The sequence below is a fragment of the Adiantum capillus-veneris genome, chromosome 25, assembly GCF_014529385.1.
Source record: "Adiantum capillus-veneris isolate H3 chromosome 25, ASM1452938v2, whole genome shotgun sequence".
In the NCBI taxonomy this organism is placed as follows: Eukaryota; Viridiplantae; Streptophyta; class Polypodiopsida; order Polypodiales; family Pteridaceae; genus Adiantum; species Adiantum capillus-veneris.
In genome coordinates, this window is record NC_140955.1 from 95518552 (window position 1) to 95662730 (window position 144179).

At 42.8% G+C, this 144179-nt stretch overlaps 1 protein-coding gene and 2 pseudogenes across 1 annotated transcript; 1 reads left to right on the forward strand and 2 right to left on the reverse strand.

The window, feature by feature from the left end:
* Window positions 1-20517: 20517 nt before the first annotated feature.
* LOC147425327 (uncharacterized protein At5g02240-like) lies at window positions 20518-72995 on the reverse strand. The gene is made up of 6 exons (XM_086499589.1): window positions 72813-72995; window positions 58657-58741; window positions 58337-58542; window positions 58032-58139; window positions 21047-21164; window positions 20518-20927 (listed from the first exon to the last, which is right to left on the reverse strand). The coding sequence occupies exons 1-6, from the start codon at window positions 72867-72869 to the stop codon at window positions 20755-20757; spliced, it is 747 nt and encodes a 248-aa protein (XP_086355715.1). The 5' UTR covers window positions 72870-72995; the 3' UTR covers window positions 20518-20754.
* Window positions 72996-108047: 35052 nt separating this feature from the next.
* On the reverse strand, window positions 108048-108791 carry LOC147425328 (heat shock cognate 70 kDa protein 2 pseudogene; annotated as a pseudogene).
* A 5187-nt stretch (window positions 108792-113978) lies between these two features.
* LOC147425329 (serine/threonine-protein kinase-like protein ACR4) lies at window positions 113979-129406 on the forward strand (annotated as a pseudogene).
* The last annotated feature ends 14773 nt before the right edge of the window (window positions 129407-144179 follow it).

The window sequence follows — 144179 nt, forward strand, 5'->3', positions numbered from 1 at the left end:
GGCATGGTTTGGTGGTATAAAATGTGGTGTCCTCGCCACCACATGCCTTTGATAGAACTTTTTATCTTTTGATTTGTTTTGATTGTGGAATTTTTATCTTCTTAAATGTACAAAGCTCTTTTGAATATATAATTTTATGGTAAAAGGGAGGAGTGGGGTTATCATTAATGTTGTTTCAAGCCAAAATTTGGGCCTGGGAAACACAGTTTTGTTTTTTTTGCGGGAGGGGGGAGGGGAGGAGGTAGGGTTTTGTGGAAAAATGGAACAAAGTTTCATGCATGCCAAACCCAAAGAAGACGACAAAGGGTGTTCTATGTAGCTCTCTCTCTCTCTCTCTCTCTACACACACACACACACACACACACACATACATCTTGAGGCTTCTCCATAACCCACCCTCCCACCCATGGCTCTCCTCATTTATCATCCTCCCTAGCTCGTTTCACCTAACAATCAGTTTGGTAAATATCAAGCTACCGTAACAAGACAGCTAAATGAGATCCACTCTACTTGGCTGTCAACATTTGCAACATTGGCCAAACAACTAGCCATGTTATACTTGTTCAATATAGATAAGTTATGGTTTAGCCTGGCTAGCTATCTAACTAGCGAGCTTGCTCATTAGATAACTAGTAGTTGTTAACCTAAATATTCACTTAGAGGTAGTGAAGATGCTAGTGGCTTAGTGGTATACATTGATAAACATCTAGCAAGCAAGAAAGTTTGGCTTTAGAGTCTGTTTGGTATTGAATGGCATAGCAAGTGAGTATGTTAATAGTTAAGGTATCTAGCCAGTCTAGTATGCCAGTGATCTACTTAGCTACTCAAGAAGGTATCTATTTAGTGACTATCTAGATATCCAACTAGTTGACTAGGATGGTAGCTACCTCAAAACTTTAAATGCACTCTTCTTGGATAATTATATTTGCAACTGATCGATATAGCTAGGTGTAGGTGTGTCAACATAGCTACACATGAGATAGAGGGACTACTGCTACAAATAAACAAAGTAGCAAGAGTATTTTCTTTGGGTAAGTGAATGACTTCCTTTTGTAGAGAACTTGAGAAGGGTATATGATAGAAGAGAGCTAAGGTCTCTTGCAAGGTGCTTATTTAATTCATTATATGTTTCTAAGGGAAATCATTGACTGCGCTAGATTTGAAAAGAAAAATGTAAAGATGGTATATTTGGTTTGGCTATTGAATTTATTCTTTAAGCTAAGTGAAATGCTCCTAAAAGGCTTTGCATTTAAAAGATTTTTCCAACTCGAGCTTTTTCAAACATAGCTCTGCTCATAGTTCGTGAGTATTGCTATAAAAAAAAAATGTTGTTTTTCCAAAGAGATGGATCACTACTTTGAGATTTTGCATTTTTATTCATGCTTTTTCTTCCATGTTAATTTAACATCTTCTTTCCTTTACCTCTCACTAGATATTTCAACACCAACTTATTTTCCCTACTTACTTACTCTGCGAACAATACAACATCCAAAAAGTTTTAGAGTTTTTAATTGTCAACGTCAATAAACACAAACATGCACAATGTGTGTGTGTGTGTGTGTGTGTGTGTGTGATCTCTTAGCGATCCATTTATATTTGTGAAATTCCTACAATAGCCTGGTTTCTCTCTCTCTCTCTCTCTCTCTCTCTCTCTCTCTCTCTCTCTCTCACACACACACACACACACACACACACACAAAAGAGAGAGAGAGAGAGAGAGAGAGAGAGAGAGAGACCACAAGCTTTATACTTTGGTTTCGAGGGAGGGATAGATAGCAAGAAAAAGAGAGAGCATACACTGAATATCAAATAACATTGACAAAAAAATACCCTTGAAGTGAGGGATAGATAGCTTGAAAAAAGAGATAGCATGCAATGAATGTCAAATAACATCTATATAACCTACAAGGAGCCATTTACACATATAGACATGAAATCAATAGTTTGTCTCTTTATTATATCAATCAAAGTAGAGTATACTTTTCATGTTGAAGGGAACAAGTTCAATCCACATACTTTAGAGAGAGCTATTTCTTTTGGCTGACGATGCCGAAGCTCCTAAATGGAGAGATCCAATCAAAAGTTACAAATGCTAAAAAAACTACTTTTCATGTCTGTTCGTGGAATGTGGATACACCTACTTCACAACCAAGGCCATCTAATGCCAACATTTATAGCACTCTACAATCAATCTTAGCAATTAAATAACTCAAATAGAAATGGATCAAAGAAAGGTAAACGATATTGGTTTAAACATTCACATGTTACATTCTTCAAGTCATACAACAACGCTCCTCAAAGCACAACAAATATTATGATGGACCAAAGAATAACATCAAACCCAATTTAAAATTTTTAATTTGTTGTCAATACCACAAGATGGACCATATATCTACTAAATGTCCTCAAAACAGGTCAAAACATCTTTCACACTTCATTGAGTATTTTAAGAAAACAACCAAATTTACTGAAGCAACATGGAGACAAACAATGCAAACGACTTTGATTGATGGCGATCATGAGCAACAGGGTAACTCAGATGATCAAGATAACACAACTAATCATAGTCCTCAAGTACATAGTCTTTTACATATGCAAGTCAAGATTGATGATGATTTTGTCAACTTGTCGCATGACGATGGAAGCACACGCCATTTTATTTCTACACATATTGCACAAAAATTGAAATTGAATGTTTTTTGTTGCACGATTAAAAACCACTCATATAATTTTAAGTATGCCTTGGAACCAAAAGTTAATTATGAAAAATGTACAATCACTATCACACATGAGAAAAAATCTTACACGCTACAAACAAATTAAATCTCTAGAGCTAAAATCTCTTCTTAGTCACACTAAGACTAAAAGCTTCGCACAAAAAGATAAATAATTTTTGGTTCTTATCAATGAATCTTCATTTCTTTAACAAAGTATAGATGAAGACCTACCATTAAGATTACCTCCAGTAGGGTAGAGGACCACACCATAGAGTTACTCCCAAGTAATACATCATTATGTAGAGCACCATATTGCCAAAATCAAATTAAACAAAAGAAAATTCAAGATCAAATTGAAAAATTTATTAAATTGTGGTTTTATTAAGCTAAGTACATCATCTTTTGGTGCATAGTTGTATTCGCCAAAAAGAAGAATGGAACTTATCGCAAGTGCATTGACTATGGAGTACTTAATAAATCACCAGAAAGAGTCGATTTCCTACTTCTTGATAGATCTTAAGTGTGGTAATCTTTAAGTATAAATGGCTAAAAGTGATGATTGCAAGACTGTATTTTGCGCATAAATGGAAATTGTGAATTTCTTATCATGTCATTTAGTTCGACAAATCTATTATTTCATAGGAGATGAATTGCTTCTTTTTCAAGCATTAAGATCATGTGGTGGTTTTTGTTTGGTTTGACAAATGCACCAGCTATAATTTCACAGAAGATGAATCGTATCTTTTCAAAGCATCAAGATTGTGTGGTGGTTTTCATTTGGTTTGACAAATGCACCAAGTATACTTTCAAAGATGATGAAGTGCATTTTTTCAAAGCATCAAGATTGTGTGGTGATTTTCTTTTGACATTTTGGTTTTAAGTGAGGAAAACATCGTGTACATTTAGATTTGAGTTTTAAACTCTTGCAAGAAAGTAATCTTTATTTGAAATTTTAAAAAAATTATTTTTTCAAAATTGATATTGCATGTTGTTGCAAAATTTGTGTGGATCCAAAAGAGACTAAATGTATTAATGAGAAGCCTAAACCACAATCTATTCACATGATTCATTCTTTTCTTAGATTATGTAGCTATTGTAAACAATTCATTCAAAAACTCATATAAAGATTTATTACACAAACCTTCTTATATAGTACATGTCTTTGTGTTGGATTCACCAAAATCAAACACCTATTGTGACTTTCAAATATGCACTTACATGTGCTCTTAGTTTGTAGTTTTTGATTTCAAAGACCCTTGTTTTTTTCAAAACTAATGCTTGTGGCCATGATATTGGTGATGTGTTGATGCAAGATAATCATCCCATTGCATATGAAAGTTAAAAATTGAAACCCAATTAGCTAAACTATAGTACTTATCATAATGTAAATTGCTAGCTTTTGTGCATGATTATTTGATCGGATTGATTTTTTTATGACAATTGACCAAAAAAGCATCCGCCATTTACTTTGACAACCATTGATCTTTGATTGGCATATTGGCATTACTCATTCAAAATTTTGATCTACTCAATCATATCAATTGGGTCATGAAAATAAGATTATGGATGCATTAAGTCGCATACCATCAATTAATAACATTTTTGTTTTATCTACAAAAACCTTTTTAAACATGGTTAATACTAATGCTGATAGCTCTAATTTTGGTGAAATTTTGCTCATTTTTGCAGTCGTGGATATTTTTTTCACACAAAATATTATTTTTATGATGGATATTTTCTTTATGGATAGAGAGCATGGGTTACATTTCAATTCCATGAACTTGTTCTTAAGGAATGTTATGAATCACTCTCTATGGGGCATCATGGAATTGCCACAACTATTTGCATAGGCCTCACCTTCAAAAAAATATCAGTACATATATTGCAATTACATGTCAATACATTAAGTGTTATCATGGTAAGTAGTATAGTTTGTTAATGCCCATACCTATTCTCGACTCCCTCACTCGTACACAAAATGATATAAGCTATACCATCATATATACATTTATTAAACAAGTCTATTGTTTACCTTGTAAAAAGACCCTCTCAACTAAGCAAGCAACTCTCTTATTTCTTAAACACGTTTTTGTTCAACACAGCATGATCTATTGTTTCCAGTTGAGATAAGAATTTTTACAACGATTTTTCTAATTTGGATACTCAAATATATTTCCCATCTACATTTCATCATGAATCCAATGGTAAAACAAAATCTATCAATAGCACAATTCTAGATCTTTTAAGGAATTGTTCTAATAAAAAAACAGAGTACATCGGATACCCACATTTATTTGCTTCAATTCGGATCCAACACTATACCTCACTCATCCAAAGGCAAATCACAATTCAAAATTATTTATTGATATTCACCCTTTTCCCATATATCCATGTGGTTTCATATGTTAATGAAACTGCACAACATATCCAATTTTTAGAAGAATCAAAACAAGTAAGGCCAACAAAAAGAGATCACCTGTAGAATTTAAACAAGGCAATTTTGTTACGCTACTCAAAACGAGACATCATTAGGGGTAGAGACCAACCTAGTAGACAATCTAGCACCAAGGTATTATGGCCCTTTTCAAATCATTTAGAAAATTAATACAAATGCTTTTTACTAAGCTATTTGTGATTCTTGGAAAATTCACCACATTTCACGTTAGTCTACACTTCCTACCATTGACAATCCATTGCTTTTAGATGAACTTAGACCATCAAGTCACTTTCATCCGCAATGGCATGTTGCATCCCACGTACTTACTTGGAGTATAGGAACCATGGCCTTGAAAGTGCTACAGAGATGCTAGAGAGGTTTTTTTGCTCTCGTTCTAACCTACTGGAAGCATAAGAACATTCTAAAATTGAAATCTTTTACCTAAGGTTGGGAAACCCTTTGAATAATCTATTGTGGTATTCTATAATTGAGGTTTTCCCTTCACAACTTATTCAATGGTAATTATATGTTGAGATTCGCCCTTCAACTGATAGTTGATGGTATTTATACTTGATATGCATCATTTGAGAAACATTTGATCGAGGTTTTCCCTTTAAAGAATGTAGCAATCAAATAATTTCACATTTTTGTCATGATCTTGCTTGTCTTTGTTAAGGGGACCCACTATCAAAGACCTCTTGCTTGTCTTTGTTAAGAGGACCCACTATCAAAGACCTCTTAACTACTTCTAGTTGTGAGTTTGAGTACACTGCATCTTTCACAACTACGATTGAGTGTGTTTGGCTCATGTGCCTTTTGATCGACTTGGGTGTAGGATAGTAGTCTACCACAACTATCTTCATTGACATACAAAGTGCTTTGGTAGTTGCCAAGAACCAAATATTCTATGCTCATACAAAGAAAGTTGAGGTGCATTATCATTATATATATGAGAGACTCTCTACAAGAGAGGTTAGCTTGGCTTATGTGCCTAGGGAGGACAACCCTATTGATCTTTACACAAATGCTTGGCCTTGTGAGAAGTTTGAAGCTTTCACAAAACTTTTGGCTTACTCCTCTTTATGGATTAATCACATAAGGTCTTGCACTTCCCTTTACCTAACTGTTAGCTCATATTCACCACATCACTCCCAGGGGGATTTGTTACCATATTAAGGTAGAGATGTGTATAAATATACTTAAGATCATCGAGAAAATTTTTTCCCTTATTAAGAGGTTTTTATATATATGCCCATCACTCTAGAGCAAGCCTAGTCTTTGTATTAGCACACTCATTAGTACTATTTCCTATGTTGTGTAATCTTGACCTTCTCCTTCATCTTTTTCATCTTTGTGTGCATTTTTGTAGTTTTTTTCCTAGCATTTCTTTGATGAAAATTTTGAGCACTTTGTTGGCTTCAAAATGGGGGGTCAAACATTAAATCACTCAGTCAAAATACTCGCATATTTCTTGCTTGCCTTGTGAATTCTCTAGAGAGTGATTGCTATCAAAAATCCACAAGCATAATGCACAATTTCAAGAGTGATTCTTCTTGTGTGTTTTCTCCCATAATAGAAAAGGTAACTTGATTCTTGATTGAAGTCCAAAATAGTAGGTGGAGTGGACTTCTATTCACATGAAGAATATCCATTTCATAATTACACATTTTTTTATGAATCGTATGGATATTTACACATGGAAAACAACAAATCATATCTTAAGCACCTACAATTGTCCAAAATTAGTAAATTGGTGGGAAAAAATAGCCCAAAATTTATAGTGCCACTCAAGTAGCGTAGGATCCACTTAGTTGCCTTCCAATGCGTAGAATGTGGGCTATGCATAGATCCACTCACCTGCAAGACTGCACATTGAACATCTCACCCTGTAATGTAGACAACCAATAGTCTGCTGATAGAGAATGATATCAAAATAGTCTTCAATATCATGAAGACGAATCTTTAGACCTATCTCCATAGGAGTAGAAATAGGCTTGTAATCTTCAAGGCTAAATCTATGCAACAATGTCTCAATGTGTTGTGTTTGTCACAAACCAATACGTCCATCAACATGCTTAACAAATTATGTTGCAAAAATCTCAAAAATAGGCATTCAAATTAGCCTTCATTCCAAAAATAGGCCCCTCATTTGGTCCATTAAGCAACTTACCATCAACATGAGCACAATAATAAAAAAACATCATCCACGTGCTTTGACATATAAAATGTTCTCAACTGGGCTATTTTGAAAACCATGTATAGCAGGCTACAGTGTCACTTTCACAGGACAGTTAGGCAAGGATATGGTGGTCTAGTGGACATCGTGGCCAGGTCACCACAACCACTCAGTGGAGATAGACTTAGATGCTATCATTTATGAGCCTTTGGTGGCTCTTTATGGTTTTATATATGAGTAGTAGCGGTTTGGTCATGATTATCTTTTACGTAGTCATCTAGAGTAAGTCTATACACACAGCACGTCTTCACCATCCCTGCACATCTGAGCCTCGACACCCCATTGTACCTGAGAGTCTTGGGCTGGAGCTGAGTGTTCTGCCACGCCAGAGTTTGTATCAGTTCTTTGTGATAGTCGAATCATATTGGCTCAATTGGTAATGCATTTAGGCTTACACCTGATGATTGCACACACTTTTTATGCAAATTTCACAATCAAAAACCATTTAGGTGTCCCAATTGACCATCAATCATTGAAATCAAGTGGTCATGGATGGGCACACACACTCAAATTTTTGCCCAATTTTAAGCTTATCCAATGATTGAATTAGCCTAGCATACACATCATTTACATGATTGCATATTCAAAAATCATTAATTCCATCAATTTTTATGTATGCACACATTCAAAATTAGGTGCACACACACTTGAAAAATTTGACAATTTTTTTCCCTCTTTGGTGCATGCACACACACAATGATTTTTATGCACACACATGATTCCTTATTGCAAATCAGGCTTAATCTTGACACAATCATCATTCATTAGTCAAAATTGACCATCAATTTCATCCCAAAACAACCAAATTAGGTGCAAAGTGTAGGTCAATTTGTGTTACACACCTAATTTTAGCAATAAATTAGCAATACATTGGAATCAAATTAACCACTCAAAAATCAAATGGAGTAGGTCAATGCACTTACAATCGATTGCATCCAAGCTAATCCTTACTCCACGTGACGATTCCATCATGTATACACATGTGTGGCTCTTCCAAATTAGCCCAAAAAATTTGACCATTTGTAGGTCAAAAATCAAAACTTAAATCATCAAATTAAGCATGGATTAGCACAATTAACTTGATTAAAGTGATGATTCCACCCTTTACAAGGGGATTTCACATACTTTACACTTCAATTGTTAGTGGTTAGGTTAGCATGGTTAGTCAAAATTAGTAGAAATTAGCATGAAATTAGTAAAAATAGCATGGAAAGAAGCGAATTAGCAAGGGTTAACATGAAATTAGTGAAATTGGGGGTGGAATTGGGGGTTTGGGGTATCCATAACTCAAAATTAGCATGAATTTTTTGCACAACATCAGCAAATTAAACCAAACAATGAGTTACACACACTCAAAAACCGAGAAATTAGTAATAAAATTACTCTATTCTACACATCTTAAACTCACTAGCTTAGGTTATCGATCCCCGGCAACGGCGCCAAATGTAGGGATGCGTTGTAGCACGACCTAATCGCAACCCACACAAAATTATCAAATCCATGGATCCGGCAACCCGGCTAGGGCATGGAAGCACAAGCCTAAGACGAATGGAATAGAGGATTCAAGAGATCATCTCTCCATTGCAAGTAGAGATTAGCCATGGCAAGACTAACTCTAAACCTACTTTAATCACTAATCAATTAATCTCCTACACACATCAAGCCCACCGAAGTCCGACTTGCCATAGACTAGAAACTCCAAACACGCTAATGATAAGCACACACTAATTACCACACGTCAATTAAGGCACTTCATCAATAGCTTACACACACGAGGTGAATGGTGCTAGAGCTCCATAAAACCTATCTACACACACAAGCAAAGAATATGGCACACACACAAATTAGAAGATTAAGACCCAACTTAATCACCCTAATTTATGATATTAAATATCACAAATCAATTGCTCGTAGAGAGATAAGAGTGGTTACCAGCAAGAAGTACATACATCTAGAATAATGAAAGTGTAATACTACTTCATGACAAGATAAAATGTAAAGAAGAAGAGACTAATGAGAAAATAAGAATTCGATTAATCAAGAAGAGCTTACGCTAATTACAATGGTTAGCACTAGCCTCTCAAGCATAGACATTAAGCTCAAGGCTAGGCCAAAGAGTGAACACTCTAGAGAGAGGGAGCTCTCAAAAGTGGATCCTCAAGAGTGGATACTCAAGAATGAAGCCTCCTTACACAAAAGCTTCCTTTTTAAGGGCTTTCACCACTTTCCCTTCTACTATGGGTCTAAGCTTGAGCCCTCAAACTACCATATACAACTTTGGAACTCCAAGTGAGCCCAAGACTTTACAAAGTGTGTGGGAAATATTGTAACATCCATAGATATCTCCCGCTTGATGCATATTTGGTGTAGCCTGTGTTAGCCGCTGCTAACACCCTATTATGAAAACAAAAAACAATTCAAAGATATGGAAAATAACAAAAACACACCAATTTGATCCTAACTTAGTTACGACCTCTCCAACTCCTGTTTGAAGTCTTGAGTGCCCACTTTCTTCAAGCAAACCCTTCTTGCCTACTAGCATTGTTGACCCTTGTCATTGTTAGATTCGTTTCATTATAGAAGGATGTAGTAGTAGTTCAAATTCTAAATTGATCTATTAACATCAAATGCACACATGGTTGTTAGCAATGTTGGTAAGGCAGGGCCTATGGGGAGGAAGTTTTCTATCATGGCCAATCAATATTTTTTGTGCAAGGGTGTTGTTTTTGCGTGGATGACATGTATGCCATTCCTATTTTTGTTTGGTCCACTAAGTAAATTTTAGGAGTGTGAACTTTGAAGTGTGTTTATTTGCAGACTACAATTTGTGAAGGTCTCTTTTTGTGTTGACAGTGGCTATGCTTCAGGTGAAAGGTGTGCTTTCTTCTTTGTCTTTCTAGGTAGTGGATTTCTTTTTTTTTGTGTGTGTGTGAGCAAGTGCCCAATGATATCCACAATAACCTGCAAAATTTGTCTCACACATGCACTATGGAAATAGGCAAACCTGGCAAGAATTTGGATGCAAAGTAGGGGCATAAATGATGCTCAAAACATAGCTAAAAATCAGCCCCTATGCCAAAGGGGAATCACAAAATTATCACATAAAAAAAAAATCATGTACTAAGTGCATCCACATGGTAAGATACATGAGCACCAAATCGTGCATCACATTCGCATCCCACCATACAAGAGGGCTTTGTATCTAGGGATGCTTGCAAAATTTACCGGTGTCGCTTAAGAGGCACTTAGTAATTTGCCCAAAAAAAGAATAAAAGCGTTGTTAGATCAGTTGTTTAGAGAGTCGTTTACAGCGTCACATCGTGCAACATTTGCAAACTGAATGGAATCGTATAAGCAACCGCATCGCTTAAGCGACACAAAAAACTTTTTTTAAAAACCCAAATTTACTCGTGGGAGCCATTTTCACTTTGATCGCAACCATAAACAAAGCGCCATTGCCTCATAGCTTTGCAGACAGAGAGCTCCATCACCTCACAATGCCATCGACACTCGGTCTTCCCCACCCCATCTTGAGCTTACACCCCATCTCAGGCTCGCCCGCCCATCTATCCCGCTCTTCAGCGGCCAGGTACACCCACACACACACACACACACACACACACACAGAATGAAAAGAAATGTTGGAGAGAGAGAGAGAGAGAGAGAGAGAGAGAGAGAGAGAGAGAGAGAGATTTCACTGAAGCAAATACTCCATCTATTTGCTTCAGTGAAATCTCTCTCTCTCTCTCTCTCACTGAAGCAAATAGATGGAGTATTTGCTTCGATGGAGTATTTGCTTCAGTGAAATCTCTCTCTCTCTCTCTCTCTCTCTCTCTCTCCCCTTTTGCGTCCCATATCTCTCTTTTTCTAGCTCTGCACATCCATGGCTATGATCTGTAGCACTTGTCTTGCCTTTCTGTGTAAGCATGAAGTCCTCGACTCTTAGTCTTGTACCACAATATTTTTAAGTTGCGATCAATTACGAGGCATCACATAAAGTGGCCAAGACGCTCTCTGAGACCATAGATATGTGCATCAAATGAGATATACAACAACATGGTGCCCACACTTTGGGAATCTGACATGCATACATTAAATTGACCTTACCACCTTCTACCTAACCAAGAATACACCCTTGTTTACATCCTTTGGTAGCTTGTAATCATCACCATGAATGGCAACCATAGAGCCATAATTGTTATTCAATTTCAATGTTGGGGAAATCTTGACTTCAAGATGTATTAATGTTGCATTGAACAATTTAAGAGCCATGCTACTTCCTCAGTAATTGCGCTCTCTCTCTCTCTCTCTCTCTCTCTCTCTCTCTCTCTCTCTCTCTCTCTCTCTCTCTCTCTCTCTCTCTCTCTCTCTCTCTCTCTCTCTCTCTCTCTCTCTCTCTCTCTCGTAGACTTTAGGAACTTGCATCATTAGGACTACTTAAAAAGTGAGTTTTTTCTTTAATGGGGACCTTTTTAATATAGAGAGGTTGTGTCCAGATCAAAAGATGGTTTGATTACATATATCACATATGTGTATTGAGTAAGAGGGATATTTATATGTGGTTGGCTATTTGAATCTGAGTTCTTTTATCTTGAGATTCATTTGCATTGGTTGCCATGTATTTGAGAGGCTTGGTCCAAGCTTACAAGACTTTTCGCACACTAATGACTATCGTTCATTTTTTATAGATCTACTCCAGGACTTTGGACAACTGCTTTTGGAGCGCATGCACACGCTTACAAAAAATGACTCTTCAAATGCCTGTATTTGCATATTTGTAAATGGTCTAATTTTTCTTTTGCTAGCTCACCAACAATGTCTTGAACAATGCACACACAAACGAATTAAGCCTTATCCACATAGACCTTAAGCCTAAGAATGTTCTTCTAGTTTTTCATGAATCTCACAGTCGCGGGTTGGAGCTATCCATGTGATATTTTGAGTGTTGCCTCGCTTGGTTGAGCTTTGGTTACTATTTCTTAACATGATTTTGTCAATGTTATCAAAGTTTGGGGGCTGAATGCCAGGGCTAGTGCAATGGATAACAATCAATGTCTGGCTTGTTTCGAACATATGAAATTCTAGACCATTTGGCTATGATGGGCCAATCCCCTCTTATTTGGTTAGAAGGTCAATGTATGGTATACTAATGGTGGTGGGTACATAAGTGAATGGGGTTTGATCTTGTCTCTTACCTATTCTTGCTACTTATTTTGTGTGATGATATTGCAAAGTGGGACAATTATAATTCTAGCAACTATATTTTTTGTTATGATGTTCATATACATCATTCTATGTCTGAGAATGTATGCTTCTTGCTTTTTTGTCAATGCATGCTTCTTCTTCTTTTGTGATTTTATTTTTTTCCTTTTGAACATTGTGTGTTCTGATGGAGAATTAACAATCGCATGTTGCTCTCTCGGGGGATTCACTCTATATACAAAACAAGACGCCACCTACGAGCGGACAACTTTGATAAAACCCCTATATACGACCCATATTATGGAATATGAACCCCCTTTCTATGATTATATGACAATCAATGAAGAAAACTATCATACCCCTATCTTACATATAAAATCTAGGTCTCACATTATCTAAGTGAGTAAAACTAATCAAAGACTATGTAGCATAGTGACTGGCAACGTAGATGTACCCTCAATGTGTCTTAGTTTGACTTTCAAACTATGTGCTCAATCAGCCTACACTCTGGCTACTCGTCCAATTCAAACCCATCTAAATTACTCAAAACATGGTTATAAACTTGTGTTAGGTTCTTCGTGTAAATTTGCATCTATACAAACTCTTTATAGCTTTCATCTCTCAACAAATAAACTATAATCACAAAACAAGTGATTGATGGGAAGGCATGTTTTTGAAACACCAAACCTTCCTCTCATTTTTTCCTTTTCTCACTTATCTCCCCCCCCCCCCCCCCCCCCCCTTCAAAATAAATATGATACCCCCCTCCCTCATTTTTAAGCTTGGAAGATAAATTATTGGGGGCTTACCCCTAACTTATACGCTTACATAACTTGTAAAAAAAAACCCCTCCCCTGCACGTACATGATGCGGTAAGTTTTCCATGGTGAATCCCTCGGAGTTGCTCTATAGGACAACAATTTTCTTACTCTATAGTTTTAAGAGGTTTTTTTTTTGAACAGGGGATAAGCTTACGAGCACTTCAAGCATGAGAGAATGTTGAATTGGCTTGATCACAATACAACAAGGGAGAGTATTTGAGATTTTGGACGGCTTTCCAAACTCAAAATGAGCACCATGCCAATGCTTTGTCTATTAGTGCATTTTTTGTGATGTAGTTGAGTTTATGTTGTGTAACAATCCATTGTCTTCCATTTCGAGAATTCACTGATGAAGCATGTTGAGAAGATTCCAAGATCATTATTGAGTTTATTGGAGTAGACGTTCTGCTCTGATCTATTGAATAGGTTTACTGCCAGAGAGGCCTTGCAACATCTTTTTCAAGGCAATAATGTAAGATTACTTGCACAGATGGCTCATCTTGGAGTTCAAAGTGAATGTAGGCACAAAAGATATTTGAAGGAAACATCTCTCATCAAAATAGGATGTATGAGCCTTAATCAAACTGCATTCACTAGGGTGGTGCTTCCAAGCATGATTACATATGGAAGGTGAGGTAGCATGTAGTCTGAAGGGTGAGGTTATGGGGGAGATGGAAACATATGAAATATATTCCCGTTGAACCACCTTGTGACGGACCTGTAGGATGTTGAAAAGTAGAATGCTTTAATATGCAATTGATGATTTGTTGAAGAGGAATCAAACCTTGTCTTGATGATTAGGATTGGGTGAAGTGCCTGATTTTTACATTTCATGTGTCAATTACATATAATGTCATCTCGAGTTTTTTACACAATGCAATAAAAATTAGCGTTCATCACTTTCTCTTTGTGTTGGAGCCTATGGTGGATAGGCCAATAGTGAGAGATTCATAACAATTAGGAGCAAATAGATTAGAGAGAATGCACTCAATGAAATAAAAATGGACTTGTTTGATTGATTAGGATAAGAGAGAACAAATTACAAGCTAAGCATGATGACCTTATATAGGCTCAAATGAAAGGTGACATTAAATGTTAAAAAAGTGATATGCACCACACGTGGGAAAAGGCCAAGTAGCATGCGGGCTACACCAAATAGCATGGGATTATAATTGTTTAGCATGTGTGCATAGTAAAGAGGCGTGTATTAAGAATTTGTAGTAGGATGCGTGGATGCACATAAGGGTGCATTCTTAGTATTTTTGGCCTTAGGGTTGTTCACATATTGAGTGTCATAAAATCTAATATCTAATATCTAACCAACCCAAATGATTTTCTCAAATTAAATTGATCACTTAATGTGGGAGAATAAACGGGAACAAATGTTAAGATATAGACATGTGCTTATAGATCTATCTCAACACGGGGCCAATGGTAAAGGGGCCCAAATGTTAAGATATAGACATGTGCTTATAGATCTATCTCAACACGGGGCCAATGGTAAAGGGGCCCAAATGAGAGATGGTCTATCAAAGAGAAAGGCTAACAAATGGAGCATAAGACCTTAGGGTTAGCTTCATTGAAGACCTCCAATAATGTGTGTAAAAGGCCTTTGACCTTAGGTAAGCTAGGGCTGAGCTTGAGGCGCAGAAACTTGACTCATCTCGAGGTGCTTGTCCTGCTTGTCATGCTTGATGACTAAGGTGCTTGAGGTGCTTGATGATTGAGGTGCTTGAGATGCTTGAGGTGCTTAATTATTGAGATGCTTGAGGTGATTGACATGCTTGAGATGCTAGGGTTGCACTTAAGGTGAGAACCTAGCCCAAGCTTAAAGTGCTTAATGGCCAAGCTTGTGGTGGGAACTGGGCCTATGTATGAGGGGCTTGAGGTGTCAAAAAGTCAAATATTCAATCCCTACAAGGAGGGGGTGAGCCCTACATGAGGGGGGATGAGAGAGAACACCCACACACTCACACAAGGCATGCATGGTACAAAGAAAGCAAAAGGGACACTTGTCAAGTTCCTCCTCATGTTGCCCTCATGGTGTGTCTAAAGCCTATTGGTTGGCCACCCAAGGGGTTCAATAATAATTTAGGAGATTTAATTAAATGATTTAGCATTTATCTAGCCCTCTCTCTCAAAGGGGAAAGGGGGACACTTGTCTCAAGGCTGCCCTTGCTGCTTGTAATGCCTCCTGCTTGTGATTGGCTAGGCATGGAGGGGTCCAATGAGCTTCAAGCATGAGCTACAAGGGGGGGTCGACCCAAGAAAGCTAGGGGGTTTCTTAGGGGGTATACTCACCCACACACACTCACAAACACTCTCATTGTGTGCTATGCAAAGTGCAAGAGCTCCCTCTCCTTCTCCAAGCAAGTAGAGGTTGAGAGCCTACACCAACACTCTTGGATATGGAGTGCAAATTCAACCAAGAGCCATGCTTCAATGCTTAAGCTTTCCATCTCCTTCTTCTTCATTACTATGCTATTATGTATGCTAGCAACAAGAGTTATGATAAGTGAGGAACTAATTCTTTCTCCTACGAAATGTTTCTTCTTCCTCTTCCCTACCCTCATTCCCTGCTAGCTCTCTCCACCTTCGAAGGTGTTTGAGGTATTGGGACTAAGGCTTGGGATAGTTAAATCTTTTCTTCAAGTTTATGTTATGTTTGTGATGCATGAAGCTTTCCATCTTCATTGCATCACCTAGGTCACAAGGAACACAAAGATTGTATTGTAAAAAGTCTCTCTTAATGGGAGAAATCATAATACAAATGCCTATTGGAGGGGGGACCGGCTCCACATAAATCCGGTCCTCAACTATTGTCATGTTCTCTAAATTCTCTCTCTTGCAAAAGTATTGTTCATGCCAAGTTAGCTAATTGCTATGATTATGTTGCTACCTTCAATTATGTTCACCCGATATGCTCACAAAGTCATTTCTCAAAAGTACTCTCATTAATTTTCGCTACTCTCAAATTAAATAAGCCAATTCCATTACATTGAGTGCAAGTTAAAAGCTAACCCCAACAGACATCCTCGTAAGTTGAAGCTTACACAAAATACATGGATTCTAATTGAGGAGTTTAATATGGGTTACATAGGTAACTACATATGGTTCCTAAGATGAATCTAATGCAAAAGTGTAGGTCTTACCACCAAACTTTGGGAAGTGTCTAAACCCATTTTAATACATCCTTATAGTAGACAATGTTGACGTCTCCTTCTTCTTCTTTTGCTTCTTCTTGTCCCACAATATGTACTTTGCCTTTGGAATCTCTAGGATTCTTTTGGTTCTTATCATTATCTTTAAAGAAACACCGGTTGGGTGCATGTCCCTTCTTGCTGCAATGAGGGCACACCTTAATGCGGAAACAATCTAGTGATTTGTGGTTGCTTTTGCCACAATGTGAGCAACCTTTATTGTTTACAACAAATGCATTATTTTGAGACCTTGTGTAAGTACTGATTTGTTTTTCTTCCTCTAGAAGTGAATTCATCACATCTTCAAAAGCAAGAATGGGATCTTTCTCCTTGAGCACAATTACAATGTTATCACGCCTACTTGGTACCTAGGGGTTTGAGAAGGATGGCAATTTTATCCTCTTATGAAACTTGTACCTCGACATAGACACGCTGAGTTGAGATACTTTAAGTTTGTTGACTAGGTTGGCAGCATCATTTTGCTCTTGCATAGTGAGACCATAAAGTTGAATTTTGAGGCACATTTTGGAATGCTTTCCTCGAGCACCATAAAGACACTCTAGGATTTTCCAAGCTTGAAGTGCAGATGTAGCATCATCTATACGGTGAATGAAGTTGTCTTTGAGTGTAGTGATGATGATTCCAAGTGCTTGCTCATCTTTGGCTTGTTGTTGAGTATTTAAGGTTCATGTCGAGGCTTCCCCTGAACCCGATGGCGGCTTTACAATGCTCCAAAGATTTTCCTTCATGAGCACTCCCTTCACTTTTGTCTGTCAGGTGTGAAATCCAACGTCGTTGAACTTGTCGATGGTTTTGGTGGACATTGTGCATGTAGGGTGGTCTTACCAATCGTGTTGGCGGTGTCCTTTACAAAGGTCAGTTCAAGTAGGCAACGAGCAGTAGCCTAGGTAGGCTCAGACAGGCACGTGTAGCAATCCGGGCATGCACGGGTAGACGGGCAAGCCGATGGGTAGGCGAGGGCAATCAGGCAGTCGAGGGGGGTTATGCCATGTGCCCCAAAAAAGGTAGGGAAGCAAGGGTTCCCACGAAACTTTCTGGTGCATTGAAGGCCTTTTTTGACTTCTTTGACACTCTTTCAAAGGGTACACACACACACACAACTTATTTAATGAGTAAAATGAGAAAATAATTGAGTGCCTAAGAGCTTCATTTGTTGACAAACTTAATCAAGCCGTTACTTTTTCGTGCATAATCCAAACATGGCATAGGAAGACTCGATTAAAAGCTCTTGTGATGGGCTACGCAAGCATTTGTGTGGAGATTGAAAAGCTCCAATGAATTCAAAGCTGCAAGTTCAACAAAATAGCCCAAAAATAAGAGGATTCTTGGAGCAATCTTCAAGATGCAATCAAGCAAGTCAAGGTGATTGTCACATATTTATTGAGCCTAAAGAAATCAACACATAATCTAGTGTCTAATCCTAATTAGTTCTAATCGCTTGGTTAGGGAAGTGCCCATGTAGCCGTACCCAAATCCAAAGAGAAAGATAATTAGGCTTGAGCTGAATCGATTTAGTGGAGAGAGAGAGAGAGAGAGAGAGAGAGAGAGAGAGAGAGAGAGAGAGAGAGAGAGCACTAAATCTAACATAAGGATCTAACTAATATAATTAGGAGATACTAATTACTTGCAAGCTTTGATATCACATGTTGGAGCCTATGATGTACAATTAGGAGCCCATAGATTAGAGAGAATGTATTCAATGAAATGAAAATGGACTAACTTGATTGATTAGGATAAGGGAGAGCAAATTACAAGTTAAGTATGATAGCCTTATGTAGGCTCAAAATGAAAGGTGGCATTAAATGTTTGAAAGAGAGATGCACCACATGTGGAAAAAGACCAAGTAGCATGTGGGCTATACCAAATAGCATGCGACTATAATTGTGTAGCATGTGTGCATAGTAAAGAAGCATGTGTTAGGAAAATTTATGTAGTAGAATGCATGTATATAAGGGTGCATGTTTAGTATGCTTGGCTTTAAGGGATGGTCACATATTGAGTGTAAGATTAATCCCAACACTTTGTACCCAAAAATTAGGGTCTCAATGATTGTTTCATAATTTTAGTATGTGGAAGAAATTGTCGAATTCCTTTGGTGTGCAAAATGTTTGTCACATTGCTTTTCATGGGTCTATGAATTATTCTAGAGGAATGTCTCAAGCACTTAAAAGTATGTGTAAGTAAAATTTATGTTTTAGGCATGAAAAGGAAGTTTTGTAAAAGTAAAACTTCATGGGATAGGTCCCTCTGAGTTGTTCTAGATGCAACAATGCATGTTTTTGTGTCGTGAAACACTAGCTTGTTTTTTTGCACAAGCACACTCATTTTATATTAACATGGAGGTAAAAAATTACAACCGAAGCTAGCTTTCCTGGATGTTCATTGGTGTTGTTGGATGGAGTTTGAACTTTTATAGTATTTAAGAGTAACTTAAGGGTTTGAAGTGCTCATAAAGAAAGGATGTCATGCACGGTTGATTGGGCTTGTTCTAAGTTGCACAACGACATGAGTCCCACTTGATATTAGTGATATTTACGGAAGGAAAGAAAACTCCTTGAAATGTATTCATACATGATTTCAAAAATAATCAATGGTATTTAGGCAAGATGCTCTTTAAAGATAGTAGAAGTACTAATACTCCCTCTTTAATCCATAGTAAGCAGACTTTGAAAAGGCTAAGCAATGACAATTCAAGTTTGAAGGCTTCCTTTTCCAAGAGAGATGCACATTCTCCTTTTTTTTGGAGAAAGTGTTTTCCATCTTCTTTTGAGTGGGACTAACACTACATGTTAGCCATTTAAAATTACAAAATACCACCAATAACTTAAGCCAATAGAAACAACTCTAATGTCTGTGCAAAAACCTTCGATGACATGTTAGTATAGAATTCAGATGTAGCTCACACATGATTTCACAATGTGCACACAATTTAGAGGGAATTTGCATTGAGTCTCATCGATGCCTTCCCCCCCCCCCCCCCCCCCCCCCCCCCCTCTTCTTCCCTTCTTTAGCTCTGTTCTCTTCTCTCGTTGCTGCCTTGTACACTTCTTATGCAGGCTTCCAACTCTTTTTCAAGCTCCTCATCACCAATCCTCTCATGAGCACTCTTTTGCACTCCACCTTCATTGTCTTTAGATAAATCCACCTTACAAAGTTTAATAGCTATTTAATCGTGTTGTGTGGTGCAACACACACATACAATCAATGGACCTTTTGAGCAACAATATTTGTGGGTCAAAAACCCTCATTGTCTTTGATACTAGCAGTACCGTCTCAATTGTAAGTTGGCAGAAGCTTCAACAGTATTTTTGGATCAAAAACCCTAGTTGTTTTTTATATCAACAATGCTATAAGTCCGGAGAAGGTAGTTGCTCGTGGATCAACAAAAAGATATTTTGAGGTGCAATATGTAAAGGTCTGGTAATCAAGTAGAGCTAAGAGTTGTAAAGGACAAAAAATAGAGTCATAGCACTCTGATTTGTGGATACACATGATTATGGGGCGATCTATACTTGATTGGTTTTATTAGCCTCACTCATAATTTATCAAGCCTTTGCACATCTAGCACCTTTTCTAAGAGTACTTCCATCAAGCTACGAATTAGTGAATGGGATGTTATGAAGCAAACTCTTCATCTCAGGTTTCAACTTTGTGGCAAAGCTCATTTGATTCAGGTATTGTAAGAGAAAACAAGAAGATTAAAGACGGGAGATGAATGTAGAGTGGTATCCGTTTGCACATTTAGGCTCAAGTTCAAACTCTCTCTCTCTCTCTCTCTCTCTCTCTCTCTCTCTCTCTCTCACACACACACACACACACACACACACATCTCAAGGCAATGCCACATCGTCTGCAAAGGCAGACGCTCGTTTTAGAATGCATGTGACCCTTCACCTTGTTTTAGGACTAGGAACTACATGTGTGTTGAATTTGGCAAAAATATTACAAGTCATTATAAAGAGAAGAAAACAACTCCAGCTCTTAAAAAAGACTAGTTTCATATTAACAGCTAAATTAGATTTATAGAGATAGGATAGCTATATGCAAAAGGTGTTAAGGTTTTTAATTTCTCACTATGGATTATTGGATCATACACTACGCACAGGCAGAAAAGAAAACCTCAAACTTGGGGGTCAGGGACAAGCCTAGAGAGGCTCTCAGGGTCCACCAGCCCTCCCTCCTTGTCGCCATTCACAATCTCGAATGTTGAATTTGGGGTACATTTACCCTCTACACAAGCCAGAACAACGGTCGCCACGTCTTCTCTTGTGATCATTCCGCTACATTTGTCACCTATTTGGATGCATCCATCATATAAGACTTGGTTTAGAATTTACCAAGTTTCAAGGAGACATAGAACCTGTCTAGTCATTAGCCATCACAAACTTCAAAAGCACAAACAAATCCCTTACCCTGGTCCACAAGTATCACTTTAGCACCACCCTTTTTATTGGTTAGGCCACCAGGTCGCACGATGTTATAGCTCAAGTTTGATTGCTGTCTGTAGACCTCTCTCAAACAATTCTCACCCTACATGCAAAACCATCATAAATTCAAATGTGTGTTCCTACCGCAAAATATATGCAAAATCTAAAGTTCAAAAATGACTTGGCAGCTTTACTTCACCTCTATCTATATATAGAAAGAACATATATTTACGTGTGTGCGCGCGTGTGTGTGGGTGTGTAAGCACTAGGCTCAAAAAGACGATCAAAATAGAGTAAGCAAGTTAAAGTATGATAGTAGACACTATGGATCAGGTATAAGCATGAAAGCAAAAGTTGCACAAAAACCAATCCTCAAAAATAATGCAATTTATTAAGGGTTCAGACAAATGTAAGAAAAGGAAGTAAATAGTAAAAATAGAACAGCTCCCTTCTCCCATTATTATATGAGACCAGTAAGTCATACTAAACAAGTTTTTTTCCCCCAAGAAAATGATCCTTCTATTAGTTAATAAAACTGCCCATTGGGCTACAAACTGCCCCAAATAGAGAGGGGGGCTGCATCAGCATGAGGGGAGACTCTCCCAATGAAAAAATGAGATATGTTCATTGCTCCACTCTTGGGGCGTAAGCTTTGTGACAGGCTGGAGTGTAGGCCAGCCACCTTGTATCACAATCATCCTGTTGGTTGAGGACAACTCAAAACGAAGTGCTGGGCTGTGAGGGTGGACCAAGCAGAAGCACCCCAAGTGGCGGACTGGCATGATGCATCACTCGTAGAATCAAAAGCCAAACCTGCTCTGCCATGTTGGCAGTCCCATAGACAATGCCAAGTGGGTGGTCACACGTGGTACAACCCACCGGATGACCACTGTAGGCCAACCAGCTCCCCGCTGCGGTAGCTCGATGGGCGACAAGCCACTGGAACATGGTGACTCGCCTCTCGGCTATCTGCTATCCCACAAGCAGTCTCAATAGTCTGTCAGGAACTCAGTTGTGAGGCCCTCCTCTTGCCAGTGACCGGGCGGGCTTCTCTCTGAGCAGCCAATATGTGGCGTCTCAGTCGTGCTGTGCATTGGAGAAAAGGGATCTTTAGCTGAAGCAAAAGGGTCCCGCCAAAACCACTCCCATCGCGACAGAGGCGACTCTCTCAAGGTCAAAGCCTCCAATGTCCAGTCTCAAGATCTGTCAAGTCAGGATCAAGCACACGAATCCTCCCTCCGATGCCCACAACTTGACTCCGCTGAAAGCAGCGCTCTGCTACCTCTGGTGTCTCAGTAGCAACTCTGTGGAGACGACCCTCTCGTTGAACCTTAAAGAACATGCAAAGTAGCAAGTCGGAGCAGGCCCGAACTACGATGAGGACCTCAAGGCAAGTACAGGCCCCCATCCAGTTGGGAGCAGCCCGCATGAGAGGAGTGTACCACTATGCTGGTATAGCCTCGACAATGTCCTGCTACATGCTATGCACCCCCCTCATGCTGTGCAGCTGCATGCTCTGTCTCTCCTCAGAAAGTGCTGTAAACTGAAACCAGTGTCCTAGGGTGCGAGCTGGACCCTCTGCCATGGGACCCCATGAGACATGGTGTCTATTGCCAACTTCCGTGTAAGAGGCTGCCTCAAGCGCTCCTCAATGCATGTGGGATGGTGCTCCTCAAGTCCTCCCCTCAGTTGCGCCTAGGATTGAAGCAAGCTCAATGCAAAACGGTCCTCCCATCTCCTCCTTGGGCCCACTCTGTGCATCTCTGTGAAAATCCAATAAGTGGAGGGTCTCCAAGGGCCACCCATTTGTGTTGGAAATAGGGTTGCAGGGAAAGGCACACAGCTTGGAGAAGACAAAGGAAGCTCAAGGCACACAACAAAGAATAGTATTACTTAGTGTGCAATGGAAAGATAAGATAGCCCTAGAGTGATGGGCGTATATACAATGCACAGGGGAAAACCTCCTAGTGAGGGAAAAAAATGCCCCGACGGTCCCAAGTGTGTTCACACACATCATCACCACATGTATATGGTAACAAATCCCCCCGGGGAGTGATGCGGTGAATGAGAGCTGGCACATAAAGTATAGGGAAATGCCATGCCCTGAGGACATGATCAGTCCACAAAGGGGAGTAAGCCCAAAGCTTTGCGGAAAGCTTCGAACTTCTCACGAGACAATGCCTTTGTGAAAAGATCTGCGAGGTTGTCTTGTGTTGGCACATAAGCCAAGCTGATCTCCCCAGTTGAAAGTCTCTCCTCCCTGACATAGTGGTAATGCACCTCAATGTGCTTTGTGCGAGCATAAAAAACTGGGTTCCTCGCAACTGCCAATGTGCTCTGACTGTCGGTGTAGATGATGATGGCAGTGTCCTGTCCAACACCCAAATCAGCCACAAGGCGTCTGAGCCATACACACTCCGTAGTAGTGAAGACTAACCGTAGTATGTGAAGATTGCCCTAGAAATGGCCACAGTAGGTTGCTTCTTGCTCAACCATGATATGCATGAACGAAACAGAAACCACTTGTGGCCACTCGCGTGTCAAAACAACGCGCCCCCAATCTGAGTCCGAAAAAGCATGTAAATCTGGTGACAATGATCCCCCTTGGGATAAAACAACCCAAGATATAAAGTGCCACTCAAGTAGCGAAAGATCAGCTTGACAGCTTGCCTTGGGCTATGTAGAAATTTGCTGACCAATGAGACTGCAAACTGAATATCTGGCCTTGTGTTGCATACATAAATAAGGCATCCAACATCAGTTTGGTAAAGAGTGACATCGGCACGATCACCAGCATCATGAAGACTCAATTTCAAACCTGTCTCCGTGGGAGTGGCAATAGGTTTGCAATCCTCAAGTCCAAACTTACATAGCAATGTCTCTATGTAACTTGCCTGACACAAGGCAAATTGCAATACCACCATCACACTGCTTAAATTGTATGCCCAAGTAATGATGCAACATCCCCAAATCTTTCATCTTCAAAGTAGTATTCAAATCAGCCTTAAATTCAGCAATATGTGCCTCATTCGGACCAGTTATCAACAAATCATCCATATATAGAACAACAATGAGAAGTACATCACCCTCCTGCTTTACGTACAAAGTGCTTTCTGTTGACTGTTACGAAAGCCTCGTTTGATCAAATGAGCGTCAACTTTGTCATACCAAGCACGAGGAGACTGCTTCAACTCATACAAAGCTTTCATACATTTGCACACTTTATCCTCTTATACTTTCTTGACAAAACTGCATTATTGGTGGTTCATTCAAAAATTTGCAAAGAGAGCTTCTCCTTTGCATGTATTGACACAGAAACAGGTTCCTTTTACTTGGGGCCCGACACAGATTGCAGCCTTTTAGACTCTCAAGGAAGAGTAGTACGGGATTAGTGTTGGCCTTGCCAGACTTGCAAAAGCCATTCGAAGTTTATTGTGATGCTTGTGGTCGCAGTCTGGGAGCAGTCTTGATACAAGAAGGCCATGTCATAGATTACGAGAGCAGGATGTTTTCATGTCTTGAACGGGTTGCATAGATCTATGAGAAAGAGCTTTTGGCAATTATCCATGCTCTTACGCAGAAGCGACACTATCTACTCGGAGCTGACTTTACCGTTTTCACAGATCATCAGAGTTTACGCTACTACTTGTCGCAGAAGCAATTTTTGGAAAAGTAGATGCGGTGGGCTAACAACTTGTCATAGTTTCGTTTCCAGATAGTCCATGTTCAAGGACAGAAGAATTTCGTGGTAGAGGCATGTCTAGAAACCCCTTGGTTCTTGCTATTTCCGCGATACATCATCAAAGCTTCGAAGATTTGATTGTTTTGACAGAGTGCCATTGTACACCTTTTTCGGGCCACCGCAACATAGATACCACCTTGAAGGGTGTTGAGTGTTACTTTTACTGGTCGAGGCTCAAAAAGGATGTGGATGAGTTTGTTCACAGTTGCTTAGTATGCCAAAAGGTCAAGTTTGACAGGCATAAGGCACTAGGACTTCTACAACGCTTACCCATACTCTTCCGCCCCTGGGAAAGCATGCTATGGATTTCGTTTTTTATCTTCCTAAGACCCAAAGTGGGCATGATGAGAATTGGACAGTCATTGACAGATTTAGCAAGCAGGCCCACTGTATTCCGGTAAAGAAGATAGTTAAGCCCGATCATTTGGCGAAACTGTTTGTCTCACAGATTTTCCGATTACATAGCATGCCCGAGTCCATTGCTTCAGACAGAGATCCCCGGTTTACTAGTTTGTTTTGGAGGGAAATCTGGGAGAACATTGGCACATGGTTGCAGTTCTTGTCCTCATTCCAGCCGCATACATATGGAAAATTGAGATAGCCATTTTAGTGGTTTTGGATTTGTTGAAGTCATATAATTCGGATCAAAAGACTCAATGGGAAAAGTATTTTCCCTTGGTGGAGTTTGCCTACAACAACACAATTCATTCATCGACGGGAAATGCGCCATTTGAGGTAGTCGAGGATGCTAAGAAGGTCCCACCATTTCTGTGCACCGAAGACAAGATTTTTGAAGTTGAGAAAAAGCAATAGTAGTAGATTTTTGAGAAAGTCGAAATGGCACGGAAGGCCATCTAGCAGTTCAGAGGAGGAGAGCTCGTCCTTTTCTGACAGTGACCAGATGAGCAAGAAGACCAAAAAGTTCAAGGAAGGGAGTTGGGTTTGAGACGTTTTTAGGCTACCAGGACACCCATTAAGCCCTTGAGTTTGTACAAAAGTTTGACGTCCCCTTCTCTAGAGGTCGGTTCATTGAACACTCCAAGGTGCGAAGGGAAACATTTACTTGAAGAGGACTGCATAGACATGGGGGTCTACTCTGTTGTTACACAAAGAAGAACAGCATAAGAAGACAACTGATAAACATTGACGCGACTTGCAGTTGAAGGAAGATGATTGGGTGCTCTTACGGCTTAAGAAGACACGCTAAGAATGCGGTACTATCGCCCTTTCATGATTCAAGAGAAGATAAATGATGTATCCTTCAAACTGAAGTTGCCAAATACTTGGAAGATCCACAATGCTTTGCATGTGAGTTTTTGAAACCTTTTTACTGAGGAGCAGCCTGAAGTAGAAGAGCGTAAGGAGATTCTCGTTCCGGAACAGATATTGTCTCACAGGGAAAGGAAAGAGAAAGGTAAAGTGAACGGCGGTTCTTAGTCAAGAACTACCCGGCATTGAATGCGAAGTGGATGGAGGAGAAAGACCTAGCAGATACTCCTCGTATATTGGAACTTTATCTTGCGGCTTTCGGTCCAGCTTTGATTATTCCGAGAGATCCCGGAGATCAGCAAGGTTGAATCTGGTGTAGAAGGGAATGCACAAGACGGGAATCACTCCGCTCCTTTGTCACAGGTTACCCAGATGGAATAAAGTCATTGATTTTCCTTTGGATTTCAAGGATACTGATGGGCTGACAATATTCTACTGGATGACTTTATGAAAGAAGTACTTCGACTCACTCATGTGATTGTGTTGAGTGTAGGTGTGAAAAACGAAATGACTGGAGCATTTCAGTCTTGAGATTCTATGGACATGATTGCAATAAGAATTAGTTAATCCGACATCAGTTAGGTCTGGTGTGGATCTAGATGCGATTGCTAAACATGTTGCCAGGAATCATGGTGCTAGATCTCGATGGATTCTACGTGATTTGATATGAATGTGATTTGATGTTCAGTGACTGTCGTCTTTGTGCAAGTGTTGGATTTGTGTCGTCTAGTGCGTCGGTACTTAGAGTCAGTGTCTATTGAACTATTTATGGTTTATGTCTGATTGTACAGGTGTAATAGAGGGCGATTACAATCCTTTCAAGAGGGGGTATGCCACAAAGTGATGACGTGGCATGACCATCTGGCAAAGAAATGGCCAAGTGGACAAGAGAAACTGAACGGACTAACTTGAAGAACTTATGAAGCACCGGCCGTGGGGCCCGAAACCCTAAACGATAGAACCTTGAACCCTGAAAGGAATTCCGTAAAATGCGTTGACATGCTGACGTGGCAGGGCCATACGAAATTTTTACGATTTGCGTTGCAGGTGCCACGTGGCAGGCTATACAGATTTTCGCAAATTACGTTGGCTGCTTTTGGGAATCTCCAACGCTAGCTTTTGGGGACCATAGATTTTGGGTGAAAGTGCTTTTGAATTGATTGCTTTTGGGGCTCTGCTTTTGGGCATCCCATGTTCTGTTTATAAGAACCCTTGGGGCCTCACTCTGCAGAGCATCTGGACATAGAGTCTGAGAGCAGAGGTCCCTCGGGAGGGGAGTTGTACTTTGCAATGATTAATGATAATGAAATACCGAAATGGGCGCTAGACTTTGGGGCCAATACCTCTAGGCACAGAACTACGTCGGGCCGTGTTGACTCTCTCTCTCTCTCTCTCTCTCTCTCTCTCTCTCTCTCTCTCTCTCTCTCTCTCTCTCTCTCTCTCTCTCTCTCTCTCTCTCTCTCTCTCTCTCTAGGCCAGGATGGTTGGAGAGGTCCTTGGTATCTATGATCTCTTGGCTGATTAGAGCCGAGGCGTCCGTACCACATGATATCATTCGAGCGGAGTTAGCTGCCCCCTCTATGGAGATTGAGGCACTTACTAGATCAGTCTCCTTTCTACACAGCCTATGGGATACTACCAGAGACAGATATGCCAGGCTGGCCCCAGAGTTCTCCACACAGCTAGCTCTACAGGGGGATACATCATTCTGGTATGCACATATGACATCATGGTTTCAGACACATGGCTTCACCATGGACAAGCTGCCTCCTTTTCAGTACTCTCTGCAGGCACCCTTGATGTCTCTGACACGGGTAGAGATTACTAGAGTCATTCGTCAGGATCTGATCAAGCTAGCACAAGGAGGACATGGATAGAGCCGGTACAAGAGTTGGGCACGAAGATGGCTTTCTATAGAGAGAATCTTCTCCACCTCACAGGGGATGGGTTTTTGATTCGACCTAGCTATATGGACACACATCTTTCTCATGGCTTGCGTTGTGCCATTGGCCAGATACGCACATCCTCACATCAGCTCGAGATTGAGACTGGCAGATTCAGAGGGATACCAACAGATAGCAGGATATGCCGCTTATGTCATCTAGAGCCAGAGACAAAGTTACATTACATATGTCATTGCATAGTGTACTATGAGATACGACGCCGCTTTCATTGTCTATTCAGAGAGGTTTTTGGGCCTCTATCTAGGGTCATGAGCTATGAGGATCAGAGATGTCTTGGACTGTATCTACTTGAGTTACACAGGCGCAGAGACACTTTACTGAGGAGAGCTGGAGAGAGACGGTCCCAGACGGATTACAGATTTCTTTACACTAGATATTGGATCCCCAGAGGAGCAGCTAGAGGAGCAAACACCATTGGAGAGATCTGCCCGCACTCATACTACCGCTACTGGCATTCTCATAGACCGAGCATTGGAGCTAGGGAGATCTAGATGCCTGCGATTGAGGAGAGGAGCTACACAACATCGACGGAGACTACAGCAGAGGATTCGAGCCATACTCTCTTGACGTCCAGAGTGCAGATGAGGATGGATCTCCACCATAGCTTCCCCCTTTCATTGTACTGCACATTGTATTTTGTTTAAGTTCTTTTTGATTCCAGACATGGTATCAGATTGACAATGTTGTAACGGCTTGGTCTCATAGGTCATTTTGGCCTTTTGAAGACGTTAATATATCATTTCATTTCATCTCTCTCTCTCTCTCTCTCTCTCTCTCTCTCTCTCTCTCTCTCTCTCTCTCTCTCTCTCTCTCTCTCTCTCTCTCTCTCTCTCTCTCTCTCTCTCTCTCTCTCTCTCTCTCTCTCTCTCTCTCTCTCTCTCTCTCTCTCTCTCTCTCTCTCTCTCTCTCTCTCTCTCTCTCTCTCTCTCTCTATCTATCTATCTATATATATATATGGTGATAGAGGTGCACAGCTGGCAGGGACATGGATTCCATTATTATTATATGCTGATGATATTGTGTTGATCTCCGACTCTCCGGAGGAGATGCAACGTCACTTGGATGCTTTGAATAGGTTTGCTCAGGAAAGTGGTTTGTTCATCAACCTTGGTAAAACCAAGGTCATGGTATTTAATACCACCCCACAGTGGATCAGGAGGTCAGCGCCAGCATTCACATACGGCCAGGAGACAGTGGAGTATACAGATGCGTACACTTACCTCGGAGTGGTTTTTAGTGGGCCAGCATTTTCATTGAGGAGGGCAGCAGAGACTAGACTGACCAAAGCCCATGCAGCATTGGGTAGATTGGAAAGGATGTGTTCACAGGTTCAGTTTCAGGAGCCTCGGACGAAGCTCTGGCTCTTTGACACTCTAGTGGCTTCTGCATTGCTCTATGGAGCTGAGATTTGGGGACCTTCATTGGATCATCACAGGAGGACAAGCCGCAGTGATGGATGGGGGGACATGGAGAAGCCTCTGGTCTCTATGATCTCGCGGCTCATTAGAGCCAAGGCTCAGTACCACGTGCTATTGTCCGAGCACAGCTAGCTGCCCCCCCCACTAGTAGTTGAGGCACTCACCAAATCTGTCTCCTTCATACACCGCATGTGGGAACTTCCCAGAGACAGATATGCCCGCCTTGCACTTGAGTCCTCTCGACAGTTAGCCATGCAAGGAGATACAGCATGCTGGTATGGGGAGATGACATCATGGTTTCAGGCGCATGGGTTCAGCATAGACAGATTGCCTCCCTTCCAGTACTCACTGGATGCACCCTCTCTGACTCTTACACAGTCCCAGATCACCAGGCTCATCCGCTAGGACTTGACTCAGCTAGACACAAGGAGGACATGGATACAGCCAGCATAGGAGCTGGGCACGAAGATGGCTTTCTACAGAGAGCATCCCCTCCAGCTTACGGTTGATGGTTTTGTACATGGACACCCACTTGTCTCATGGAATACGATGTGCTATCGACCAGATACACACATCTTCACACCAGCTGTGGATCGAGACTGGGAGATACAGCGGAGTACCAACAGAGGCCAGGACATGCCCCCTGTGTGACATCGAGCCTAAGACAGAATTGCACTACACATGCCACTGCCCCGTCTACTATGAGATACGAGGCCGCTTCCATTGCTTGTTCAGAGAGGGCTTTGGACCATTCTCCAGAGTCATGCAGTACGAGGATCAGAGATGCTTGGGTTTGTTTTTGCTCGAGCTACGCAGACACAGAGAGAGCTTGATGAGAGGAGAGGCTAGCCAGTCTCAGAGACGGATCACAGATTTCTTTAGAGCTGCCACTGGACACCCGGAGGAGTTACTACCACAACAGAGCTCGTCGCCTCACACCAGAGGCACACTGATCGACCGAGCGACTGAGCTGGGGAGATCCAGACGCCCACGATTGCGGAGGACTATACAACATCGACGGAGACTGCATCAGAGGATTCGGATCAGTTTGGCTCGACATGCACGACGCCCGGTCAGACTACTGACCATGGAGGAGATTGATGAGATCCGCCAGCGACCGATGCTGGATCTCTTGTGATCTACCTATCCCAGCTAGCTGCTTAGTTCCCACCTAGCAGTTTAGGATTCCATAGTATTTTATTTTGTCATTTGTCATTTCCTTTTTGTCATCTTGTACCTCTGACTTTGTATCAGATCCACCACATTGTAACTTTCTGGTCTTATAGGTCACTTTGGCCTTTTGAAGACGTTAATATAACATTTAACATTTCTCTCTCTCTCTCTCTCTCTCTCTCTCTCTCTCTCTCTCTCTCTCTCTCTCTCTCTCTCTCTCTCTCTCTCTCTCTCTCTCTCTCTCTCTCTGCGTGTATCCGAACTCCCCACCAAGCTGCAGGGCAACGCCTGGCTGGGGGGGTTAATCTACAAGCTCTGCCTCCCTCTGCCAAGCACACTAAGGTCTCTGCGCCACTTGCGGCCCTGCGCCTTGCTGTCGACCTGCGACACCTGCGGCCCTGCGCACTGCTTAAGCTTGCCGAATCTGTGCCCTGCTCACCTGCTGAACCCGCGACCACGTTGCAGAAGGCGATCGTCCAGCATCCCACAGTCGAACCAAGTCCAAGCGTTTTTCTTTTTTTGTCATTGAAAAGCTTGGACCGAGTCCCACAGTCGAAGGTTCCGAAGGTTCCGATGCCGTGCAAGGGACGGTCCCACGGTCAAAAATCTGACTGTCCCACAGAGAGTGCCATAATGCCCAAGGTCTCAACCCAACCTCAACGAGCCTCATCCACACAACCTGTAGACGATACGTCCACCTTTGGCACGCCGACACCTCGCCCACGGAGTTTCCTTGTTGCGGCTGTCGCCCCCCGGAAGGATCCCTCCGCCCGCCAAGAATCAAGAATCTCCACCCTCGAGGCTCAGGTCCAAGCCCTCATAGAGGAGAACGTAGCTCTCAAACAACGGGTACACAAGCTCGAGAGCTTGCAAGAAACAGGGAGTCAAGCCATTCTCGCGAAGGCACGCGAGGTTGAAGCCTCCCTCGCCGAAGTCACACTTGCTCGAGAGAAAGTCCACGAGGTCACGCATGAGATCACAAAGAAGATCGACACCAAAATACAGGCCGCCTTTCAAGAACGCAAACTACGAGAATCTCTCAGTCTCAAAGTGAGAATTGGGGGACTTCCATCACCTTGGTGCACGGACGAGGACACACTAGAGGATGCGATCACCAAGCTCAACGACACCCTCCAATCAATCACCATCGAACCCGACACAGTCTCTTGGATCAACGACACAAATAGACGCATGCCACTTGAGCACTGCGTCATCACCTTCAAGACAAAGGAGGAGCGGATGAAGCTTTCCTCCTAAAGGGAACCAAGTTCTGGATAGCAGAGGAATTGACTACCAACAAGTTGAAACTCAAAGCAAATGAGCTCAAGAAGATACATGAAGCCCGCAAACAAGGTAAATTGGCAGTCTACCGAGATGGTAAAGCGGTCATCCAAGAGTTTCGGACTCCCAAACCGACACCTCCATCCCTTAACTCTCCTTAGTTTTAGTTCTAGTTGTGTTTTTCTTTTTTCATCTTCTTTTACTCTATCGATGGTCCCTCAGACCTTAACTGGTATGTATCCCATACCTTCACTCGAGAGGTATCGTTGTACTGTTTTTGCTTTGGTCCCATAGGTCATATCTGACCTCCGTGGACGATAAATCAATCTCTCTCTCTCTCTCTCTCTCTCTCTCTCTCTCTCTCTCTCTCTCTCTCTCTCTCTCTCTCTCTCTCTCTCTCTCTCTCTCTCTCTCTCTCGGGTAGAGATTAATAGACTCATCCATCAGGATTTGATCCAGCTGGACACGAGGAGGACATGGATAGAGCCGTTACAAGAGTTGGGCACAAAGATGGCTTTCTATAGAGAGCATCTTCTCCACCTCATGGGGGATGGGGGTTTGTAATTTGACCTAGCTATATGGACACGCATCTTTCGCATGGTTTGCGTTGTGCCATTGGCCAGATACGCACGTCCTCACATCAGCTCGAGATTGAGACTAGCAGATTCAAAGGGACACCAACAAATAACAGAATATGCCGCTTATGCCATCTAGAGCCAGAGACAGAAGTACATTACATATGTCATTGCACAGTGTACTATGAGATACGAGGTCGTTTTCACTGTCCATTTAGAGAAGGTTTTGGGCCTCTATCTAGGGTCATGAGTTATGAGGATCAAAGATGTCTTGGGCTTTATCTACTTGAGTTACACAAGCATAGAGAAACCTTACTGAGGAGAGGTGAAGAGAGACATCCCCAGAGACAGATCACAGATTTCTTTATACTAGATACTGTACACCCAGAAGAACAGACAAAGGAGCAACCAGCGACGGTGGAGAGGTCTACCCACACTACTGGCATTCTCATAGACCGAGCATTGGAGCTAGGGAGATCTAGACGACCCCGAGGGAGGAGAGGAGCTACACAATTTCGAAGGAGGCTATGGCAAAGGATTCAAGCCATACTCTTTCGTTGTCCAGAGTGAAGATGAAGATGGATCTCTACTCCCCTCCCATATTGTCTTCACATTGTACTGCTTAGTTTAGGATCCCGCAGTATTTATATTTTGTTATCCTAGTTTAATTTATTTTGTTAATCTGACTTTGTATCAGATACACCGCATTGTAACTTTCTGGTCTCATAGGTCACTTTGGCCTTTTGAAGACGTTAATATAACATTTCATTTCATTTCACTCTCTCTCTCTCTCTCTCTCTCTCTCTCTCTCTCTCTCTCTCTCTCTCTCTCTCTCTCTCTCTCTCTCTCTCTCTCTCTCTCTCTCTCTCTCTCTCTCTCTCTCTAAAGTTCAGTGATTTTGAAGTTTCTGTTCGTGTGTTGCTGTTGATTTCTAGCTTGGAGTGTCCAAGCTTGCTACAAAAATAGCTATGGATACTTGCAACAAAGTGATGACATGGCATGGCCTAAAGGACAAAACCCAGCCAAGGGGCCTAGAAGGAAGCAGAAGAAGTTGTTCCAACTTAGAGATTCTAGTTGAGTCACCCGAAGGGATTAGGCCTAAAACCTAACCTTTCCAAACTTACAAACCTGGCCAGGAGGCCTAAAAACATTTTTTCTAAATAAAGCAAGGACCCAAAATCGCGTGAAGGCTAATGATGTCGCAATTGTACGGATTTCTGCGAGCTACGCTGATGATGTGGCACCTGTATGGAATTTCCACTTTTTGGGGTCCAGTTTCAAGCTTTTCGAACTGATGCTTTTCATTGTACTGCTTTTGGATAGACGAGGAGCCTTTATAATTGTGTCCAGAGCCTCAGTCTTGGCAGATTTTCTTGGGAGCATTGCCAGAGAGAGACCCTCAGACATTGTACTTTGCGAAGCATAACAATAAAGAAATACGTCAGTCTTTGGGGCCAATGCATCTGGGTGCGGAACTACGCCATGCCGTGTCGACTCTCCTCTTCTCTCTCCCTCTTTTCAAGTTTTGTTCAGTTGTTTGCAGTTCTCACCTGTGTTGCTCTACATCTTCGGCTTGGAGTGCCCAAGTCTATTAGAGTGGTATCAAAGCTTAGACGATTCTTCTTCTACGAAGGATCCGATCCCTTTTCCGCAACACACATGGATTCCGCCCCGCAGTGAATCTAGTAGGGAGGGAACTATTGTACCTACTGGCACTAGTGAGGAGACCAACGAGGTTCTAATGGGAGTCGGACCTCTTTGGAGGACTTGGGAGCCGAGTATTGCCCTCTTTCGCCAAGCGACCTCGAAACGATGGACACCCAATGACAACTTCAGGTTGACATTTGTGCCAACCAGATACTCAAATACGCCAAGGATTCAAATATGAAATATTTTGAAGAATCACCCACGTCATTCGGGATGGCACGCGGCCATTCACTCACCTCTCAAGTCAGACATGAAACAGAAGTCCGAGCCAAGTGCACATAAGCGAAAACCGTACTCGCAGGATGAGTTTGACAATGCGGTAGAGCAGCAAAGCTAACAAAGTCATAAAGTCTTCGAACAACTCTTGAAAGAACAGTCGTGCAGTAGATTACCCCGACTACTTTGGGCATAGAGACATTGAGAGCACCTTGAAAGGTGTGGAAAAATATTTCTATTGGCCGAGGCTCAAAAAGGATGTGGACATTTTGTTCGCAGTTGTTTAGTGTGTCAGAAGGTCAAGTTCGACAGATACAAGGCACCTGGTCTACTACAACCTTTACCCATTCCTACCCGACCTTGGGAGAGTATAGCAATGGAATTTATTTTTTTATCTTTCAAAGACTCAGAGTAGGCATGATGGCATTTGGACAGTCATCAACCGGTTCAACAAACAGGCTCACTTTATTCCGCTACAGAAGAGAGTAAAATCCAACCATTCGGCTAAGTTGTTTGTCTACCAGATTTTCCGATTACATGGTATGCCTGGATCTATAGTATCAGATAGAGATCCCCACTTTACAAGTTTGTTCTGGAGAGCAATATGGGAGAATATAGGGACGCGGCAGTCCGAGATATCCAATTCAATGGTTTTAGACTTGTTAAAGTCATACATCTCTGCTCAGAAAACTCAATGAGAAAAGTTTTTGCCCTTGGTGGAGTTTGCTTACAACAACACAGTTCACATGTCTACGGGGAAGGCACCATTTGAGATTATCAAAGGTGTCATAAAAAATCCACCCATTCTGAGCACCAAAGATAAGATTTTTGGAGCAGATCAATATACACAAGATCTCGACACTAACTTTGCCAAGGTATTCGAGGCTTTGGAGAAGTTTCAAGCACGGCATAAGAAGGTAGCAGACAAGCATCAACGTAATTTGCAGTTGAAGGAAGATGATTGGGTGCTACTCGGGTTTGAGAAAGCACGATTAGGGAAGCAGAAGGGTAAGGAGAAGCTTTTTCCAAAGCTAAGTATGCCCTACTATGGACCTTTCCGGATACAGAAAAAGATAAACAATGTATCCTTCAAACTAATGTTGCCAGATACTTGGAAGATTCACAATGCATTCTATGTGAGTCTATTGAGACCTTTCAAAGGTGAAGTGTCAGTGGACAGGGAGCCATACAAGAAACCAGAAGTGGACGAGACACAAGAGATACTCATTCCCAAACAGACCATGGCTTGCAAGGAAAGGAAAGTGAAAGGTAAGCTGACACAACAGCATTTGATCAAGTTCAAGAATTATCTGGTTCTTGATGCCAAGTGGATGGAGGAGGAGGACTTGGCAAATACTCCTCAAATACTAGAGCTTTAACTTCTAGTATCTTTAACTTGAGGCTTTCGGTTTAGCACTGACTATTCCAAAAGTTACCGATGAATCAGCAGGTTAAATCTGGTGCGGCACGGACTGCACAAGAGGGGAGTTACTCCGCTCCTTTGTCACACGCTAGCGAGACAGGGATAAAATCACTGATTTCTTTTGAGAATTCAGGGGTACTGGTAGGCTAACAGTGTTTTGTTGAATGACTTTATGTAAAGAAGTACTTTGAAATGGGAATTCCTAAAATGGATATGTTAAGTGTGCTCTCTCATGTGTGTATTGTTTGAGTACATGTCAGAAAGATGAAATAACTTCAACATTTTGTCTTTGTCACATGAGCGGTGATGTGACAGTGATTAGTAACGAGATTTAGTAGATCAAGACATGCATGAAAAGATCAACGTGGTCTGTATGTGATTAGACCTCTACGGAGAATGCGAAGTGAATGTTCACTGATTGTCGTCTTCGTGCAAGTGCTGGATATATGTGGTCTAGTATGTCAATACTTAGAGTAGTGTCTACTAAACTAGTTTATGTCCTATGTCTAATTTGTAGGCGTAATCGAGGACGATTACAATTCTTTCAAAAGGGGGTATGTCACAAAGTGATGACGTGGCATGGCCTAAAGGACAGAACCCGGCCGAGGGGCCTAGAAGAACGTAGAAGAAGTTGTTCCAACTTGCAAGTTCCGATCAAGTGGCCCAAAGGGTTTAGGCCTACAAACCTAACCTTTCCCAGCTTACAACCTGGTCAAGGGGCCTAAAAACCTTTTTTTTAAATAAAGCAAAGACCCAAAATCACATAAAGGCTGATGGTGTGGCAACTATCGGGTTTCTACGATTTACGTTGATAGCATGGCAGCTGTCCGGAATTTCCACAAATTGCTCAAAGCTTTTGGGGCACGAGTTTTTGGTCCTACAAGCTTTGAGAACTAATGCTTTTCATTCTGCTTTTGGACAGGCCAAGGCCTTTATAAGTGTGCCTAGGCCTCACTCTTGGCAGATTTGCTTGGGAGCATCGCCAGAGAGAGGACCCTCGGACATTGTACTTTGAGAAGCATAATAATAAAGAAATACCAAGAAGGGGCGCTAGTGTTTGGGGCCATTGTGTCTGGGTACGGAACTACGTTGTGCCGTGTTGTTTTGTTCAGTTGTTTGTAATTCTCACATGTGTTGATGTAGATCTTCGACTTGGAGTGTCCAAGTCTTTTACAATACCCTATCAAAAGGATGATTGATATGGATGCGGATAGATTCCTCGAGACTTGGCTTATCATTTGGTTCAGAGGGCAACTATATCATTAGACCAACGATGTACGACCGTTTGATGCCTATGGAGGCGCCAAAGAACTTTAAAGACACAGGGCAGAGTTTGAAGTTTGACACCTTCTCACGACCTCAAGACGGGAGCACAGCATTGGCGTTTAGCTCAAGGTTTTGGCTCAATTCCACGACCATGTAGGCTCCTGTAGCCCTCCCCAGCAGTTCCCTTGCCTTCGGAGGGCCCTATGGGCTTGTACACTTCCTTTTTGGTGGTTATCCCTATTTAAGGACCTTTTTTCCGCTCGTGGGTATCAACAGTCTAGGTTGGCAGCTAATGGAAGAGACCTATATATAGGCCCTTAGGGGAGTAGCTTTAGATAAGCCCCAGAGGAGGTGTCGGCGTCCTCCCTTGGATTCCCAATGGACATGCTGAGGAGGCCAGTGGATAGCAGCCATGCCTAGTGTTTTTGGACATGTCTCTCCAATGTTTTTGGGCATCCTTGGAGGTCTTGCACATCTCCACCATCAGTGGCCCTTTCCACACCTTGTGATGGTTAGCAAGAGGCTTCATCCCTAGTGTTGTTTTCAGGGTAGACTTGTGGAGGGCATGGAGTGGAGAGATGAGGCTAGCCACATCTTAGTGGTAGCCTTGAGGGCCGTTTCTCTCCCTCCATTCGAATCTACCTTCCAACCAAGAGGAGTTGCAGATTGCTTGTTCCCAGAACTTCTTGGGATGCTAGCCAATGTCGTGGTCAAGTCAATGGTTTCGTGTGCAGGAGCAGATGCCAGTACCAGTCGCATTTCTGTGTACCTCGTGTAACAAACTTGGACACTCCAAGTCAAGATTCTATTGCGATACAACAGAGATTCACTTCAAAACAGTTCACAGTTCACAATTGATTCGACACGGACCGGCGGAGTTCCGTGCCTAGAGATATTGGCCCCAAAGACCGGCGCCCCTTTCAGTATTTCTTTTTTTTATTAATCTGCAACTCAAAGTACAAGGAGTGGGAGGGGTCTCACTCTCAGACTCTACGTCCAGATGCTCTGAAGAGTAGGAGCCCTGCCCACTTATTTATAAGTTTACAAGGGATGCTAAAAGCAGAGCCCTAAAAGCTGCCAAAATCAAAAGCTCTTTTAAAATAGGCTTAAAATAAAGCAAGGCCCAAAAGCTCTCCCAAAAAGCTTGCGTACAAATTCTCCTGCGCAAAAACTGTACTTCCGTACAGTTGCTGTACGCACTGCCACGTCAACCTGCTTTCCAGAAATCCTGCTGCAAATCCCACTGCGTTTTCTGGGGATCCATACGTTGCTGCCACGTCAGCATTGCAGTGCGTTTTTCCGGGACTGCCTGCCAGAGAGAGAGAGTGTGTGTTTTTGCTGCCCAAAATGGCCACATCACGTCACCGGTTTGTGACATATCCCCCTCTTGAAAGCATTGTAATCGCCCTCGATTACGCCTGCAAAATAGGGAAAAGCCATAAATTGTCTTAGCAGACACTGACTGTTAGTACCGATGCACTAGGAACACACATCTAGCACATGTACCAATCGACAGTCACATCACAGGACATCACTTGACATGCCAGGACATCACATGACAAATCACATTCAAAATTCATTCGGATCTCAGACCATGATTAGTCGGCAACATATTTAGCAATCACATCTAGATCCACTCAGGACCTCATAGATGCCCGATTAACGAATCCTTATTACAATCACGTCTATCGAGATCTTTCAGACTGAAATGCTGCAGTCATTTCGTCTATTAGTTCCTACACTTAGACAAGTCAAGAACAAATCAGTATCATATTAACGGGAATCCCAGTTCATAAAGTCATTCAGCAGAATACTGTCAGCCCACAGTATCCTTGAAACTCAAAAGAGACTTCAGTGACGGGGCAATCTGTTGACAAAGGAGTGGAGCGACTCCCCTCTTGTGCATACCCGCTGCACCAAATTTCCGCCCAGCTGAGTTCGAGGTTCTATTTGGAGTAGACTATGCTAAACCAAATGCTTCAAGGTTCACTATCTGAGGAGTATCTGCCAGGTCCTCTGTCACAAATGGGAGCGCATAACAATATAAAATACATTTGGATAAATAGGATTTATCACTTATTACTGAAGCCAGAGAATATAGAGAGAAATAGAGAGAGAGAGAGAGAGAGAGTGAGAAGATCGACACAGTATTGGGGACCAGAAGATGGGCCGGTCCCCCCTCTTAGAGAGAATCCTTTATTAGGGAGAATCTTTTTACAAGCACAAGAACCGGAGAAAACCCCTCCATTCTAATTCTCTCACTCGATGGTCGTTCCTTCCCGTAAGGGAAATCCGAGAGAGCTCTCAATCCTTTTTCCATATGTACTCCGAGTCAAGGCTCTGCAGACAATTTCCGAATTCCATTCCCGGAATTCCCAAGCGTAGGCCGAAGCCTTCTCGCTTCTCCTTTGCGATGAAGTACCTGCAAACACACACAAAAATACGCGACAACAATTTGAATGGCGAATCCACAATAGATACCTGTCGCTCTTGCGCGGGAAAAGCGACTTCCGTGCTTCGTAGTCTCGCGATCTCTTGCGTTATCTGGCGGCAAAGTCTTCTCTTGCTGACGTTGGTAGCTCCCTTCTAGTGAGGGCATGTGGTGCTTTTATAGCTCCTTGGCCACGGCACAATAGCTGCTCGCGTAGAGATCACGGCCGTTTTTCTTTTTTTCTATCACAAACGGGAGCGCATAACAATATAAAATATACTCGGATAAATAGAATTTATCACTTAATACTGAAGCCAAAGGATATAGAGAGAAATAAATAGAGAGAGAGAGAGAGAGTGAGAAGATCGACAATATAAAATACATTCAGATAAATAGGATTTATCACTTATTACTGAAGCCAGAGGATATAGAGAGAAATAGATAGAGAGAGAGATAGAGAGAGACAAGATCGACACAATACTGGGGACCAGTAGATGGGTTGGTCCCCCCCCTTGGAGAGAATCCTTTATTAGGGAGAATCTTTTTACAGGCACAAGAACCGGAGAAAACCCCTCCGTTCTAATTCTCTGACTCGATGGTCGTTCTTTCCCGTAAGGGAAATCCGAGAGACGAGCTCTCAATCCTTTTTCCGTCTGTACTCGGAGTCGAGACTCCGCAAACAATTTCCGAATTCCGTTCCCGAAATTCCTAAGCGTAGGCCGAAGCCTTCTCGCTTCTCCTTCGCGATGAAGTACCTGCAAACACACGCAAACACGTGACAACCATTCGTATGGCGAATTCACAATAGATACCTGTCGCTCTTGTGTGGGAAAAGCGACTTCCGTGCTTCGTAATCTCGCGATCTCTTGCGTTATCTAGCGGAAGAGTCTTCTCTTGCTGATGTTGGTACCTCCTCTTTCAGTGAGGGCATGTGGTGCTTTTATAGCTCCTTGGACACGGCACGAATAGGTGCTCACGTAGAGATCGCGGCTGTTTTTTCTTTTTTCTTTTTTTTTTTTCCTTTCTTTTGCGCTGCTCTACCCAAAATAGGGAGAGAGAATTCGCTGGCTGGTTTTGTTGCTTTATTTTTTAAGTGGCTGCCCACTTATTAAGTGGGCGGCCGGCATATTTTAAAATTGGTCTGAACCTGCCCAAAAACTCAATAAAACCTTATAAGTTAAAAACAATGCCTTTCACAACACTCCCCAGGCGTCCCTGGATGCAACCACATGCACGAATGCAATGCAAACATAGATTCCTCGCGGGAAAGCGTTTGCTCTTCCCGGAAAACTCGTTAAAATATTCCTCTTTTTAAGAAAAGCTTCTCAGAACCCATCTTTATTCTTGTGCTTGTGTCTTTACGCGTATTCCTCTTTTCCAGTTCGGATTTCCTCTCGACTATGGATATCCCCTTTTCGATGCACCCGTCACCCACCTTGTGACGCATCAGGAATACCCATCACCTAGTCCTTTCCTACCAAACTTACGATACAATCCCCTTCATGATGCTCTATGTCACCCATCCTATGACGCATCAGAGATGTCCGTTCCCGGATGGTCGGATACTTCTTACTGATGCTCCCTGTCACCCATCCGTTGTGAAGCATCAGAAGTACCCGTTCCTGGTGCCCTTACAAATATTCCCGTTCTCAGTTCTCCCGTCATTACTTTCAATGACGCACTAGGAATACTCTGTACTCGGATGTCTCCAGTGAGCAAAACCCTCTCGCTTATAAATCCAATAATTCATTTAGAATTATTTTTATGTCAGATAAAGCCAATTTAGCAACATCCCTCTCGCTTATAAACAGTTGTCCTCAACTGTAGAGGTCCAACTGAACTGCCGGGGAGAAACCGGAAAAAAATTCCAAATCTTGCTCAATGGTGAGTTGAGCTGATCCTTTCTCAAAAGAGAACTTAAAAAATTAAATTAAACAGAATTTCAAAAACTCAATACTTGCCGGTTCATGTCCTTCCTCTAGTACCTCGAGGATATCCTTCACCAATCATAAACTTACGAGCCACGTAAGAACTCATCATTCACGTCTTTTCGAGAATCTGTTAACTCACTTTCCCCTTCTCAACCTCAAGAAGAATATTCCTCCTAGAAATCAATCTAGGTATCTGTCCTTGCGCATAATCCTACACTGTTAGCCCAGAGGGTATTAAACCTCTTGTGTCCTCCCACATAGGGAATGCCCAAGTCATAGAGCTTTAAGCTTGATGTCTTTCTTTCACAAACAGTGTTTGCGATAACATTAAAGAAGGTTCTTGTTTCGGGCCGTCGCTCAACGTAGGCGGACGGTTTCAATCCGACAATTCCTTGTGCACGGCAGCACTTCCTTTTTCCTCCTGCGAGTTATTACCACCAGCAGTGTTTTCCAGACGCCCATTAGAGTCTCTTCCTTACAAGTTACAGAATCAAAAAAAATGATTCACCTTGCGAGCATCAATGACGCCTTGCAAAATCTCAGGCAGATAGGATTCTAGCCATAGCATTTTCTGAATGTACGTTCAAATCGAGTTCACAATAGAGCGAACCCTCTTTGATTCTCAGGGATGTTCTCCCATGTGTAATTCTTACCATTTTAAAACGGTTGGCGAACTATATTCTTACGAACATACTAGTTCGAATTTATTCCAGCAGCGTGTAAATGCTACTTGACCTGCTCATGGAGAAACATATACCGCAACCAAGAGTTGCTACTGTAATGGTAAAAGCACATAGCGTACTCAATGATCAACGACCATCAGAAAACCTCTTCTCCGTAGAGAAACTCAAATTCCTTCTACCGAACACACCTCAAATAGAGATTCTCGTGTCGGAATATCCTTGCGCGCAAAAAGGCGCTCAAGAGAGTATAACAAACTCTCGTCCAGTGCCTTGGCATAGGTCTGCATCTTCATGTGTTATCCATGTACCCAAAGGTGTACATAAGCTTCAGTGAGCCTCGGAAATTACCTTCCCTTCGTAAGATCCTTAGAGCGAAGACGCTCAACCTGACGATCTCTTGGCTCAATCTTAGAGCAAAACCCGCTCATCAAATAATCTAGGATTTCAATCCTTGGATTCCTCGAGCACAGGCCATAGTCGTCGCTTGTTCCTTCCCTCGTAAAGAGAGTGTTCATTCACTTGTGCGAAAAGCACTACCATATCTTCCCTTACCGGGTAGAGGGTGTGGGCTTAAAGAGTGTTCAAGCTTAATGAAAGCTTTCCTTTGCTAGAGAACTCAGAATGGTTCCTTCATAATTTCCTACCCGCAAAAGCAAGTAATCTGTTCGAGAATTATCGGATACCGGATCAATAGTTGACCTTCCGGCTAGTTAAGCAAACCAATTCATCTCAGAAAACAATGTTTCAAATTGATCCTACTCTCATAAACACTCGAGAGTGATTGTCCTGGTTAGACACGTGCATATCTCGTGCATAAAAGCAATACGCAGTTGATGAGTTCCTCAAAGATTTAACTTTGATCAAAGACCTTCCCTCTCACTTAAAGTTTGAGGGTCTTCTATTCAAAAACTCAGGAGTTAGATTGAATTCCCTTACTCCAAACTTTCTCCGGATAGCAATGTATCCTTCGAGGAGAGGTAACAAAAATTCGTTGTTTCTGTGTTCAATGGTTCTCGTCCCACTACGGGGATTGTATTCTATGTACACTAAGGTGTACACTTTCAGCTTTTATTGCTGACTCCACCATCTGCTGCAAAGTATCTTGCAGATGGGTTTACAAAATTCGGGCAAAAGTCCATTAAATTCTTTATCGTTTCTTCCTCAAAGAGGTTCAAGAATGGAGCCACCTTGGAAAGAGTGAACAAATACTCAAATCACATAATCTATGACTCGCTCGTGCTCCTATTGGGCAAACCGATCCCAATCTTCTTGGATGCCTTCCTCAAAGCGTAGAGGAAAAAAAAATTGTCGGAAACTTCAACCTTGAATTGAATTCAAGTCTTGTTGTAAGTTCCTTGCAGAGCTTTGGTATACCACCAAGTACTTGCAATCCCCTTGAGGTGTTTGGTCACATGTCTCACCTTCGACACTTCTAAGAAATTGCCATTTGCAAAGGCAACTTCAAACTGTTGAATGAAAGTTGTAGCTTTCGGGACATCTTCAAAAGTATCAAACTTAACCGGAGTGTTTTGAGGTCTAAAGACCTTCTTCATATCCTTCCCGGAAAGACGGGATTTCTTGGCTATGGTTATGGATTGATGTTCATGGATATTTTCTGGATTCTGAAGGATTTTGAGCATTCCGCTCCTTGGATTCTCTAGGTTCTTGAGCATCATGCTCTTGTCACCTTCTCAAAGAATCCCAAGTCTTGTGTCGCCTTCTTGCAGAGAGAAAAAAAAAATTCCAACTCTGCGAGCTTTTCCTTGCAGGACTTAGGTTTCCGCCTACTTACTTCTCTCTTGGCTTGTCATGGCTTCTTCCCGTATCTTCCCAGAGTCGTCGTCCTTTACAGAGAAAGAGAGGAGACCATGCTCTGATACCACTGTCACAAATGGGAGCGCATAACAATATAAAATACATTCGGATAAATAGGATTTATCACTTATTACTGAAGCCAGAGGATATAGAGAGAAATAGATAGCGAGAGAGATAGAGAGTGAGAAGATCGACACAGTACTGGGGACCAGAAGATGGGCTGGTCCCCCCCCCCCTTAGAGAGAATCCTTTATTAGGGAGAATCTTTTTACAAGCACAAGAACCGGAGAAAACCCCTCCGTTCTAATTCTCTCACTCGATGGTCGTTCCTTCCCGTAAGGGAAATCCGAGAGACAAGCTCTCAATCCTTTTTCCGTCCGTACTCCGAGTCGAGGCTCCGCAGACAATTTCCGAATTCCGTTCCTGGAATTCCCAAGCGTAGGCCGAAGCCTTCTCGCTTCTCCTTCGCGATGAAGTACCTGCAAACACACACAAAAATACGCGACAACAATTCGTATGGCGAATCCACAATAGATACCTGTCGCTCTTGCGCGGGAAAAGCGACTTCCGTGCTTCGTAGTCTCGCGATCTCTTGCGTTATCTGGCGGCAGAGTCTTCTCTTGCTGACGTTGGTAACCCCCTTCCAGTGAGGGCATGTGGTGCTTTTATAGCTCCTTGGCCACGGCACGAATAGCTGCTCGCGTAGAGATCGCGGCCCCTTTTTTTTTTTTTGCGCTGTTCTACCCGAAATAGGGAGAGAGAATTCGCTGGCTGGTTTTGTTGCTTTATTTTCTATGTGGCTGCCCACTTATTAAGTGGACCCAGACCTGCATATTTAAAATTGGTATGAACCTGCCCAAACACTCAATAAAAACAATGCCTTTCACAACACTTCCCAAGCGTCCCTGGATGCAACCACATGCACGAATGTAATGCAAACATAGATTCCTCGCAGGAAAGCGTCTGCTCTTCCCGGAAAACTCGTTAAAATATTCCGCTTTTTAAGAAAAGCTTCTCAGAACCCATCTTTATTCTTGTGCTTGCGTCTTTATGCGTATTCCTCTTTTCCAGTTCGGATTTCCTCTCGACTATGGATATCCCCTTTTCGATGCACCCATCACCCACCTTGTGACGCATCAGGAATACCCATCACCTAATCCTTTCCTACCGAACTTACGGTACAATCCCCTTCACGATGCTCTATGTCACCCATCCTATGACGCATCAGAGATGTCCGTTCCCGGATGGTCAGATACTTCTTACTGATGCTCCCTGTCACCCATCCGTTGTGACGCATCAGAAGTACCCATTCCTGGTGGCCTTACAGATATTCCTGTCCTCAGTGCTCCAGTCATTACTTTGAATGACGCACTAGGAATACTCTGTACTCGGATGTCTCCAGTGATCAAAACCCTCTCACTTATAAATCCAATAATTCATTTAGAATTATTTTTATGTCAGATAAAGCCAATTTAGCAACATCCTCCTACTCCATCCACTTTGCATCCAATGCGGGATAGTTCTTGAATTTAACCAAGAACCGCCTTATCATTTTACCTTTTACCTTTCTATCTTTATGTGCCAAAATCTATTCTGGCACGAGTATCTCCTCGTTTTCCTTCCACTTTGGGTTGCTCATCAGGCTCCCCATCATCGGGCACATCGCCTTTAAAAGGCTTCAGGAGACTCACATGAAAAGCATTGTGAATCCTCCAAGTATCGGGTAGCTTCAGTCTAAAGGAGACATCATTTATCTTTCTGAAAATCTGGAAAGGTCCATAGTATCTCATGCTAAGCTTTGGAAAAAGCCGCTCCTTTCCCTTTTTCTTTCTCAAGCGTGCCTTCTCAAAACGTAAGAGCACCCAATCGTTCTCCTTTAATTTCAAATCGCGACGATGTCGATCTGCTGCCTTTTTGTGTCTTTCTTGAGATTTATGCAAAGCCTCGTGGACCTTGGCAAAAGCCATGTCCAAGTCCCGTGTGTACTCGTGTGCTTCAAAAATCCGTGTCCAAGTCCCGTGTGTACTCGTCGGCTTCAAAAATCTTAGCTTTCGTGCTTAGGAAGCGTGGAACCTTCGTAGCACCTTTAATAATCTCAAATGGCGCCTTCCCCGTCGAAGAGTAAATCGTGTTATTGTAGGAAAATTCCACCAAGGGCAAATACTTTTCTTATTGAGTCTTCTGATCCGAGATGTAAGACTTCAATAAATCCAGTATGACTGAAATTGCAATTTCCGATTGCCCATCTATCTGCGGATGGAAAGATGACAAAAACTGCAACCGCATGCCAATGTTCTCCCAAATAGCCTTCCAAAACAAGCTCGTGAATCGGGGATCCCTATCAGAGACAATTGTCTTAGGTATGCCATGTAATTTGAAGATTTGGGCCACAAACAGTCTCGCTAAGTGATCTAGCTTGACTGTCTTCTTCAATGGAATGAAATGAGCTTGCTTGCTAAATCTGTCAATAACAGTCCAGGTACCATCGTGCCCACTCTGTGTTCTCGGGAGATCAAAAATGAAATCCATTGCAATACTTTCCCAGGGGCGGGTGGGTATGGGTAAAGGCTGTAACAATCCCTGTGCTTAATGCTTGTCAAACTTGACCTTCTGGCATACCAAGCAACTGCGTACACAATCGTCCACGTCCTTTGAGTCTCGGCCAAAAGAAGTATCTCTCCACACCTTTCAAGGTGGTAGCAATGCCGCGGTGACATATAAATGGTGGATTACAACCTTTTCCTTCAACGGCTGTGTAACGCACAACATCGTTTTCTTCATCAAGTAGCCATCCCGAATGGAATATCCCGCTACTATCTCCCCATACCGTATCCGAGTGAAAATATCTGCAAAATCTGTATCTGTGGCATACTGATCGACCATATCCTCGAAGCTCCTATGATGTATCGCGGAAAAAGCCAGAACCAACGGCTTTCGGGACAAAGCATCCGCCACCAAGTTCTTCTATCCCTGCACATGGACAATCTGGAAGTGAAACTGTGACAAGATGTTCACCCACCGCATCTGCTTTTCCAATAGCTGCTTCTGTGACAAGAAGTAGCGTAAACTCTGGTGATCTGTGAAGATCGTAAAATCGGCTCCGACTAGGTAATGTCGCCACTGAGTAAGAGCATGGATAACCGCCAAAAGCTCTTTCTCATATATCTGTGTTGTTAATTCCGGCCTTGAGAACAATCGGCTCTCGTAGGCAATAACATGCCCTTCTTGCATTAAGGCTGCACCCAGATACAACCACAAGCATCACAATATACTTCAAATGAAATATAATTCAAATGACTTTGCAAATCCGGCAAAGTCAAAACTAGTCTTGTAGTCAATTTCTCTTTCAATGTCTAAAAGGCAGTCACCTCTATGGGTCCCCACGAGAAAGGGACTCCTTTCTGTGTCAAGCATAGTTACCCGGAACGGGAACGAGGAACGGGAATCGGAGGGTCCGGAACGGGACGGGAACAGGGAGGAGGGGGAGGGGCGGAACGGGAACGGGGCCAGAACGGTCCACTTCAAGTAAGGCTTGAATTACCTCCATTCAGCTTAGACCCAAATAAACTCCTAAACAATCCCAAATCTGCCCCCTAACCTGTCCTCAAACTGCACCAAATATGTTCCCCGAACAACCCCAAATCTGTCCTCAAAAGCACACTTTTCATCCCCCAAATGCCTACTTTTGCCCGTTCCGCCCCGCATTTTGCCGTTCCGCCTCATGTTCCACCTCGTTCCCCCCATTCCAGAACACCGTTCTGATTACACCCCATTCCGGAACGGCGTTCCATTCCCATCTCCGTTTCGGGAACGGGACTCGTCCGGAACGCCGTTTCGGAACGTTTGGGCTGTGTTCCCCCCGTTCCCTGTTACACTGGTGTCAAGATATGCAAAAGGGAAGCAACCTCTACAAACTTTCTAAAGAACCGCCGGTAGTAAGAACATAAGCCCAAGAAGCTTCTAACTTCATGGACATTCTTCAAATCTATACTGCTGAAACAAGAGGATCCCTGTAGTCGGTCTGGAATATCATCAATCCTAGGAATCGGAAATCTATTCTTGATGGTGATTTTGTTGAGAGCTCTATAGTCAATGCACATTCTCCAAGATCCGTCTTTCTTCAAAACCAACAACACCGGAGAGCAGTAAGGTGAAGTACTCGGCTGGATAAGACCCTTTTCCGATTGGTTCATAATCTCTTCATTCTCGGCTCAGCTCACACGGTAAGGTGGCCAGTTCGGTGGTGTGCTTCCAGATATCAGATCAATGGTATGATCCTCAAGAGGAGCTGGTGGCAACTAGCATGGTAGGCCATCTGAAAAGCGATGGGCATGAGTGTGGAGAAAATCCTAGCGTTCTTTATCAAGGTCAAAACATATTCGACCCTCAATCATCATTCAGTTCTCTCCAAAAAATCAAAAAAAGAAGCTGAATTTCATCAAGTAACAATCTCTGTGCCCTTCATTTTTCAAAGTCGCTTTCTCAGCCCGATAGTCAACCACATCATTGTTCTTTTGGTACCAAGGGATTTCGAGGAGGACGTCACAACCTCCCAAGGGCATTTCGTAGAATTCCTCGTGCCCTAAACACCCCTAACATTGCAAGCGAAGTTTGCCAATGATCGGTGTAATGGCATCATCCCGTCTGGGTGCCGCTAGAACTACCTCCACCTCTGGCCTCATCCTGTCGGGCGTAATTCCAAATCGAGCCGCCAATTCAAGTGAAAAGAAGTTGGCCTTGGCTCCTCCATCAAAGAAAATGAGGGCTTCCTGATCTTTCACTTCGCCTAAGTGCGGCAAAGTTTGTACTTTTGTTCATCTGATTCGGTTCGGGCCCCACGCAATGTGGTACCAATTCTATTTTCATCTGTGTTTTCTGCCGCATTCCTCTGCTGCTCTAGAACTCTCTGGAATGTCTTCAGTCTGTTCTTGTTGTGCCCTTCTAGGGCACTTTGCGGAGATGTGTCCAAATTCCCCGCAAGCAAAACACTTCCCCTCTTTGAGATAGATAGCCCTTTCTCTAAGTGTCTGTCGGGACGTGTAATTTTCGTTTCTTTGTCCTCGGAACTCTTTCTCTTTCTACTTTCATTGTTAGAAGTCTGTTGGGTTCTCTGAGTCAAGATCTCATCTGTGGGGTAAGTCGGATTGCCCGAATGTATGCCAAACCCCCGTTTCGCATGACCCATCAATTCTTGAATAGAATTTGACTTTTGTTCCAAACAGTAGTCTCGGATCTCTGTAGAAAGTCCGCAGCAAAACCGCTCAATCTGTTCTTTAATTGAGACCTTCTTAAATGAAGAGGCTGGTAGAAAAGAGCTCCAAAATCTCTCGCAATAAGCATCCAAAGAATCTCCTCTTGGGCATCCAAAGATGATTCCAAGCGGTTCGTATTTCTCGTTCGTACTCCCGAGTCAATCAAAGAGCCTTTTGACTTTCAACGATGTAACTGGAGCTTCCTTCCTCAGAAGAAGAGTGGACCACCATGTTCGAGCATCTCGGACCCCAGAAAAGGATACAAATTTAATCAATTGTCCACCTTTAAATTCTTTTCTTTTCTTGCTCTTTTCTTCGAGGAAGTCATATTCCATGTCTTTTTGCGAATACAGGTTCCACTTTTCTGCACTCGTCTGTCTTTTCGGCTTTCCACCCTACCTGAGAGGAGAAGCGATGGCCACACGCCATCTCGAGTAAATCTTATCAATCGAGTAATCTTCAGGTGTTTCGCCAATCCCAGGTTCCTGGAGTAGTGTTCACACATATGCCAATCTGCCATTGACGTTTGTACTCCTTTCTCGCAAACTTGTCCGAGAAAAAGTGTCCAAATCTTCATCCTTTTCTTCAGTTCCAGTGCCAGATCTTCAACTTTTCTTTGCCTTCCCACTGAGAGGTGTTATCTCTGTCAGATTCTTCACGATAACCCATGTGTAATCTGGGATTCTTAATGGCTTTATGCCCTGTAAGACAGAGCGATGAAGACGAGAGCGCGCCCGATGCACGATGTATGAAGGGCGGGAGTGACTCATAATACCGGTGTCAGGAGTTTTTTGGAGCAAGGGATTGCACATATGTACATATACATGCATGGTGCATCAAATAAAGGATTGCCCATTTTCCAGAGCCAGGTGGTTACGTGGGGCCCACATGTGTACAGGTAGGACACCATGTACATAGTGCATCGATTTTCATCATTACTAGTACCAGTGTGTTTTCTCTACAATAATGAGGAGTTGGTAGCACGTAAAACTTCTCGAGGAAGCTATCCGCGGGCCGACGACATGAGTAAGCAGGTGCGTCATATGGCATCTAGTGGCGTCAGGAGGGCGAATGGGGTCAATACTTGCATGCGGATGAGTACGGACACAACGTGGATGTTTTCTTGTGATAATTATGCAGAATGGTCATCATGAGGACCATACTTTGGGGCCACTTCACGTGGTGGCGGGATGCATTATTGAAAAAAGCTAAGTGCCAGGTGTGCGGATGATGCAAAAAGGTGACAACTATGCACTGCGAGGTCAGTTTTTGGCCTATTCGGGGTCCGTTTGAGGTCAACTAAAAGGCCAAGGGTGCCCAAGTAATAAAGCTAAGTGTGGGAACTGAAAAAACAGAGAGAAGACCAGAAAAAACGTGGAGAAGAGAGGAGGAACAACCGCAGGTGTGTTTTTGGGGTTTTTGGAGCCTGTTTTGGCCGTAAACTGCTCATCCGATGTCGGATTTGAGCACTTTGACATTGTAGACTCGGGTTTTGGGCCGTTCCAGACGCGATGGCGCTGTCCATTTTGCCAAATTCCTCACTCTTTTTGTGCTGTTTTTGCTGTGTAAGTTTCTCCTATGAGCGAAGCTTCTGCTCCAATTTGTGATTGTATCTGGTATCTTTTACCCATATTGTGTGAGCTATTTGCCCCATTGGTGTTGGCCCAAGCTCAATTGTATCTAAAATCAGAAATTCTCCTCTTTTGAGCTGAGTTTTTTGGGTGTGTGTGTGTGTGTGTGTGTCTGTGTGGAGTGGGCAAGTGGATAGTCTCTCTCCTCTCACTCCAGAGGTGTGTTCCCTATCTCGGCCAAGTGTGTTGTGTAAGCCGAGTGGTGTCCCATAGTGTGTGTGTGTGTATCATTCCAAGAGTGTGTGTCGGGTCGTTATAGAGGCGCTGTGTGTGTTTTCATCCCGCTCACACCGGGGTCGAGGCACGAAGATTCTTTCCCAAAAACTGTGTGCACTGCAAAAAGAATCGGATCCTCCATAGAAGAAGAATCTTTCTGTGCTCTGATACCACTGTAACAAACTCGGACACTCCAAGTCAAGATTCTACTGCCACACAACAGAGATTCACTTCAAAACATTTCACACTTCACAATTGATTCGACACGGCCCGGCGGGGTTCCGTGCCTAGAGATATTGGCCCCAAAGACTGGCGCCCCTTTCGCTATTTCTTTTTGTATTAATCTGCAGCTCAAAGTACAAGAAGTGGGAGGGGTCTCACTCTCAGACTCTGCGTCCATATGCTTTGAAGAGTGGGAGCCGTGCCCACTTATAAATAAGTTTACAAGGGATGCTAAAAGCAGAGCCCCAAAAGCTGCCAAAATCAAAAGCTCTTTTAAAATAGGCTTAAAATAAAGCAAGGCCCAAAAGCTCTCCCAAAAAGCTTGCACAGAAATTCTCTTGCAAAAAAACTGCACTCCCGTACAGCTGCCATACGCACTGCAACGCCAGCCTACTTCCGAAAATCCCGCTGCAAATCACGCCGCGGTTTTCGGAGATCCTTACGCTACTGCCACGTCAACATTGCAGTCGTTTTTCCGGGACTGCTTGCCAGAGAGAGAGAGAGAGAGAGAGAGAGAGAGAGAGAGAGAGAGAGAGAGAGAGAGAGAGTGTGTGTTTCTGCTGCCCAAAATGGCCACGCCACGTCATCGGTTTGTGACACCTTGGGTCGATCTATTGGGGCATGTCAGATCTATTCCGGACCACCCTTGGTCAATTATCTGGGCAGTTTATTACCAGCGCGAAGAGCCATTCCGCTCTCTCTCTCTCTCTCTCTCTCTCTCTCTCTCTCTCTCTCTCTCTCTCTCTCTTTCTCTCTGGTGTCATCTCTTTCTACCTCAATGATATATCTTCTCCACAGTTGCCTTGTTCATTCATGTGGCATTGCAAGTGTTCACATGTGTTACGAGGATCTTTTCGAGGTGTCCACCGGATCGGAGGCTAGTACTTTTCTTCATTGCATCTTCTCACACGACCTTACTTTTTCATGGACAAGCACCTTGTGCTTGGGTGGGAATCAAGAGGTTATTTGCCTCTTTATGGTTGTCACCAAAGTTTGAAGCAGAGAATCTTACTGCGAGGATTAGTGGTGCTAATCCTATAATTAAGTACTTAAACTCATGATTAAGACTTAAGAAACTTGAATTGAACTCAGAGACAAGACTCAGAAGACTCTCTGTTTGATTGATTGAATGATTGCTTTAAAACTTAGTACAATAGGCTCCTTATATAGGAAACGAAGAGACACAAATGAAAAGACACGTTTCATGGTGAAGAGACGCGACTTTAGACGTAAAGACAGATCCTTTCGGCGAAGAGCTGCAACCATTGGAAGAAGAGTCGCAACCGTAGAGCGAAGGGGTGTGACCAGTCATCGAAGGAGTGTGGCTTTTGGTGAAGAGGCACGTCTCTTGAGAGAAGGGTCGTGACCATCCAAGCATAGGGTTCTCCTTGGCATGGCACTTTGCATATCTACAACTAGGAGTAGATGTAATACTGTAACATAGTCACAATCGTGACATTCCCTCTCTCTTTAAATAAAACCTAGGGTAGTCGTAGAAACTCTGGGAGAAGGAAATGTATTGTTGTAGTGCTTCTGCATCCAAAGCTCTAACTATCAAGTCCCATGTGGCACTGTTATTGACCATAACTATTTTGTCAAACTGAAAACTGATCATATCTGCAACTTGATTAGTGCCTGTCAAAGTCATTTGTAACTTCGAGCTTTGTCCAATAAAAGATTGAATCTTTATCTACTTCGAGTGAAATTATTAGTAAATTGACTTGTGACCACTAGTTGGAAATCTGTAAGGTATTCCATTGGTTTGTCTGGAACAATAAAATCCTCCTGAAATGATGTTGTAGACTGAAACAGAGTAGTGTTGGAGGCATATCTATTTGTAAAGGTTTACTTGTGGAAAAAGTTGTGTCCAAAGATTCCATTGCAGCGACTGAAGTCGTGCAATGGAATCTGATTTATCCTTTGCATCGTTGAAGGTAAGGACTAGAGTCTTCAAGTTTGAAGAATTGTCATTCACCATAGCATCTGGTATCTATTTAGAGATAAAGACTTTATTTTGTAAGGGCGGTGACAAGGTGAGTTTTTCTGCCTGGATCGCAGCGAAAGAAGGGCTTATGTGCTTGTTGGTTGTCACGCAAGAACTGGAATCTTCTCAAACCTCAGTTGTTTCAGTGGGTATTAAGGCTTCCAATTGAGAAGGGGGAGGTCGAGGGAGCTGTCGCCTCTTCGACCTCTGAAGGATCCTCTTGCACAAGGAAAGGATCACTAAATCTTCGACTTTACCACCATTAGATAAGAAAGACTTAAATGTAGGGCACGGCTTGCGAGGGGGAACTTGACCAACACCGCGGCATTCATGACCGAGTACTTGACTAGGGTCGGATATATGTGCCACTAAGTAAGCCCATCTTGATATCGCTGATGATCCTTTGGAAGCTTCATGTTGCTGCGTTTGTTGCTGATTATTCCAATAAGAATTTGGTTGCTTAGAACTGTAACATTTCCAAGAATATTCATGCGGAGACTTTTGTTGCTCGTACGAACATACTTTGTGTCTAGTTGTCTCTGAGAAACCATGCTTTGGGTGAGAAAATTTGAGTTCCAAAGCCTTTGGTTTGAGTGGTTCTTCCTGGTTGACCACTAAAGCGTCAGAAGAAGATGGCAAAGAAACAGCATTAGTCGTCCGAGAAGTTGTAGGACGACTCCGAGAAGTGTTTAGTGTCTGCATCTGATCCAAGCAAATTTGAATTGATGCAAGACTTGTCAAAAGTGTTGCCATCTGCTCTTGGAGAACTGCGATCGGGTCCTCAGGTGGAATAGAGTCGTTGCCATCTTGTGATTCGGCCATGCCGATTGCTTCGAGGGAACAAGTGGAACTGTGGCGTGACGATGTGTCACATACAACCTGTATTCCTGCTGTATGGGGTTGGCCTCTGGAGCGAGTAATGGGTGTTGTGAAACCGGTTCTGAAAGAGGGCTCTCCGCTGCAGGTGCCAATGCGGGAACAAGTCCATGTACTTGTTCTGAGAGAGGTTCCGATTCCGGGAGAGGCTCTGGTTCTGGTTCCAAGAGAGGCTTTGGTTCTGGTTCCGGGAGAGGCACTTGAAGAACCAAGTGCAGGTTGGTTTCCGGAAGAATCTCTTCTGGGAGTACGTCAATGTAGCTCAGGTATGGCACTGACACGCGGGACTCGTCGCCGTCGGCATACATGCGGCTGTGAGCATGAAGAGGAGCACCTAGAGGCAGTGATGGTGAGGAGGGGCAGTGTTCCTGTGGCGTGGCGCTCCTGTTGCATAGCGTAGAGAATTTCCCATCGCTGGCAGTGTTGTAGAGATTGTTTTTTAAACTTATTCACACAGACCAAGGGTACCACCTCAATAATCTAATGCCACATCAACACTAAAAAAATTGGGCAAAAATTGATCGCATGCTGGCTGCCGTGGGCAATTTTAATCGTTTAGCTGGTTTCCATACGCGAAGCGTTGCCTAGGCTAAATTGACACGCTGGCTGGCTGCTTCGTGGCTCATCGCTGGCTGAAAAAGGGATCGCCAAGGCCAAAAGGACAGCACGCAGAGTCTTGGACAGCACACGGCACCTCAGCAAGGTGCATCACCAGCGGGTACATAGCCGGGAGGAAGGCAGCGTGGGCACCAGGGGGTAGTTGTGGCAACATGGCGCCAAGAGATGACTGGCAGCATCCATCGCTTCACTGACTGCTCCAAATCTCCGACCACCTGTGGATAACCGTGTATGAAAAATAAGGCTCACTGTAAGGAAGTCATAAATTGAGCAAGGAACCACCTTTCTTCTACTTCCATGCAACTCCGGGAAGGGGTTGGCGCGTAGCGGCGAGAGTGAGAGGCTCACAACCTTCGGATCCCGGGAAAAAAAATTTGCTTTGATACCACTGTGAGGATTAGTGGTGCTAATCCTATAAGTAAGTACTTAAACTCGTTAATAAGACTTAAGAAACTTGAACTAAACTCAGAGACAAGACTCAGAAGACTCTATGTTTGATTGATTAAATGATTGCTTTAAAACTGAGTACAATAGGTTCCTTATATAGGAGACGAAGAGACACAAATGAAAAGACACGTCTCATGGTGAAGAGACGTGACTTTAGACGTAAAGACACATCATTTCGGCAAAGAGCTGCAACCATTGCAGGAAGAGTCGCAACCATAGAGCAAAGGGGTGTGACACCAGTTGTCGAAGGAGTGTGGCTTTTGGCGAAGAGGCACGTCTCTTGAGCGAAAGGTCGTGAACATCCAAGCGTAGGGGTTCTCCTTGGCATGGCACTTTGCGTATCTGCAACTAGGAGTAGATGTAATATTGTAACATAGTCACAGTCGTGACACTTATGGCTTGGAACCACCTAAAGAGGACCGAAGACGACACTCTTATCACCTACAACCAAAGGCTTTGAGACACGTTTCTTCCAATGGCTTGTTTTTGGTCGTACTTGAGGAGCAGATGGAGCACTCTTGTTGTGGTTTGCCTAAGGAGCTGCAAATGAAGCACAAGACTTTTAGCATTTGGCAACTGACGTACCATGCTGAGGATAGTTACCATTCATTGCTCACCAGATCATTGACATTTCAGACCAATCCATGGGGATCAAAGCCAGCCGCCTCCCAAGGGAGACAGTGTACTCAAAAAAGGCAAGAGGGGATCCATCATCGCTCAACGAAGGCCATTCTTACTAGGATCCTAGTCCAACTAAACAAGTGGCTTTCCCTGCAAAATCCACGGTCTCCAAAGTGGTGCCTCCTCAGTAGTGAAAACAGGGTCAACACATGACCTCCTCTGGAAAGATCCTACCACTCTAACAAGCTGCCAATGGGCAGTCAATTGCTGATCAGGTGGAGTCTCACCCTGAAACTCCAGCCTGATGTGACGTCCATGATGGCCAATCTCAGCAAGTCTCCCAAGTGAGGATCGATGTACACCCAAAAAGACTCTATCCCCCAATGAGGGTGAGCCAGTCGGGTGGAATAGACTCATCAATATCTCATACGGGAAGCAACCCTTTGTGGATCTTGTACGTATCTCCAATCGCACGTCCCCCAACCAAGGAAACATCTGACCAACAGTGTAAAGAGCCTGCTGGCCTGTCATCCCATCTAGCCCATTCAATGAGATTAGTTGATGGACTTCTGAATCTATCACATATGTATTCCATACAAGTGGCTGCCTCGCTACCTCCTCGACACAAGAAGGCGGGTGGCGAATTAAAACAAGACGTAATTCCTTCCAAATCTACAGCAAGAAGCACATAAATGGTGGCAAACGGGATGTATCCAAGGGTGCATCTGTCAAGATGAATCTGATGATCGGGAGCCAACACCGGCAGTATCTAGAGATCCAAAACCAGGAGAATGTGACAAAGTTCGGTGCAAAAATTGTTTCCAAGGCTCTACCCCTGGAAACAATCCGCGTACTATGAGCTTGCCTTGCTCTACATCTCTGGATCAATATAATCCCCAATCCTCCCTCCTCTCTATGCAAAATTTTTGTGTCCCAATGGACTCCTGGTCGAGGGTCGGTAGAGCCATCTAGGCCACCCCACCAAAAAGTTGTGTACAAGGTGCCTCAAACGCGCCATGATGCATGAGTGAAGAGACGTGCAGGATGTGGTGAACCAAACCATCGCAAAAAGAACTCGATTCGCCACAAGGGCTTTGCCAGCCAAAGATAAATGCAAGGATGACCAATGGCAAAGGCTCTTCCTGATAGACTATAGTTCAGACGAAAACGGCTGCTCAACTAACTTTTTTTTTTTGGAAATCTGATTTGATTTATTTACAAATGGGAAACCTCAAAATGAGGAAAACCCATCAGAAAGATAGATCCAAAAGGAAAGAACACAAAAGTGTTCCGAAATGTAAAGGCGGCTAGAAGCCAACGTAGGATAGATGTAGGATATCGGGGGATATGTCCCCAACATCAAGGGAAAAATGTAAGAATTGCCTAAGTGATATCTTGAAAAAAGGAAAGAGATCCGCCTCTTGCTGATGGAATACAAAGACCATAAGGACCAGAATCTGACCCAAGTGAAGAAGGCCGCAAATTGGGAAGTCGAGAGGACGCCAAAAGCCCAAAACCATTTGCGGAAAGTCGCCTAGGGAAATCGAAGGCGCATACATGATGATATGCGGGCAAGGAAGGCCCTGGTGAAGCGACAATCCCAAAGCAGGTGCCTAACAGTCTCTTCACAAGCTGAACATCTGACACAACAAGGAGAGCTGATGTGACGCGCAGCAAGGAAAGATCCAACAGGGAGAACTCCCAACAAGCAGCACCAAAGAAACACACATTCCTTCAGAGTCACACATCAATGCCAACATGGAAACCCAATTATCTGCAAGTCTACCATCTAGGTAGCCAAGTGAAATTATCGTGCGCATCCCACTGACAATCCTCATCTACTTCTACAAGAAGACTGTCCGAGGTGGGTGTTACCTCGCTTTTGTATTCCTCTGGGTGATAGGCCATTGAGCATCTCCAGAGGTCACAGAATACAGCCCCTTTTCTCGCCCAGAAAAAATAAGGAGAGAGGCAAGTGAAATGTGGTTGCTTGATACTTAACTACATGAGCCTTAGACAATGCCAATAGATTCAAATTTTTCTAAAAACTAAATTCATGAATGCACCAGCGTGATAACTATGCATAATAGAATTTACAACCAATTTGTATAGAAATTTAAGTGGGTGTGATTGTGGTGAAAAACCCACCTAAAAGAAACCTTGGTACTAAGACTAAAGTTACCCATGAATGAGGTGTGCAAAAGGTTACCTTGAGCTTCCACTGCAAAACATTCCCAAACGCTGTGTTTAGAAGAAGGGCAACAGGATACCAAGGGCGAGTGACTGCCATGGATGACACAAGTACAAATTTGGGAACCTGTGCAGAGAGAGTAGCTGATTATAGTCTGAAAAGCATACCCGTCCCTTTAAGCCTTAGTAGCAAAATTCAGGAGAAAAAAATTGAAAATTTTTCCCTCTTTTGATCTAAACCTACAGCTGAGCCAAAATTCCCTAGTGGTCAAATTTAAGACTCGAACATGAGAATACTACACCTGTATTTAATACCAAACTTACTTTGGCATGGGCTGCAGCTTCACTTAGATTCTTCACTCCCAAGTAGTCACAATTCTTTGGTGTATTGGCGTTAGAGCTTGGTAACCTCCAGCCTACTGTTGCCCCAACTGTGCAGATGACCACATCCACCCCATTACAAGCTGGACCCAGAGTTTCCACTTTAGTTATGTCCCCTTTGATAAACTTTACTTTTCCAGCTTCTTCACCTGCAAGAAACAAAGCACACTGATAAAGACCCCTTCTTGTCAACACAAAAGCATGAACAAGGTCTATAATAGAGTTTTGCCTTGGCCAATTACAACAGAAATTCAATTTGTTACCAATAGCTTGAACTGCCTTTTCTTGGTTTCGCACAAGCCCAATAACCTCAAAATGCTCATTCTTCTCTAAAAGTTTTTTTGTAGCCTGGAAAAGATAATTCAAAAACCAGAATATTCTTTTTGCAAGATCTGCATGTAGTATAACAGGCTTTCATGAACGTGCAGAAGTGTGGAAATGCCAAAAGCACACAATTAATAATCAAGTGTTGAAATTGCCACCCCCAGCTGGCTTTAAAGTTCTGAACATAAAAGAACATGTTTGAAGTTCACCATTTTGTCCATCTGGCATCAATTTCAAGTGCATAAAGGGAACATAGAATAAGACGCTGTTTATAATCTAGCATCGACAATACAATAAAATGGCAAGGAATAGGAGTACTACTACTATATGTGAAAACTCTACAATAGCAGTGCTTAGATTTACTGTCATCACTAACTTGTTTGTCATTCTTCTTGTCTAAGATATAACATTTCAGGGTCGTGGCCAATCCACAATATCTTTAACCTTGGCTGGATCCACTGAAATTCCATCAGTTGATACTATAAAACCCAAGTATTCGATCTTTGGGGATGAAAAGATACACTTGCTCTCCTTAGCGTACAGCTTATGCTGATGTATAATCATTCTTCTTGTCTAAGATATATAATAAGGGAGGGATGCACCATTTGCAGGCTGCTCCAACCACCTGTGTGTACTCTCATCTCTATCTCGCTCTCTCTGAGCACCCATCACATCCGCAACAACTGGTACCAGAGCTTCAGATTTCGTCCAAGGGAAGCCTCATCAGTATGGTGAACTCATGTATGGTCTCTGTGTCCAGGAGATAGAGAGAGAGACCTAAGATAAATGTATGCTTCTTGAGGTGTGGGCGATGAGGAGCTGCTTTAATCCTGAAATAGCAGTAAAAAGGATTCTTCTAGATGGATACAATGGGATAGCTGATAATCGTTTTCCATCAATTGAACTTGAAGAAATCGGAGAGAGAAAACCACACTAAAGCTATCAGCCACACAATGTGTGTGTAAATTAGACAGCGCTGTGTGTGTTAGAGCGCGTCCCTTAAAACAGCATTGTGTAGAGAACTTGTGAAAAGTTCAACAGGGCCTGTGAGAGAGAGAGAGAGAGAGAGAGAGAGAGAGAGAGACTCTATGCCTCTCAATAATGACCTGGATCCGACAACAAAACATATGACATCAATGTGATCTACCACAAAGTTGTGATCGTCTGGATCTGCTAACTTGTGTAGCTCTATCTACAAGTCTGGAGACTCCTCTAGGTCTGGTGAGGATGACCCCCTCTTAAAGAAATTAAAGACCTGCCTCTGTGTCAATTCTCTGACTGGAGCTGCACCCTGAAGTAATGTCTCTATGTGTCTGCGTATATCAAGTAGAAAAAGCCCGAGAAACCAGCCTAGACGAGGATTGCGCATACCCAACTTGGTGTCACATGATGCTTCATTATCTCACTTCACGATGTTTGGAAACGCACTGGTTCTGCCAATCCCGCATCCCATCTGGTTACATGCATCACCGCCTCTTCCGAGGCTTGCAGACGAACAGCTGCAGAGAGGCGACGAGGCTTGTTCCACAGGGAGCGAGAGTTACACGACCGATTGAGTTGCATACGCCGGCAACTCTAGGAGTTTCCAGGAGATGAGTTCCTGGGAGAGCGCGAGATTGACACCAGAGAGACACTTAGTCACATTTAAATTGAGAATTCCGATTTGACTATCATGCTTCGTCTCGACATGGATATCCAAAGCAGATAGGATGAATAAGGATTTCTTTGCACACTTTCGAGAACGTCCCAAGGGAACTGTCAAAAACTGCTAACGTGTCAAGCCATTGAAGAACGGAGCCAACCTACAGATCCTGGCAAAGGGGCCTAAACCCTAAGAGAAGAAGCAGAAGCAACAGAAGAATTTTTACCAACTTTTGCAAAGTCTTGCAGAGTGGCCTATTTTTAAAGAAGAGTTCCCACCAACTTACAGGACCCCATCCGGATGGGGCCCAAGTGACCTAAAGACATTATAATACAGCAAGAACTTCACTCATAAAATTGCCTTACGTAAAATCTGATGATGTGGCAGCTGTCACAAAAAAATGACGTGGCATCCCGGGGGATTCACCATGGAAAACTTACTGCACCACGTAAGTGCAGGGGAGGGGTTTTTTTTACAAGTTAGATGAGCGTATAAGTTAGGGGCAGGCCCCCAATAATTTATCTCCCAAGCTTATAAATAAGGGAGGGGGTATCATATGTATTAGTTGTGGGGGTGGGAGGGGAAGAAGTGAAATAAGTTAAAAATGAGAGGAAGTTTTTGTGTTTCAAAATCATGCCTTCCCAAAAGAGTCTGCCCTCAAACTTGTGAGTCAATAGCTATAAAGATACATGCAAGAACTAGCATTGCTTTGTATCAATTGTTTGTTTTTTTATTGTAGTTCATTTGTTGAGAGATGAAAGCTATAAAGAGTTTGTATAGATGAAAATTTACATGGAGAACCTATCACAACTTTTTGACCATGTTTTTTGAGTAATTTAGATGGGTCAGAATTGGACGAGTAGCTAGACGGGCACATAGTTTGAAAGTCAAACTAAGACACATTGAGGGTACATCTAGTTATCAATAGAAGTGGTTCCTTAGTACGTTGTCAATCACTATGCTACATGCTTTTTGACTAGTTTTACTCGATTAGATCATGTGAGACCTAAATTTTATATGTAAGATAGGGGTATGATAGTTTTCTGCATTGATTGTCGTATAAGCATAGAAAGGGGGATCATATTTCCTAATATGAGTCATATATAGGAATTTTATCAAAGTTGTATGCTCGCAGGTGGCGTCCCATTTTATATATAAAGTGAATCCCCCGGGCGTGGCATGTCCACTCGGAATCTGACAAGAAGTTAAAGCTATAAGTTGGAACAACTTATGGGGTCCCATCCGCCGATGAGGCCCTGGGGACACTAGAGTAAGAGAGAGAGAGAGAGAGAGAGAGAGAGAGAGAGAGAGAGAGAATATGCTGACGTGGCAGTTGTACGAACGCTCCGCATTTCACACTGACTAATGACGTGGCAGCCGTACGGAATTCCGTGAATTGTGCTGGCAGGATTTAGCGCCAGCTTTTGGGACTTAAAGCTTTTGGAGTTTGAAGCTTTTCATGTACTGCTTTTGAGAGCCCAAGGGGCCTTTAAATATGTATGGAGAGGGTCTCTTGTCTCAGACTTGCTGACGAGTAGCCGAGCAGGACCCTCCAACTCCGTAACTTGCTCAAGCATTAATATAAAAATAAATACCGAAAGGGGCGCCAGACTTTGGGGCCAATACCTCTGGGCACAAAACTACGCCAGGCTGTGTCAAATTCTCTTAAGCTGTGATTAAGTTTGTGAAGTGTTTCTATTGATTCTCTCGTGTGTCGTGCCAAATTCCCGACTTGGGGTGTCCAAGTCTCTTACAATGGTGTCAGAGCTCAGTCGACTTTCCTTCCACCGGAAAATCCGATCCCTTTTACCACGACACACATGGATTCAGGTGATGACTCCCACAAGAATTAGACGAGCCCACCCGACAATTCTGGATCGGGTGAAAGCACGGAAAATTCTTATGGAACAGCAGACAAAGAGTATGGGCCACCTCAACCTACGGAGGTACAAACGAATGGAGATGCAGCGTCCATAGCGAGTTGATGCTTGTGCAAAACAGATGCTCCAATTTTCGAAGGATCCCCAGTACACGAAATTTTGACCCTGCACCCGATTGATGAGATGCACTCCTGATGGTGGATGGCCATCGATTCACCATTGAAATCAGCTCTAAAGAAACCTCCTGTTCCACGGATGTTCACCGAAGATGAACTTGACGACGTTGTCGAAAGACGAGTCAACCAACTTCTAGGAGCCACGAAGCATTCGAGGAGACGCAACAAGGGAGCAAAGTACCCTGGTTACTTGGGTCATCAGTCTTCTTTGCAAATGCACGAAAACAAAAGAAGCATGTACGCTTCGAGGGTTTGTTCAGTTCGTCCTCATCTTCTTTTGATAGCTCAGACGGTTCTTCCTCTTCTGATTCCAGTGATGAGGACAGAAAGGACAAGAAACGACGAAAGAACCAGAGACATGGAAAGAACAAGAACAAGGCCAAGAAAAGTAGATCCCACCGAAGATCTCGGAAATTTTCTCACATTTATGAGAAGGATCCATCCTCTTCTGAGAGTTCGGACTCTGAGGACCAGATGTTTTATTCAAAGAGGAAGCACTTTTATAGAGCCAATCGATACGACTTTCTCGAAGATAAGAACGAAAAAAACAAAGAATTCAAGAAGGATGGACAAGCAGTCAAATTTGATACCTTTTCAGGTTTTAGAGATGCTCACAGGGCCCTCGCTTTTATTCAACAATTTGACATAGCTTTTTCTGGAGGGCGCTACTCAAAGCAAGATTAGGAGGGCAGCATCTTATTTGAAAGGAAATGCACGGACATGGTGGTCCACTCTTCTCTTACAAAAACAAGCACCGACAAAGTGGCTAAAATTCAAGCGACTTTTTATTTCCTCTTGGCTCACTCAGGAGTATGAACATGATGTGATTACAGCTTGGAATCTTCGGATGACCAAGGGAGACGCTTTGGATTTATATTGCGAGAGGTTTTGGGATGCTTTTCTACCTGCCTCTTCTTTCAAAAAGATCAGTTTTAAGCAGCAAATCGAGCGATTTTGCTGTGGACTTCCCAAAGAGATCCAAGATTACTGCAACTCAAAAGAGGCAAACTGGACATATGGCGGCTCCACATGCACTGTCCCAGTCTGCATAAAGAGGGGACACCCATTTCAAGAGAGGGGGATGATTTTTGCTCAATAAGTGACTACAAAGCGTGGGTGAGTAGTGGGTGCAAGTTTCACAGCTTTAATGGAAAGCTTTCCTTCTCCCTTGTCTTATGTAGCGCGATGATTCCGCTCTCATGCATCTCTCGCCCCCTTTGAATACAGAAACGTGATGCTCCGCTCGAGGGCTTTTCATCTGTATGTACATTTGTGTGGGTTCATGCGCGATTGCCCAGGCAAGAGCCTCTTGCACATTCTTGCCTCTTGCACAGCAATTGGATTAGCTAGTGGCATCAATCCCCCACAGGTACGGGTGAATTCGGAAAGATTTCATGCGAGAAATCTCGTCCGATTCAAAGGGCAACTAGCCCTACAAGTGATGTACAAGTCCGATTCACGAGCTATAAAGCATGGCTGAAAATATTTTATTGGAAACCATGTCTCGGGAGATCAAACAACCCCAAAACACTGGTACACAAGCCCAAAAAAACCAGACCTTTGTAGATGAATTTTTACATGGTCACTCCCAAGACTTGCAGCACTATGTACACATATATACATGAGTGTAGCAGGGCTACACTGTCACTTCACAGGACAGACAGTTGGACAGTTGGTTACAGTTGGTCTGGTTCACACTGGATGGACCCTCTGGGCTGGGGAGTGACACGTGGCAGGGTACCAACGGTGGTCTAGTGGACATCGTGGCCAGGTCACCACCACCACTCAGTTTGGAGATAGACTTAGCTGACTGGACATTTATGAGCCGTTGGTGGCTCTTTATGATTGTACATGTGAGTAGTAGCGGGGGGGTTAGGATCATCATCTTCTTTTACATCGGGTCAAGCATCGTCGTCGAGAGCAAAGAGTCTATACACAGAGCACTTATTCACCATCCCTGCACATCTGAGCCTCGACACCCCATTGTACCTGAGAGTCCTGGGCTGGAGCTGAGTGTGCTGCCACGCCAGAGTCTGTTTCAGTTATTTGAGATAGTCGAGTCATTTGTTGTGGTCTACTGTCGCTGTTGTGTCTCTGTGAGATCAATTGTTGTCTATTGTTTCCTATTTTCAATCTGGTTTGAGTGAGATTGTCTCGCACATTGCACTGAGGAGCACCCACTTAAGAGAGCACGACACAATATCTGTGCTACAAGTGCTCTCATTTTGGCGATCACGGTGGGACCTCAACTGAAATCTGACTCTGTAAGGTACAAATCTTGAAGCTAGTTGGGTTTATCTAGCTTCGCCTACCTTGCCTTGCACTGTTCTCCTCTCGCCTGGTCCAACTGGTCTAGTCCTCCCTCGCCCTAGTCATCTCTCGCCTTGGTCCAACGAGCCCTCATCCCTGGTCTAGTCCTCCTCGACCCTGGTCTAGTCCTCCCTCGCCCTAGTCATCTCTCGCCCTGGTCCAACGAGCCCCCTCGTCCCTGGTCTAGTCCTCCTCGACCCTGGTCTAGTCCTCCTCGTCCCTGGTCCAGCCTGGTCTAGTCACTTGCCTGGTCTAGTAGAGTCTAGACGAGTCTTCAGCCAGTTCAAGGTCTTCTTGCCCAAAGCTTGGTTGGGTTGGTGGTCACTGCATGACATATACAAGGCGGTCAATCGAGCGTCAAAGCGCACTATTGAGCCCTCTGAAGTACTACAACAGAAGACGACCTTTGGTACCTAGTAGAAGTCCATCAGCCTCATCACCCATACCTCCACATACATCACCCATTCCTTTATCAGGTTCCACATCTTCCAGATCACCTTCTCCAGTAAAGCTCTCTCCTATTCTGCTACAGCAGGCTATTGAGCAACAGGCTCAGCAAGGGGCCATGAAGGCTTTGGCAAGTGTTTTGGCCAAGGTAAACATCAAGTTCCCTACCTTCAAAGGATTCTCTTCAGAAGATGCTGACGACCATGCAAGTAGGTTTGTATCTCTCTGTAGGGGTTGAGGTCTTAATAGGGAAGATGCTTATTTGGTACTCTTTCTATCCACCTTGGATGGCTTAGCAGACAAATGGTACAGCCAGTTTGCAGAGAACCATTTTGCAACTTGGGCAGCCTTAAGACAATAGTTTTGTGCAACTTTCAGGCCAGGTGACTACCAGGAGAAGGTGTTGGATGAGTTGGCCAACATGGTGCTCCAACCAGAGGAGACTTTTGCAGAGCTTATGACTAAAACCAAGTCTCTGGTTGCCAAGCTTCCCCGGCAACCCGGTGAATTCATGGTTAAGAAGTGGGTGGAGAAGGCGCTTCCCAAAACTTCTCAGCAAAAACTGCGAGAGAGTCTCCGACCCGACACCACTCTGAAGGGGTTCATCGCAGCTGCTACTAGGATAGAGGGGGCTAGACAGCTGTTCAACAACTCCCCTCACATAGAGACCCCCTCTGGGTTTTCGGAAAGTCCTGTTGATCCATTAACTTCTTTACGCAGGGAACTGGAAGCCCTAAAGTTACAGCGAGCTCTTCAAGAGGAGAGGTCCTTCTCTCTTAGACAGGAGAAGCCTCCACATCACGAGGCATTGGAACAGATCAAGCGCAAGCTAGAAGAGCTCAAGGGTCAGCAAGAGACTAAGGCTACGGTTTGGTGTAGCTCATGCCGCTCTCCAGGGTACCCTCCACGGGAATGCCCCCTTCGGGTTTACTGCCATTTTTGTGAAAAATCTGGACATGAGGACAAGGACTGTTACTACCTCAAGGGATTGCGACAAATACAACAAAGTCTTGGTCCTACTCTTCAACAAGCGCCAGCACCTGCATCCAACATGGTTTCTCCTTGTGGCCTTCCACACCGTATGCCACCTTTGCTGATAGCCCCTCCTATGCAAGGTATGCCAAGTACTTTACCGTCTCAGAGCTTTTATCATACCCTTGCTCCCTCATCACCTCAAAGCTTATATGCCTCCACCTCCAACTCAATGCACCAGGAGCAAGGGCCACCTTGCCCTTCAACTCGCCCTTTGAATTGGCCCATTTTGTGCTACAGATGCGGGGAATATGGGCATTACCAAAGCAAATGCCCCCTGCCAGAAGGGTCCCCTCCTTGTCGTCATTGCCCTAAAACGAAGGATCACTACAGTAAGGATTTCCCTAAACTTCGTGCATCCACGGCTTCGAACTCAAGTCAAAGCCAGAATGAGTTTGCCTTTCCCAAGCTCAATTTGATAGCAGTGAGCACCGTTTCTCAACCGCCCCCTTCTACCCACATGGTTACCCCTCAAAATAAGTCTCCGCAGTTGGCAGAGGAGCCATCGGGCGTCCTCACCCGGGCCCAGAGAGCCGCCCTCGGTCTTAGCATTCCAACAAGTTCAACTCTCCCACACATTCTCACACCAGTGGATACCCTGCCTACAGTTGTTAACAAGCCATCCCCCAGTGCCATGAAAGAATCTAAATCTTTGCTCTCCAATATTGATGAAGCTTTCTTGGAAGCAATTTCCGATCTACAAAAGATCAAGGTACCCGAGAAACCACTGGTAGAACAGGAAAAGCTCACAGCAGAGACGGTCTTAAAGAACACCTTCCAACAAGTGTCCCTCTATGACATGCTGCGACTAGATGCGAATTTTAGAAGTGACACCCTTGCAGTTCATCAGTCACTTTACCCCGGAGTAAGTCCTAGTGGCGGGCACCTCCCAGTGCGACCATTAGTGTCCTATATGATATCCAATCCCGCTGCTCCACTCACTAATTATAGAAGCCCTCGCCTGCCAGTGTCCGTTTTGGGTCGGCAATTCTCAGGATTGATAGTGGATGGTGGATCTGGCATCAAGCTGATGCCCGAGTTCACTATGTTAGCTATAGATCTACAGCCTGCCCGCCCTGCTCCTATCATAGTTACATTGGCCTACCAGCGGACAGTCTACCCAGTGGGCATAGTGGACAATGTGCCTCTGCAGGTACAAGACTTTACTTTTAACTTGGATTTTGTTGTGGTTCGTCTTCCCGAGGTTGAGGGCGGATTTCCCTTGCTCATTGGAAGACCATGGCTGCGACACACTAAAGCACTTCATGATTGGGGAAATGATGCAATGTGGATACATACTTCTGGCTCCCTAATGCAACCCATTCTCTTAGAAGGAGGTATGGATCCCGTGGTGCAGCAAGTTTCTTTGTCAATGGAAACCAACCCTGAACAAGAACAACCTACTACACCTAAAGGGTCAGACGAAGATCTGTTGGAGTGGTTAGAAGCTACCAAATCTATGTCGTGCTATGGAGTCTCTATTCACTCCTTGCCTAGAGGTACACCCTCTTCCAATGTTTCCACAGTAACTAAACCCAATGAGCCACCTGAGCCAACTCAAAGGTTGAAGGTCATAGAAGTTACTCCGGATGCGCCCTTGGTGGAAGTCTTTGAATTTGGTGAGCCTATGGAGGATCATAGAAGCGGGCAGAAATCTCCTTGACAGGAGTTCACCCCACCTCAAAAATCAGCCCCATTGGTGTCTGCTTCTCCCAGAACAAAGCTCCCTTCACACAGCTCGTCCTGCCTGATGAATTCCATTCTCATGATAGTTGTCTTGCTCATGGTGGCTGTGCTCTGTAGCATCTCCTCTTTCAACCAGTGGACCATGGACTTCATCTACAGCCCTAGTCCCCCCCCCCCCCCCTCACATACTCTCGCCCCTACCCACCCCCTCTCTTACCCTCATCCCTACCCACCCCCTACTCGCCCCTACCCACTTCCCCCTCGCCCTCGTCCCTACCCAGCCACCCCTCGCCCCTACCCACCCCTCCCTTGCCGTTGCCCCTACCCAGTCCCCCCTCGCCCCTACCCACCCCCTCCCTTCCCCTCGCCCCTAACCAGCCCCCCCTTGCCCCTACCCACCCCCTTCCACCACTCGCCCCTAACTAGCCCTCCCCACCCCTCTCAGCCTCAGCAAGTTCCCCCCCCCCCCTCACCCCACATGATCAGCTGGCTCTCAAGCATTCACTTGGTTGCCATCCTGTTGTTGTGAAGGTTTTTTTGTTCTACCATCATGATGGAGCTTAACCCTATTTACGGTGTTACTCGGGCTTATGGTCATCCCTCTTTTCGAGAAGAGTGCTGTTGCAAAAAGTGTGGCAAGGTTCATCTGCAACTGCAAGCATGGACCAGGTCATTTTCCTATCACTATGGTTAGGGAAGATAAAGATGTGCTGGAATCAAACTGAGCTTATCTCTTTGCTGTAGAGCCTCATTTTTTTGCCAATTGGGATTCTTAGGCTATGAAATCATACATACTGGGTTCCTGCTTAGTTAGAGGCTTAAGGCGATTGCAAGCAGTGCAATGTTTTTAACTCCACTTTTGAGGTATGTAAGGTCATGGGCCTACACCTACTTCAAGAAAGATGTACGGATGCAGTACCTAGTGGTTTTCCTTCACAGTTTTTTCAGTATTCCTCTCACCGAGACGGTGAGCAGTCTTGTGGCGGGCAATCTGTAGCAGGGCTACAGTGTCACTTCATAGGACAGACAGTTGGACAGTTGGTTATAGTTGGTCTGGTTCACACTGGACGGACCCTCTGGGCTGGGGAGTGACACGTGGCAGGGTACCGACGGTGGTCTAGTGGACATCGTGGCCAGGTCACCACCACCACTCAGTTTGGAGATAGACTTAGCTGACTGGACATTTATGAGCCGTTGGTGGCTCTTTATGATTGTACATGTGAGTAGTAGCTGGGGGGTCAGGATCATCATCTTCTTTTACATCGGGTCCAGCATTGTCGTCGGGAGCAGAGAGTCTATACATAGAGCACTTATTCACCATCCCTGCACATCTGAGCCTCGACACCCCATTGTACCTGAGAGTCCTGGGCTGGAGCTGAGTGTGCTGCCACGCCAGAGTCTGTTTCAGTTCTTTGAGATAGTCGAGTCATTTGTTGTGGTCTACTGTCGTTGTTGTGTCTCTGTGAGAACAATTGTTGTCTATTGTTTCCTGTTTTCAGTCTCTTTTAGGTGAGATTGTCTCGCACATTGCACCGAGGAGCACCCACTGAAGAGAGCACGACACAATATCTGCGTTACAATGAGGCTAGTTAGCAAGCTTTTTGGTACAATCTACTAGCTTTATGCTCATCATAGGTGTTCTGGTGCATTTTTGGGGTAGAAAACAGAGAATTCAGCGTGCTGCAGATTCTCGCCAGGTTTAGGAAAGTGTCCGTATGCGCCGAGAAAGTCACCTTTGGCATGGGGATTTTGTCTGTGAAGCCACCTATTGCGTTTATGCTGCCAAAATCGGGCTAGAGTAGGCCAGTTTCAGCCCCATAAAAGCGGGACAGCTCGTAGGAACTTGCAGCTTTTTCCCAAGTTTTTTAAGAATAAAGAAATAGTAAATACCGACAATAGGGGTGCCGGTCTTTGGGCATGTCTTTGGGCGTGAAGTTTTCCTCTGTGTCGTAAAGTCAAGTAAAGTTTATCAAGCAAAGATCGGATGAAACCCACAGTCTACCGCCCTACGGGCCGGTTTCAATGTCCAAGCCTGTAACATCTCCTCTCTTCATTCCTACATGGTAACAGAGCAAGAAGGTTGAGGATTGCCACAAGACCCTTCGATACGCCTTAAGAAGCTTCTACGAGAGAATTCGTCACTGTAATTTGTTTGAAGTTGCTGCATTTTTGCATTAGCCCTCAATCCAAGGAACTATGTCGCGAAAAAGACGTGTTTTTTACTTTCGTCTACGGGGGATCTCACCTCTACATGCAGCGGCCAGCCCTCCATCATAGTTGTGTTTTGTGAACGTTTGTGGCAAGAAATAGAGTCAACTCTGTGTTTTTCGCAACTGCTGTGCAGTTGCATGTTTTCAGCCTATTACAGACCTTTTGTCACAAAAAATCACTTCTTTGCTGATTTTTGCCAGGCTGCGATAGATCTATCCCTCCTCTCACCAAGCGACCAGAGGCTGTCAAAGGCCTGAAATACAAAAAGACTAGGGCTGATCTGTAGATCGGGGCCAAATGACACCAGATAGGCGTCGCTTTTAATGAGGGCAGCATATGGCAAAGCTGCAATTAAGCGCTGCAAACTTCACATCTGGCCTGGATGTAGAGCTGTAGGACTACCCCAAAAACCCCATAACCAACTATTTTTTGGTCCCTACCCCAGCTACCCCAAGCGAGCACATACCCACTATTATTAGGTCCCCATCACAGACTAATAATTATTGCCTACGTTTAAAAGCCCCACTGCAGATCAGGCATGCTGCAATCTTCATCGCCATCGGTCCCTTGACTCGGCAAGCCGAGCATTTAAGGAATTTTTTTAACTGCAAGAGGCAGCGTATCTGTGGATCTACTGTTGGTGGCACTCTTATTTGAAATATAAACCAGTAGAAACATTAAGGCAAAGCTCAGACGACAGCTGGTACCTCCTCCAATCGAGCGGGTGGTACAACAGCGCAGGCCCTAGGGTGAAGGCACTCAACCGCCTCCTAGTTTGCCACGTCCCTTTGAGGGCATACAACTTTGACCAGATTCTCCATTGCTTGGAGGCTCTCTCACATCTAATGTATCATCTTCAGCACGTCGGTAGGTGTTCCTACCTTCATGAGTGGGGACTTCCCTACTCCTCCAAGCGTAGAATCTACACTGTTTGGTGCTTTTGATAGTACTAACCCCATTGTCATGTCTATGATGCCTCTCTCTATGGCTCCTACAATATTCGTGCCGACAAAAACCGTCCATCCTAGGAATCTTAATTCCCAGGTCTCACTCTGGAAAGACAAATCTCTCAAGTCTACAAGACTAGCCGCTTTCTCTGGGAATTCCAACTTGGTCATCTCAAAAGAACGTGTTTTCGACCAATGTGTGGCAGGAAAAGCTTGAAGGAGCACCATTTGCAGCCCTTGAAGGCAATCAATTGCAACAAGACCTCCTCAGATCTTTTTTCTCTTATGTTGCTCCTAGAGAATCTCAAGTTCATAACTGTATATGGCAAAGGAAATCCAAGGCTTTATTATTATCTTTTCCCAGAACATGTATGGCAAAAGATATTTTTCACTGGAGGTGGCTTAGTGTATGTGAGATAAATGGAGACTTTATTGAGAAGTTTGGACTAAGCATGCATGCTTGCGAAGGAAACTCTCTGCTGTGATATTTCAGTTTTTGATAGAGAACTACCATGAGATGGCATCCAGGGTAAGCTTGATGATTGAGGCTTTGTGTTTTTGTGCAAGAGGAGGCTTGTTTGCAAAATTTTATACCTCTGCTTTTCAACATGTGTTTGCTTACTATCCACATTATAAGAGTGTGTGGGTGTGTTAAGCATCCTTCCACCCATCCTGTGTACTGAAGGCATGCTACAAGTATATTTTGCTTAACTATTATAAATAGCAAGAGGATGCGTCTTTGTGACAGTTTATGCATTTTCCTCTGTGAAACTCTAATTTCCAATTTGTGTTTGCTTACTATCCACATTTGAACGCTGTGTTCCACCATCCGATGAATTGAAGGCCTGTGACAACTATTTTTTTGCTTGACCTTTCTGAACAGCCTTCAAACAGCCACCTTCTTGCTTCTGATAGTTCAACATCCCTTTACAAGGATCTAATCCCCTAGAAAGGACCTTCATGTATCAGGTAGATCCAAATTTGCAGATCTCACAGGAAGTTTCAATCTACTCGGCACTCACATGTGTGGAAACTTGAGATTACCTTTAGTCTCTCTTTCAACCCCACCATACTGAGCAATACTCTCTTGCAAAAGTTCATATGCGCACTTTCATCTAACTCAGATGCATTATAGCATTATTAACAAAAAGAAGTGCATCTACTGATCGATATCTCATAATGGCCGAGCGATAAGAACATAAAGTCCAATATTAAGCATTTGCCTCAAAGAGCCCATGTTCACTTGTCGATTAAACTGCATGCTGGCACAGTCCTTAATTTTATCCAAAACAGCTTTTCTCTTTCTTCCACTGCTGAAATTAAGCTAATTTTTTCCATGCTTTGCCTGCCATCCTTAGGTTTTGGCCTATTGCACACAGAAAATTTATACCTGTTGGAACATACTGGTCCAATTTTTAAGGACTTAAAGCCCAATGGCTCTCTTGGCCTCTCTTTGTTACCTGCTGGAATGCTTACATTGGCAGACTGTGTAGCAAATATGAACCCACTGCACCGCATAACGCTCTTTGTTGTTGAAGGTTGGGGCTCTGTGGCTCCACATCCTAATTCTTAACCAGATGATGCTCTTCCAAGACCCAAAGCTCCAAAGAGGAGAATGCCAGAATAGAATGGAGCATTGCACCATATATCAGCCTCGAACAAAGGAAACAAGCGGCATGGCGATCAAGATTTACAAGGCGTGAAAGAAGACGTAGCCAACTGGCGAATTTGCTGAGCTAGTGACATAAATGGAGACGATGATACCTGCAAGCCGACGCCGCTGCTGCAGCCCACCACCAGTACTTTCAAGGGTTTCTCCATGCTCTACATACACAATGAGAAAGTTCCGGACTGCAGAGAGTGGACTATTACTTCTGTAGATCGCCAAGTGGCAGGTGAGAGCAAGCACGGCAAAACTAAGCACCAATCACCAATCACTCTCGACCGTTCTATCAGTTTGGGGGGAAGAATTCAGCGTGGCTTGATCTCACAATGTCCTACTCGCGAGGCGGGTGCCTTACCAATAGCCTATCTTCCGTATTTGGGAGAAATCAATGCTACTTGGTAAGGTATGGACCTGCTTAGTTACGTTCACACATTTGATGAGCAGAAGTACATACCCATCAGCTAAGTTCTCCACTTGGAGCTACAAAATGTGAGCAGCCCAAGACTCTATTGCCCTCTCCTAGTAACGAAGTCTCGCTCAGCTAACCCCACAAATTTATGTAGAGTTATTTTGCGTGGTGTACGCGTCTGCTGCACGTGTCGGAGTTAGGGACTTGTCGAGCACCGTGTGCAAGCCACGAAGGCTGCAAGCACACAACTAGCAGGCCTAGCAAGCTCACAGAGAGCAAGGGTGTGTCACTCATCTCCCTGCGCTTGTCGCCGTGAAGGATTCCTCGTCGCGAAGAAGAGGGAGCCGCCGTCGTACTGCGCTCAACCGTCTCGCCGCCGCAGGTGTCGTCACAATGCTCGATCACACACACACACTCTCTCCCTCAAGCACACACACACACACACCTGTGAGCACACAATGGAGATGGGGATGGAGATAGGGCAGGAGCACTTCTTCTATTGCACACTCAGAGAATGACTCAATTTTAGGTTTAGATGACTTTTATATGAGCTCGCCCCATTCACATTTGGGCGCCCATGCTTAGCCAACTAACTCTTGCGTGTTCCAGTTAGAATGCGCCTCTCATCGGTGATCATTCTACCCTTTTCCTATTGGACCGACAAGCCCGGTGCCTGACTCTACTAAATAAATAATAAGACGTCCGTCGTAGGTGATAGGGTGTCCGTGAGCCACGAGGGTTAACATGCCCCCCTTCCTGATGTAGATTCCGTCCTCGGAAGCTATTGAGTTGAAGCTTGTTATGTCCATGTTGTAGAGCATCTGGATTTGAATCTGCAGGGCAAAGTCACTGTTTCAGCAAGCGGAATTATATGGCCATAAATCAGGAGGGGAATGTAAAGTACATGTGGAAATGAGTAAATGCAAGATTTATGAAATGTTAAACTGCCATTAAGGACAAATAAATCACACTTTGAGTAAATTAATTAATTAAGAGTTTTGGGCTTATGGGTGAGTCTATCAATTAGTTAGCTATGACTAAGGTTAAAACAACTACTCTAGTACTAGCTAAGCTAATAAGATTATCTAAATGCAAGATTTCCTAATTGTGCTTTTCAGCTTTGATTAGCCAACTAGCTCTCACAACTACAAACAAAAGCTTGAAATGTTAACTGTAAGCGCGATGGAAGTCTTTTAAATGTCATTCATTTTTTTTCTTCTTTTTTTTGGTTTTTTTTTTCTTTGGTTCACAATCATTTGACGTGTGTGCTTATTTTGTATGTCCGGGGCTTTTTGCTTCTCCAAGAAAAGCGCCCACACTGGGAACCTCTAGGGCTCTAGTACCATAGACAATACATGTGAGTGAAGTACCAAATCAAGCCAGGATTTCTCTTCCAGCATTAGATTTTTCATTTGTGGCACTTATGTTTTTTGCTTCCATTTCCTTTGTATTCTCACTAGTATTTTTGTTGTTTAAGTTAGCAAGCTTCTCTATGCCTAAAACATTCCTAAGGTCTCAAATACTCAGATAATTTTATCAGCTAGGCCTAGTGGTCAAGTAAATGAGTTAACCTAAAGTCACGGTCTCCTAATCTCAAGGCTCATCCATAAGATTAAACTCTAGTTCCATCAACTTAAGCAAAGACAAATTTATACATCTATAATGGCAGATAACAAACATAACTATTGCATTCAAACAAACCATGAAAAATCATTATTAGCAATTATACATATCCACCAACATGAATCATGGAAAGTAGTACACCTGGAGGTATGGAGTTGCTCATTTCATCGAAGCAGATGTCCTCAGCCATGTGGATGGAAATCCATATAAGTCCTACCTAACACATCCAAAAACCAAGCACTATACCTCTAGGAGGCATGTTAGTGTGAAAAAATTAAAGCTCCTAGAAAACAAACTCAAAACACAATCCAGATCCCTAACCTACCTATCTGTCATCCCTTTTAGAATCAAGGAAAGAGGATATTATACAAACCGGGTGGCCACCCTAAGGCTAGGCCTCTATCCTCATCATCTAGATAACGAAATCATTTTCCGTGAGGCCATAGTCTTCCTCGGTCTCTATTATTTCTTCTTCATCATCCTCTTGCGCAAGTGTGTTAATCAAGAACCTCGCGATGCGTGGATACTCATCTTGTGCAAAAGAATAAGCATGTGCCATCGGAGAAACATTCGCTACTGGGTAGGGATCACTAGTTATCCATAGACGTATCAGCCATTCTAACTCCTCAAAATTTCGCTCACGTGCAAGTCTCTCTACCAAATCCCATTCGCAAGAAAGTACAAGGTAGCAGATGTGAAACACTTGAGAAAAGGAAAAAGGGTACCTTTCATAAAAAATAGAAGCGCATGCCTCTGGTGAACTAGCCATCTCTGAGAATACAAATAGATTTGGTTAGGTCTTTAAAACATGAGTTGTTTTTGTGTGTTGCTTGATGTGACATGGTGAATTTAGACTTATGTGTAGGATCTGATAGGGTGCTCTCTCGTTGCTATTCGCTGTTGCTCTTTTACTTTTTTTTCTTTTTTTTTTGCTAGAACTAGTATAAGGCTTTATATATACATTCCCTAGGATTGGAGATTGAGAGGTCAGGGAGGAAGTTTGAGAGGGAAGCAAGTGAATGATGGATGTTAGCAAACACTCCCCCCTTTCTTAGGTAGATCATACCTTTTGGAATGATGTCGTCACCTTTTGAAACCAATTGTTCCAAGTGGTTATGGGTGAAGGCTTTAACCAATAGTTTTCGATCGCCCTATGTGTTTCATCTAGTTGCAAGGGTGGTAAGGTACTCTCCCATGATTTTATTTGCAACATTGTTGTAGGTGGTGAACCTACAACGAGAGGTGCAAACTCTTTCTTGCTTGTATGGATATGTACAATGGTAGGTGGAGGTTGTGTCGAAGCTTCTATTTCCGTATACTAACTACATGAAGAGCAAGACGCTTCATTTACTTTCCCTGTTCCTGAGCTAGGTGGAACAATTCGTTCTTTCTTTGGTACCCAAACTAGCTCTGGAGCAGGTGTGTCGCATTCTGTGATTTTTTCCTTTCCACGATCTTCAATTTGTTTTGGAGCCACCGGATTGAGCTCACATGGGCCCGGTAACAAGTAAGAGCACAATTTACGTTTTGGCACCCAGATTTGATCATTTCCTTCATAGTAGCCTTGGGCTTCCAATAGTTTTTTATGAATCCAACGCAACATTTCTTTACATTTCTTGGGGCAAATGGGACGTTTGTTACCAGGCTGATGTCTTTTAGCGTTGGCTATGGTTGCTAAAGAAGCTTTAGGGACCCACTTGTATGCTTTCTTTGTTATATTGGGATGGGTCTTGTGTGTCTCAAGCTTTATTTCAGTTACATCAGTTGAAGCTCTAGAGACTTGGGCTATGGGGACATATGGTTCAACCTCTTGGACATGCAATGTTTTGGGTTTTATTTCCTTAAGAGGCAATATCTCAGGGACTATGGCTTGCGTGGCAGGGCTAAGAGTTGGTTTCTGTGTTGTGACACCCCCTGTCCCCCAATCAATAGTGTATTTGGTGGCTATCATCCACATGCGTCCTAGGTTTATATTACCCTCCATAGTTCCAACACGCATGACCAAAAAGTCTTGAGCTACAACCCCATTGTCATAACTGACAGAAGTGTGCCAGATTCCAAAAACCGCAGTTTTTTTATTGTTGACACCCTTGACTTGGATAATACTCTCAGATAGAGGTGGCTTCCCTAACTGACACCACCCCCCATATGATAGCAGATTATATTTAGCACTCGTGTCCAATAAGGCGTTATATAGCACTTTTCCATAGGTGCTGTTTAGCTCAATAGGGTATCGTAGAGGTGTGTCAGAGTCCAACCAATCCTCGTCGATTTCAATGTGGAATGCATGTGTGACTCCAAGGTTAGCCTCTCGTTTTTGTCTTATACGTTGTTGACGCTCCTTAGCCTCAGCTTGAGCTTGTATCTTCTTCAATTCTATTTGTGCCTTGGCTGCCTTTTTTGTATGGATGACACGCAACTCCTCTTGGCTTAAAGGATCATAGTATCTTTTAAATTTGCTCCCATTGAGGAATCCAATGGTTTCAACTCCATCAAGAGTCTCCACACGAATGGTTCCTTGTGGGGTGATTTCACATACTCTATATGGTCCTTTTCCCGCATATTTCAACTTTTTCTTTTCGTTACGCACTTCATACATAAGGACTTTATCACCAACATTGATATCTTTGTTCTTTAGATGACGGTCAAACCATTTCTTCCTCCTATCTTTCTCCACAAGTGCATTTTGCACAACTAATTGCCTCTCTTCATCTAGCCTCTCAAGGATAATCGCTCAACTAAGGGGTTACCATCCCAACCTTCTTGAGAAGCTACTCGAAGACTAGGAACGACAAACTCCCATGGCATAACCGCTTCTTGGCCATACACCATCTTGAATGGTGTGCAGTTAATGGCAACTTTATACGCAGTACGATAAGCCCATAGAGCTGATGTAAGCTTTAAATCCCAATCTGTGCGATGAGCTTCCACCGTTTTGGTTAAGATAGAGATTAAGGTCTTATTGGTGCTCTCAGCTTGGCCATTTGCTTGTGGATAATAAGGTGTGGATTTATGGTGAGCTATCATAAAGTTGGTAGTGAGTTCTTTTATTACTCCATTTATAAAGTGAGTACCATTGTCACTCACAATCTCAAAGGGACAACCAAATATTATAATAATGTTCTCAAAGAGAAACTTGGCAGTTGACCTTGCATCGGCCTTACGTGTCGCCCTGGCTTCCGCCCACTTTGTTACATAGTCAGTGGCAACGATAATATATCGAGATTGACTGCTACGAGCTGCCTGACTAATTGGGCCTACAAAGTCCAAACCCCATTTTTCAAATGGTTGAGTCATTTTAACAGGATGTAAGGGCATCCTATCCTTTCGTTGAGTGATCTTGTAATGTTGGCATTCATCACATCCTTTTGCAAAAAGTGATGCATCCTTAAATAAGGTTGGCCACCAATAGCCTGATTGCAACACCTTTCTAGCTGTTAGTTCTCCCGAGAAATGTCCTCCGGCTATACCCATGTGGTCTTCTTGCAGTATGTACAAATACTCATCCTCACGGGCACAACGTCTCAGAATATTGTCCTTGCCTAGCTTGTAGAGAGTTCCTGCAATGAGAGAGTAAGGTTCACATTCTTTTAACAGTTTCGAGCTATGTCCTTACGAAGCTCTTTGGGTGGAAAACCATTAATTAGAAAGTTCACAATCTTCTCACTCCATTCAGGTATGGTTTCGACTAGGAATAGGGAAGTATCGGGTAATTCATCATCGACTCCAATAGGGGCTTCACCATTGGGTATGCGAGACAAATGATCCGCCATGACATGTCTTTTACCAGGTCTCACCACAATGGCAAAATCAAACTCAAGGAGAATTAGCAACCATCGTGTAATTCTTCCCGTGGAACAAGGTTTATTTACGAGATACAACAAGGCTTGATGATCAACATAGAAAACAAACTTGTTGGCCAGAAGGTAGTAGCGAAATTTCTTCACTGCATAAATCATACCTAAACCTTCTCGCTCTGTAGTGGTGTAGTTTCTCTCGGCATCATTCAATTGACGACTTGCAAAGCTGATGGGGTAGTCCAATTTATGTTCTCTTGGTTGAGCTAGAACACACCCAATAGCAAAGTTTGATGCATCAATATGCACATGGAAAATTACATTCCAATCAGGCACTCATAGAATAGGAGCGCTAGTCAAGGTCTTTTTCAATGACTCATAAGCATAGTCACACTCCGCAGTCCAGTGGAACTCAATAAGAAGCCTGTACAAAGGACGAGCTATCTCGGCAAAGTTTAAAATAAACCGTCGGTAATAACCAACATGGCCCATGAATCTTTGAACTCCCTTATAGTTTGTAGGTGGTGGCAATTTAGCGATGGCTTTAATTTTGCTCTCATCTGTGGAAATCCCATTTTTGGACACTATATGCCATAAAATGACTCCATGTTTAACCCAAAATTGGCATTTGAAAGGATTTAAGGAGATCTGATACAATCTGCACTTCTCAAACACTTTTCGTAAGCGTGATAGATGTTCTTTCCAAGAGGAATAAACACAAAGGTCATCTAAGAAAGCTTCGCAAAACTCCCTCAAATATTCTCTAAAAGCAGTGTTTATTAATCTTTGAAAGGTAGAAGGGGCATTGGTTAAGCCAAAGGTCATAACAAGGAATGCAAACACTCCAAATTCGGTTATAAAGGCTGTTTTAGCTTGGTCCTCTAGCGCAATTGTGATTTTATTGTAGCCAGAGTACCCATCTAAAAAGCTATAAGCTTCCTTCCCTGCAACTCTTTCAAGCACATGTTCCGAATATGGCAAGGGGTAATGGTCCCTTCTAGTGGCGGCATTGACCTTCTTGAGATCTACGCACGCATAGGAGTAGTCTCTCCTTAGCCTATTATCCGTTCACCAATTGCTAAAAATCTCTATATATTCATAGAGAGGCCCCATATGGTAACCAAATTAAGCATCTAGGTTGCATCAAACACTATATCCATACAAAATTGTATGAACCATGTGTTTTATGGATATTGTTTATAAGCAATATGTGTGGCTTTTGGTGTGCTCTAAAGAGTGGTAGAGATTCTGGAGTCTAATTAATTGAAATATGCACACCAATTTTAAATCGGGTGGCCTAAGTTCTTAAACAAAAAGCAAGGTCAATGAAGCTTTGATAAGTGCAACCTCATCAAAACAACAGAGTTGAGGTAGGTGTGAGATAGACAGATGCTAATTTTTCTTTTTCGTTTTTTGAAAATGAAATTAGCCATTCACACATGGAGAAAGTGCAAATATGTAAATACTATGACATTTTAAAATTTATACTTGCTTATCACTATCACTAAACTTTGCTTTTGCTTTGACAAAATTGCATGCAATTCATGAATCAATGTAATTACTCAATAGGGATACTTGTGCTAGGAGAGAGTCCAAGGGCCTATGAGATGGCCATTGTACCTATAGAGAAGCCCCATTCTCACTACTAATGGGGATCCTTGTGCTAGGAGAGAGTATAGGGACCTATGAGACGGTCATTGTACGTACAAATGCTCCCTTTTCACTACCAACTTTTGACTTAGGGACTACAAGAGCATCACTTTGTGCTCCCTTGTATATATGTATTCCAAATGTGGTGCTCTTATCTAGGTGCCAAGTGTCAAAAGGATTATCATGATGTCATTTTGTGAAATGCTTTGCTTAGCCAAAAGAGGAAAATAACAAATGGATCTAGAATATTGTGACCAAGCCATGTACGCTCTTCTTATTGTGTTTAAATGCATTTTTTTTTCAATAATGATATTGATTTAAGCATATGTCCAAATTTTCAACAAAATTTGGAATATTTTGTAAAAAGATGATATCTATTCATTTGTATAAGATAGTCAAGCCTCATTGAAGCATGGATTAAATATTTTTATCAAGTAGATCTCAATGTAAAAACAAAGAAAGAGTTTGGAACAATGTCTTGTACAAATATTTGTGATTCAATCTTCATATCAAATTTCTTTTCTTTGAAAACAACTTTCATAACCCTAAGGAGACTTTTCTAGACATGTTTTTCATAACTCCTATCTTTGTAAGTTCTTTTATAATTGCTCCTAATTTCTTAATTATGCAGCCTGAGACATGAGGATGGATCTCTTTGCTCCATAAACTAGCACCATAGGCAAAAGCATGGTGTTGCTCACTATATTAAGAGACTCAACCTCATGGGGGGTCTCATGATCTACACCCTAATGGGTTCTAAAGTCAATTGGGCTACACAAAAGGTAGATGAAGATCGTAATTGCTTAACTGATCATCATGGCAGAGTGAAAACTGAGCATAGTGAGCATGGCTCTTGGTACATTGGATTGTGCTTATAGAGCACTCATGTAAGGGAAAAAGAGTGACAGGTGTCTCATGGAGTATTTAGATAGGTTGAACCTGCAGGGCTTTCTAGGTGAGATACTTTCTTGCATTACTAACTATGGAGAGGGTTCTTTGACCTTCCATGTTGGCTATGGTGATGTCATGTCATTGTCATTGGTCTTCTTGTCTTCATCAAATTCATATTCTTCATCTTCATGTTCTTCATCATCTTCATCTCGAAGTGGGTGTTGAATCACCAAAGAACTCACCCACTATTGTCTCCAAGTCAATACATATTCTCATGTTATACAAAATGTGCATACCCTTGATATCTTGCATCTTAGCAAGCTGGTACCCCAATCCTGTTTTGAGCCATGGTCTCCCGAGGATGACTGGATAGCCCTTTTCATTGGTTAGCATTACAAAAAAATCCACGTTTACCTTTGAGTCAAAGGATTTTTTCTCAGTAACATTAACTACACCCATTCAATGTACTTTTATTTTTTTAGCCATCTTTGCAAGGTGCTAGCTTTTCCACAAAGCTTTGGGCTTACTCCCCTTTGTGGACTGATCATGTCCTCAGGGTATGGCACTTCCCTTTACTCATGTGCCGCTCTCATTCACTGCATCACTCCAGGGGGGATTTGTTATCATATACATGTGGTAGTGATGTGTGAACACACTAGGACCACCGGGGCAGTTTTTCCCTCTTTAGGAGGTTTTTCCCCCCGTGCATTGTATATACGCCCATCACTCTAGGGCTATCTATCTTTCTATTGCACACTAAGGAATACACTCTCTATTGTGTGCCTTGAGCTTCCTTCATCTTCTCCAAGTTGTGTGCATTTCTCTGCAACCCTAATTCCAACATGGTTGACCTATTCGCATCCTAAAATAGAAACCAAACAAATGAAAATGTGCAAAAGGCTCAGAGAGATGGCTTAAACTCTAATGCAACCAAATCCCTGATCAAGTAGTGCATGTGCTAGAAAAGAAAAACGCAAGCAAACTCAAGGAAAAAAACACCAACGAAACAATCATAGTGGAGAAAGAAAGACCATTCGATACAAGGGTTGTTGCAAACACGATAGACGAGTGTTGACCGCTGGGTCAACAACACAACATAACTCAAGTTTCGTACCAAAGTCTTATCTTTTGCGAGTTATGAAATGTTGCGGATTATGGCTATAAACGTCATTTGTAATGAGTAGTTATTCTAGTTTCAGATGTCGAGGTGCAATGGCACTTCCAGATTGTAAATACAAAGCCATTTGACCCTTTCAACCCCATTTTTGGTTAAACCTAAGGTAGCCTTAGTATATAAGGTACCTAGGTCATTTTGTAAAGAAGACTTTTATCATAATCAAAATTTTAGCGCTGTCGTCTACTGTGTGTGAGAGAGAAAGAGACTGAGCGTGAGCTTTATCCTCTCGCTACGCCCGGCTCGCTCAACATATTGGAGATCCAACTGCACCATTGATGTAGGCTCAAGGAGAGCTACGCGACAACGCCAAGCATTCCACGCGAGACGAAGCGCACACGTCGATGCATCTACGAGCTATTTGTGGTCGTAAGTGTATCAAACGATGTCTGTTTTCTGCGTGCTAGTAGTCTATAGAATCATGGCGACATAAGCTATGCATAGGTACTCATAAATTTCAGTTTCGGGCACTTTCAAATTTCTGCTATGTCATCCTACGTGTTTTTCGCAAACGGGTTTAGAGTGAGGGTTTTGAGTGTAGAAGCTTAGGGACAGGTGTATGCTAGTGAGGGGATGGTGTTCCTTAAGTTTCGTACGAATCTGGCATGATTAGGTGAGTTACCTTCCGTATGTGTGTATGTGGCTAGGTGGTGTAGTTGAGAGCAGTGAGGTTCTTGATTGTGGTTTAGTTGGCCTTCCAGAGTGTTGTATGTGTAGGATGGTCTCAGCTTGACAAGCTAAAGAGATTTCCTCTGTGTGCCTATCGTGTCATATGTGTCCTCGATTGACATTATGTTGATCTAGGTAGTGTTTGCATGCACTTCATGGGTGTGTGAGTCGCTCCTCCAACATTGGCGCCGCTGCCGGGGACACAAGGACCTAAGTAGGTTTCCTACTTACACTCGTGTGATGGTTGCTTGATTTAGTTTCGGCTAAAGAAAGCGTTTTTCTTAAGTGGATCCGAAAGAGGATATTCCGCGATCAAGTGGATAGCCAGGAAGCGTGTGTCTTGCCGAGGGTCTGTGACTAGATAGGTTTAGTTAGGATCTGTGGATTAGAGTAGTTGTTGGTGGTCGAGTGATTTGTGAGGTGATAAAAGCGTTTACTAGTCCGTGTGTGGCAGTGAAGCGTTTTTCTACTCATAGATGCAAAACCCCATATGATTTGTAGGAGTAGCTTTAGGTAAGTGATCCGATTCTGATCTAGAGCTATTCAGCACTGAATTATTTGCTAAAGTGCTTGATTGCATTTGAAATCACGGAAAAGTGTGCTTTTGAGGGTAAAAATGCATTAAACAAGCTTTTGTGGATATTTTTGTATGACTGAGTGATGCTGTGCATATAAAAGAGCATTTGCAAGGGTTCTGTGAAGAAAACCTGCAATTCTGTAAACATAGACATCCTACGCGTAGGATGTCTCAAGGGGGTTCTGGAGACCAAATTTTGAAATTCTGAGTTAACCAGTGTGTTCAGAGGGTAGGTTTTACCCTAGTAACATATTGACTTGAGTGTTTTTTCCTATTTTTGTTAACCAAAAGCCAAAAGGCGGAGTTAGAAAACGTAAAATTTCAGAAAAGGCGTAAATTGAGTGATTTTTGCATGTTTTTGCAATTGTGAAGCATACTTGCAGTTACTGAGAGCATGAGGAAGCATCAGGGACACTTCAGTCTGAAAAAATAAGCAGTAGACATCCTACGCGTAGGATGTCTTCAGGGTGATCTGGGCACTTTTTGGAAAAAACTGAGGTTACCAGTGTGTTTAGAAGGTAGATTCTACCCTATTTTCACATAGAAAGTGGAAATTTGGCCAAATTTTGACACATTAAAGCCAAAAGACGAGAATTGTCAGACATCCTACCCAAATTGTGTCCAAGGCCTAATTTTGAGACCAAACCATAGGATGACTCCATAGGCATGTTCTAAATGTTGTATTGAGTGCATGTGATAAATTTCATTTCATTTGGGTCAGTGAAAGAAAGATTGAACAGACTTTAGCATTTTTGACTGAAAAAGGAAAGAATAGCTAGTTTTGGGGTCTTTTGACATCCAAACTCAAATCTAAGCATACCAGTGGGTTGCTGAAGACTAGGGGAATCTTTGGTCCAAGTTTGGGTTCATTCTGGGCAAAAAGACATCCTACGCGTAGGATGTCTACTGCATGATTCTGAGACCAAAATTCTCCTGTGACCATACCATGTTGTCATATAGCCTTAGATACGCCTCCTAGGAAAATTTGGTCCAATTTGGAGTTGATTTGACTTGGGAATTCATCAGAACAGACATCAGGCTTTTGGAACAGATTCTTGATCATTTGACCAACCTATAGGTGTCAGAATCAAAAAGTAAAAATAGCTGTGAGTTTAGCACATCAAGGGGAAGCTACAGTGCAAGTTTGAGCTGAAACAGAGCAAAAAGACATCCTACGTGTAGGATGTCTCCAGGGTCATAAAGTGGTCAAAATTCTACTTTGGCCGTATAGGGAGGTTCTAAGTGTCTCAAGGATTCCAAAACTTTTTTCAAAAGGGAATTTGGACCTTGTTTGGCCTATTTACCAAGCAAAGACAAGAATTGTCAGACATCCTACTCTTGGAGTGCACTAGAAGTTTATGCTGCCTAAATCTTGACCTATTGGCATCCAAATTCAATTTTGAGTATACCATTGGGTTTCTGAGCACTAGGAGAATCTTGGGATCAAGTTTGGACAAAATCTGAGCAGTTAGACATCCTACGTGTAGGATGTCTCTAGCTTGATTTAGGACTCCAAACCAACCTATGAGCACACCACTGTGATCAGGACATCAAGGAGAAGCTGGGGTGAAAATTTCATGTCATTCTGAGCAAAAAGACATACTACGCGTAGGATGTCTCCAGGCCATTTTTAGGTCCAAATGAAATTCTGAGCATACCATTGTGTTGCTGGACTTAAGGGGAGTCTCTGGACCAAATTTTGTTAAATTCTGAGCATACAGACATCCTACGCGTAGGATGTCTCTAGGCCAGTTTTAGGGTCCAATTGTAATTTTGACCATTCTAAACTGCATTTCACTGTTTTGGCCATAACTTTCACAAACAGTATCAGATCGGAAAAGTTTTTATATCAAAACGTAGCCTGAGAGCGGCTCTACAGATCTTAGAGCAAAACATGAACTAAATGTATGCCAACGGCAACCATTTAGTTCTACCTTGAAAAAAACATCGTTTAAGGCCTCAGCATTCATCCGGAAGTCAGGGGTGTCTAAAAGCGACAATTTGCGAGAATTATGACGAAACGGTTGCGGTTTTGGACATAGTTTCGACTTTTCCCTAACCAAAGAACTTGAACACAGTGGACTAAGTCTACTTGAACTAAGCAAAAGCTCTTAAGCCCAGAAATCATGTCTACCCTAGATTCAAACGCAGCTTACACAAGCTTGGAGATCCCGACGATAGAGGAATATCCTCCCACGATGGATCTTCCAAACTTGCAATTGATAAAGATCCATCTTGTTGAGAGAGTTTGGATGATTGGTCATGAGAGTGAAGGACTATATAGAAACATTGACGACAATGAGGTCAATCTTTATAGGTGCTCAGATCCATACCTAGAAGAGATAACGGATTACAAGCTCTTCTATGTCTACACATACGGAGTCGACTGTCAATGGAGATCTATAGTTGTCGACAAGTATGGACGAGAATACAGAGTTGTAGAAAGCACAAATCCACAGACTGTACTAGAAAGAGGTGGATATTTGGTCAATGAAGGACCACAAATGCCTCCACCAAACATGAGAATTCCTATAGGAATTCCAAGAAGAGAGCCACCAGGATTCCCTTCAAGAGCGATAACGAGAGAAGGATTGGGAGAGTCTCTGGTTAGACTTGTAGACAATCGACGAGTTAGACCATCCCATGTCCAGAAATGCGTAAACATAAAATACTCCGGAGATAAAGATCCAAGAGATCACGTAACGGCTTTTAGAAGAGTGATTAGAGCAGAGGAAGTTTCAGATTTTGTGACACAGTTTGTGGGATTTGGATTGACTCAAGAAGATGATGCAGCTACATGGTTCGACTCGGTGGAAAAATGGGATTTTGAGACCCTAGATGAGCTGTTTGAGGAGTTTATTGAAAAATTCTCGCCAAAAAGCATTGCTCACAACACGGTCTCGCAAATCCATAGATTCAAACAGAAAAAGAATGAATCAGTACGCAAAGCATCATTACGGCTCAAGAGATATGTTAAGCTCTGTCCAAGAGCGGAATTACCTACGCAAGCACGACTGATGCTGATCTTTATCCAGGGAATGAGACATGCGGGCCTTCAAAAGGATCTGCATATGATAAGGAGGATGACGCTAAACGAGTTGATCAAAGAAGCTCTTTATCTAGTGGATAATTGTGAGGCATACAAAGAAAAGGACTTAAAGAGTCAAGGAGACGACACATCCTCTCAGCACAGTGTTTCACAGATAAGTGAGTCCATTGCCAAGCCAACGGCACCTATTGATCAAGAAAAGCTTATTGACGACTTGGTCAAGAGGTTGATTCCTCTTGTAAGGTCTGATTCGGGAGAGCCGAAGTGGTGTGAAATTGAGAGAAAATGGACGAACCATACGGAGGAAGAGTGCTATTATAGCATGGAAAATGCTAGGGAGAGGTATGTACAACCTGTTCCAGAAGCACCTATTCCACCTAGATACATTACGGAGAATGCGCCAAGACCATTAGGAGTTTTAAGGCCACAGCTTGTCTTAGGACAACAACCTCCGCTACCAGGTGCTAGAATGCCGGTAGACATGAGATACATGCCAATGATGGAAGCATCAAATAAACCAATGCCAATACCAGCTACAATGTGGTATAGCAACCAAAGTGAGTACTACCCTTCGGAGCAACAAATGTGAGAGAAACACATGGAGTGGTGAGGCTGGTACAACCTCCACCTCCTGGGTTTCAGTCGAAAGAAAGAAGGTATGAAATGGACGAAAGGACATTGCGATTCATTGCAAATAGCGGCTTATCTAGGTCAAAGCTTGCTTATAGCCAAGAGGAAACGCTAAAAGAATCTCCTCAACCAGAGACAGATTGTCACAAAAGTCGTGACAACCACTTGGTTAAACAATGTCCTCATACGGAGATCACTGAAGTAAATGCCTATTGTCTTGAGTGTGGCATCACTCACTTGATCCCCGATTGCTCGAAAAACCAAAACCAAATCAGGAAAAGCACGACAAATGTATTAGGGATTGTTCAGCTACCTAGTAGCTCAGAAAATGAAAATGTCGTACCAGTTCAAGTGGTTACGAGAGCACAAGCCCAAAAGAAAGCTGATGAGAATCCAGAGACAAAGAACATGGAAAGTGACACGAGTCCAAAGACAGATGATGGACCAAAGATAGACGCACCAAGTCAGAAAACCAAGAGCAAACAAAATAGTTGGAAAGCTAGAAAGACTAGGATGAAAGCACGCAGGGAACGAGAGCAAAAATCCCTAGTTGAGAAGCCTACCGAAGCTGAGGAGAAGATAAAACAACATGAGGAAAAGGAGGCACCTTCTCTTACACATATGGTTAAATCTCTAGAAGAACCATCCACGGATGAGAAACCGAGAAGTGCTAGTTCCGGAGGATCTGTGTTGGTAGAGAAGGTTAATGAGACATTAGATGCCTTCTTGAAAGCCTATGATGTGAGGCTCAAAAACAACCAAACCCAAGAACTGTTGAGATGTCGAGCTCTACACCTTGAGCTGGCATCCACTACGGGTCTTGGCCGCTTACGGGATTTACTCACTGGCGCGTTAGGTGACCGACACGGAGGATCTCTGCCAGTGATTCTACAGCTGGACTACACTTATAGTGCCAGCCTAGTACGCTTCTAGCGAGTTCACACTTAGTGACCGCATGTACATATGTGCTACTTTTCAGCTTTAGCACTTAGTCATTTTGTACTCTCTTTTCTGTGAAGAAGAAGAAGAAGCTTTCCATCTCTGTGTGCTTTGTGCTTATCTTGTGTAGCTCTCTTGCATCCTCATTCTTTACATGGTATCAGAGCCTGGTGCAGGCAAGAGAGGCTAAGAGAGCAAGAGCATCACAATCCCTTCGTTCGCAATCCACGACCAGATGCCGAAGGCGCCTCGCGCAGCGAAAAAAATTTTAGGGGTTTTTCTCACAAGTTTCTGAACAGGTCTCCAAAGTGCAGTATACAGAGATTTACTGTACAAGTACAGTGGTTGTATGTACGCTTGATTGTGGACACTCGTTGAGTGTAGAAAGCGTTACAGGAACCACGATAGCAGGTTCAACAGATTTGCAGGTTTTTACAGATTGCAGCTATTTTGTCTTAGTGCTTCAAGATGTCTGACGGTTTCAGTCAGATTGTTACTGAGAAGCTTGAGAAAAATAACTACCCTGCATGGAAGTTCAGAATAACAAATTTCCTAAAAGGAAAAGGTTATTGGGACTATGTAGAAGGAGACAATGAAAAGGAACTAGAGATTCCCGAGGCAAATGCTACAGCAGAACAAAGGAAAGCTTTGAGGGACTGGCAACAAGGCCAGAGCAAAGTGATGTATTGGCTGTCTATGAGCATCACAGATGGCATGATGGGCTATCTACAGGATGCTGAAACCCCCGCCATTGCATGGAGAAACTTAGGCAGAGTGTTCGAGGTGAACACCAAGGCCAAGAAGCTTCAACTAAAGTCGAGCTAAATCAGGTTAAGAGGAACAACCTCTCCATCAATGATTATGCTTTGAAGATCAAGAGTATCATTGAGGCTCTTGGATCTATTAAAGTCTCAGTGGAAGACGATGACATTGTCCGTGCATGCTTGGATGGTCTAGGAGATGAGTATGTACATTTTAGGTCTTCCATGAATACAAGAGACGACATCCCCGTGTTCCAAGATTTGATTTCTATGCTTATTCTTGAGGAGAAGAACCTTGACACATCTTCTTCTCATGGCAGAAATAATTCTGAACAGGCCTTCTATTCTAACTCCAACAGAGGTAGAGGTAGAGGTCGTGGTCGAGGCCCAAGGGGTTGCAGGGGACAATTTCTGGAAGGTCAATCAAATCAAAACAATACAGGTGGCAGGGGAAACCAGTCTCAAGGCAGGGGGAGTCAAAGAGGTCGTGGTGCAGGATCAAGCAGGCAGCAACATACTCCAGATAGTAGAGAATGTTGGACTTGTGGTGAAAGAGGTCACATGTCACGTGACTGTCCAAAGGGAAAAGCAAGTAGAAAGAGAGAACAGGGCAACTATGCATCTACTAGCAGAGATGCAGATGACAGCAAAAACGAGCGCATGTTTGTTATGCAACATGTAATGAATACAATGACTGCAGAGAATTTCACCCAAGATGATGTTTGGTATGTGGATTCAGGTGCCTCTAATCACATGACGTCTCGTGGAGAGTGGTTTAGAGATATGCGCAAACCAGATGTGTCAGGCTATGTGCAGACAGGAGATGACACAGCTCACCCCATTGCTCATGTAGGGGACATACCTCTAAATACGAAGAGTGGGAAATCAAAGTACTTAGCAGATGTACTTCATGTCCCAAACATTACAAAGAATCTTGTTTCTGTTGGACAAATGGTTGAGCAGGGTTTGCAGGTTCGCTTCAATCCAAATGGCTGTTATGTAGAAGATTTCCAGAATGGCTGTAAGCTGATCACAGAGGGCAAATGTGTGGGCAGAATGTTTACGCTGAATGTAGACATGCCTGAGGTAAAAGCTGCATTATTTGCACAGGGCACAGGTGTTGTGGCTGATGTTGACATTTGGCACAAACGCATTGGCCATGTCAATGAGCAGAGATTGCGCAGCATGCAATCAAAACAGATTGTAAAAGGTTTGCCCAAATTCAAGGTGGATGGTATGCATAAAGTGTGTGCAGCATGCCAGTTTGGAAAACAGTCAAAGGGCTCATTTCCACATGAGCGCAATGTATGTAAAAAGCCACTTGAGGTGGTGCACACAGATGTTTGGGGTCCAACCGATACTGCAAGAATACATGGTTGCAGGTATTATGTCTCTTTCATTGATGACCATACAAGGAAAGTATGGGTCTACTTCATGCGTAACAAAAGTGAAGTGTTTGGTCACTTTCAAGACTTCAAAGTCATGATTGAGAAGGAGACAGATACGCAAATCAAGACATTGAGGTCAGATGGAGGGGGAGAGTACTTCTCCAATGATTTTTCAGATTTTCTGTGAATGCATGGTATACACAGGCAGTTTACATGCAGATATACTCCACAGCAGAATGGGGTCGCAGAAAGGAAAAACAGGCACATTGCAGAGGTTGCACGTGCATTGATGAATGAGAAGAACATGCCTCATCATTTCTGGGCTGAAGCTGTAAATACAGCTGTGTACATTATGAACAGGACACCTACAGCTGCGGTGCATGATGTAACACCTGAGGAAAAGTTTACAGGTACAAAGCCTGATTTGGCACACTTGAAAGTGTTTGGCTGCATAGCTTACGTGCATGTACCAGATGAGTTGCGTAGGAAATTGGATCCTAAAGCAGAGAAATGTATTCTTGTGGGATATTCCCTTGAACAAAAGGGGTACAGGTGCTACAATCCTACTACACGAGAATTACGAGTGAGCAGAGATGTAGTCTTTGATGAGATGAGCAGCTGGTACAGTAATGCACATGGCACTATTGGGGCTGATGTAAAAGATGATGTGGTTGTACAAAATGTGAGGCCACAGTCACAGGTTTTGAGTGGACCACAAGAGTCCTCTTCTCGTGGCTCTGTTGAGAAACCATGGAATGGTAGACTACGTACGCAGGTTACTCCACCAACAGGTACAGGGAATGTATCACGAAAAGAAAAGGAAAAGGTTGATGAACCTCCCTTTATGGTTGATGCATCATCAGGTTTTTCACATGTAGACATGGATTCAGATGGTTCTGAACAAAGTCTTGATGAGGAATTTGGAATTCCGGCTGTCAGGACACCTGGTGTAAGGAAAGTACAAGAAGATGCTAGAGGGCAAAGGAGTGACCCAGGACCGCGCAGATCTAATAGAGTCAGAAATCCAGTTCAGAAATTGACTTATGATGGGTATCTAGCGCATCACCAAGCCTACATGGCTAAGGTGATACAGGATGTGGAGCCCACATGTTTTGAGGATGCAGTTGGAAATGTGCATTGGGATGATGCAATGAATGAAGAGATGGCTGCATTGGAAGCAAATGACACATGGGAGTTGGTGCCATTGCCAAGTGGCAAGAAAGCTATTGGCTGTAAATGGGTGTATAAAACCAAGCATAAGGCTGATGGTAACATTGAGCGTCACAAGGCAAAGCTGGTCGCAAAGGGTTATGCACAGACGTATGGCATAGACTATGAGGAGACCTTTGCTCCAGTGGCAAAGATGACGACTGTGAGAGCTGTCATAGCAGTGGCTGCATCTAGAGGATGGATTATGCATCAAATGGATGTAAAGAATGCCTCCTTGAATGGTGAGTTGCAAGAGGAAGTGTATATGGATCAGCCACCTGGTTATGTCGATCCAGGTTACCCAGATTATGTATGCAGACTTCTCAAAGCTTTGTATGGTTTGAAGCAGGGCTCTAGAGCATGGTATGAGAGGATTGCCAAGTATCTTGTCAGTATTGGTTTTAGGAGAGCTCATGCTGATCATTCACTCTATGTACGTGAGAGTGATGTGGGGATTGTGGTCATTACCATATATGTAGATGACCTTATTATTGTTGGTGACAATGCTTTGGAGATTGACCATGTGAAGGGTCTTCTCAAACGGGAGTTTGAAATGAAAGATTTAGGCGAGTTGCGCTACTTTCTTGGCATTGAAGTGATCAGGACTCCAGAGGGTGTATGGCTATCACAGAGACAGTATGCTTTGGACATGTTGTCAAAGTATGGTATGGCTGATTGTAAGCCAATTTCTATTCCCTTGGATGTGAATGCAAAGCTGAGTGCAGAGAAGGGTGATGTTGTTGAGGATGTCAACATGTACAGGAAGATTGTGGGTAGTCTAATCTACTTGACTATCACGAGGCCAGACTTGAGCTACACAGTAGGCTTGGAGAGTCAGTTCATGCAACTTCTGAGGAAGCCACATTTGGATGGAGTACGACGCACACTTAGGTATGTGCAAGGTACTCTTGACTACGCATTGTTCTATGCAGCAGATGCACCATTAGCATTGTATGGGTATACAGATGCAAATTGGGCAGGTAGCATTGTTGATAGGAGATCTACGAGTGGCTTCATGTTCTCTTTTGGGAGTGCTGCTGTTACTTGGAGCAGCAAAAAAAGCAGCCTACGGTTGCTTTATCGAGCACAGAGGCCGAGTACAGAGGTGCAGCAGTTGCGGCGTGCGAGGTTGCTTGGCTACGCACATTACTTGAGGACTTGGGAGTGCAGGTGGACCAGCAGATTTTCATCCATTGTGACAACCTCAGCAGCATGCAGTTGGCTAGGAACCCAGTGTTCCATGCCAGGACCAAACACATAGAGGTCCATTACCACTACGTTCGAGAGCGAGTGTTGGCGGGCGACATCGACTTGGTCTACGTCAGCACAGAGGAGCAGATAGCGGATATCTTTACCAAGGCCCTCGGAGCTGAGAAGCTTCGACGTTTCCGGACTATGCTTGGACTCTGCGACATGCAGAGCTCGAGGGGGAGTGTTGAGATGTCGAGCTCTACACCTTGAGCTGGCATCCACTACGGGTCTTGGCCGCTTACGGCATTTACTCACTGGCGCGTTAGGTGACCGACACGGAGGATCTCTGCCAGTGATTCTACAGCTGGACTACACTTATAGTGCCAGCCTAGTACGCTTCTAGCGAGTTCACACTTAGTGACCGCATGTACATATGTGCTACTTTTCAGTTTTAGCACTTAGTCATTTTGTACTCTCTTTTCTGTGAAGAAGAAGAAGAAGCTTTCCATCTCTGTGTGCTTTGTGCTTGTCTTGTGTAGCTCTCTTGCATCCTCATTCTTTACAGTCTGGAGTCCCACAGCCTCTGCCAAAAAGCTGCCAAGAACTCAACTGTGAGACCCTCCTCCTGCCAATGACGTGCTGCAGCGGGGCGGGCCTCTCTCTGTGCTGCAAGTATATGACGTCCAAGCCGAACAGTGTACTGAAAGAAAGGGACTCCTGGGCGGTCTGCAGAAGAGAATGGGTCCCTCCATAGCCACTCACCAGGATCCCACTGTACTCGTGCCAGTGGACAGCACTCCCAAGCCCATAGCCTCCAGTGTCCTGTCTCAAGAGCTGTTGGGTCAGGGTCTATGACGCAAGTCCTCCCACAGATGCCCACAACTTGGATCCTTTGGAAGCAACACTCTGCTACCTGTGGGGCCTCTACTGCAACTCTCTGTAATCGTCCCCCACCCTGAAGCTCGAAGAACATGGCTGGGACAGTCTCTGAGCAAGCCCTGACTGAAATGAGAACCTCCAGTCGTGTGAAGGCTCCCATCCACCGGGGTGCTACTGGCTCGAGAGGCGTGAGCCAATCAGCTGGAACTGACTCTGAGATGTCCTGACACATGCTCTGAACCCCTCTCATGCCCTGTAGCTGGACAACCTGCACCTCCTCTGACAAACCTGTGAACTCTAGCCAGTCACCTAGAGAGCGCGCTGGACCTGCTGCCATGGGACCCCAAGAAACATGAGGCCTACTCCCGACCAAGTGGCCTCTCTGAGTGCTAACCATGGGGTTCCAGACGAGGGGCTGCCGTAGGCTCTCCTCCGTGCACGTCGGCTGCCGCTGCACTAGGCCACGCCGCAATAGCTCCCAAGAACGAAGCAAACTCACAGCGAATCGGTCCTCCAGTCTCCTGCTCAAACCAACTCGGCGCAACTCTGTAAAGATCCATCTGGTCAAAGGTTGCCAAGGGCCTCCGGACTGAGGCACCCTGGCACGAAGCCTCTACAACAAGAACTCCTTCCAGGGATTCTCGCCTGGAAGAAGTCCTCTGACGACGAACTTCCCAAGAAGGGCTTTGCTCTGCTGTGCTGGATCAATGATCCCAAGCCCTCCCTGAGAACAAGGAAGTGTGATGACCGACCAAGCCACCTTGGCTCGGGCAATCTGAGTGTCGCGACCAGACCAAAGGAAGTTCCTGATCAACCTCTCTACCTGGCTGATGCAAGAACTCGAGAAGATCCAGCAAGAAGTGATGTACCACATAGTCGCCAACAACACCTGGTTGGCAACTACTACTCTACCAGCCAGCGAAAGTCGTGCTGAGCTCCAATGTAACAGCTTTCTCCTGATGGACAGGAGAAGAGGAGCAATCTGCTGCTCGGGGGACAAATCCAAACCAACCTGACAACCCAAGTATCGAACTGCAGTCCCTGGAGGAATCCACTTGAAACCCTCTCCTGGCATCCAATCTGGCACAGGAGCACTACCAACTGAGAAAGCCACTGTCTTTCTCCAGTTGATCAGTGCGCCCGATGCACAGCAGAAGGTCTCCAAGGCCTGCCCACATCTGTGTAAATTGGCCTCCTGGCCTCTAAGTACAAGGCTGAGTCGTCGGCAAACTCAGCGTCCAGAAGCTCATCTCCCCGTATAGGGAGTGCTAAGCCCCTCAAACCAACCTGCTGTGACACCAAAAATCTGCTCATCGCCTCCGCATAGAACAGAAAGAGAAAGGGGGCAAGAGGACAACCCTGTCTGACCGATCGTGTGAGCATGAAGCGCTCACCTCTACCTCCTGCCAAAAGCACTTGACTGTGGGCCTGCCTGTACAAAGCTGACACCCCTCTGATCCAAGCCTCTGAGAAGCCCATCCTACATAGCGTGCCCTCTAGAAAGTCCCAGTCAACTCTGTCGTATGCCTTCTCAAAATCGAGAAGAAGAATCACAAGGTCCTCCCCACGGAGCCGTGCAAGGGCAGAAGCCTCCCAAAAAGTGAAGATGTTGTCAAGGATACTGCGTTCCTTGACAAAACCTGTCTGAGTCCCATGTATAAGGCTCTCCAAAAGTGGTTGAGTCCTCAAACTCAGAGCCTTGGCAAGAATTTTGTAGGCTGAGTTGAGAATGGTGATGGGACGCCACTGTCGAATCTCATCCAAGGAGCCACCCTCCTTTGGAATGAGGTAGATCAGGCCATCACTCATGCTATCCGGCATCACTCCTGTGTGTAGAATGTACTGAAAGGCACTACAAAGATCTGGGCCAAGCAGGTCCCAGTACTCCAAGAAGAAGGTGAAAGTCAGCCCATCCTCACCTGGACAGCTACCACGAGGGAGGGCCCTGAGGGCCGTGTGCAGCTCCTCAAGCTGAAGAGGTAACTCAAGCCTCTGTCGCATCTCCTCAGTCACAAGACAAGGCATCTGTGCCCAGACCTGCTCCCTGCATGCATCCTGTCTCTCTGAATTGGGCTCAGCCGACAGTAGCTCACGGTAAAAGTCAGTAGCAACTGCATGCATATCCTCTGGCTCACAGACAACTGACCCATCGGGTCTCCTCAACTGATTGACCTTGGCATGCGAGTGCCGAGGTCCCACTGTCTCAAAAAAAACACCTGTCACTCTGTCACCCACCTGAGTCCACTGAGATGCCTGTCGGTGGAAGGCAAACTCATGGCGCCTCTCCTCTGTGCAAGCAAGCTCCTGTCGAGCCTACTGTAGCTGCTCCTCCAACCATGGACTGTCTGGATGCTGCTCCTGCATCCTCTGTAGTGAAGCAATGCCTCGTCTGAGACGCTGCTCCTCCTCTCTCGCTGCAGCCCGTCGAGCCAAAGACTCCTGGAGAAAGAAGTGGCTAAGCTGAGCTAGGCCTGAGGCCACTCTGTCTATAGGTGGAGCCTGGCTGTCCATGCCCTCTGTCCATAGAGCCTCGACCCTCTCTCTGAGTGCTGAGTCCAACAAGACCCGCTTTGGGATGCGAAGCATCGTGCTCCCACTCCTCTGCCTATCTGCCACTGTGAGGATCACTGGTGCATGGTCCAAGAAGGATGTCCCTGCCAGGATGCCCACTGATCCCCCCAAGTCACTGAAGTGGTCACTAGTGGAGAAGCGATCTATGCGCGATAGATTCACTCCTCCCACTCTGCAGTCCGATCTAGAGAAGGCAAGACTCTCTGGAGGCCTCACAAAGCCAGAATGCTGCCATGTATCCAAGACCCTCAACGTCATACAAAACCTCTCCCAAGCTGCTAACTCGACTCCATGCAAAGTAGCATGGCTGCCTCCGATCCTGTCAGAAGGGTCCTCCAACATGTTGAAGTCCCCTCCTACACACCACTGGTCAACCTGTGGCAAAGACTCAACAATCTGTGACCAAAACTCTGCACGAGCACTCGCCACATTGGGCGCATAGATGTTCAGGAAACCCACAAGGCTACCCTGAACCTGCATAGTAATCCGCTGAGCCCTGCCTGGTACAATAATCCCTCTGTCCACAATGGCTTGCTGTAATGAGTCCGCAATAGTCATACATACCCCACCCTGGATGCCTCCAGGTCCAAAAGCAGCTGACCAAAAGGTATCATAGCGTCCACGCAAGATCTGACCACATCGCCGAATGCGGCTCTCAGACAAATGGTGCTCCTGAAGCATAAGGAGATCAATCTCTCCTCCCACAAGGCAACGCTGAAGCTCCTGACGCAATCCGCCCCGCTGTCGCTGAAACTGGGGCCCACCTAGTCCCTGCATGTTCCACGAGACGATCCTCATGGGGAGCGAGAGAGAATAGATGCTACCGCAGCAGCAAGACGAGCTATCTTCGAAGCAGGCTTGGATGGGGAGTAATCCGCATCCGAGCGTCCTCTAGATAGGTGAGACTGCAGTGAGTGCCTGGTCCAAGCCCAAGTAGAGCGAGCCGTGCGTAAAGCAACCTCCTCTGTCCAGGAGTCCTCATGAATGAATACATAGCAAGGCAAACACTGTGTATCAGCAAAAAAGTACACCACAATGTGTCTACATCCTGCAGAATCTGGGGGTGTCACCGCAAACTTGGCCAGTGGCCACAAAGTCTGCAACAAATCTGTAATGCCAAGTTCTCCCATGTGGTGAGAGAACTCGAGAACCTGTGTATGCAACCATCCCACCACTGAGTCGAGGGACCACTCTGTCTCAGTCCTGCCACATAGGGGGAAGGAGAAACCAACTGCTGAGTCCAAGGCCTCTGTCCCCCTAGCGGCGAGGAACAAAGCGTGGACTCTGAAGCAGGCTGCCTCGTGGTCTGCTGTGGAATCGCCAAGAAAACGAGTAAACCCGTAATCGAAGAAATCCCAGCGGCGTCGGAGGTCAAAGCTCGTCAAACCACGAGGGATAGCTGCAAGAGGAGAAGTCTGAATCTGCAGTGGGGGCCGCATGAAGGGCTGACCCTCTCTCGCTAGGCGACTCGTGGCGAAGGTGCTGCCAAGAGATCTCCTGGCCGCCGGCAAGGGTCCAGTCTCCTGAGCCGACTGTGGTACTAAAGCAGGAGGAGGGGGAGAAGGGGCTGGGGGGGGCGGGGGAGAGGAGAAGCAGGGTGGGGCGGCAGAGATATGGGGGGGGCGAGGTGGGGAGTGAGCGGTAGCAGAGGGCGGGGGAGGGCATGAGGAGGAGGAGGGGAGATCGGAAGGCGGAGCGGCTGGCGAGGGTGAAGCGGAGGTGGTGGCTGGCGTAGGGGGCTCCTCCTGCTCAAGAGGACCAAAGCGGTTCCCCGTGGGAACCCACTACTACTGAGTAGGCACCTGGGGGCCACTCTGAGTGCCAGGCTGTCGCTGTGGCCCCTGGCGTCGACGGCCACGGGCCTGCTGCCACCCCTCCTCCGCTGGAGCCCCAGGCTCGGAGGGTGGCGCTGAATCTGTGCTCTGTGTTGCTGGCTGTGGCTGCGGCCCAGCCTTGGCAGGCTGGGGCTGAGGCTGAGGCTGGGGTGCGGGTCGTGGTCTCCTCCGTGGACAGGCCTTCGCTAGGTGGCCCATCTGTCTGCAAATGAAGCACTGGTTCGGGAGACCCGAGTACTCCACACTCTGTCTAAACCAACCCCCACTCACCCGAGGCAGAAGGATGACCTTCGGGAGCGTGTGGGTATCTCTGACCAAAACTCGAACTGAAGGGATGCCAGCCGCCTTGGCAGCTACTGATGCTGCCGTACGAGGTGTCTCCAGGACAGTTCCGATGGCGGAACCAATCCTGGAGAGAAGTGGAAGGTACTCCCTCCGTAAACCCGGAAAGCAGACTGAGATGGGGACGTCCGCCTCCTCTACTAGCACATCCGAAGACGGGTCAAAACCATGTTGCCACTGTCGAAAGTGGGCGCGTGATGCTCGGATGGCCAATGGACTCATAGCTATGACCTTGGAGGCCATCTCGGAAGTCTCGAACTCTGGTAGTACCCCCGTCCGAGAATCTGGACATCCAAGATCTTGCCCACCTCTGCGAGGAGGCGGGCCTGGAGAAGGTCTCGAAGCTCTCCTCTGCTGGGACGAGTGTCGAGAACCTTGCAGATGACAGAAGTCGCCTGCAAGCGTTCTACCTCTGTGGCAAGGCTCGCTTGCTCTGCCGGCGTAAGAGCAAGTCGAATGGTGGGCTCAGCGGGGTTGGGCGAGGGGGCTTCATTGGAGTCCCTCTGCGGTGGAGCATGAGCCGCCATCTGTGTCTGTTACTGGTAAAGAAAAGGCAGAGGATCGTCGACGAAAGAAAGGGGGGGAAGACTTGTTGGACCGAGCACGTCAAAGGTGCTGGCGACGCCCGTCAAGCAAGAATGGAGAGGGAGAAGGCTAACGGTAAAAAGCAAGCGAGGGGGGCGGACAGTGGGAGGGGGCGGGCTGGCGAGGTTGACTGCGGGAGCTGCTTCGGGCTGGCTGGGCAGCAGGCGGGGCAGCAGGCAGCAACGCGGGGTAGCGCGAGGGGGGGGGGGGGGGGGGAGCGGCAGGGAGAGCTGGCTGAGCTGGGCAGCGGGCAGTTGCGGGCTGCCAGTGCAGCGGACAATAGCAGGGGTAGCGCGAGGGGAAGGGGGCAGCGCAAGGTGGACAAGCGGGAGAGCAGCGCGAGGGAGTGAGGGAGGGCGATGGCGCAATGGGGGAGAGGTGCGAGCAGCAGCCAGCCAAGTCAAGTCCCCATCAACCTCTTTTCTTGAAGCATATGATCTAATATTGACAGCATTCGGACCGATGCATTGAATTTTTGCGTTTTATTGTGATAAATTTTTGACGAAATTTAGAGTATATGCCCTCATAGTAGTGTTACAGAGGAGTATGGGGACAAAATCCATATATGAGCCCTAGGGACATGTGTATAGTGTACATAGCATTTAGATTTCTATTTGAATGATTTTTCTTCTGTTGAGTTGTTTTAAGATTTTCTTTGTTTATTGTTAAGAAAAAATAAAAAAATCCATAATCCACATGAAGAAAAGACTGACGAGAGGCCTGAGCACTACAAAGAGAAGAAAGTACAGGAAAACGATGAAACTTCACGAAGTATGTCTCAGCAGCCACTACAACAGCCGAAGAACTTGTCACAAAGCAGTGTCAACATGCAACCGACAAGTCATACAAGTCAGAGTCGAGTAGCTAAGCCACAAAATGAGTGAGGTGCTAGTCCCAAAGCTTCAAGTAATATTCTCTGCGGTCTAAGCGTCTTAGCTATTCTAGGTACTGCTCAAGCTGGAAGAGTTGAGCATATTTACGTTGTGTCGCTCATGTTGGTATAGGTGAGCAAAAGAGTCGAAGTCTAAGTACTTAAGTCTGGTGAAGTGAAGGAGAACAGTGAGATACGAGTGGAGAAACTTCTATATCAACAACCCTTCTTGGAAAGGTGGAAGCTACTGAGACATCTTTTGATGTCACATGTGCTACATTTATTCCTCGAAACACCCATCATCTCCTTCTTTCACATTGTATGCTTTTGTTGACAAATTTCTCATATGCATATAGAGTGTCCCATAATTGGCACTTGCATCAGGCACTCTTTCCGTGTTTCACCCAAGCACTCACCTTTCATGAACGTGTACTTCACATTCAACTGCTCAACTCCAATAAGAGCGTATACCAAAGGCATTTTTTTCCCACCGGGTTTTTTCCCTTTGGTCATCCAGGTTTTAGACCCTAATCTAAAGACACCTATCACCATCCTCTTGTACATATTCGTTCTACATCAACAATAAGGAAATGCTACTCAAATCAATTGACAAATGAATTGGAGTACCAATTTCAGAGCATAGCATACTTCTCCTCAATGGCAAGTCAAAGAATGGCCTGCAATGACAAAGCTTCAGACAACACTAACAACATGATTGCACAGGAACAAAGAAGTCCCCAATGAAGAAGCGCATACATAAAAGTAATAAGAGGATCTCAAAAGATGAATGGTTACGATGATAGATGTCTGCTCTAATGGATCATAGTACTTGTTGTGGTTCGACAAAGATACAAGCAGTGCAACAGATGAAGCCAAAACGACAGCAAAGTGTTGACCGCTGGGTCAACAAAACAACATAACTCAAGAACAAAGAAGTCCTCAATGACAAAGAGCAGACATAAGGGTAATCAGAGGATCTCAAAAGATTGTAACATTTAATGGCCTAATAACTTATGTGTAGCGGAAATTAGCATGAACATAGTGGGCATTTCATTAGAATAGATTCCTAATGAGAATTACAAGAGTGCTTTGGTGGAGAGAGCAACAAAAAGCATAACACCTAGTTAGATAGCATCGACAATACTTTCAAAAGAGAGAGCAATTAAGCTATTGACAACAGTTGAGGACCGGATTTTCATGGAGCTGGTCCCCCCTCCAAAAGGCTTTGTATTATGGTTTCTCCCATCAAGAGAGACATTGTACAATACAATTCTTTGTGTTCCTTCACGACTAGCTAGTGCAATGAAGATGGAAACTTCATGGACTAAGCAAAACACTTAACACACACAACTTGAATTATCCCCGTTCTCAGAACCAAGACCTCACACACCTTCGAAGATCGTGAGAGCTAGCAGGGTATGAGAGTATATTGAGAGGAAGAAGGAGTATCTTACGAGAAAGATGTACATCTCCTCACATAATCACTCATATGTAGCATAGCTTAGCTTAGTAATTAGCTTGGTAGAGGAGATGAGCATGCATTGAAGCTTGGCTCTTGGTTGGATTTGCATCCATATGCCAAGAGAGTGTTGATGTAGGCTTCTATCTCACCAGCTTGGAGTAGGTGATGAGTTCTCCATTAAAGCTTGGGAAGAGATAGTCTTCCCTTTCTTCACACATGAGCTTGTGTGAGTGTGTGTGTGATAATGCCTTGCAAAAATCAGCCCCCTCTCTCTCTTGGGCGAGCCCTCTTGCTAAATGCTCTTCCTGAAGCCTCATTGGCCCTCCCCAAGTCAAGCCAATTACAATTAAGCAGCATAAGTGATAGCCTTCTGACATGTGTCCCCCTTTTCCCTTTTGTGAGAGCTTTAGGTAATTAAATAATTAAACTAAACTCTCATTGGACCCCTTTGCCTCCTGGCCAATAGGAATCAGGAAAGCCATGCGGCTCCTGAATGCTCATTGGACCCCTTGGGAGACTGCCCAATAGTGTTCTAGGAGACTTAATTCTCATTGGTTTCTTTTATTAAATGTTTTTAAATTAATTAAACTAGATTTACTCTAGCTTAATTTTCATTGGTCCACTTCAAGGGTCATCCAATAGAAATCGGGCACACCTTGTGGGCATCTGGCCTAGGGAGCTGACATGTGTCCCTCATTCCCTTTGTGTAAAGGGAGCCTGTGTGTGTGTGTGGCTTTCTCTCTCATCCCCTACCTTTAGGGCTCGCCCCCTCCTTTGTAGGCTTTGAAGAAGACTTTTAGGGCACACACAAAGCATCCAATTTTCCCTAGGGTTGACCTTTGGACACAACCTTTGAAGTTTGGAACCTTAGCATTTTGGAAGTCTTAATGGGCTGAACCTTAGGGTCTTTTTAGCCCATTGTTGCACATGGCTCTTTTGCAGATGGCCCCCCCTTTGGATCCCTATTTTCCCTCCTTTGGATCCCTACTGTGGCCGGTCTGCTAGCTTAACCAATATTCTAGCTTTTTCTCCCATGGCCTTCCCCACATTAAATGATCAGTTTAATATGAGAAAATCATTTAGGAGAATTAGATATTGATTATTATGACATTACCTCTCTCTTGAAATCATAGTCGTCCTCGACTATGGTGTAGAGAAGATAAAGCATGTTCATGAGTCCTTTTCTTAACGGGTAGAGGATCCCTATGTTACCCTACGACATCATTCCACAATGGATGACTAGTGCATTTGGCGCTTGAGAGCCTGAGGCTGCCGCAAGCATGTCTGCACATTAGTCCTATCAGTCTTCCATAGTAGAGTGACAAGCTCTACTTGGTGTTTGGGAGACATCGTCTCCGCAAACTTGATCTAAGCATGCATACTACTTCATTTCTGTGCACAAATAAAGAAAAAGAGAGTCTTATAAGACAAAAATTTTGTTCATTTTTAACATTTTGTACATTTGCTTACTCTTGGGAAGCATTGTAAGCATTGACAAGGTTTAGGTTATCCTTTAATTGTATGCCTTGCATCCATCTAGAATCTTCAAAAGGATAATTCTTAAACTTAATAAGATATCGTCGGATAGTCTTACCGCCTCTTAGTACCTTGTCTTCATGTCGGAGAATGGACTCGGGCTGCAGCACCTCTTCTTGGTCCTCGATCTCCGGTGGGTCTTCAATAGTTGGTTCTTGAGGTGGCTCTCCTTTGTAAGGCTTTAATAGGCTCACATGAAAATCATTGTGTATGAGCCAATGATTGGGCAACTTGAGTTGATAGGCCATCTCATTGATTGGCCTAAGAATCTGAAAGGGACCATAGTACCTTTTTGCTAGTTTAGCAGAGTACTTTTGGTGACCCGTAGGATTCTTGCCCGTTGTGTGCCTTAATCGAGCCTTGGGAAACTTTAACAAGACCCAATCGTTTTCTTTAAAGGCTTGGGCTCTTCTGTGCTTATCAGCAGCAGCCTTTTGCCTTTGCTGTGCGATAGAGATAGCATCCTTAATCTTTTGGAAAGATTCTTGTAGGTCTCGACTATACTCATCTGCAGCGAAGATCTTCCCATGTACCTTAAGTAGCAAGGGACTTTTTGATCTTCCCTCAATTACCTCGAAAGGTGCTTTTCCTATGGAAGTATGTACAGTGTTATTGTAAGCATACTCCACTAAGGGTAAGTACTTCTCCCATTGGGATCTTTGATCTACTTCCGTTACATAGGCTTTTAGTAGATCGAGAATCGTTAGGTTAGCTATTTCACTTTGGCCATCAGTTTGTGGATGATAGGCCGAAGAGAAGTTTAGTCTTGTTCCTAAATTCTCAAAGAGACCCTTCCAGAAATTACTGGTCATTCTAGGATCTCTATCCGACACTATGGACATGGGCAAGCCATGGTACTTGAAAACTTGTGAAATAAAGAGGGTTGACATTTGATGGGCTTTGATAGTCTTTTTGACAGGTATAAAATGAGCTTGTTTACTAAACCTGTCTACTATCGTCCATATTCCCGTATTCCCATGCATAGACTTAGGCAATCCAAAGATAAAATCCATGGATATGCTATCCCATGGTGAATTAGGGATTGGCAAGGGTTGAAGCAATCCAAGATGCTTCCCTCTATCAAATTTTGTCTTTTGGCATACCACACATTTGGAAACATACTCTTGTATGCTCACTTTCATGGTAGGCCAATAGAAATATGTTTCAATTCCCTTTAAGGTAGACTGAATCCCTCTATGCTCCGCATAAGGTGGAGCATGAGATTCATACATTACTTTCTCACGTAGTGAGTTAGTAATGCATAGTCTATTGCCATAAAGAATATAACCATCTTGTAAAGTAAATGGTTCTTCTTTCTTCCCTAATGCAAGGGCTGAAATCACATCTCTAAAATCGGGATCAATAGCATACTCATCTATCATTGAAGATAGATCATTGTGAGTTGCTATGGAAACCGAATTCACTCTCGGCCGTCTTGAGAGTGCATCAGCGACTTGATTATGCTTGCCAGCAATGTGAGCAATATGAAAATGAAATTGCGAAAGAAAATTTTTCCACCTCATTTGTTTGTCGGAGAGCTTGGTCTGTGTCATGAAGTACTTAAGACTTTGGTGATCCGTTCGCAGAATGAAAGGAGTCCCCAATAAATAGTGCTTCCATGAGTCTAAGGCATGTAGAACTGCAAGGAGTTCCTTTTCGTATATGCCTAGAGCTTGCTCAACAGGGTCGAGCCTTCGACTCTCATAGCCTATGGCGTGCCCTTCTTGGAGCAAAACAGCTCCAAGGCAATCACCACAAGCATCGCATTGGACCTCAAATGGTTTTGAGAGATCCGGTAGTGTAAGCACAGGTTGAGAGATAAGCTTTTCTTTAAGCTTTTCCAAAGCATTGTTCTCCTTAGCAGACCATGTATACCTAATGCTTTTCTTTGTTAGGTCATGTAATGGTCCCGCAATTTGTGAGAACTTTTCTATGAAGCGTCTATAGTATGCACACATACCTATGAAGCTTCTTAGTTCATGCAGATTCCTTGGTTTAGGCCATCCTTTTATTACCTCTAACTTGGATGGATCCATTTGGATGCCATCTTGAGAGATAATGTGACCTAAATACTAAATCTCTTGCAAGAAAAATTCACTTTTCTTTCGATTAACATAAAGTTTATTCTCTCTTAAAACTTGAAATATTACCTGGAGGTGTTGCTTGTGTTCCTCCAATGAATTAGAGTAGATGATAATATCATCAAAGAACACTCCAGTGAAGGTTCGATGAGGCCTGAATAGCTTCTCCATCAAGCGGTTGAATGTGGCTGGTGCATTGGTCAAGCCAAAAGGCATGACAATGTATTCGTAAAGACCAAATGTAGTACGAAATGTGTCTTTACAATGTCTTGATCAACTATCCTTATTTGATGATAGCCACTTTTTAGGTCAACCCTACTGAAGTAGGTCGATCCTTGTAGCTTATCAAATAGGTCTTCTACCCGTGGAACGGGAAACCTATTCTTGATAGTGATCCTATTTAGTGCTCTATAGTCGACACACATACGATATGTGCCGTCTTTCTTTTGCACTAATAGCACAGGTGAGCAAAATGGAGATGAGCTTGGCCTAACCATACCCTTCTCAACTAACTCATGCACTTGCCGCATAATCTCCTCTTGTTGAGCTTGAGAAACTCTATAAGGAAGTTTATTAGGCGGTGAACTTCCTGGAAGAAGTTCAATTGCATGGTCATCATTACCTCGTTTAGGAGGTAGCTCACAAGGGATGTCGTCAATAAAAACATCTTGAAATCCCTTGAGAAAATTGGATAACTCTAATTCCTTTTGGTTGATTTTATTTTCTTTTGCTAAAGCATTAGGTTCATTTTGAGAGTCTTTAACAAAAATCATGTACACGGAAATAGAGCTCTTTATTGACTTGTTGAAAGCTGGTGTATGTACAATGGGGATGGTGTTACCCATTTCCTTAGCATCTATATACATGTCTTTTTCCCTGAACTTAAAGGAGATTCTCCTTTCAGGAAATTTAACATCGGCAGCCAGGCGGTCAAACCATGGTGCCCCTAGGATTACATCCTCATGCTTGAGAGGAGAGATAAAGAAGTCCTCTTTGTCCACATAGCCTTGGACAGGAAGCCTCAATTTCCCCATTAAGGGAGTTACTGAAGCTTCTTGCCCCTTGAAGGCACTGTCTGCGGGTAGGACATCTCCCATCTCGTAGGATTGTATGCCTAGCTTGGTGGCTAACTCCATAAATATAAAATTGTGAGTAGAACCAGGGTAAAGAGAATAAAAGCATCATGTTCTCTTACCTTTCCCCAAGCATGGCATAGAGGAGATCCTTTGTGGTGAGTTTGGTGAGTCTCCTCCTCTTGGATTTCAACCAAGGAAGCTCTAGGAGGATCTTGGCGGTTGTTCTTTTGGGGACAAGCACGGTACGCATGCCCTCGTTTGCCGCACTTGAAACACCGGTTATCCTTACGATAACGCTCAAGCTCTTCAGGAGAGATTTTATTCTTACCTTTGTAAACTCCCTTCTCTTTAGCTTTGTTGGAGTTGCCCTTAGGAGACTTTTGGACATTGTCCTTCCCCTTAGGCTCATTGGAACCCTTGTTTTCCGGGGGCTTATTATTTCTTTTTGCCCCCCGCACAAAATTGTTGCTTTTGCTCTCCAAAATCCAACTTTTTGAAGACAGTGGCTTTGAGTTGTAGGTCCCAAAACTTGTCTACATATTTGTGGATAGATTCATTGGGAGAGAGCTTTAAGCTTCGCCATTCAGTGAGTACTTTGTCTTTGGCATCGGTGGCCAAAAACTGCTTCATAATGGAAGCTCTTAAAGCTTTCCATGTTCGTGGAGCTTCACCGTTGGCTCGTAGGCTAGACCACCATTGTCTGGCGTACTTTTGAAAGTGCATAGCTACATGGCGTAGCTTAGAGGACTCCGTGAAGCCCTCATCTCCAAACGCCGCATCGAATTGTTGGATAAAGGCCAAGACTTTGTCCGTAGCACCAAAGGTACCATCATAGGTAAGGAAAGAGATGCTCTTCCCTCCCTCTTTGAATTTCTTCAACTTGGAAGACCTCTTCCATGTGGCATAGGATTTCCTATGACCTCTTCTTTTTTATGGTTCAAAGGTTGCACCATCACTTTCTTCAGAAGGTGAAGAATTTGAAGAAGGTGGAGAAGAGGGTGACCTCTTTCTCGCCTTTTTCTTGTCTTGATCTTTGTCGTCTTCACCATAGCTTTCATAAGAGGAAGAGGATGAAGAAGATGGAGAAGAGGGTGTCCTCTTTCTCGCCTTTTTCTTCTCTTGCTTTTTATCATCCCTCTTTGAATTATGGCGTGGAGAAGAGTGTGATGGTCTTCTCCGCTTTGGTGGTGATGGAGAGCGTTTAGCCCGCCGTCTTCGTGGAGCCATCTCCGCCGAGGTGGCGGGAGACTCGCTTCTTTCTCGTTTCTTCGGTGGAGGCTCTTGAGTTCTCCTTTGGGAAGGAGATGCGTCATCAAGAAGTAAATTCTTGAGCCCTTCATATGGATTCTCTTCTTCTTCCCGAATCGGAGAGAGACCTCTTTTGGTAGTCTCACAAGGAGGCTTCCTAGGTGTTCTCTCGTCATGGTGATGAGCTTGGAGAATCCCGTGAGCACAGAGCTGCCATTGCACGTCACTTTAGAGAGATGGATTGCCCATGGCTTGTTGAAGCCTAGAAACAAGATAGTTAACAAGCATTGAAGCATCATTAGTAGCTTGCTCATGAGCAAAATCAAAGTTATCAACATTAATTTCACTCTCTTTACTATTGTCAGCCATTCTAACAACTTTTAGGTGTAAACTTTTTAGGTGTACTTTGGCACTTCAAGCCCTAGTTGCTACTCCTCTTTACCCCTTTAGAAAAAGCACTCAAGCTACTGTACCCGCGGCTCGAATACCATTAATTGCAAAGAATAGAAGTGAGGGTCTTTCGACACCAAAACAGCACCGGCTCCTGTCAAGCTTCTAATAGCTCAATAGTGGTTAAGCCGTAGGCAAGCCCCATAGGAATCCACTATTAAGACCATAGCTCTCGACGGTGATGCCCCGTTAACTGCATGAAGGCTCGACACAAAGGGATCAACTCCAACGCCTCATCCGGGGGGAGTGATCATACAACGGCTTCGAGGCTAAGGGACTGAGCTTGGGGGCTAGACTCGTCATCATGCCGATCATCATCAAAGCGTGGAACTTGAACATCTCGCTTATGCAAACATCAGGCCGCTATTCCGATGTAATGGACAAGACGAGGAAGGACTGAGGGCTGCATCATAATAACAAGTATGGGATCTTTTTACGACTTACATCTTTTCCAAAAGGGGTTTGGTGCGTGTGATTCCATTCTTTATTGAACACAAAGTAATGCTAAGAGCTAGATCCAACAAATGTTTTAAAGAAACATTTGCGAAAACGCCAAACTGAACATGATCAAAACTAAGAAAAAGAAATGAGGAGAAGATAATGAATTGGGGGTTTGTTGTGTTGCGAGGAATCAATACTGTCATCACACCTCCAACAGTCTCTAGACCAAGGGACAACGGAGTGACATCAAGCAGCAATAGATCTTGCACCTTCTCATTACCCTCACCACTAAGTATAGTAGCTTGGACGGCAACACCATATGCCACTGCTTCATCAAGGTTATGCTCTTACAAAGCTCCTTGCCATTAAAGAAGTCTTGAAGAAGCTGTTGAACTTTGGGAATTCTGGTTGAGCTTCCCACAAGGACAACATCATGGGTAGAGCTCTTGCCCATTTTGGCATCCCTTAAGCACTTCTCAACAGGCTCCATACACTTTCTGAACAAATCCATGTTCAACTCCTCAAACCTGGCTCTAGTAATGGTTGAATAGAAATCAATTCCTTCATACAAGAATTTCAATGGTTGTTTGAGTAGTGGATGACAAGGTCCTCTTGGCCCGTTCACAAGAAGTTCTCAGCCTGCGGAGAGCCCTGGGATTTCCAGTAATGTCTTTCTTATATTTCCGCTTGAACTCCTGAACAAAGTGATTGACCATGCGGTTGTCAAAGTCTTCACCACCCATTGTACCGGATGCATCGCTTCCTCCATAGAAGGCTGCATGGGCATGCCTCCACACAAAGTAGTGCGCGTTCACATGCGCAGGCGCCAAGCAGAAGAGCATGCAGCAGCAGCAATAAGCTTCCAGCACAAGAATCACCCTCCTCCCAAGCGAGAGCCATTCTTGCCTTACACGAGAGCTGATGACGTGATTACAAGAGTAAAGAGGATTTTACTTGCGTCGGAGGCAAGGAGTCGTTGAAGAGGTTGGCAACTAATGAGCTTCTGGCTTGTGCGCAGCCCCTCATTGACTGGGAGCAAAGTGAAAAGCAAGAAATGTGAGAAGGGTGGCTGTTGGTTCGGGAGCTGTGAGTAAGCACGAGAGCTCCAAATCATGCCTTTGTGTGCATGGCAAGGGCAATAGCCTTTCTCTAAGCAGCGCTCTCTCTCTCTCTCTCTCTACCCAGTGTCAAGCAAGAACTCCATGGCTGCGCCAAGCAAGAAACCCCCGCCACAAAGTGAATGCTTCAGAAAACTATGCCCGCCGTCTCCACCAATGTGGTGTACACGGGAATAAGACCAAATTAAACTTACCTTCGACTAGCGAGGCAACCACTTATATTGATCATCATGAAGCTACAATGGACTTCCATCACCTTGGCACACACATGACCCCCGGACATTCACACTACACCTTGGGCGGGCTCACGCCCTACACACCACACTATATATATATATATATAAATTATATATTACAATAATTCATATATCTTCCACAAACAAAATGATTTTCAATGTGGTTGCACATGCATTCTATTATCTTGCACATGCACTTCAACTCATTGGGCAATGGATCTTTTTCAGCACCATAAACATCTTTCTCAACTTGTTGTCCTGCAAACCTTTGTTAAAATTTCTTTCAAAATGATTTACACAATCCTTCAACGCGGTTGCATAATTGGATTGCACATGCATTCTTTTGTTTTTGAAGGTGGCATTACTATTTGTTATTATGTAGTCCAATAGTTTTGGCACATGACTTATGCATTTGCGGTTGGGAACGGATAGTACCTTTTATTTCTCGGCTATTAAATCTATTTTCTTCATTATTGTTTCCAATATAACAATACATCTAAAACAATCGAAATAATTAACACAATCATTCTACTATCTTGTAAAGTCATTGGATCTTTTTCTACACCATAAACACAGTGACATGTCCTACAAACATAATGATTTTCCCGTTGGATTGCACAAGTCCTCCGTAAAGTGTTACACTTTTGGGTGCAATTATGGACCATTGGATAAAACTTACTCATTAATGCCATTTGACATAATTTTTTATTTTTAATTTTTTTATAGACTCTTATGAGAAGGTGTTGACATTTGTTTACCTCCCTCTTCAAAGAGGGGTATTGGATATCGGGTCACACACAATCTTTCTCATTCTCTTTCAATTTTTTCTTCAATTTCTTACAATGTTTTCAAATGTTTTTTAGTAATTATTTTTTATAATTTTTAAGTAATTTTTATGCTTTTGAAATATATTATAATTTAAATAATTCATTATTGCACTTGTTTTCAAAAAATGTAATACTTTATTGTGACAACAAATGTTTTAAACAAATGTCTTAAAATGGTAGTCGCCTTATGATTTTCTCTCTCACAAAGAAGCCTCTTACTTCCCATGGTGAACTTTGACCTTATTAAAATTTCTTTCAAATTACTATGTTTGTTTGTGTTCATGTTGCTATATTTGCTTTACTGGTTCTGAGGGGACCTACTAATCTTTGCTTGTGGAAATTGTCCACTTCTAGAGGGGCACCTAAGTGGTCAAAAACTATTATTTTTTATATAATCTCCTTTTACCACCCAGAGGGGTCAAAAATGTCATTCTTTGTGACGCACAACAACCTTTATTTTTAGACTACATATAAGTAGTCCTTATTAATAAAGGGCTAGATTTTGGGTGGATCTCTGGACCATTAAATAAAGCTTGCAGATTAGTGCCACATGGTAATGATTATAACCTTTTTAAATAAATTCTTTTAGGCCCTTGCAAGAGGGTATTGAAATTTGTGTACTTCTCATTTAGAAGAGGGGCATTGATGAGTATTGTGTCAAACATTATTTTTTATGCTTTTGAAATATATTGTAATCTAAATGGTTCATTTTTATATTTTTCTACAAGAAACATATTATTTTATTGTGATACCACATGTTTCAAAAAACTAGTGTCGCTTTCTATTTTTCTCTCTCTCACAAAGAAGATCCTTATTATGAAATTCTTCTCAATAGCTTTATGCAGGTCATAGTGAATTTTCACCTTGTTTGATATTGTATTTTGGATTGAAATGGTGCAAAGATCTGTAGTATATCAAGCACTTTCCTTACTATCCTTGCCTAAGCTTTTAAAAATAGGAGAAATTTATCCTAAAAAAGATTTGTTCACCGGTGGAAAGAGTTAAACAATTGATCTAAGGTATATGCATGGTTAGCTGGTACACTAGATACCCAAAAGTGAGGTGGTAGGTAGTGCTTGTTGCACCCTCATTTTGATTGTGGTAGCAACCTTGTTATGCCACGATGAAAGGGTATTTCTCAAGCTTGAGAAAAAAATATAGCATTTGGTGGAAGGACCCTTTGTAACAAACATGGAGAGATCTCAAGACACGTTGGAAATTGTGGAGGGAACAATGTGTGTGAAACAAGTTGTGAGGGCCAATGGCAAGGAAGCGAGCTTAGTTAGAATTAGGTGCATGAGAGGTTGCAGATCAATTGAGTGTAAGGCATCTCTCCTCAAGTGTGTATCAAAGGTAGCTACAAAGACAAAAAGCCTTGAGATCCTCTAAAAGTGCCTAGCAAAGGAAGGTACAAAGGCAAAAAGCCTTGCGCCAAGAGTGGATGAAAAATTATAGTACGAAGGCCACGAAGGAATTTTCTAGAGGTTTTGGTTATGAGGAATCTTAAGAGGGGGACTGTGAATTGGGTTGCTTCTGTTGAGAGCATTGTTGCCAACATTGAAGCAAGGAAGCTACATATAAAGAGACAAAGATGGACATCTTTTCATTCTCCAAGGGCATTGCAGAGTTCTCAATGCATGACCATGGACACTGAGGTGGATGATGGGGATTCTAGCAAGGCATCCCTTTGCATATAATAGAAGGAATGCTTCAACTTGGAAGTCCACACCTAGATCAACAATGTTGTGATGATAATGAAAAGCTATGTAGGAAGGAAGTCGTGGATTTGTCTGAAGTGGTTGCAGACATGATGCTTTGAAGGAAAATATGCATCATAATGAGGGAGCTTTTGGGGTCATTAAAATTGTGTCAACTCAACTTCATTACAAAGATAACCTTCAAGACTTACACTCAAGTGCACGAGATGATTGGAACGTTCAAAGGGAAAAAACAAGAAATAATAAACTAGAGATGATGCTCAAGACCTTGCAAGTTGAAATTGAATATGAGGACTATAATGATGCTTTAATTATGATACAAGTTTTCGGGTTCATTGAGCAAACATTTTTGGAGCGAATGAAGTTTGCGAGCAAACCTTGATCAAGTTGTCATATTGATGGAATCTCTATTCTTTGCAAATATGTGAGTGTGTGTGTGTCTGCGTGTGCATGCATGAGAGAGAGAGAGAGAGAGAGAGAGAGAGAGAGAGAGAGAGAGAGAGAGCAAAAAGTCCCATTATGTTTAAAAAAAAAAACTCATTTTCTATAAAAATAGACCTCAAGGGAGAAACAAAAAGCCATTTTGGACATTTTTGCATCTCACACACGTAGGCTAATCTCACAACAATTGAGAGATTTCTCAATTTTTGTAATTTGTTGTTTTTTAGGGTGCAGGCAGGATAGACAAGGAAGGAGATGTGTGAGGGAGCCTTTGTGTGTATGTTCTAACATAGCCAATCACTTGGGAAAGAAGCAAGCTTTGATCGTAGCATCTTTGGCTTTGTTTCCCCTATCCCTTCTCTTCTCTTCTCTTGTGCAACGGTGCCAATGTGTATAGGCTCTATGTGAGTCCCCCCAAGCCAATTGGTGTGTCTGTAAAGACAAAGAGAGAGAGGTGTTGTGTGTGCAATTGAGAATTGAGAAGAAATTATGACAATTTGAATGCAGTAAGTTGTGCTTTTGTGTGTGATTGTAGTAGATGAGTGATTGTAAGAAATTTTGGTTGTTTGATGTTGGTTTTTGAGAGGATTGGGGTGTTGTGATTCTACTTGAGATGTAGAGAGAGGCATGTGTGTGTGTGTGTGTGTGTGTGTGTGTATGAGTGTTTTTCCTTTTCCCCCTTCCATCTTTCGGTGATTGTATACTTGGGTATGTGTAGACGAGTGATTGTAGGAAATTTTGGTTGTTTGATGTTATCTTTTGAGAGGATCGAGGTGTTGTGATTCCACTTGATCTATAGAGAGGCATATGTGTGTGTTGTCTGGTGTGTTTCCCCTTTCCCCCCTTCCATCTTTTGGTGTTGCCACTGAGGAGCACAATGATTTCTCCTTGGTTGAAGAAGAAGCGGGTTTTGAAGATGCTAGATAAACAAATTTTGAAGAGGAGGTGTCATTAAAGAGATGTGGTTAGGGTTTTCAGTTTTCACAGGGATTGAAGATGAAAAAACATGGATATAAGATTATGGAATATTTTTGCTAGAGAGTAGATTGTCAAGAGAAGAAGGTACGGTCCACGTTTTTATGCTCTGGTTTGTTGTAAATTAAAGATATGCTATGATGGGTTGCATGATGAAAAGAAAAAAGTTTGGAGGTAGCTTTTTGGTGCAAATTTATGGAAGATACAAAGTTGGATGAAGTAAAGAAAAAGCTCGGAATGCTAAAGCAAAGCCTTGATGTCAAATTTTGAGAGTTTGAGAGGGAGTTTGAAGCTCTTAGAAGGCAGCTTATCAAGTTAATTGGTGCCAAAAACACATATTTTTTTGAATCTAAGTAAGTTTATGGATTGCCTCCATGAGGATGCTTGTGAAAAAGTTGAAGTAGTTGGACTTGTGGAATATGTGAAGGCAGTGGTTTTTGCAAGAGGCAAGACAAAGAAGATTTTGAAGAGGTGTTAGATGAAGTAGGGTTGTCGTCTGCAATGGTGCCTATGCCACCTGTTATTGTAGAGAGAAATACCAAGCCAGGGAAAGAGAGTTTGCCTATGCGAGAATAGCCAAGGGTTCTTTGCTTACAAAAAGATAGGGTTATACCTATGCTTATGTTGTTGGCTATAGCTGTTGAAGAGATTGAAGTGGATCAAAAAAAGATGGAGGATGTGTTGTCAATCCTAGGCACAATTAATCAAGTTCATTTTGTTTGTGCTCATGATCCAAAAGTAAGGTTTGCAGACGAAGTTGAAGCGATAGAGATTAACAAGGTCCTGGATCTAGAAACAACAAAGGAGAATGAATCAAGCTACAACAACTCTCTAGATATGGACACTACTTGGGAGACAAAGGATGAGGAAGGTGATTTTATGTGTGTTGATAAAGATGTAGCAAATGTGAGTCAAAGGGTGTGTAAGAAGTTATGATGGATCTAGAACATGAGCAGGTATATGTATCTTTGGAATGCTCTCATGAAGTTATGGATACAAGTAGAGTTATTTTTGTGAATGAGTAGCTTAATTTACCAATTTGAGATGCTTTTAGCTATGCTCTCAAAAATAGTATGGTAGGATTTCGGAAAGACTCATGCTATGCAAGGTTATTTTTTACATTTGGTTGTGTACTTCTTAGCCACATCAGGTGTCAAAAACTTATATTGATGTTGAGAAGCCATGTGTAGACCCTTTTGGTCATGCTGGTCTTAATGAGGAAGATGATTGGTATTTTGATGACCCAATGTTAGATGTGGATGCACAGTCATAGGTGCCGATTGATAAAGCTTTAGCTAGGATATAGGTTATGTGAGGGCTTGTGTCTTCTCAAATACAAGATTGTCCTAGCAAAAATGTGTGAGGCCACAATAAATATGCATGCACAGATAGAGGATTTTTTCCCAATATTTGGTTGAAAGGAACGATTTGGTATGTGTACTCAAGATATTGTTGTGCATACCCATGCTATGATTGAAGATAGATGGAGAATGCAAGGTGATGCTTAGAAGGGGAAGTAGATGAGAGTGTTGGGGATAGATAGCTACAAATCAAGCTATCAATTTGATCCAGAAGGAGGTCTCTCTTATCTAAGGGAGGTAGAGGTGTTGCTTTTGATCTAGATGGATTGAAGCAAATGATGCAAGGGGATGGGCAAACCACCTAGCTCCAATATTTTGGTGCTTTGAATAAGAATTTGTACATACAATTACTATCTTTTTGCTTTCTTAATAGGGGTTTTGTAGCTTGGATAGTAGATGTTTCAATAAACATGCTTGAGGTTGAGCATGAATGCTCAACTAGGGGGTGGGCAATGATGGATGTTTCCCAACTATCAATCCCTTGACTACTTGTCTATGTATAAACAAGCCCTCCGCGCTTCCCCGAGGGCTCTCCCATTCTCCCAAAATAGAAAAGGGACTCAATACTTGTGTCCATTGTTGCCAAGCACATGCACAAATACTCACAAGCCAATTAATGCTAGTCATTGTTGTGGGCATATGTTCTCTCTCTTTCTCTCTCTCTCTCTCTCTCTCTCTCTCTCTCTCTCTCTAAAGTATTGAATCCCTACCTTGGTATGCATAGCCGCATAATTCATGCACATCACGAACTCTTTTTTCTGCAGTGGATCTTCACACATGATTTGAAATTTTGGCACCCATCTATAAGCATCCTTGACACTACTTTCCATGCTTTGTGGCATTGACACCCTTTGGTTGCACCAATGTCTCACTCATTCAGTGATTAAGCTACCCAACTCTGACTTTTATACCATGTTATTTTAATGGCAACTTGGACGTACCTGTACAAGGCCAGAAACCCAAATACATAGGTTCTTGAGAGTTATGCCTCTTTCATTGTTTTTGTCTTTGGATGCCACCATTTTGTCCATTAGGTTGGCATACTTCTGCTCCTCTTGATTTTTTTGTTGTATGTTGATACTGATTTGTGAAACAAGCTCTACCGTTGTAGTAGGGACTCATGGAGCCTTTGTTGTATAACCCATGAGAAGCGGTTGTCGATGTTTGTGGGTTCTTTGTGATTGCGTTTCCAATAGCAATTTTGGAACCCACCTTGTTTTTTGTCTTTGTGTGACCGTCTTTTGCATGTACCTCACTCATGGAGCCTTTGCTGTATCTCCCATGAGAAGCGTTTGTAGATGTTTGTGGGTTCTTTGTGATTATGTTTTCAATAGATATTTTGGAACCCACCTTGTTTTTGGTCTTTGTGTGACCGTCTTTTGCATGTACCCCTTTTGCTCTATGACTTGATAGACACTAGGCTTTGGTATCCATGTTTGACTATAAGTTGATTTGGAGATGTCATTATAGTTTTTATCATAGTTTTTGATTTTTTGTGGTTGTCAATATAATTTACTCCCCATTGTGAGTTTTTTCAAAAAAATAAATAAAAACCATTGTTGTTTCCTTTGAAACAGGGATTAGCGCTGCCAACCGTGACCTTTGCTAGAGTTGCTTGAGCTAAATCAAGTGACCACACCTTGGTTGCAATGACTACTTTACAAGGTGTCCGCCTTGTTTGCTAGCCCACTAGTTGCTCCTTTGCTCACCATCTACTACCTCGCCAACTCCTTTGTTTACACACTATCTTTGAGCTTTCGTGCCTCTCAACTATTGCTCACTCATGCTCCTTTTCTCCTCGTTTTCCTTTACAAAATTTTCACAAAGTTTCAATCCTAGATCTCTATTACTTCTTTACAAAGCTTAAAAATTTCAAGAAGGATTAATTTAATTCTCACTCACAAATTTGCGAGTTTTGCATAAGACAAAAACAAAGAAGGAGAGGGTCTACATGCATCACATTTGGTTCAATTTAAACAAAACCTTACAAACTAAAAGTGAGGTCCTTACAAAACATATTATCTAATCCAAAGTGAAGGAAAGGGGAGGGGCAGGGGAAGGGCAGGGGGAGGGGGTTGTTCTTCCCTATATCCACAATGTATTGCCAAAGTGGGGGCCGATTGTTCTAAAACCACTAGGGTAAAGGTGCCAGTAGAGTGCCACCTAAGGTGTGCGACAAAGTTCTGCACATGTACTGCACCATTTCTTGCATGAAGAGGCGCAATCGGAAGATCTCCGTCGTCGCTATACATAGTAAAAAAATCCACACAAAAGGCGGCATATACAGTGTGAACAACGATGATATTGTTTTGCAGTGTAACAAAAACGAGGGCGAATTTCATGACGGGGTAGGGGGAGAAGAGAGCCTTTTCACCAACAAGGCTTGAACACAACATCTAATGGTTGAGATGCGCCTTCACACGAGACATCCACTCCACCAAACATCCCTTAGTGCTCCTCTTTTGGTCTATTTCAATACTTAGCATTGGGGGTAGACGAGCCCTTGTACAGGTACCCGTACCCTTATTGGCCCCTTTACCCTAGTTCCTCCTAAAACTTTACTTAGAAAATCTTAGGCCACGTACTTTTTTGTTGAAATAGTTTAGCTTTAAAAAGTCTTTGCTTGTTTGTTGACATAGTTTAGCTTTAAAACTCTTTGCAAAGCACATGATTGAAGGTGGAATCCATAGCCCATAAAGAAGTGGTCTTTTTGGCCTGCCCAAAGGGCTAAGGCCATAGTGAAATATTCCCTTTTTGATAGTGAAAAAGGGAAGATTATGTTTACCTTGATAATGTAATATCGTATTTGAGAATGCTGCAAAAATACCTATGCCACTTGGCAGAATCCCATTGGAGAGATATAATTATTGTCAAAAAAACAAAAGGGCGAAAGGCAGTTGGAAAACGAGGGGAGCATACCGTAGCCGGGAAGAGAGAGAGAGAGAGAATGAGGTGCACATTGCCCTGCCACCAATTGACTGCATGCTCTATGGGAACAATTGCCTCATGCAACCCACCACCAAAATTATGTGCAGAAGCCCATCATCATTGTTGAGCTTGCTACCGCAATTGTGGTTGTGGCATGTGTCTTGGCAGTGGCCATTTCCCTTGTCAGGTACAAGCTCGCTAAGCTTGCAAAATTGCCACTGCTAATGGAAGTATGCCTAGGTTCATCAAGAAGCAAAGGGCCAGGCAACAAGAAGGGCTCTTTCTAATCCTCTTTTATGAAGGAGAGGTTGACATCAACAGAGCTCAAAGAACCCAAGATGTCCAGAGCAGAGGTGATTAGATACCAGGAGTTGGAGCAAGAAACTAGAAGCTTTGACAAGGCGAATGAAGTGGGAAAAGGGAGCTTCTCAATTGCATACAGAGGAGTTCTTGTCAATGGTCACATAGTTGTAGTGAAGCAAGCTGCAGTAGTGCCCATGCCTAGCCAATAGCAGAAAAACTCAAACGAGTTCCGCAATGAGCTTGATCTCCATGAGTTAATGGCCAATGGGACTTTGCATGAGCATCTTCATGGAAACATCCATCACCTTCGATGGGTGAGGCAGGTAATTGTTGCGGTTCAAGCACTCTGTGGATTGGAGTACTTGCATGGTTATGTCGGCCCTCCATAGTTTCACAAGGAATAAAAGCTATCAAACATTCTGTTTGTTGATGAGTGGAATGCAAGAGTTTCATACCTTGGCTTATCTTTATTGGGTCCCATGGACAATGACTCACCATTGTTGGAGCTTCCAATACACTTTGGGCTACACAGACCGGAAGTATTATAGGCTCCACTATTTGACAACCAACCATGATGTGTACAGTTTTGGAGTTTTGCTCTCGGAGATTATGATCGGTTGCAAATCTATCAACATGGAGTATGATGAGGGAAACATTTTTGAGTGGAAAGTCCCTCTCATTAAGGAAGGGCAAGTGAATTGTGTATTGGATCCAAGGCCCCCCCCCCCCCCCAAAAAAAAAAAAAACCTCGATGCAATTCACAAGATTACGCATGTAGTGGCACAATGTGTAAAGATGAGGGGTATGGGTCGCCCGAGTCTATGGACAAGGCTACCATCTCTTTAGAGAGGGTCCTTGCTATGCTGATAGGCACATACTGAGAGGCCAACCTTTCTTGCCTTCGGAGGTGGTTGTTAACTAGAGCTCACGTTAGTTAACAGGAGCTGCTAAAATTGAAGCCTTATGAATGCACATCGAAGATGAATATAAAGAAGCAGTGAAGATTGAAGTTACACATTTTTCACATTTTGAAAATGACCATGTATTGTAATTTCCCGATTTATTTAGCCGTTGTAATAATTGTAACGTGTTAAGGTCTCAATAAGAGTTCCAAGATATAAAAAATAGGTTAGTTAGTTACCTAAGTTGCAGACACAGTAAGTTCTGGAGCTTCAAAGGTCTTGGACGTCGGACATTACACATTTTAAACCTTGACTAAGGTATAAAAGCCAGCTTTGTAAAGGTTTTATTAAGTTTTTAAATAAAAAATACATTTAGTAAGCTAACGAAGTTCACTTCTCTCCTTCTCGTGATTCCTTCTCCCTGGTTGCATGTCACATTGCAGTGCCGTCTATTGCGTTGCAATCACAAGTAAGAGCTCTACGCATTGACGTAAACATATCATGGTAAATCGTAGCTTTTTGGCATCGTCAAGCCGTGACCTAGTTTCATTATAAGTAGGAATTTAACTTAGAAAATCACAAAATAAGCATATACGGGATATTGGGGTATCATTGTCAAGCATTTAGATGCATTCGAGGTTAGAAACAACTAGGTCAAAATCTCACTGTTAATAATCGTATTTTTTTCACTTCATCAAAAGTGAGATTTGAGACCATAAGCATGTGTGTTTATGTCTTATATACTTGTCTTAAAAGTTTCGTAGCATTTGGATGTCGTTTGATGCTGTAACGATCATGGTTTGTTTGCCGATTAGTGATTAGCTTTTGATGACTTAGGTCATTTGAGTGTAGCTTGAGTTAGATACGAATTTTTTGTTGTTTTCCAAGAGATGGTCGCCCTCTTATAGCCTCTATGTATTAATTGAGTCAGCTTCGTCCAATGGATTGACAATTATGTTCATGGTTCTTGCTATGTCTGCAATAAGATAAGAGTGAGGTTAGGAAACCCATCCACATTTGGCGCCGTTGTCGGGGACGAATAGACCTAAACTAGGAAAAACAAGAGGGTCGAGTGTAATTGTCCTTTAACTTCATCTAGGTTCACTTAGAGTTAACCTTTCTCTTTAAAATTGCATAGCTTAAGAGTGTAGTCTTTTGCTGTGTAGAGGTAGCTTGGGAGTAGATTGTACTTGCTAAGTACCTTGTAGGATTATGTTAGAATTTTGAGAATGATTGATGGACGAAACAAATCTTAAGATCAAAGTTCAGGAAACCATAAAAAACAAGAAAAGAAGTGTTTGTGGATACCATCCACAACCCAATTGTAGTAGAACCTAAGAGTAGAGTAAGTAGAATCCGAGGTGGGATCTCAAAACATTGCTCCAAAGGAATCATGTGTGAGTTGTTTATGTGAGGTTGCACAATTTTAAGTCTACGGCTTCAAACAACACCAAAAAACTGTCAACCATTGAATTTGGCTGAAGATTATACTCATAAAAGTTGTATGAACCAGTTACAAACATCTTTTGCAAAGGCTCATAGAGTTTGGATCACAAAACAAACCAAAAACTTAAAAAAAATTGAAGTTTGTATCTTGATTGTCGAGAAATTGAGTTTCACTTGATAAATCTTGTTCAAATTTTGTGAAAAATGATTCAAAGGCTTAAAGCATGTTATAGAAAGATTGACCATTGAAAAATTTGTAAAAAGTGTTCATTTTAAGCCAAAAGTAAATAATCTCGATTATTTACTTTTAGCTTAAAAATTGATCAAGGTTGATACCAAAGACTCTATGCATGATTATAAACATCTTCTGTGAAGGCTCATAGAGTTTGGATCACAAAACAAACCAAAAACTTGATAAAAACAAAAATCTGTACTGATTGTCAAGAAATTGAGTTTGACTTGATAAATCTTGTCCAAATTTGGTGAAACTTGACTTAGAGGTTTAAAACATGTCACAAAAAGACTCACCATTGAACAAAGTGTTCATTTTAGGTGAAAAGTAAATAATCGTGATTATTTATTTTTAGCTCAAAATGGATCAAGGTTTATACCAAAGACTTTATACATGATTGCAAACATGTTTTGTAAAGGCTCATAGAGTTTGGATCACAAAGCTGACAAAAAACTTGATAAAAGTGAAATTTGTTTGATCGTTGAGAAATTGAGTTTGACTTGATAAATCTTGTTCAAATTTGGTGAAACTTGACTTAGAGGCTTAAAACATGTCACAAAAAGATTGACCATTGAAAAAAGTGCAAAAAGTATTCATTTTAGGTGAAAAGTAAATAATCGTCGTAATTATTTACTTTTAGCTCAAAATGGGTCAAGGTTGATACAAAAGACTCTATGCATGATTACACATATTTGTTGTGAAGGCTTATAGAATTTGGATAAAAAAACAAACCAAAAACTTGATAAAAAATGAAATCTGTACTGATTGTCGAGAAATTGAGTTTGATCGTTTAAATCTTGTTCAAATTTGGTGAAACTTGATTCAGAGGCTTAGTTTAAAGTATAAAACATGTGTGTATGCTTAGATGATAAAAAATATGCTAAAATTTACTAGAAGTATATAATCGTGATTATTTACTTTTGTCCAATTTTCTAACATTTTTGGCCAACCAAGCATACCACAAGTTCTATCATGTTGTATTGAGCACACATATCAAATTTGGTAAGATTTGGATCTATAAAGTAAAAATTGTGGCTAGATTTGTAAAGTCAGTTTGCAAACACAAAATTGTTGACAAAGTGAGCAGAGTTTATCCAAAGTTGGCTAGGGAGCTTAAGTTGAGTTGGTTTACCTATTTGTATCAACATTTTGGCAAAAAGTTGTAAAAAAATCTTAAAAGTAAATAATCGCGATTATTTACATCTGCTCCAAAATTGAGAATTTTAGCACAATTGAGTATGCCACAAGGTAAAGCATATCAAGTAGACTCTATATATCAAGTTTGGTGAAATTTAGATCACAAAAGTAAGACTTAAGCCAGATTCTCGAAAATTGAGTCTGCAGACACTAAACAGTTGATAACTTGGACAAATCTTGTTAAAACTCAGTGAAACTTGTCCGGAGACTACAACAAGGTGTCTATATGGCAAAACAATTCTAAGGAGTGTATAAACTGAGAAAAGTAAATAATCGCAATTACTTACTTTTGAGCCCCAGAGACAAGATTTTGGACTTTTGAGCTTGTACAATGTTAGAGCAACATAATGCAAGGTCACTAGTCAAGTTTGGGTTCCATCAAATTAAATTAATACATGATAACTTAGTTTCCAGGTTGAAGATTAGTCCTTTAGCTCTCTGCAAGAATAGAATTTGGAAATCTCATTTGCTGACTCATTTAGCTCAAATTGAAGTGATATACACAGACCAATCACAATAGCTAGCAAAAAATTGAGCAGTTTGAGCGAACGATCAAAAGACTCGTCAAAATGGGATCGAGCATATAAAAGTACAGTTCAAAACGGATTTTTAGTAAAATCAAGCCATTAGGATAGTTTCACGCATGGAACTTGCGAATCGGGACACAAATCACATTGGACTGCTAATTAGGTTATTCAAAGCCTAGATTTTCATCATTTCAAAGGCTGCAATCAATTTTGAAACTTTTGAGCTAGAGTTAATCAACTCTTGTGAGTCTAAGAGCAATCAACTACCAAAAGTACTTTCGCAAAAGCAATTTTATCAAACTCGAGTAGGAGTAATTTTGCTAATCAATACCAGGATCTCCTAAGAGATAGTTCACAGAGACCAAGACGACATAAAGTCAAGTTGAGCCGAGAGTTCAAATGCACGAGAACCAAAGCTAACCAGTAGCAGTAGCAACACATGCACAAGTGCAACAGAGTGAATTTTACAACTATATGGCTACAATGGAGATAAGGTTTTGTATACAGACCCTGAAGGCCATAGGTATCTTATGAGTGGCAAAAGCAGCATAGGAGCCATGATCCTGTTGATCAGAGTAAAGCCAGATTCAGAGAACTCCTAGATGTTCACAGACTTCAGTGGAGCTAGGTATTGTAAGCTCAAAGATGAGGTGCATATAGAAGTGCAAAAGATATATCCAAGTGGTTATTCAGAAACCTTTACAAGCCCGCAAAGTATCCATTTAGTGCATATGCAATCAGGATCGTTAAACATGGATTACATTGGTTAAATGTATAGTTTAGAGCCAGTAATGGGAGATCCAACAGATCAACCAATTGAAACCAATCTAATTGGAGAACCGAGTCAAAAACAATATAAAGGGCAGGATGAAGTAGTTTATAGCATGATGCTCAGTGTTTTAAAAGAAGATGCCGACAACTTGGCTTTTGAATCTCGATTTATCACTGAAGGTAAAAAAGAGTGCAAGGTTTGCAAATGAATCCATTGCCACAAGTGTGCAATCATTCATGAGTCTAAGAGACACATCAAAGCGAATGATGTTAGCGTTGTATGGCACACATAATTCATATGCACACTATGTGGACCAAAAAGGGAAAGTTTACAAAAAGGATCAACCAATGTTTGAACGTCCCACATCCAGTTCATAGAAGTGCGTCCAATGATAGATAAAAGAGGATGGTTCATTTTAGAGGATAGAATCTATTATAGCTCATTCTCTCTAGAGCCAAAGGATATTACCCGAGTGAACCCAAAAATATGTTCAAAGCCAAACTCTCCTCCATTGGAAATCAAGCTTCTACGTTGTGATCAAACGAGCATATACTTTGACTAAAACAGACGTAGATATAGACGAGTTTAAAATCTATGATGCCTTGGGGAACCACAAAAGCTATGATGCCTTGGGGAACCACAAAAGCTCATATCATAGGAGACCCATGGAATATACAATGTCACGGAAAAGATATGCTATCTATAGCTTGACTTGGGGAATAATTTGTCATGTTTCACGGAGATACATAGGAAACTATGGAGAAGGTTTACAGATGCCAAACAACAACAATGCTACCCAAAGTGTTCTTTCACAGTCCCAAAAGGTGAGACTAAACCAAAGCCAAACAATTTTGAACTCTTGTAATGGAGAAATCTATAGTGATCACCCTAGGAAGGGGGGAGCTATAAATTCATCAAAATTAGCTCATGTATTAGGTATCGCAATGTCAGTTAGAAGCCCAAGAACTTCTAGCCAGCAGACCCCTTCAAAGAAAAAACCACTGAAAGATCATATGGTTGATGGAAGTTCTCAATTGACACAGATTCCATTAGATCTGTAGAAAAATTCTTCTATGAAGATTAGCAAGGGCAAATGTTTCAGCTGATCTCTATAAGTGAGAGTCAAAAGCCGACAAAACCAATAGTGTTCAAACAATTACATGAGACCAAGCTCACATATGCATATTGAGATGCATATGGTAATGAATACCAACAGGTTCATGACCTTGTACAAGCCCCTACGGATGCTAAACTTGAAGTCAAAGACTATCTTAAGATGATGCAAAGCCTCAACTTACCAGAAAGGTGATAGATAGGTCAACATCAATGGAAGCTAAAGTCCAGAAAGCTACACAAAGGTCATCACCAAAATCTCCTCCGAAGAAACAGATTCTACCAGAAAGTACAATGGATCTTCTAAGATCAAAATTTACTCAAATGCAGACAAACAATGCTTAACAGCTAAAGGTGCATTATTACAACAAAACGAGCCAACATCAACGGAAGCACATGATCAAGACAAAGCTAATGTAGAAAAAGAGCAAACCAAGGACACGGCCACAAGAAAATCAATTAATATAGAAATAAATCCACAGAAGATCAAGTGCAACATCACCAGTGAAAACGAAGAAAAGCTATCAAGAGAAGTAAAGCTAGATTTTTAGTTAGATAAGAACCTTATGTCTTTTTACACTTAGAAAAAATGTGGCCAACCACAACTGGAAGATGCTCTTGAACTCATGAGCATAACTGGAGATAAACAAGGAGAATGTTGGGGAATCATCTACAGCGCCATTCAAGTAGGTCCACAAATCATCATCGCCCAATTCCATGTGATCACAACAAAAGATCTTACAAGTAACATCATAGTGGAAATGCCAATGTCCCAAAAGATGTTAGAGATACGGAGTTCAAACATGATGGAATTATCACACACAACAAAGAATGGAGACCAAGACTGGTCACTCGTGGACGACGACACAAAGTCCTCTAGCAGAATTAAAATGGAGACCGATGCCAAAGCAAAGCTTATTGAAGATGATTCATCTCCATTGGACATAACCTCAGAAGAGCTTAAAGCAGATTAGGCATTAAGAAGTGTAGATCAAACATAGCAAAGAGCAACCACGAAAGCTATTGAGTAGAGAATGCCACGAAGACAAGAAGTAAAGAAGATCAAAATTGCAGACACCATGCAAGCAATAGGAAGTCCAAAGATCCATACATTGCCAACTGAATCAATTGATGAAATTTTGATTGGAAAACAGAGTCTGAAGGCACTCTAGATAGAGACACATTTAGATCAAGATGAGACCATGACAAAAGCATGAAAAAAATCTTCAAGAAAACCTCCAATGAGAATAGCTATAGTCCTCAGTAGTGTAAATGGAGCAAGTGCTAGATGCAATGCCCTATTGGATAAATAAGTAGAGTGCAATATGATTGCAAATAACATCCAAAGGATCCTCCAGCTCACTCCATGCAAACATGATAGCAAAACAATGCTAGGTATGCATACATGTCAAAAAGACATGGTTGCTATTCTTAGCATCCAAAAGCATGAGGAGCAGGTAAAGTTTTAGGTAAAGTCTTCAAAACACATGCATGCAAATGTCATCCTTGACCATTAGTGGTTAGACCAACACAAGGCCTATAGAGAAGATACAATGTTGATACTCTCTTTCCCAAGTGATAGCAAGCAACAGATACAGGTACCGTTATTGCTAGATTTAGAGTTGAAAAAGTCACATGAATCAAAGACAAATCTTGGAGACAAAGTTAAAGGCAAAGTGGAACTTCCACCGATTAACAAACAAATGTGTGACAACATATGCCTCTACATCAAAGAACCCTCATGGATCATCTTCTTCAAGCAAGTCAGGCTTTCAAAACTTTAAGTCAATTGCTGACCCAATTGAAACCTCTAAGGAGACACCTAGAAAAACAAAGATATATCAGCCCAAGCACTCAAGAAATCAAAGTAAAGTAAAGAAAGTGTTTGCTCAGAGCAATTTAGTCAAATTCAATGATCCAGTTTGGATCAAAGACAAGCAATCAACACAAAAAAAGAAACACATGGGATGTATAGCATCACAATGGAGCTGAAAGGAACACGAGTACTATAGAGGTAAAATACATATATGGATACCAAAACCTCAGGTAAGGGCATATGAAGTAATGTCAATTCATCCCAAGAAAGAAGGCACACAAGGTATCAACCTTGATAATATCCTAGGATACCTAAGAAACAGGTATACAATAGAACAACATCAAAAGAAGCTAAAGTCTACCACAACTCTCAAGAGGATACAGAACAAAGACGGATCTCAAAGAATCTTACTCTTGGACAAGGATTCTAAACAGGTTATTCAAAGATTTGTCTACTAGTCAACCACAAGCCAACTACAACTACACCAGACCTACATTAAGATCTCAAGAACTCAACAAGACCTAGAGTGAAGCAAAGTCAACAAAGGAGATACAAAGGTCATCAAGAGATTTGGATTCCTAAATCTTTCAATTGCTCTATCAAAATTCAAATGCCAACATTGAACAAAGGCCTACAACAACATCAAAGACTCCTATTAAGAGGCCTAATTGAAGAATAAAACGGATAATGGAGTCTTCACAGTCAAAGAAGGACAACCTAACCAACACAAATGCAAATTCGAAGAAGATAAAACAGGTATGGCAAAAGAAACCTTCAATGCCAACTTGGCCCTTCACTAATCCTCTTTTTGAGGATTCAAGCTTACTTTTACTTGAAGAAATGTTTGTAGTAAGAACAAGAATGTAAAAAGTCAAGTCACTAGGGTGCAAAAAACACTCTTTGGCATAGTCAAAGTTGGGTTGCTAAGCCAAAACATGAGCAAAGCATTACTCCCAAAGCTTATGATCGTAATAAACTATGTGTTAAGAGTCATAATTATTAGGCTTACGCTCAAACTGGAAGAGTTCAGCATATCTAAGTCAGGTCGCTCATGCTGGATGAGATGAGCATAAGACTCGAAGTCTATTAACTTACAATTGGTGGAGTGTCATAGAGTCCAACACTCACGTACAATGCACAGTAAGATGAGCACCTATCCTCGATAATGAAAAATATTCTTGAAGGGGTGCTAGCTTGTAAAGCCACGACATATGTTTTTATAGCTACACATTCTTTTTGAAGAACCTCTCAAAGATCTCTCTTGCACAATATTGTTTTTCCATGCATTTTTGTGTACGCATATATAAGATGTCCCACCATTGGACAATATGCATTAGACACTCTTTTTTGCTTCCACCTATGCACCTTGAGTGGACTAGAGGAGGCAAACCAATGTTCCATCATGCTACCCTCTTATATTGTGTTTCCTTTTTAATTCCATATCTATTAGTAAATAACCCCTTCAGTGCTTTATTAATATTTCCCATGTTAATGAGTACTCCAATAATGCACGTATTCCAAAGGCACTTTTTTTCTACTAGGGTTTTTCCTTTGGTCATCCAGGTATAAGAACCTAATTCGGAACCTCATCATTTTACTTCCCTTTTACATACTTTTCATAAATAAATAACAGCCTCATCATTATGCTATACAACGGACAAATGCAACATCATCTCTCACATCAAACAACTTCGGATCAATGAAGATGCTGCAACAAATTGCACATCTTCAATAAATTCAACGACAAATGAACACAATCAGCCTATCAACAACCAATCAAAACCTTCCATTGTCTCCACAGACACTTCTCAACAGTGCCCGAGGACGGGCACTAAACTTGAAAGGGGGGAATGTTAACTGAGCCGACAAATTAGTTAACAGGAGTTGCTAAAGATCAAAGCCTTATGAATGCACATTGAAGATGAATATGAAGAAGTAGTGAAGATGGAGTTACACAATTTTCATATTTTTTCAAAACGGCCATGTATTGTAATTTCCCAATTTATTTAGCCATTGTGATAATTGTAACGTGTTACGGGCTCAATAAGAGTTCCAAGATGTAAAAAATAGGTTAGCTAGTATACCTAAGTTGCAGATACAGTAAGTTGTGGAGCCTCAAAGGTTTGGGCGCCGGACATTACACATTTTAATCCTTGGCTAAGGTATAAAAGACAACTTTGTAAAGATTTTAATAAGTGTTTGGATAAAAAATACACAATGTGAGCTAACGACGTTCACTTCTCTCCTTCTCGTGCTTCCTTCTCCCTTGTTGGTTGTTACATTGCAGTGCCGTCTGTTGCGTTGCAACCAGGTAAGAGATCTACGCATTGATGTAAACATATCATGGTAAATCATAGCTTTTGGCATCGCCAAACTGTGGCCTAATTTCATCATAAGTAGGAATTTAAGCTAGGAAATCACAAAATAAGCATAGGCGGGTATTGGGACATCATTGCTAAGCGTTTAGATGCATTCAGGGTCAGAAATGGTTAGGTCAAAATCTCACTGCTGTTAATAATCGTATTTTTTGCACTTTATCAAAAGTGAGATTTGAGACCATAAGCATGTGTGCTTAAGTCTTATATACTTGTCCTAAAAGTTTTGTAGCATTCGGATGTAATGTTGTAATGGTCATAGTTTGTTTGTCGATTAGTGACTAGCTTTTGATGACTTAGGTCATTTGAGTGTAGCTTGAGTTAGATACGAGTTGTCTGTTGTTTTCCAAGAGATTAACATCCTCTTTTAGCCTCTATGCACTAGTTGAGTCAGCCTCGTCCCACGGATTGACAATTATGTTCGTGGTTCTCGCTATGTCTGCAATAAGATAAGAGTGAGGTTAGGAAACCCATCCACAATGGTCTTAGGAAGCAACCATTTGCACCATAAATCATCTCAAAAATCTTCGTGCAAGTCTATGTTTGCTATCGGCTCCTTGGAGACCATAGAAGAGCATGAAGATCACACAAATCCTTTCTCCCAAGCATCAACTCCCTGTTGCAATGGGGATCCCTCTCTAAACATGAAATGTGTGGGAGTGTTGATATCGCTATACCTATGCCACGATGTAGAGGCCCAAAAAAAACGGCAACAACTTATGTTTTTGCATTGCAAAGCTGAGATCTACCCAGCTTCTCCACAACAGTTTTTTTTTTAGCTCCAATTTTGAGTTGATCTCATGTATTGTATACTGCAGTGGCAGGGAAGGCCCCGGTCTCTTCTATCCCTCTGTTTCTTTAAATATTTTATATGGCCTTTTAGTACCTATTTTTGGCCTAGATAAGGTCATAGTGAAGTGTGGAATGCTCGGCAGAAATTGTGAACATATAGCCTATCAATCAGTGTCGCTCGGCAATTTAATGATGGAAAAGTTCTTTTCTTCCAATCTTGTTAGAGTGGCATTGTCTCAACTATTTCTGCCTCATAGAAAAGATCATCATAAAGACTAAAATGCTTGCATTAATGTGGAATGTGGAATATTGGCACTCGTGGAAGCTCTTTGGCAAATCTTAATATGAATCAAAAGTCACACTTAGATTGATGTGCCCTTTTCAGTGGCAGGCCTTGTGATTTTATCACATGCTAAACTTATAATCCACCTTAAATTTTATAAGATGTGAAGCCTCTAGGGTTGTGAGGTGCCTTTTTTGGGTCGATAGTTGTAGCTTGCAAGGTGCACACGAGGGGGCCTACAGTAGCGCAAACCTCTCACATCACATGCTAGATTTAGAGCTCTCTAGGGAAAGGGTGAAGCTTAACGGGCTAGGATTGCCTCAGGAGAGAGACCCCAATAGACTCACCCAGGGCACTTGTTGAGATCCTCTACCCCCCTTTCTTTTTATGCACCCTAGGAGAGATCACCCTCCTACAGAAGGAAGCTTGGTGGCCAAGTTCTTCTTGCTTTGAGTTGTTGGTATGGTTGTTATGGATCGTTAGAGTGTGGTAGACATCCTTGGTTTGCGATTTAAGGAAATGTCTGTGCTCTTGGGCCAATGCCATCAAACTTGGAATCACATATAGGCAATAAGTAGTTGTCAAGCCCTTCTACAACTTTGTTAATCAACAGTCTTTCAGTCCCACTGAGGTGGAATTAGGTAGCCAGCTGGTCTATTCCTTTCTAGCTCCCAGTGTTGATGTCCCAAAAATAGGCCAATCATTATATCCCTTTGTTTATTGATCTTTCTAGCAAGTCTATTCCTTTCTAGCTCCCACTGTTGATGTCCCAAAAATAGGCCAGTCATTAGAGCCCTTTGTTTGTTGATCTTTCCAGCAATTTGTCTCCAAAATGGGTTTGATAAGATGCTTCTTTCTTTAAAGATCCAAGGGGACTGGTGAGTTATGGGTGTTTGGAAATAATTTGTTATTTCTCCCCACTCCAAAGCCTTTGCTGCTCTAGTACACATTCTTACTAGCTCATATGTTGTGCCGTGTAGTCTTAGGCTAATCCACCAAAGCAGACTGTCATGCACCTCTAAGTACTTCCACTAGCCACCTTGAGAGAAGATTTTTTCCTTGTCAATCATGTCCTTTTTCATAATAGTGCGTGCCTTGCCTTGCTTTGTGATTGAGGTCACAAATTTGGCACATTGGCCCTCTACATAAATAGCAGGGTTGAGGATCCCAATGTCACCTTGCTCCACTAGTCTTGTGTTACGAAATACGATTTGGCCTACTTCCAAGGTGTCCAGTCTTTGGTGTTATTTTCCATAATAATCTTTTCATTGGCTTCAAGAATTGTTCACATTTTCACTTCTCTAACTTGAGGAGAGGATCTGTGAAGGCTATGTATGGGAGCATAAATGAATTAATCACTTTCACCCTGCTCAAGAAGGGATGCAACACATACTCCCACCTTTGCATCTTCCTCCTTATATTATCTAAGATAGATCAAAATCTTTGCTTGTGTGTTACCTCAACCCCCCTAGGGGACACCCAAGTGATGGAAGATAATTCCTATGGATACTATCTCTCCGGTCCACATAGATGGATCAAATGAGTCGTTATTTTAAAGTTAAATATCAATGACGATATGTAGTTTTTTTTTTTGCCAAACTCATGTTAGAAATGTACAAGGTAACCTTCAAGCTCGTGTTGAGCCTTGAGGGATCTCATGATAGACCGAGAATCTACATGTCCCTAGACAAAGGTGAACCACCACCCATGAACTCGTTAACACATTTCAATCATAACGGCATCAGTTTCCCTTGTCCAATCATCATAGTTCTTCCTTTTACTAATGGAAACAATCACTTCCTTGCTTTCTTGTATAATCTCTATGAAGCTAGCTATTGGGAGGACATTCTCAAAAACCCGACAATTCTTGGCCTTCCAAGCTTGCTTAAAGTAATAGGATCTAACAATTTTCATATAGATAAGTAGCACTTTGCTTTTCATCACCTTCCCTGCTAAGCCACAGATTTATGAACACTCCTTGAAGTGAGGGAGGTCCTCGCTAGCCCTTTCACACTCCAAGTGTCTATCTGAACCAATACCTTTGGCTAGAACCTTCATGCCTATTGCAAGGCCCCCAAAAGTACCTTCCATAAAAAGATCTTCATCACTTGTGGCCATTGTAGACACCAGATGTTTTTTTCTATCGGCACCCATCTTGAATTAGGCCATTGCTTTCCCCGCTACTTGTTAAGGAGGGAAAGCCAATCAATTGCAAACATCAAAGTGTGGTAAACACATTTGGTTTGTGGTTTAAGGGAATGTGTGCTCTTGGACTAGCACCAAGTTTCCACTCAATTTTGGACTCGCAAACAGACAAACAAAATCTATTAAGCCCTTCAACATCTCTGTTTATCAGCAGTTTCCACAAATTTGGCACATTGGGCCTGAGCATGAATAATAGGGTTAAGAATTCTAATATCATCTTGCTTCACTAGTGTCGTGATGGACTCCCATTTGGCCCACTACCAGTGCATTGAGTCTTTGGTGTTATTTTTCCACAAGAATCTTTTCATTGATTTCAATAAATTTTCCCAATTGCGTTTAGCTAACTTGCGAAATAGACTAGAGAAACCTATGCAAGGGAGCACAAACAAATTCATCAATCTAGCCTCGTGCGGGAAGGGGAGTAGTGCATAATTCCACTTTTGCATATCTTGCTCCTTATCTTATCCAGTGACCCATAGGAATTTTTTCTTGGGTGTTACATCCACCCCCATTGGAACTCCCAGGTGCCAAAATATCTTTCCTTTTGACACTATCTCCCCAGTGCACATTGATGGTTGAATTAGTCGTTTTTTGAGAGTAAAAACAATCTTGATTTTTCAATATTGCACTTTGACCTTGAGGCTATGGCAAACATATGCACAATCTTTAGAACATTCATTTTTTTTTTCCAAATTCACAATGGTGAGTGGATGTGTTGTATTCTTCAAAATAAATCTCCAAAGTATTTCTTCTCATATGAGGGAAAGCTTTAAGGAAGAGAAACTAATGATATGTAGTCTTTTGTTTGTTCCAATCGCACAAATTCCATGAAAATCAAAGAAAACATCCTTATGAGCAAACAGGGTTGCCTGGACGCATTCAAACCCATGACCTAGGTCACGGAGGTAGATTAATCAACCAACCAAGGTAGCTCCTTTGGACAACCATAATGATGATCATCATATGTAGTCTTTTTTTATATAAATCTCACAGTATGTGAGAGGTTATATTAATAAGAAGAAAGTGTTACATCAACACCATGCTCAAATCAATCCATGGCCAAAAAAGTTCCACAAAAGATCATCTAAGGCTTGACATCAAGAGCTACCCTATTCCACTTATCTAAATTATTGCTTTTTCCAATTCCAACAATAGTTTCCATGCTTTTGTGGATAATCTTTGAGAAGTTAGCTATCAAGAGATCATTCTCAAACACACAATAGTTCCCAGCCTTCAAAATATGGTGGAAGAAGAAGAATCTAACAACGTGAATACATATAAGAAGTTCTTGGCTTTTCATCCCTTTCCCTCCTAGGAATAAATCATTCTTGAAAATCCATATCTTCCAAGTCCTTTAGGTCCATTTTCATATCTTACCTGCCAATCCTCTAACCCTTGACGAATCCTTGAAAAGGTGGGGCAAGTCCTCACTTGTTGTTCCATAGCGCAAGCACCTATCTGATCTGATACCACAAGCTAGGTTCTTGTTGCCTGTTGGCATGACCACCCATAGTACCTTCCATAGAAAAATCTTCATAGACAAGGGTAGATATGGCTTCCAAATGTTCTTTGTAGTCATAACTCACCAAGCCTTCAGCCATTTCTTACCCCAATGTTTGTTGAAGGGGGTGAACCAATCCGCCTTGTGCATAAGAGCGAGGTATATTCCCTTGGTGTGTGGTTTGAGGAAATAGCTACCATGTGGCCATCCCCATGCTTTCCGAGTCAAAATTGGGTTCACAAAGGGGCATTAAGAGATTGTGTAGCCTTTCTATAGCTCTATTAATTAGCAATCTCTGAGTGCCATCAAGGTGAAACTGAGCAACCAATTGGTTTGTCTCTTTCTACTTTAGGCTATTGACGTCCCACATAGGGTCAATTGATGGAGTCCTTTGTTATTCACCTTTGTGGAAATCTCTCTCCAATAAGGGTTCAAAAGTATGCTAGCAGCTTTAGAGAGCCACGAGGGCCAATGTGCTATGGAGTTTTGCAAGTGTCTGGTTAACTCTCCCCATGCCAGTTGTTGCATTTCTTTGTTGTATTTGCACATCAGCTCACCCATTGTGTCGCCCAATCTCAGACTGGTCCACTGAGGGGCTAGGAGTTTGTCATGAACCTCAATCCCTTTTTACCACCCACCTTTAGAACAGATATTTGTTGTGTCCATCATATAGTTGGTCATTGTGGGACGGGTGTCTAACCTCACTCCTATCTTATTGCAGATTTAGCGAGAACCACAATTAAATTGTCAATCCATGGGACTAAGCTGACTTAATTAGTGCATAGAGGCTACAAGAGGTTGTCAATCTCTCGGAAAACAACAAACAACTCGCATCTAACTCAAGCTACACTCAAGTGATTGAAATCACCAAAAGCCGATTGCTCATTGGCAAACAAATCACATCCGTTACAACATCAAATGACATCCAAACATAACAAGTTTATAAGACCTAAGCACACATGCTTATGGTTTCAAATCCCACTTTAGGTCAAGTGCAAAATCACGATTATTAACAGTAGTGGATTTTTGACCTAGTCGTTTTTGACCCAGAATGCATCTAAATGCTTAGCAATGATGTCCCGATACCCCGCCTATGCTTAGTTTTTGATTTTGAAGTGTAAATTCCTACTTATAATGAAATTAGGCCGCGGGTCAACGACACCAAAAGCTACGAATATCGTGAAGTGTTTACGTCAATGCGTAGAGCTCTTTCCTGTAGTTGCAATACAACAAACGTGACTGCAATGTGACAGCCGGGGAGGGAGTATGAAGCACGAAAAGGAGAGAAGTGAGCTCCGTTAGCTCACACTGTGTATTTCATTATCCAAAACTTTTAATTAACCTTACAAAAATTGGTTTTTATACCTTAGCCAAGGTTTTTGGTGGTCAAAACTAATAATTAGGGAGCTCTAATTAAAGATAGGTAATGAAAGGTTGATACAATCTGGAAGCTTGTAGCCCCGGCTCATCAATTACAAGGTTTATCCAAAAAATAGGAGTTACAATATTCCCAATTTATCAAAATAATAAGTGTTTTTACAATGGGAGCTCCGAAAAATGGTGTCCGAGTTAGCTTGCTGCTAACATTCTCCCCTCCTCACCTGTGTCATCCCTTGACACAGCTCTATGGGCTGAAATAGTCTTCAGGCTGACGGCTAACGAGGCGGTCTTTAAGTGCATTTAGAGCCTTTTCGTATCTGATCTTTCTCTCTTTATCTGGCACCTACAAGAACTGCATAGTGACTCTGTTTTTAAGCTCCACTGCGGAGTAGCCTTCAAATCGCGAAGTCAGGGTACTGATCATTGGCCCAAAAATCTTCATTCGCCAAGTGAAGAACCCTATGTAGAACACTTCCTCAAACGCCAAGATATTATGTGAAGGTAAGAACATACAGGCGTAGAAGCCATAGAGGACTTTTTTGGAAGGTTGGCCACTGAGATCGTAGCATAAAACTTTATTACCCTCGAGGAATGACATCCATGGGGTGCCTGCTTTCTCTGGCTCATGAAATACTTTGATGTAGGGGAGTAGCATTTGGTAGATTTTATATAGCATCAAACATGATAGATACGGAAGAATTTTAAAGAATGCCATGGTGCTCGTCAGGTTTTCACCATGTATTCTTCTGTCAGTGATCTCTTTTCTGGAGCTAGCAATCTTGGGTAGTTCAGCCAGGTTGGCCGCTTCTTTGTTATTGCCTCATGTGCTTAGCAAGTCCTTACTCTTGGTACAGACAAAAAGTGGGATCCTTTTGAAGTGCCGCAGGTGCTCTTGTGAACAGAATCAATACGTTGGATTCTTGTTTAACCAGTTCAGCCTCCACTTTTGGTGGTCTTAATCTACGCCTTCTACTTGCATGTATTTGTAAAGCCTCTCTTTGACTTGAAGTAACTCCACCTTTCTCAAAGGATATGGCAGGGATTGTTGATGCCATTGGGCATTGATTTGATTGGGAGTGAGCTGGGTAACATTGACAGAGTGAAAAACTCTCAACTCCCAATCCATCACTGCTTTCCACTGGTCATCCACCTCCTGGGTAATCGTCTCTTTCAGTGCATCTTCCTCAACTTTTGATAGTTGGACCATTGGCACTGTATCAACTTCTATTAATTTTACGTGGAATTCCTCCTCATTGCCACCTAGCCCTTTTGTTGGCTGTGTCTCCATCTCAGCGAAAGAAACTGTGGGAATATCTATCTGTGGCTGTTCTGACGTTCCTACTTCTTCTTGCATTTTTGGACGTCCATCTCTTAGCAGTAGCTGTTGACTCTTTTAACATCGACTATTTCTCTTAGCAGATCTTCTTCTTGTTGCACCCGCATTAAAGCCAGGCCTTTGCGTTGAGACTGCTCTAGCTTTAGCTTTAGCTCAAGGTCTTTGTTCTTTTTCTCTAATGCTTTGTACACTTCATCCGTCCCTTTGATCGAGGCTACTGCGGGATTTTCTCGTATTTGCCGCAAAAAAGGTGTCTGGTCATTTATTCTCTGCTCTAAGTATTGCAGGGAGGCGTTTGCTACATCTAACTATACTTGAATCTTTTGAACTGACAGGGTTGTAGTTAGAAGTTTTTTTGTAACTTCTGTCAGCTATTCATCTTTGGCTTTGCAAGCATCTGACAACTTCGTAAGTAGGTCACCTAACTCCTCCTCTTAATTACAATGGTGACTAGAGGTTGATTCCTTAATCATGGATTAATCTACGATTAAGAGAGACTAACAGCTTGCATAATTACTAATTAGATTAAGATTTATGCAATAGATCATGGATACGGAGAATTAGAGAGTATCTAATGAGTATTTTGACTACGAATATGCATACTAGATGCGAATTAAGAGGATAATAGAGAGGGAATTACAACAAGCGTGAATTAAATAAAAAATTACCGAGGTTACGGCTGAATTCCTCTCGAAATTCTGATGCAATGGACTCCTCGAGACGAGAAACGGGTAGCACTTTCCTCCTTAGCTCTTCTTCCAAAGACTATGTCCACCAGCAACACCTCCCCAAGTTATGTGTGTGTGTACTAAGTGTGTGTGTGAGCATATGTGTGTGTGTGTGTGTGTGTGTGTGTGAGCACACTCTTATATAGGCTCTCCCAAGCTGAATATTGAACCAGGCTGCTAAATACATCTGAGGGAGTACTCACCTCATGCAAGGTAACTTAGTTACATGCTTATCAAGAGTCCAATTAACTTAGTCTAACTAACTCTCACTCTCTCTCTCAAGCATGGCAAGTCTCCCACAAGCCCCTAGAGGTGTGAGGGCGCCCCCTAGCTGTTAAAGCAAGCTCCCAGTGGCTTGGGATCTGTTCCCACACAGCCCCCGAGCCCCGATGCTCCCCGCATAGCCTTAGGAAATTTTGACTTTAGGCTAAAACGGGCGATATGAATTGGAATTTAATGTTGTAAATTGCTATACTAAGCTCTAACTAAGGTGTAACTGTCCGAGTACCTGCCATATTTAGCAGCCCCCGGTGTCCGAAAATGCATTTTTTCAAATTTGGGGTACGGGTGCAGTTTTTCAAGACGGATAAAACTAGACGGGTCGGGTGATCAAAAACTTACTATTTTTGGAAATTTTTCACAAAAATTATTTTAATTCACTTTTGGAAGCTTTATAACATTCTAAACATCATGCCACCGATCGAATTTGGAAAACTGTTAAAAGTAGTAACTTTTTCTATTATGTTTAGTCCATGGTACAATGGTGCTCTTTTTGGTCAGGGTCAGAGACCTTACAATCTCCCCAAGGTGAAAAATTTGAGATGTCCTCATCTCAAGAATGTTCTTCGATAGTCTTTTATGAGCGTTGGTTCGTCCTCCCAAGTTGCATCTTCTTCAGGGTAATCCTTCCACTTTACTAGATGCTTCGTGATTGTTCTATTGCGTAACTTCCTTTCCCTTGTTTCAAGTACATAGTCAGGTTGGAGCTCGAGAACTCCTTGTGCTGGCATGACTAACTAATCTGAGTCCAATAGTTGATCAGAACTAGGGATATAGGGTTTGAGTAAGCTGACGTGGAATACATCATGAACCTTTAAGTTTATAGGTAACTTTAGCTTGTAGGCCTGGTCACTCACAACTTTAACGATCTCGAATGGTCCACAATACCTTGGGCTTAGCTTCTTATATCTGCCTAGTGATAAGTTGCTTTTCTTCGGTCGGATTTGCAGAAAAACCTTATCTCCTTCTTTGAAAGTTCTTTCCGAACGGTTCTTATCTGCATAGTGCTTCTGTCTATCCTGAGTGGCCTGAATGTCTTGGCGAATAGCTCTAGTCAGAGCTTCCATATCTTCTAACATCTTCCTAGAGGCTTCTACTTTGATAGTGGGATCTGAGAAGTTCAGTGGTGCTAAACAGTCTTGTCCATAAAGAGATTTAAAGGGTGACATTCCAATGCTTCCGTGCTCGGAAGAATTATAAGCATATTCTACCAAAGGAAGATATTGTAACCACTTCTTTGGCTCTTGCGAACAATAGGCCCTGAGAATGTTCTCAATGACTTGATTTACTCTTTCAGTCTGCTCATCTGTCTGCGGATGATACGCTGTGCTGAAGGCTAATTCTGACCCAATAGATTGGAAAAGAGAAGTCCAAAACTTTGATGTAAACTTGGCATCTCTATCACTGATGATACGCTTGGGTAAACCATGTAACCTAAAAATTTTCTTGATGAATACTCGGCTAATATTTGAAGCAGTAAAGGTTGTCTTTACGGGTATTAGATGAGCCACTTTTGTGAGCATATCAACAACCACAAATATAGAGTCATAACCTCCTGTAGAAGGTAATCTTGTAACAAAGTCCATACTGATGCATTCCCATTTCATCTGGGATATGTCAAGAGGTTGAAGTTGCCCTGGTAACTTGATTCTTTTGACTTTTATCCGTTGAAAAGAAAGACATTGCCTCACATAGCGAAGTATGTCTCCTTTCATCCCGGATCAAAAATAACTCCTCTTGACAGCATGAAGAGTCTTAGCATAACCTGGATGTCCTGATGTAGGGCTATCGTGTGCTTCATACAGAATAGTCTTCTTTAAAGCTGGGTCTCTGGGTACACAGAGTCTATGTCTATAGTAAAGACATCCTCCCATAAGAGAGTAATCTTTAGCTTCAAGCATCTTATTCTGCTGGACTAATGATACTATACGTTGGTATTCTGGATCTACCAAAGATGCTTCTTTAATTCTATCCCAAATAGGGTTATTTGGAATAGAGATAGCTCCGAGAAAAGATTTTTGGCTAAGTCCATCTGCAAGAGCATTTTCCTTCCCTGGTCTATACTTTATGTCAAGGTCATATTCCTGTAAGAGTTCTATCCATCGTCGTTGTCGCATATTGAGGATAGGTTGGGTAAAAATCCATTTTAAGCTCTTGTGGTCTGTAACTAGCTGAAACTTGCGTCCGAGAAGATAATATCTCCATAACTTTAGCACATGTATAACCGCTAAAAGTTCCAAATCGTGAGTAGGATAATTCTTCTCATGATCCCTCAGCTTTCATGAAGTATACGCCACCGATCTTCCTTCTTGAGTAAGAACTCCGCCTAGAGCAAATTTGCTAGCATCGGTCGCTACTTCAAATTCCTTACTAAAATCTGGAAGCTTTAAGATAGGAGCTGAGACCAAGAATTCTTTTAGCTTAGCAAAACTAGACTCGTGCTCGGTCTTCCATTCGATTCTCATTACTTTCTTCAGGAGTTCCGTCAAAGGTGCAGCAATACGTGCATAGTCCTTGACAAAAATCCTGTACCATCCCGTTATCCCAAGAAATCCTCTTACTTCGCTGACGGTGGATGGTTGAGGCCAATCAATGATATCCTTGAATTTATTTGGGTCCACTGAAATCCCTTCGGCCGATATAACAAATCCAAGATAATTGACCTTTGGTGAGCAGAAGGTACACTTGATCGCTTTAGCGTAAAGTTGGTGTTCTAGAAGAGGATCAAGTACTTTGCGAACATTTTTCATGATCTGCCTCGTTCTTAAAATATATCAGAATGTCATCAAAGAAAACCAAGACAAAATCGTCCAGATAAGGTCTGAAAATATCCTGCATAAGTCGTTTCAAGTTTGCAAGAGCATTTGTTAGACCAAAAGACATTACTGTGAACTTGTAGTGTCCATACCTAGTGTTGAAAGCTGTCTTTGGAATGTCTGATTCGTTGATCCTGATTTGGTAATATCCTGACCTTAGATCAATCTTTGTAAACATTTTGGTGCCATGGAGTCTGTCCAAGAGTTCGTCAATCCTTGTAATTGGATACTTGTTCTTGACTGTTACCTGGTTCAGTCCACGGTAATCTATGCATAGCCTTAAGGTCCCATCCTTCTTCTTCTGAAAAAGAACTGATGCACCTCAAGGATAAGTACTGGGTCGAATGAATCCTTGTTCAATGAGTTGCCTAAGTTGTTCCTTGAGTTCCATGGCCTCTAGAAGTGACATTTTATAAGGTCGCTTTGAGATAGGTTCACATCCAAGGATAGTCTCAATCTCATGATCTACCTCTCTATGTGGTGGAAGATTCGTAAGGTCTTCAGGGAATACATCATCATACTCCCTCAACCAGTTTGGTCGAAGTGTGGTATCTGATTGGTCTACCTTGTTGATCTTTACCGCATAAATTTGCTGCCCCTTTCTCAGTCCCTTCAAAAGTTTGCTGGCCTTAACTAGAGTAGCCCTAGGTCTCACATTTTCCCCCTGGATTTAAGAATTCATTACCCAAGTTATCTGTAAAGGTAAATTTCCCTTGTGCACAATGGATGTGGGCCTAATTTTGCTTTAGCCAGTTCATCCCTAGTATCCCATCAAAGAATCCTAAGGGTAGGGTTCGAAATTGGACAGAAGTTGGGTGTCCCCCTAGATCAAAGTCGATTTTTCCTGCAGAGTGTTGAGATACTACTTCCTTGCCATTTGCTAACTCTACAACTAGTTTGCTTGTTGGATACTTATCTAGCTTTAGCTTCCTCATGCATCTGGGTGAAAGAAATGAAACAGTGTTACCACAATCTATAAGGAAGTTAACTTGTTCACCTCTGAGAGATCCTTGCGTATGAATGACTGCGTATTGCTCGCAGTCATTCATTCGGGGCTGTTTTTTTTTCTCGCAACCATTGGGGTTGTCAATTGCAGCATGCAAGGTTGCTCTCTCCTCTGCTTCATCTCCCACATTTGGTTGTACCACTGCAGCATTCACTATGGCGGTAGCTCCACGCTATCACCCTCTGTTTACCCTTCCATGTCCTCCTCTTCCATTTGGTTGGCCACGCCCATAAACATTCAAGGGTATGGCATTGGCGCTGGTTGCCTGAGTCTTCTTGGGGTACTTGGATCTGTAATGCCCAAACTTGCCACATTCGTAGCATCAAACATTTGGAAACTCCATAGTTGTGGTGGTAGCCACAATAGGGCGTTGGTCATATGCTTGGTTGGCTGGTCTGTTATTCCAAACATTTGTCCTTGCCCTTTTTGCCAAATGATTCCTCCTATTCTAATTGACCTTCTAAATTTCCATAACTAATGGTTTAGCTCTAAGCAAGGCATCTTGAAGAGTTGTTGGCCTGAGAGCTTCCAGCCGATTGTTCAAGGGGTCAATGAGCCCTTGGAAGAATTGTGCTACTTGCTGATCCAGGCTCATTCTAGGAGCATACCTTCGAAGAGTAACAAACCTTGAGTAATACTCCTCGACTGAAGAAGTCAACTGACAAAAGGAAAAGAACTCGTTCATCTTCAAGGTTTTATAGGCAGGTGGTAAGTAACGCCCCATCACTGCAGCCTTGATGTCTTCCCACGAATGGGAAGATCCCTTGATGTTCAGATCTCTGCAATGCTGTTTCCACCAAATCTTGGCATCGCCAGACAAGCGGAACATCGCAAGCATGGTTTGATTCACGGGTTGGGTTCCTGAAGCTTCAAAATAGTCGTCCATGGCCTCCATCCATACTTCCGCATCTCTCTCCACATTTGCCCCCTCGCCCTGAAAGAGTGGAGGTTGGGCTTGTTTAAGGAGGAGATTCTTTTCTTGCGCCGTCAAGTAGAGAGCAGCAGGCGGTGCCTACATGGGTTACACGAGATTCTTGATACCATTACTTGGATTTCAAATAGACACAAGACTTAAATAAAATTCAAGATCCCACTTTATCAAGAGACAGAGACTCAGAGACAAAAACACTTTATTGATGAAGATTTAATACAATCAAAACCCCTCAAGGTTTAGGATAAACTCATGATCAATTTCTTACATGTCTTTTGGAATGCTTATAAGATACGCCAAGCAGGTTGTGTTGTCAGGTTCACATGATACTCTACTTTATTCGTGAAGTAGTTCCTATACTCATCTTTGAGTGGATAGTAAACTATGGTGTCGAGCCGGGATAACTCTTTTGCTACTCCAAAAGTTCTAACTCTGTTTGCTGGGATTACATTAGTGACCTTCTCCAAAAGCCACTCATTGAGGGTTTGATTGGTGCCGTCAGAGACAGTCAAGTCCATACGTGCAAGCAACAAGTAGAATATCTGCACCACCCTCAATTCTTCTCCCCAACGTATTTTCTTCAAATCGGAAGCCAGGCATTCTAGCTTCCGAGCGTTGATGTAGTAAACCCCTCCTCCAAGTGTCCAATCGAGCCCCCATCCTCTATCGATGTGAGTGGAGTGCGGTGTATGAGCCTTTAGCAGCATCTCCATGACATCTCGCCTGAATTGGTAAACTGGGGATCGTCGAGCTTGTTCGTAAATAAGCTCAAACACTTGGAACTTCCGATATTCTAGCACGGGGTCTTCCTGCAACACCAATGCAAGGAATTCGGATCAGCTACCTATATACCCTTAGTTTCTTTTAAATATTCATACAATACGACTTTATTTCTCAGTCTAACCTAACCTTAGCTCTGATACCAGGTGTGAGGTTCCCACCCTGTCGTCTCAAACGACGGATTTGATGGTAAACCCGGTGGCCACTAGATCTACAACGGAAGCAAACAAAGTGGTTTATGGTTCCTCTAGCGAATGATCTCTCATCACAAAGTGAATCGAGTTCGAGCCTACTAGCATCGAGATCTAGTTTCACTTCGCAGGGAAAGCGTGATTAACTTATCTAGCAATCCTAAGACCCACCTTCCAAGAGGAGAGAAGTCCCGAGTGCCTTTTTTCCCATAGCTTTCAGAGGCACGTACACTTGAGACTTCACCGCTCTAGGGGCAATGAGTAATACTAGTGTCGATTTATAACACTATGGGGACGGAGAGTTCTCGACCAATCGGGACCACCCTTCTCATAGGCATTGGCAACCCGAGCCAAGCCCCCACTTTCCACCCCCACACTCACACTTATTTGTGTATCCTAATTACTACCACAATGGTTGTTCAACATATAAGTTCCTTGATTAGGTTCTGATTCACAAGGTTCATTAAGACAGCTCTTCAACCAGTATTGCAAAGCGGCACCAAGACAGTAGCTCTAGTAAAAATTTTACTCAAAACTTATTCATTAAAATTCCAATGTTCTGGAGGTACAACATCCCCCCTCCAGCGAAAGTTTACTCCTCCCGTTGTCGCCTAGCTGCCCATACAACTAGGTATGTCCATCGCATAGAATGCACGACATGGACATTCCCACCGCATAGAACGCAAGACGTGGGTTCCCACCACAAAGAACGCAAGTCGTGGGTAGAAGTCCTAAGCTAGTAACTATAGCTACTGCGAAATCATTGCGAGCCGTCCCCTGTGATCAGTGGGGGGATCAAGACTAGTTTCAACATTGGAAATAGAAATGAACAGGCTGAGCTAAATTTTCCCTAACAGACATTCTTTCCTATCTCAAACAGTATATCCAACAACCATTCTTTCCTACTTCGAATTTAATATACAATTCAATTCAAATGCCGAGGTTTTCGTTGGACTTCTCCAACATGTTTAGGGTTATGTTCTTTCCTAACTTATCGTATGCAATGTTAAATTAAACAAACTTGAATTAAAATGTGACCTACCTCCTCAATTTCCTCGTCATTGATCCGTGAGTTGGCCGGTACTTGGTCGTCCATGGGAGCTTTCCCTTTCCCATTTGTGTTGCTTGTCCCCGCCTTGCGGTCGTGGGAACCACCGAAACGAGTTCTCTTTACCGGGGCCATTTTTATACTCACTACTTAATTGAAAACTTGGAAAAAGAGAGCTAACATTCGAGAGTAGCATACGACCAAAATGACAGATTAATTTCAATAAGCAAATCCCTTTTTACGAGAGGTTTGATTACTTCAAGACATAGAGATTTCTGATAGCACCTTACTTGTTCTATGGGAATTGGCCCTAAGGTTAATTATTTGGCCTAGATTAACAAGTTTCTTCTCAATCCATTTACTAGAGATGAATTCGGCATGCTTAATCACTTCCTAATGCAAGTAGAGGTTTGCAGATTTACCGTATGCATAGGTGAGAGGGTTTCTCCCTTCCTAGTGATTAATGATGGATTAATTTCACTAATTGCATCCTAATCTATGAGATAATCGATTCTAATTTAGTTGTTTAAACATTGTGGGGCAATAGAAAGCAGTTGACCATCTCTAC

Excerpts from the sequence above, each read along its gene's own strand:
- LOC147425327 (XM_086499589.1), bottom strand. The coding sequence starts at position 72,869 with ATGGAGAAACCCTTGAAAGTACTGGTGGTGGGCTGCAGCAGCGGCGTC. Across the intron at positions 58,543-58,656 it reads AAAGGCAGTTCAAGCTATTG|GTGAAGAAGCTGGAAAAGTA; the intron begins GTAACAAATTGA and ends TGTTTCTTGCAG. Across the intron at positions 20,928-21,046 it reads AGTGATACTTGTGGACCAGG|GTGACAAATGTAGCGGAATG; the intron begins GTAAGGGATTTG and ends GCATCCAAATAG.